Source organism: Anas acuta, chromosome 8, assembly GCF_963932015.1.
Source record: "Anas acuta chromosome 8, bAnaAcu1.1, whole genome shotgun sequence".
Classification (NCBI taxonomy): domain Eukaryota; kingdom Metazoa; phylum Chordata; class Aves; order Anseriformes; family Anatidae; genus Anas; species Anas acuta.
This window is the reverse complement of record NC_088986.1, coordinates 31,823,669-31,967,847: the sequence shown is the minus strand read 5'-3', so window position 1 is coordinate 31,967,847 and position 144,179 is coordinate 31,823,669. Positions and strand designations below refer to the sequence as shown.

The window sequence follows — 144,179 nt, the reverse complement described above, 5'->3', positions numbered from 1 at the left end:
AACCCATGTATCTATCACCAGAATTAACTCCGGAAGAGATATGTATTCTCACATACTACCTAAAGATTCCTCTCCTAAATTTGTCAGTTTTCTGAATCTGAGTTCCCCAGACAGCCTGTCTCAAAGCCACCTGTCTAAATTACACAGGCAACATAGTTTTCATGGTTCCTGACTCAACTGCAGACCAAATCTTTGCATCAAAGGACTGAGCCCAGACAACCGAAGGCGACAACTGCAGTAATCCAGCAGGCTGTAACACTTTTTTCATGGAATACCTTATTCTGGACCTAGCAGTTCGGACTGTTGCATGAAACTGAAAGCCTTAGCCTACATAATCTGGAAAGCATCTACTCCTTAGATAAAGCTTAAATACAGGTATTCTCAAATGTAGTACTCTTTGTTCACAGGGAGCTCACAAAGCACTTCAGGGAAAAAAAAAAAAAAAAAGTTGGGTTACCCTTTATCTACCACTGGCACAGAACCAACGAGAAGGGAAGACAGAAGATGGACCATCATAAATTTGCTCTTTACAGATACCTTAAAGGAGGCTGTAGCGAGGTGGGGGTTGGTCTGGTCTCCCACGTGCCTGGTAACAGGACGAGGGGGAATGGGCTAAAGTTGCGCCAGGGGAGTTTTAGGCTGGATGTTAGGAAGAACTTCTTTACTGAAAGGGTTGTTAGACATTGGAACAGGCTGCCCAGGGAAGTGGTGGAGTCACCATCCCTGGAAGTCTTTAAAAGACGTTTAGATGTAGACCTTAGGGATATGGTTTAGTGGGGACTGTTAGTGTTAGGTCAGAGGTTGGACTCGATGATCTTGAAGTCTCTTCCAACCTAGAAATTCTGTGATTCTGTGAATTAGGATATTGTCCAGCTGAAGGGAAGGTGACATAAATTTCACCATGAGACTATCGACAAGCAAACTGCTGAAGGACCAAAGGGCTGGCCACCAAAGCCCTGCATTACAATTCTGCAGGGCCCTTTGAAGTTTATCTCCCCCTTTGGGGATTTCAAAACCTCCGGTGTTCAAAGATTCACCCCACGGGAGACGCTACCTGCAGGGGCATGCAAGCATTTTAGTGCAGGCAATGCAACCCACAGTGAGACACACCGACCTTAGCCCACACTACTGACAGCATCGAGACTCACACTGTTCAAAGTGGCCGAACCCACACTACTTAACCAACACTCACCCCTCAAAGTCCTAATGCTGTGAAGGAGAATTCCTCTCACTCCAGCACAAACAATCAAATCTTAACACATACTATTCATTTCAAGAGTGTTGACACTTGAAATAACCGAGCACCTGAAATTCTCTCCCAGTAGATCCAAGAGAAGTACTTCTCCAAGACTCCTCAGGGAAAGGCAAAGATTTCAAAATCACAAATGCTTTGCCTCTGATTTTTCCTGTCTTAATTCTCATTATCAGGAAAGGAAGTGGAAATGAAAGTGGCTCTCCCTCACCAGGTACTAAAGCAAGTATCACAGGGGACTGGGAAGCCAGTAAGAAATGCAGTTACAGTGCACTCACCTCGAGACCTGACACAAGGGAAAAGCAGCCCACAGCAGTAAAAGGACCGCTACAAAAATGTTATGCTTCTGACCACTGACACACATCTAGCCTGTTCTCCAGCAGAGAACAGCAAGTAGGAAGAAAACTGCAAAGGCAGAGATGGGCAACACCTCACAGGTACCCCCAGTGATATTAAAGGGACACGGACTTGAAGTGTCTAAAAGTACAAGCATTTCTCATCAAACAATAAATACGAAATAAGGCTGGTTTGTGGGCAGGGATTTCGCTTTGCCCAGTGGAAAAAAAAGCAACATATCAATGATACTTCTTCTCATACAACACTGGAAAAAGGCCAAAGCAGGCACAATTTCTCCAGTTTATACGCAATGACTAAGTCACATACATGGATATTGCTCAAAGATAGAAGCACAGTCATGTGCACGCTACAGAAAGAGAGAAAAAGATTCTCAAAAAGCATCTGAGGAGTAAGCTAAAACTATGCAGGCTGTAAATTAGTTGTTGATGATCACAACACACCAGTTAAAAAAAATGAAATCTTTCTGACCAGCTGGAGATCAGCTCCAAAAGCTTCCATTATACTGCTTTTCCAAGTATACAAGTTATAGTTGCTACCCCCAAATTCAGGTTCATTAACAACAGTTAACTACTTTCCCATCTATACAAGTAGCAGAGAACACTTCATCCACGACTCATATCAAGCTCACAGCCATTCACAATAAAAGGTTTACATGAAGACAAATAAGAGGTACTTCACAAAACTTGTTCAACTACCCCTTTGGTCATTACCACCACATTTTATTTTTAAGACTAAATTTGCTTTTGTTCACCTCTTATTCAAGTTATTAGGGTCCTGCTTGCAATAATAAAATATCTCCTAAATCACGCCCTTCTCTGTGGAGAAGTGTTTGAGAAACATAAGAACGCAAAGGTGTACAATGAAAAAATAAAATTTGCAGTAATCCTGCTAAGAGTTCTGATGCGTTTTTCTACCATTTAGTCCTTATCTGTAATAGAAAAAATATTTCCTAACAGATCTGTAACAACTGATACTTCTACATCTATCCAGGGAAAGACCCTTAATTATCTCTAACCACCACCTTCTCCTGGAAAGGTTGCAGTCAGGAACATAAGGACATAAGGTGTTTTTGTTTTGTTTTGCTGTTTCTTTAAAGTAAGGAGTTATAATGTAATATAAAACTTGCTTTTGCCTCCATAGCTGCTTTTGATTTGAGGGGAAGGAAGGAAGACAGAAAAACAAGGACTAGAATAAAATGTAAGAACTTCTTTTGTTAGTGTAAGATGCAAAAACCACAAAACCAATATAAGAACAATTTAACAATATTAAAATGCAAAAACACAGCACAACACTTGCAGCTGTATTCTTCACTTCAAGTACTTACTGAGATTAACATGACTTCATTAGTTGGTTGAGAGTGACATTTACCTTTATTAGGACACTGATGTCCCAGCAATAAGACCTGCTAAATTCAAAGGTGGTGGAGAGATTTGGCAGGAGAAAGGATCGAAATTTCCTTCTAATACCTGATACAGCTCTGGAAATCTTTTATAATCTTACAGAAATCTAACAAACCTAATAAGGCAGAAAAAACAGCTAGCAGAAAGCAGAGGTTACAAAAAGCCCAGAAGCTGCTCCAGTTAACATCTCACCCACAACTACCAAGGATAAAAATTTCAGAAGAGGACTGAAAAAGGAAAAACCTAGCTGACAGTAGTCTCTTCCAAATCAGTTACTACAGCTGAATACTCACTGAATACAAACCCAGACCTCCATTTTATCAACAAGTAGCGAGGAATAACCTCATCTGTACAAAATGTAGCTTCAGCTCTCTGCTAGCAAGAAGTGGTTTTAATGCATTTTGATTTCTATTGAAAAGTATAAACCTAACTTAACATTCAGTACTGACAAATATATAGAACTAACATTCAGAGTAAGCTAAATAAACACCTTGAATTTGAACATGAGATTCTTCTCTAAAGCCACAAAACTAATTCCCTTTGACAATTTGCAAGAGTTATCTGAACCTGTACTACACTAATCAAATGAATTATAAATGCCACAATCTATTTTACCAAAAAGTTAAATTTGCAAAGGAAAAAATCACAGTTCTTGCAATAGTTACTGCAAAGTGTTATTTACATGCAGGTACCTTACTGAAGCCATAATTATCCAGACGTATAATTAATCATAAACTTAACACTTCACAACCTACATAGAGACAAAATTTAAGTCCTTTTATTGGAGATGCTTCTGCCTTCAAAGAGTCTTCAGTGAATAAAGCAAGAAAACAAGGGACTGAGAAGACTGCCTCCTGCATTTTCAATTTCCTGCTAGATTTTGAGTTATATCTGAAAAAATAGTTCAAAGAAGCTACAGTTCTTCAGTTATCTATTCACCACAGTAAAACGCACAGGCACAGTTCCCAAAGCTGTGGTGAGGCTTTCACGTGGAACTGCTGAAATCTTTCATTTTTCTATTCACAGGAAGTTTTGCTTTTTTACAACACCCCATATGGGACGGCAAAGCACTTCAAGGAAAAGTACGACAGCATAGGAGATGAACACATCCGATCATCTGAAGCTGTTTCAGTCCAAACAGGATGATTACAAGTAGATGAACGCAACACCAATAGGATTATCACAGTGGAGAAAAAAAAAAGTACCCAGAGAGAATAACTTGATAAAACACAAGTTTGTTTTTTTTTTTTTTTAAATCAACTTATCAATCAAGTCAAATGACAAATTTAATTATTATTTCAAAAATGTCTATTACTTAGATGAAAAAAATGGAAAAGCCCTTGGAGGGAAAAACATTCTAGGTAGGCTGGGGCTTGGATTAATAGAACAGCTGTTAGTTAAAAAGGTTGCTTTTCATCTCCATCTCTAAACAGACATATAAGTAAGCATGTAGATGTATACACAACAGGCACACAATCAAGATGGAAAGACATCTACAGAGAAACAAGAGGATATGAACAAAAAGCAGAAATATTTAAGAGCTGTTTGCTTTGAGCATGTATCATCCAGCAAGCAAATATATAACAGTCAACATACAAATGAAAGCATCATAAAAGCACTAAATTCAAGTATCAGTTTAAAGATAGAGTTCTGAAAACATTTAGAACTTCCAGACTTTAAGAAATATTAATTTATCATCTATGAAGGGTACTTATCAGTGTCATTTCCCTACCAAATAAGCTGTAATATTCTAAATACTGTTGATATTCAATGTTTACAGTCCATCAATATCCAACTATATTAAATGGCATTCCTCATGCCATAACTAACAATGATAGTTAACAGAACATAAGCAACAAGCTATAGAGAAATAATTCACCTTCTTTCTACACCATTTCTTTACCAGTTTAAAGTAATGGTCAATATGGCACTTGCATGATAAACACCTGCAAGTTTTCAGTCATCCTGCAGCCTATTTATCTTGACCACATGAACTAGCTCATGGTTCCCTGCAGTTACATACCTTAACCATAACCGCTTCTCTCAAATAGGATTCTCTCAAGAAAAGTCTAAAGCAGGGTGACAATGCATCTCCATTTCACTTCAAACCACTGACACAGTACACAACCTTGGCATCATCCTTGACACTGAACACTTCTCTTTTCATTAGATTATCTCTTCAATCTCTTTATCTCTTCAATAAGTTACCTGTGCAGTAACTGCCTCAGCCCTTTAGCTATGGAATTCCTCTCTCCTCCAGCCCGAATTACAATGTATATTCTGTATACATTATCTGTATACATATTCTGTATACATATATTCTGTATATTCTTCCTTCACTGTATCACCACATATGCTTCATATACAGCACTCCAAAATACAGCAACATACCTTCCGACCATGAGCACTGCATGAATGTGCTCCAGAAAATAGATACAGTTACAAGAGATCTTGTGTACTTCACAGAAGCTGGTCATGGTTGCTTCACAATTTCTAGTCTAGGTTTACGTACTTAAGTTTCTCAGCTGAAGTAAGTTTTCAGAAATCCAAAACAGAAAGTTTCTTCACTACAGTACTTTTTCCTAAAGATAGTCTTTCAACATCTGAGGCAGCACCTTCCACTTGCTCATTTTAATAAAATATCTTGTTCCACTTCGAAGTTCATTTTCAGAGTAGCAAACTGTACTGTTGTTGCATGTTTGTAGTGTCATCCTCTCTTCTACAAAGCCCACTGAATTTTGATAAAATAAAAAGGAGGCAAAGCTGAGCGTAAGAGTCAAAAACTTTTCACAGTTGTGTACATCCCCTTTCATATATCATGAAGCAACAACATTCCATTGTCCAAATGATTTTTTTTTTAAACAAAAACATATTATGCATTTTCCTACAGTCATGAAAGATGTAATTTATGCATTTGGCACGAGTCTGAGATGCAGTAAATAAGGCAGGAGGATTCTGCTGAAATGAGTCAGAAGATTGTTTTGTACAAGATTGTGAAGATGTGAAATAGATTGTAAGATAAAAATAATAAGCATGTAAATTCAAAGTAAATAAAGCATATACAGTACTTAAGAAATACCATGCTTTAAGTACAGATACTTGCATTCCAAGCCTTAGGCAACCAGATACTAAGGGCCCTCTCAACTTCTTACCAATGACCACTGAGTAATCTTTCAGAAGTCCCCTTAATACAGAACTGTTACCAGCTCCATCTCTACTGAATGACTTGGGTGCTTTTTCAGTCAGGACATCTGACAGAACTTCTCAAGAAATTGAAAGCACTGCAGAAAAGTGGAACTGCTATAGGTATACAAGACATACCACACATATGGGACTTTGATGAAGAATAGACAGTTTATTCTCAGCCTATACCCACCCCCAAGCCTGCCACCTGTGGAATCCTGCCACACACAAAAATTCATCATTTAGTCTTCATACATCCCCTTCCTGACTGACCTCTTCATTATATCCCTTCTGAAATTCTTCAGCATCACCGTGTTCTTCACAATTAATGAAAAAAGGCAAAAAGTTCATTCCAGAATACATACATTTACATCCCTATGCAAGGAAGTATAATCCAGATAGCTACATGCATATCACTCTTACATACACCCCTTTCTTATTTTTAAATTTTCAAACAGGATGTAGCTTTTCTCTCTTTTTAAAGTTTAGATCAAAATACAAAACTGTCTCAAAACAAAGCTTTGCTAAAAAAAAAAAAAAACACAACACATTAAGGGCTTAATTTCTGGAAAACAGAATTACATTGACACATACCAAATAATTTGTAAAATAGCATTAGTTTTCTTTTAAAATGATTACCGAAAGAGATCACTTACAGTACTTTTTTTTTCCCCTGCAAGTTGCTTTTATAAAGACAAAGCTATTAATAAAATTTAAAACCATTATCTATTTTTGTAGAAAACAATTTTTATAATTATTTACTAGAAATTAGTCTTTCCAGTAAATAGATTAATATTCTAAAACAAGAAGCTTGATGATATCCAATAATATTTAAGTGGATTTAAATCTCTGTTTCCAGTAAGGACTCTTTAACCTAAAAGAAATATCTTATGCAACGTATCTAACAGCAGATGAAAGCAGCATATTAATAGTCAAGCCATGTTGTTACTGTAGCAACAATGATTTTGGGAAGCCATTTTCTCTTCAGCTTTAACACACTTCCATCACCAACAGTTCTTGCTACAATCTCTGTTTAAATCCCACGGCGGTAAATTGCTTAAGTTTTCTCTCTGGCTACATACTTTAGGATACCTCCCTCTAGACTATATTCTTTAGTCAAGTGTACTTACCTAACAGCATTCTCTAATGCTGTACTCTACACAATTTCAGCTTACACTAATGAAATCATAACAGTATGGCAATGCACTTTTAGAACAAGTGAATTTCGGAGACTAAGCGGTCTGCAGCACAACGGTGAAGAAGAAGAGCAATGTAATTAATTACTTCAACCTTCAGGCTATGAGAACACAGTCCAGTACAAGATTACTCAAGTAGCAGAGTGTATTCTTGGTCATTACACTAAGAGCAGTCACAGAAAAACCCTCAGATCAGAGATTACAAAATCAAAGCAGGTGCTGTAGCCAAAAGCAATTTCTTAGTAGATTCACATCTCCCTGGATTTTCTGTTAGAAAACTGATCTGAAACAAAAATAGCATGCACATTCATTTCCAACTCCTCCTCTACACTTTTGCAGTCTTAAAAATGACAGCACCTTAAGCACTTTCCTTGCTTTCTTAAGACTGCAATGCCATTTTTAGAAAGGGCAGAGCCTAAAATCCTACAGCTCAAAATTAGTGATAAATTACACTATTTTCACAGAAACATAGACCAGTTTAGATTGGGAAGGACCTTAACTCCACCTAATTCCAACCCCATGCCGTGGGCAGGGATACCTCCCGCCAGACCAGGCTGCTCAGAGCCCCATCCAGCCTGGTCTTGAACACCTCCAGGGATAGGGCGTACACAGCCTCTCTGGGCAGCCTGTACCAGTGCCTCACCACCATCTGAGTGAAGAATTTCTTCCAAATATCTAGTCTAGAACTATTCTCTTTTAACTTAAAGCCATTACTTCTTGTCCTATCCCTATCACTCATGTCCCTAACAGAGTCCCTCCCCAGCTTTCCTTTAGGTCCCCTGTAGGTACTGGAAAGCGGCTATAAGGTCTCACTGGAGCCTTCTCTTCTCCGGGCTGAACAACCCCAGCTCCCTCAGCCTCTTTTAATAATAGAGGTGTTCCGGCCCTCTGAAAAAAAAATATATATATAATTTTTCCATTACAGTTTGAAAGCAAGAAGTTGTGTGAGGGTAATAATAAGAAAGTGAAATACGCTCCATTCATTGCAGCAATGAAAGGAAAGGTAACAGAAAAGATTAAACTAGAATTTCTGAAAGTTGCCTGCAGGAAATCAACCTGCAAGTACCCCAACTAAACAGGATCCTACATCCAGATGCTCTTTCTCACGAGCTAGTTGTACTTCAATGCATGGCTATCTTAGGATCATGAGCTGTAACACCCATCAATGTCTGGTGAGGCAGCATTTCTGACACTTCTCATAGACCACAACAGGAAAGGGAATCTCATGTTCACAGCCTTAGAGGAAGCGTATATTCCATGTACGTGAACCTGCAAAGTCTGAGAAAAAAATTCTGAAGATTTCATGCACTTAGATTTCCATAAATATTTGTAAAACTGTGCTTATAAACTAATAACAAATATCCTGCATACAAGGGCATAAACTTGAAATGTAGGTAGGCTTATGTTGACCAGTAAGTTAGTATGGCTGAGATATTTTATTCTGATAGCCCTACGATGGTAACCTCCAGCAGAGGACAGAACAGACATTGGAGTATTAGCATCTTTAAACACCATAGCTAACTCCCAGTCTGCTCATCAGAGGGCTAAGCTGTCACTATAATGAATGTCCCAGGAAGAAGAAAACTACATAATCACTTAAGATATCTATCTATGCCAGTATCAGCATTCTTCCTACAATAGTTTTGTCCATATAAAATACACATACAAAAATTTGCTTTATATAATTAAATTCAACCACTGTTTTTCAGACTTGAACAGAAGCTGTAAAATACTTTTGTTTCTAATTGGGCTTGTATACATTCTATTCCTTGTGATGTATGAAAGACTTCTTTGAAGAGTCACACACAGGTACCAGTAATGTAAAGCTGCTTCTTCATTTTGCAGGAGCCTGCTTTATGAAGGCAGCGGGCTGCTTTGGGTGATGGGGTCAAGATGCGTCTCCCCAGAAGTGTTCAAACCCAGGTTGGATGGGACCTTGAGCAACCTGATTTAATGGGAGGTGTCCCTCCCCAACCATGGTGAGGGGGTGGACTAGAAGGTATATTTAAGTTGCCTTCCAATCCAAACCATTCTAGGATTGTATAGTAGGCATTGATTTTTTTTTTTTGGTTAAGTAAAAACCCATTCCCCACTGAGCTACTCAATGTTCACTCTTGGTTTGGTAGCACTTTAAGCTTCTGACATTGTCTATCATATGGAAATGCTTCTCTCTTTGAACATACGCCCTTTAAATGTTTGTGGACTTTGTTTCACTGTTCACTTCCTTTTGCTTAGTAAGAACCTGGGCAAAAGTTTTCTATCTTCAAATAGTATTTGAAATAATTTTAAATTGCTTGAATTATTTGAAATAATTCTTCCAAATACACAATAGCCAATGGACAATCTCAATCTTTCCAATGTGTAAAAAAAAAATATTTTTAGTAATAAAATATCTGAGATTTCAGTTGTAAGCATGTAGTGTTTCATGTGCAGACATCTCCCTTCATTTGCATACACAAAGTATACTGCTTTTTTACTGCCTTGTCACACCTGCAGAAATAGATCTTCTGGCCGCGTTTCCACTACCTAGCAGTAATGCAGACCAGCCAATAAGCTGAAGCAGGACCTACAGGTTCTAACAAATCTATTTAAGGTCACAACATTCATGGCATACCACAAAACAGAAACCCCATTACACTGCAAGTGTTCAGCGACTTTATCTCCACCTCCTTAGCTGTTCCATTTGGCCACGTGACACACATTGCCACTCGTATGAAATATCGTTCAAATGATAAAAGTGCTGGTATCTCCATCACATGATGGATTACAGTAATGAATACCTTTGTTCTGGCTTTAGGAAAACATCCTCCTGGTATGCCCTCAAAGCAGCTGTGAGACTTTCAGAAGAGGCAACAGCAAAAAGGAAGCCACGCTGGTTATCCTGATGTGTGCATACCCTGTCCACTGGCTGTAGTTAGGCGTCTGATCTAGTTGTGGCTTTACAGTACACTGGGTTGTCAAATACACACATACCACAATGCTGTAAGTTCAGTTTTCCTGACCAAAACAGATTTTCCAAGCAAACTTTCTAAAGCAGCCCAAGAAACAGAACAGACGTGAAATATATTCCCTAAGCCTACTTCACACACTTGACACTGGGTTACAGGAAGACTGCAGAACAGGACCTGAACTGGCTAAAAAATAATTAAAAAAATCATTAAGTCATTTGTATAAAATCAAGAGTATGAAATAAATACCCGCACATTTGGCACACGCCACACACGCAACCACTCCATTTCAAAACACTGAAGACATTATGTCTGAATCGCTAGATTCACTAAAGAAAATCTAAAGAACAAGTGAAACAGAAACTGAAAGCAGTTAACAACAAAGAACAGGCCAGCTTTCCCAGTATTACACTTCAGAATACCCTAACTAAAGCTATTCCCTGACTGTATTTAAACCTAGCAGAAAGTTGCTGGGAATTCATAACGTTTAGAGGAAAACAATATGACATTTGCCCTTTTTTTTTTTTTTTTTTGAGTTACAGCTTTCATAAAATACTCAGATTTGTACTGAAAACAAGACTAAAGAAAGGGAAGGATTTTTTTTTCTTTTTACCATTTTTTTTAAATGAGTTGAGTTGCCCTATTAAGAACAAAGTGTGAATCCTGAATTAAAAAGTATTGGTAACAAAAGGTTAAGCTTCATAGTTGAACTTCAATATTTATATATTCTCATAAATAAGCTGTTGATTAACGTCATACTTCTTTGATTTTCTCTTCTGAATGCCAAAATCTCCTTTACAATAAAAAAGAAATGCAAATGAATCACTAGTGATAGAAAACATTAAGAAAAAGGACAACCTTAAGCATGTTGGAAAAAATACACTTTTCCTGCTGAAAATGGCTTTCCAGAAGTTGACTTGTTTTTTTTAAATGAAGTTAAGATAAAACTGTTTGGAGGAATGAAAGTGAAGTCACAGGCAGACTATTTTGAATAAAATCACCCTGGGCCCTAGCATTAATAGTTATTTGGAAGTTGGAAGTGGATTTGTTTTAAGATCATAGAAACCACAACACAAGGAATCACTTCTCCTCCTTCGTTATGTTCTCATCCCTTGACAAGAAGTAGGCACCAGCATTCTTCAGGACCGGCTTACTAGATGGACCTAAGGCCACGTCAATTTGAAATGCATTAAATAGAACTTCTTTTAAAAGAGCCCAACATCCTAAACACCAAAACGATCATGTAAAAGGAATTAACAAAAACACTTTTCTATAAATGTCTTGGCAGACAAAAGAACAACTCCCCATTAACACTCCAAAATGGTATGAAGAAGTTTTCAGAGGGGGTACTGCAGTACTTGGCATGCAGATATATAAATCCATTCTTCTAATTCCTTAGTGCATACTACTGGATTTCTGAAGAGACCACAGAACCTGGATGTCTTCTCAATTTTCCTAAATGACAATAAATTACCCTAGACATAGCCTTAATTTAGAACTTCATATCTTGTTCTGCAACACAGCACTCTTACATTCAAAAGTAATAAGATTAAAATAGTTCATTTCTATGTGAAAATATTTGTATAGATAGGCAAAGGAACACACACAACTTCTGCAGTGATTACAAAATAATTAACATCTAAATCATTTTTGACATAAAGACTTGTTATACTACCTCTTGTATATCTTCTTCTCTGTTCACCTCTGCTACAACTTCAGTGGACTCAAAAACGTAAGCTAAATTAACAAGATTTTAAATAACTAAACTTCCAAACCAACCCATCTCAAGTCAAACAAACCTTACAGAATCCTCAATCAAGAGAAGAGATGCAGAAAACAAAAGGGGAACTACAGCTCTCAATTCCTACTACCCTGTCGAACATTTAAAGAACCATCTGTGTTGAAAGATGACCTCTTTCAAGAAGGCTGCAATAATTTTTTTTCCTCTCTACAGGATCAAAATCGGAGAGCTCTTTGTATTTTAGACATTTCTAAAAAATAATTACTGCTGTATGTGTATGGTATTTTTGGAAATGGTATGACACTTCAGCTATATAGTAACTCAAGTGGTTTCTCCCCAGCATCACTTCTATTTTTGGTTCTCTTCCTTGTGCAGAAGTAAGTAATCCCTGTTAACGCACATGACTGGTACAATGGTAAAAAGCAATAGCAGTCTTTCAAAGTAGAGTGGTAGGCCTGGCAAACAATTTTTTTTCTGTACAAGCTGTTCCTCTCCAGTCCTTATCCACATCAGGAAAGGAGATGGACTTTGCTAATCCTCCAGCACTTTCTGCCACAGGTATAGCAGTGAGAATCACCATGAGCTTAACCTAGGTGGCAAGCTTAAAGTCTTGCCACCTAGGGAGTCTGGCAACAGGGACTCGTAATTTACAGGAACATGGCACTGAGTACTTGTGACGCACTTTATCTTAAAAAGCTAACAAAAGAAAACATCCGTGAGAATCTTTGCTAAAGCCACTCATCAACAAACCTACTGCTTCCCATCATAACATGTGTCACTGATATCCAGTACACTCAAGGCTTTATAAGGACACGGAAAATGACAATCGCTATCCCAAAGTTAACAAGTCAGACAAAACAAACCTTCTGAGGTTTCTCCAATGCAAAGATATAGGAAGAATATGCAACATGCTGTCTCTAAAGTCTTCGTTCCATGTACTACACAAGCAACCTTTCCACCTCAGTTTCACCACCATTTCAGCTTGCATGTGAGAAGCAAACTCTCCTGCCTCCTCTTCTATAATTGCTCCAAAGCTTCCAAGTTTTTCCTTCACAGCTAATTGAGGTTAATTCACTAGTATCACATGCCCCCGCAACTTACCCTCCCACCTTTTCCCCAGAAGAAAATTGCCACAACATAATTTTTTTCTTAGTTACTAAGTACCTGACTAGGGGGCACTAATTTCTACTTTGTTTTCAACTTCACAGAAGATGAAAAACTGTTTTTCTAGTAACTTCAGAGTTGTAACCATAATCATTATTTTTATGCACTGCAGTTGCTTTCACTAGATGCAACAGTTTCTCAGTTTTTAAAATGTTGCTCAAGAACAGAATAGATTAAGTGATGTCACTGATGACTATTGGCATTTTCAAATTCCGCATATAGGTCCAGTAATAACAACAATAATAAAGGAGCCAGGAACTAAGCAGAAAAGGACGGAGTACCCACTTCGCTGTGGGCGAGAACTGAGCAAAGGCAGCTGCGAAACTGTCACTTCCCACTCACTGCAATAGCACAAACAACCCCGATTTTCTCACAGAAGATACACTCATAACTATAGCATTAGAACAACAAAGCCCAGCACTTCTGTGTGAAGAAACAAGGTTATTTGTATCAGAACTTCTCAAGCAAAGGCTGTCCTCCCTTGAAAATATAGTTTCTAATATCAAGTCAGCTTATAGCAACAAAATAAAATGCTTTCGGAGCACAGAATCTAGTCTTAGGTTCCCTAAGATCATGCAGAAAAACAGTTTGTTGGCAAACAAAATAATCATAAATACAATAAACTCTTCAGTAACCTACAATCACTTTTGTGGTGGTTGGGAACCTAATTTAAGGGTCTACATTTTATAAAATTCCTACCCCCTTTTGATTGAAAAAATATAATTTTTTAATGTTAGTTTAACAACAGAGGCAGTCTCTGAAACTCTACAGCCACAAAGCTGTTGGTTTATGCCTACATACGAAGATGAAGAAAGACACCAGCAATAAATATTATAAATATTAAGTGCTTTTGCAAAAAGAGAAAGCCAAGAATTACTTCAAATTGGTAATGCTCCTAGAAAAGCTGAGTAGAATCAGAAACAAACAGCAGATATACTCAGAGGCCTGCTGCTCATGAAGAAAAAAAAAAGTTGAAAAAGAAAGAAAAAAGGCAACCTACGAACCAGAATGCTCTAGGAAGAAGAGCAAAACCAAAACCAGACAAAACCAAGTACACCAACTAGCACCCAGCACCCCAGGGACTGCAGCCAGACAAGAACCAGACACCTGGCCACAACTTCTTACCAGCAGGAGCACAGCAGCTTCACAAGTGCTATGCTTTATAAGCAGCCATCAGTAAGAGTTTTCCAAAAGCAGCCCCCCAACCTCCTCTGCAGGCCTTTGCTGAAGGGAAACCTCAATGAGAAAGCCCAGCGCTGTCCCCATCAGGAAGCCGACCTAGGAAGGTAGGTGGGATAAAGCACAATTCATGCTACCAGTGCGCCAAATGCTACTCAGTGACGGAGCAGGTCGGACAGATTCAGTTACTACTCTTCAATGTTACAATGATCTGATCACATCCTAAGGACCTCTGCACTATTCACTCAAGCAAAAAAAGGACATGTAGAAGTAAAAGGTTGTAAATAAAGATAATCTATACAAGACCCGTAACATGCATCTTGCTTTGTTTGTGTTCTACCTATTACTTGTGGGAAGCACTCTCCCAGGGCAGAGCTAGCAGCCAGCCCAGGGAACCTGAGAGTTGCAATGATCGCAGTTCCAGTCTTCAGCTACAAGAGGACAAATCAATATAGCACCTGTTTCCCAGGATGCATCCTTCTCCCTTACAGCTGCTTTGTGAAGACTGAAACATTAAAGGCAGGCAAAAAAAAAACAAAACCAACAAACAAAAACAACCTTCAAATACTCATAAAATAAGAACATTTTATAAAAAAAAAATCTGATGGCAAATACCAGACCGCAACTTTTATTTATTTATTATTTTTCACTCAAAAAACAGTAGGCCCTTAAATCCAAAGTTTTTTAAGTATGGTATGTCCCTAACTTGCAACGTCAAGCCTACTGAAGTTACTGCACACTAACAACAGGCCTACTATATTCCCAAACCCAGCAACCTGACCTTTGTTCTGATTTGAGCACAGACTGCATCCTTTGGATTAAGTTTCAAGAAATACTAAATTTCTAAATAAGCCACCATCCTTCAACTAGTTACATGTAAGATGAAGCACTCAGTACCAATCAATACATGCCAACTAGAGATTTACCTTTTCCGATAGCTGGGCCGAGTCACAGTAAGAACAGCAGCTCCCCTACCAACATTACCACAAGTGCATCAATTGGAGGGAGAGCTTCCTGTGTTACCAAATTGGCAAAGAAATGACCAGTTAATATTTAGCATAACAAAATGCACCCAAAAAATGCATACTCACTGTTAAACCACTCTATCCCCCCCCCCCCCCTTAACTTCATTGGCAGCATAAGGGCATTGCTGCAACAGTTCATCAACCTAACAGCTGCTGTGTACAGTTAACAGTGGCAGGAACGCAGCACAACAATAAGATACTACTATTTGGGTTATTTGCTTACTTTTAAATTAAAGAAAGCTTGCTCTCCTTCAATGAACCAACACCATTTATGAGTAAATACAATATCATTAAGAGTAGACTTTATACCAAGATTAAATACTCATTACATTGCACACTAGGTAACATGACTGATCCTGTGACTACCAGGCTACAACAAAAAAAACACACGTAAGTCCATGCAAACTCATTACATGGTCTTTCTTGACAGACAGCTGTGATTTGATCATCAAATTGCATGTTCTCTAACACTATTATTGCATTTGGCTTCATTTTGGTCATTTCAGTAATGAGGGAAATCACTGCAACTATTTCACATCCTCACACATCAAAAAGAAGCCCTTTCTGCAGCTTGGTGAACAATATGGCCGTGACTCTTATACCATCACTGCTTGTGTGAATTCTCTGCTACTAGCTGACAGAAGTTTAGATTTAGACAACACGCTGTATACAGGCATAAAAAGCTATTTTCTTTTTTTTAATTAAGCATAAAAATGATGTCTTTTTCAGGATGGTACAAACCGTGGGGATTCCCTTAACCCATACAGACCGGTGTTATCTTTATGCATATGAACCAGAATGACCAACATACACAATTTCCTTGGGTAACTTTAAATCTTTTCCCAGTAGCTATATCAAGTTTACATCTACATTCAACAAAGCAACAAGGAAAAACACTTCACTATCAAAAACCTGCTTATATTTAGTGCGCTCAAGGATAAGCGTATTCTGAGAGAAGAAAGACTTGTTTGGGTTTATTTTACCACTAATTTCTTCACACAATGAAGTTGTGTGAACACTAATTTCAGGTGAAGGAATCATGCTTTGGAGGCTCTGCCAATTTAAACCAGTCTAAAAGTCAATTAAATTGAGTGCAATCTTGTTCAGATATAACCTAATTTTATTAAATGATCTTTTCCCCAGTCTCTTAATACATAGTACAGAATATCAAAATGTAGAGCACAGAGGGAACCAGTTCAATTTGGCTTAAAATAACTACATCATCAGTGTAGTGCATTTGGCATTGAAATGATACAATTAAAAAAAAAAAAACAAAAAAACACACCTTAACAGGTAGTCCTCTAACAGCTGCATCACTTCAACTTTGTTGAACACAAAAAGTTGTTTTGAGCTATAAAAATGTAAAAAGAAGGTGATGATCCCAACTAGCCAAATCAACAAGGTCTGTCAGCAACTGCTCAAAGGACTTTCATTCAAACCAACCTCAGGGGAAACCGCAAAAGAAGTGGCATGGCTACTCTGCCTTTTTCCAATTTTAAGTTCTGAGATCTTTTGCAAGTTGGTAAAAAAAATAAAAAATGAAAGTGTTCCAAGTTAATAGGTGTGTGTGAGCATGCATGCGCTTTATTATTACTAAGAATTTTATTTCCTTTTCAGTTGTTTTCTCCAGAAGTGCCTTCAAAAGGCTTGAATGAAAACGTTTGTGCATTTGTAGGTTCTGCTAATGTGTGCAAGGATAGGCACAAACTATTGATTCCAACAGAAATTCCACTGACAACCAAGTGTCCATATTCAGCCTTCACTGTTATTTTAAAGTGGAAGGCATTGCCACTATTGTTTAACATCCTGTTTATTCAATTGCTGATACTCCTATTTCAATCAGTTGTTGCTCTAATAATTAACCTTACAAGGATGCTTCAAGTCATCAGTGCCTTTTCTTCTTACTAGCCACATCACCTATTGAGATTTCAAGACTGTAGTAACCTCTTTAGCATTCACTGGTAAACTTTCATACACATTTCCCTTGGTATATACCTTCAAGTGCTACTCATTATAGAATAGATGCTGGATTTCAGAAAAAAAAAATGTTGAAGTAATACACCTTTGTCCTGAATTTGTTAAAAAAAAAAAAAAAAGGATCATTTTGAATATGACAATATACCATACAGATCAAAGAAAAGAGTTCTCTCTATAAACAAGAAAAGTTGGTGACAGTAACTGTGAAATCAACTCCTCCCCCCCAACTCCTTTTCCCTGCAGAGCTTTTTTTTTTTTTGTATTATAACAAAACAACAAACCTCTGCTTGAACAAGTGCTAGATGTTGGAAGACAGTACTTTGAGGGTTCCCTCCTCTGGTTATAATTCATGTATAACTCTGCACCACATCCCTCCGCAGTTATGTTAGACAGGTTTGCAACATCAGCTTAGATTATAAATCAATGTAATAGGATTGTCACACTGCACTGCTCCTCTATGTGCTCTACTTAAGCTCCTCTCCCAAAAGGAAATCACAGATTTTTCTCTGCATCTAAGTGACCCACTAAAAGCTTCTCAGGACCTGTTTCACTTTGTCTAATCAGTTCATTTATTCTGCCCTCAAGTCATCTGCCTCACACACGTCAGGTAGCAAAGAATTTTATATAGGAGAATCACATCCAGTTGTCAAAACTCCCAAGTACCTCTTACATGTGAAAATTCTTCCATTAAAGACTTGTTTTATAATTTGAATGAAAAAATATTTTACAGCTTTTATAAAGAAGATGTATTGCACAAACTTGTCAGTAAAACGTAGAATTCTGCAGTGGAATTCCAGAGATGCTTATCAGTCTCTTGGAGTGTTTGTCACATGTGTTAATTCATTAATCTACACAACCCGAAACAGCTTCTTCCTCTAAAATCTGGTGTACATTCATTCCCCATATGCATCTCAAAGAGAAGTTCCATGACACAATCTACATAATTAAACTATGTGCTAGAAAGGAGGGGGAGGGTCAGAATATCACTGCAAATGGGATCTTGCTTAAAGGGCCAGAGTTGTACAGCACGAACAGAAGCCTATTTTGATATACCACGCTTACATGCCACTGCCTCCGTGACTTGTCAATTTACAGCCCGCGTTACCCACTTCCAACAGAGTAAAGGCTGCACATAAAGGAAGGAAAAAAACTTGGCAGATCGCAGACGGCTCAAACCGACGCCGATCACCGCACACAAACTTTGCGAGGCCCGCCAGCAGCCGAGGCAGGCGGCAGCACAGCCGCACGACCCGAACGCCGCCGCCGTGCCCCAGGCAGGGCCCGCACCCGGGGCAGGCGGCGGGCCTGCAGCCCCCAGCCCTTCGCAGCGGTGTCGGAGGGAAGGGGCCGGCCGAGGAAAGCGGAACCCAGGCGCCCCGTAGCGCCCCGGCCGTGCCACTCGGTCTCAAGCCGGGCGGAGCCCCCCAGGGTGACCCCGGGCCCCGCCAAGCCGCCGGCGGCCTCCTACCCGGGCCGTGCTGCGGGCGGGCAGCCCAGCTGCGATTACCTGGTCCCCGCGGCCCCCGCTGCGTGCGGCCGGGCCCCGGCGCCCATCCCCGCGCCCCGCCGAGGCGGCCCGGAGCTGCCCCGCTCCTCCGCGCCTGGCAATGGCGGCGGCCGCGCCGCCTCCCCCCAGCTCCGCGCTCACTGGCTGCGCCGCTTCATGTGACCGAGCGGGGCCCTCCCGGCGCAGCCCTTTGTGTCCGGGGCACCGGGGAGGCCGCCCGCCGGCCGGACGGCTCGGGGCGGGGGGGGGGCTCGGCGCCCACGGAGGCCGCGGGGCCGGCGGGTACACAGCGGCCGCCCCCTCCCCGCCCGCCTCTCCCCGCGCCGCTGCCGCGACCCCTCACTCACCGCGGCGCAGGCGGCGGCGGCGCCGCAGCAGGTCGGAGGCGGCCGCCATGTTCCCGCTGCGGCAGGACGGAGGAGGGAGGAGAGCCGCCCGCCAACCGCCGCGCGGCCCCGCTCCGCCCGCGCCCCCCCCCCGCGCTGGCCGGGGGGGCGAGAGGAGGGGGAGGGCGGGAGGGGCGGGGGAGGGCGCGGAGGGAAGAGCCTAGCGGCAACTCACGGGCTCGCCGGGCTGTGCGTCACGCCGGGGTTACGTCCTGCGCGCGCCGTCATGACGTCATCGCGCAAGCTTGCCGACCTCCCCCCCGCACGCGCACACACACACACACACACACACACGCGTCCGGAGGGTGGGGGGCCGCAGCGCGCATGCGTGCGGTGTTCCCGCGCCGCCGCTGCCCAACCCCCTCCCGCGGCCGGGCGGGGGGCGGCAGGGGGCGCGCGGCCCTTCCCGCCCCGTTAGCGCCGCTCCCTCGACGCCGCTGGGGCCGCGCGCCTTGGCCTGGGCCGGCAGCGCCGTGCGGGCGGTTGGGGGCTGCCCCCGCAGGCACTCAAAGAGCCCTCCCCGAAAGGGGAGTACAGCGCGCCCCGGCGCGGCCGCCCCTTACCTGCGTCAGGCTTACCAGCGGGCTCGGGAGGTCGGAGCGTGTGCTGCCTCGCGGTGCCTTTCCCACAGAAAGCAGAAAAGTAGGTCAAACGCTGAGGGAGCCGCACAAAGGAGGCAGAGTCCTGCAACAAGCAGCGTCTGGCAAAAGATGTGACAGGGCGGCGTGAGGCGGGAGCGTGAAACCCGAGCGAAGCAGCAGCGCGAGGGGAGAGGAGAGCCACGGGGCGGTCTGTCCTTCCCGAGGGAACAAGTAGGACAGGACCCTGAGAAAGCAGCACTTGGTACCAATTCTCCTTCAGATTGATGGTTCTGCTGGCAAACCCCGACTCAAAAGGGCAGGGCTTCAAGTGAGACAAGTAAAGCGGTGAATTAGGGACTGCTTCGGTAAATTTGTAAATTAGGCTTTTCCTGCAGATTTACTAGGCCCAAAAGATTTCACACTAGAGTGAGGAGGTGATAAGGCAGCTTCAGAGGTGTGAGCGGCTGTTGCTGAGAGCTCACGAAGACTTGAGAAGAGGAAAAGGAAACACATAGCACACGTAATTCAAAGGGGAGCATAGGTAGAGCCAGGAACTGCCAATCATTCCAGCCTCCATTCCCAGGAAAGTACTGTAGGAATAGAAATGTTGGTTTTGCAGAGTTACATTGTTTAGAAGGAAGGAACGTGGTACTGAGATATGCTTACAGTGATAAGAAAGCTTAAGCAGGTGACCTTGTAAAATGCAGACAACCAGACTCCTTGGGACAATTAGGTGAAAATCACGGTATTAAGTCAAGTCAGGTAAGTGAAGAAACATTACCACTTAAAACAGTAAAAATGGCAAAAGGAAACTGAAATTTGACAGGCCAGCTACTGAAGGCCATGCATTGTTTGTGAAGCATCAGATAGATTGTGAACCTGGATTACCCACTCAGTGGGGAAACAGGGAAGGGTCCTGTCATCAAAAAGTATATCAACTGTGTTTTGGAACTAGCAGATGCGCTCTCCTGCTTGCGGGGCGCCCGCCATTGCAATTGCAAATAAATTACTACTTCACTGGGATCCTCGCCTGAGCCTAAGTTATTGGCTACAGAGTGTTTCTCACAGTACTGAAGCAAATAATCACACATCTTTAAATATATGGTAGCTCATGAAGTGGTAAGTTACAGCCAATGTGGATTTGCCAAGAAAATCATATCAAGCCAAACTCATTCCATGCGATGACAGTCCAACGGACCTTGGGTAGGAGTAGCAATAGGTCTGTTATGGACTTAAGTAAGGCTTTTGACGCTGTCTCAGCGGACTCAATAACTGAGCAAGCAAAAGAAATAGAATGAAATGACTGCAGTGGTGCAAAACTGCTCAAAAAGCAATGCTTTACTTTGAAAAATAGCTGAATATAGCAAATGTGGTTCCTTAGGCCTGGATATGTCCTGGGTCTGGTACCAAGTCTCTAATTATATGAATGATGGGGCACAGTTTACATTGGTTGGATTTGTTGGCAATACCAAACTGGGGCAGCTGGAGGAGAACCGAATAGCAGGGCAAAAATGTTCTTGATAAACTGGTTGCAGAAATAGGATGCAATTTAATAAATGCACATGCCAGTTTCTACATTTAAGTAGGAAGATAACTGCACAATTACAAGACTAGGAATAGATAAATAAATACCAGGTCTTTAGAACAGGGGCTGGGGATCACAGTAGATCACAAACTGAATGTGTGTCAACAATGTTACGTTGTTGCGAAAAAAGCCACAGTACAGGGAGATGTGTAAACAGAACTGTTATATCTAGGATGTACGAAGAATTTATCCTCATATTTAACACTGGTAAAGCCTTGCCTGGAATACTGTGTTCAGTATTAGCGCTCTGCCTTTCAAGAAAAATGTGTCTTTTAAAACAGACCAATAGAAGAGAGTCAATGAAATAAACAAACAAAAACAACAACAACAAAACAGGAATTTCAAAAGATGTGACACTAACTGAAAATAGGAATGATTAAGATTTCCTAGTCTAGAGGAGAGAGGACCATAGGAAGAAAAATACATTGTTCACTAAATCCACCCAGGAGAAGACAAAAAGTAGCAGTTTCAAACTGTACTGAAAGAAAATTAGGTTAGACATTAGGAAAAGTTTTACTATGGTATGAATAAATAAAACTGCTGTATATTCTCTGGAGGGTTCTGGAAACTTCGTTCCCATTTTTTAAGGCTGAGTTAAAAGATCAGAAGCATTGGACTCTGCTGTGAAGTAATGAAGACACACCAGGCAAATTTTTTTTCAGCATCATTTTCCATAACTGCAATTACTATCCAGGTATCTGTTCTGATCTTTTTTTTTTTTTTTAATAGAAATCCCAGAGACATTTAAAATTTAATGTGTTGGTGTGATCTTATGCACAGGTGTAGATATCCCCTTTGGGAGTCTTCGTCATATTGAATTCTGTGTGGCAACATATGTCACATGCTCAGCTAATTTGCTAATTTACAAACTTTATATAATACTACAAATCCCACATTTACAAATAATGTGTTTGTTAGTACTCATGTAACTAGTGTGAATTAAGGCTTTTGCTTTTGCTTTCTCTCTCTCCCCCCCTCACCCCCCCGCATAGTAACAGATGGTTCTTTCCCCAGAATCCGTTAAACTTTGGGGTTTCTCCGGAGCTTGCCAGTTAGAAGGCAGCGTGAACAGTTTATATTATGGGACTGGGACCTACCAAACTCATCTCATTAGTAATGATTCAAAGGCCATTAAATAGGACGATTTTTAATCTCCACTGAGTTCGACTGAATTCAAACTGATAGCCCACAGGCAAAAGGCTATGAATTTCATTAACAGTACCCTGAAGCGCTTAGTCCCCTAATGAGTGCTAATGTTACTCTTCTGAGAATTAAGCTTGTTTTCTGAAAAGATACATTTATGATATCAAGTTCTGATATTTTGGAGCATGTATGTATGGTTTTCCTCTGCTCTTAAACAAAAGAAACATTATTATGTCATACAATCAACAGATTTCTTCTAAGAGTCTTGGTAATATGTTCTCCATGCTAACGAAAATGCAAACAAAAACATGGAAAAGCAAATATTAATACTACCTCTCCATTTCATGCTAAAAATATATACATATATTTTTAATACCAATTATTTTAAGGTAGTCACACTCACTTATATTTTTAAGCAGTAGTAATTCCTCCTTCAATTCTGTGACAAATAATTGAAAGAAAATACCAAATTCTATGAAAGTAGTAACATATAGAAGAAGATGCAGTGTTTTACTATAACAAGTAAAATGGATAGCATAAGGAAAGCTGAACTTTAATTCTACTGCTGCCAAATCTCCCAATTTTATTAAGAGCTTAAAGATATTTAGCATTGTATTTAGTACCTCAACTTATTACTTGACCTAAAATTCCCAGTTCTATAAACAGGACTGAACTCTATAAAAATACATATGATTCACACATTGTGGATACAGATTCAGTGTGAATTCATGGAGGCCATAACTGCAACATTTCATCAAAATGGCAGTGTGCTAAAATGATTAAGACTATGTCCAGTCATGTTACAACCCTTGTTTTGATTTCTGATTATGCCAGCTTTGACGCGTACACTTTAATATGTGAAAAGTGGTAGATTATCTTAAACATTGCATGCTAGGTTAAAACAAGTTGAGACATATATAACAAAAAAATCAGTCTAATTTTGGGTGACAGAAAAAGGCTCCATTGAGGCACTCCAAGATCAGTGAAAGAATGTGCACAACAAATAAAGGACCGTAAAATATGACTCTTGAAATTTAAGAACCATACTGCGCAGTTGGCTTTTTATTTCCATGAATTCTGTCTGTGAACCTGTATTATTCCTCCACTGATGCAGACAAGGCCTAATAATGGTTAAAACAGCAACTGAAAACCTCCTCAGAGAAGGTTGCTACCTAGTTCTGCTTGGTCTTCAAAATGGTTTTATAAAGCTTATACCAAAGCAGGCTCTTTCATGTTAGCAGCAAAATATGATTAATTGAAACCAATTTGGAAACTGTTTTTTCATATAAACATTTTTGTAGATGATACTACAGAGGGAGAGTTGGAGCAGATCTAAACTGAAGCATTTTGAATGAAAGATCACAAATGCCTCCTTGCAACACACACAGCAAAATCCCAAATGCCTGGAGGGAAAAACTTTTTAATGATAATTTCTTACATTTATATAGCACCTTTTATTCCCTGGGACCCCAAGCACTTCATTAACTCTATGCAAAAAAGTAAAAAGATTCACCATGGAAATGTAGCCACTATATGCATCACTCTGAAAATTTCATTTTCAGTTGAAACATTTCTTTCAATACCAAAATACTGTGGTTATCCTGTACATAAGAACAAAAACAAAATCAGAGAAAATATTAGATTACATAGTTTTGAGACACAGAACAATATAAGCCTGTATGATTTGCAAATAACAATGCACTTATGTAATGGATACATTGCGTTAATCCCATTTCCCCTCTCCATTTCTACTTCTATGTCATCTTCATACTGTCACCTTTGGTAGAAAATTTTGTCTTCTGTACCATTCCAAAATGGGAATGATCCTTGATGTCAGAATTTCAGACAAAAATTGGGTTTATAGGAAAAAGTAGCATCTTTTATTAAATTCACTACTGTGAAGTGAAAAAGTAAAAGAGTTTTGGAGTACTTGAGACCTAATGTCTTTTTTTTTTTATAGCTAAGATGGATGTTTTAAAAAAGCATGCTACCTCTACTTATAAGGTTTTTCTTGTCATCATTTGTAGACCCTTAGAATCACAAAAACAAGCCCCCAGAAACATCATGTGAAAGATCTGTGTTTTACTGCTCACCTTACCACAGAGTTTTTCTTTTCATCCTACAGAGATGTTTCCAATTTCTTGGCCTTTCTTACAACGATACCATTTCACCAATATCAACAAATTTAGGAACTCAATATACTGGTCATTTTTACAGAGTAATTAGCATATTTCTACTGAAATTTTGAAGAACTAAAAGCAGAATTAATTACAGCAGTTTGGTTTACCTCAACACTGTAAAAACTGAAAGGGGAAAAATGACAACTTTTTTTTTTTGTTTGAGCTGTTGATTCATGTTCCGTTGGCTTGCTTGTTACACAGGCTCTTTGAAATACAGTTGTCAAAGAGGACTGTCTAGTCTTTTTCAGACAGAAACAAATCTATTTTATTCAGAATATAAATTTATTCTCTGCTATTAATCAAGGTATTTTAATATTTATTTTTTTTTGTCAGTATCAATTAAACTTTTAAAATTACCTGTAAAACAGTAAGAGGGCAGTAAGAATGTATAGGTGAAGTTATATGTCACTACAGCCTTTGACTCACTGAACAGTAATTCCAAGATAAGGTTAGTCCTGAAGTACAATACTCTGCAACAGAAGGATATTTGGAAACGCTTTCTGGGGAAGTAGTTTTACTTGCCACTATGAATTACCTTTAGAACCATCATACTGTTTTAAATCTCTCACCTAGGAAAATATTTCCAAGTTAAATTAATACAGACAACTGCCACTTTGTTTTCATTTTTCTAGGTTTCTGTCCATGGGCAGTAGCTGGAAAATACAGTATCTGTTGCTCAGACCTGCTCCTGTTGGCTAAGACTACTCCAGCAATTACAGAACAGCTTCTGTCACAAGGACACCAGCTACGTATCCAGCCTCCCACAGTTGCCTCCTCTTTTCAGTCTTGCCAGTAAGAAGTGTTATTGTCATCTCTCACTGATCAGAGAGGAGCAGCTGCTGGGACAACACTGTCTGCCTGGCACACAAGGCTCCATTCTTCCCTGTTCCTCAGGTACCACTGTAATAAACATTATTAATTAGCAAATCCTAGATTAATTATCAATAGACCAAATTAACCATGGTTTTTATGCTTATTTACTTTTATCTTGCATTATTCTAATCCATCACACATTAAAAAGGAGATAGTTAATCCTACATCTTTGTTCCCTTCAGGAGGAGCTGACACCTCTTTTCTCATGTCTGAGTTACTGAGCTCAAGTCTCATACAATTCAAAGATCACAAGAAGGCAGATTAGAGCAGGAAAATACCACCATATATTATAGCACTCACCTTCTTGAAAACAACAATGTATTGCCTTGGAGGGTTGCCATTTGCATCATGCAGGAAGTATTAATATAAGAAAATATGCTATGAGCAACAAAACTAACAAATTTCTTCCTGAGTCTGCTGACTGAATTATAATTTAGTGAGAGAGGAAGAAAGCTGCAGCAGTAAACTGGCCTTCAGCAGATGATGGAAAGGACCGAGATATAATAGGTATAAATAATCATAGTTTTGCTTAACCCAGTCTGATGATTCAGTTCACATTATACTCCTGAAATAGCCCACAGAGAAGACAGAGTAATTTCAAGTTCTCTCTCTCAATTGTCACACCAGTAACCTTAACATACCCCTGCAGAGGAAGGGGCATTAGAGTCCAACTCCTACCACTACCAACCTGATCTTCGACATGACCACCCTATGCCAACAAAGAATTGCCTATGAGAATGAAATTGCACTGGGCCCGCAGGGTGCCATGTTCTGGTCTTCCAGTTGTGTCACGCCCCACCTCTGGGACTGGCATTAGGGGCACACCTATGACTAGGACACATACTGGAGTCCTGAGCAATTTTAATGTGGGGAGTTAGTAACAATGACCCTTTTAGCCATGCTTCATCTCCAAATTTGTATTTGTGACTTCTACATATTCCAGTGAAGGACCCAGGTTGCACCACACAGGGAAAGCCGCTTCCCTCAGCTGATCACTATTTCAACACCCCTACAAGGGGATAAAAGTTTTTGCAGCCAACCCCCACCATTTCTGTACTTCAAGGTCACCTGGCCATACAGAAGTAAGGACAATGGTCCAAGTAAAGACATTTTTAACAGAAAATGTAGCCTTTAGAAGGAAGTGCTCTGTGTTGAAAAATGAAAAAAGAACAGGATCTCTCAGTTGTGGTTGGTATTGCCAGGGTGTCACTACATACTAGGCAAGATTTCAAACCGCCTTCTTTTCCCCACAGCTTCCTATTGTTCTGCCCTGCAGCTCCTGCATAGTAATTGTGAATTCTTGCATTAAGTCAGATGGACATACACCCTCTTGTCCTTATGCTTGACACAAACATTCACGTCAATCTTTGTTATCATCCGTTTGTAGAGCTCCAGAGGTTTATGCATGGGAAGACATAATAACATTACTTAAAGGAGAAGTAAAGAAACAAAAAAGCACTTTATTACTATTAATGTAAAAGTACCAATGAGCTTATTTTGTCTTTAGATAAGATCACAGCAGCAGAAAGTCTGTTTGATATGCCATACCTTCTGTTTGTTTCTTAATTGTAAGGAGTTTGGTTTTGATCAAGACAATTAATAATGAATATAGCTGAGTTTTCTAACATCAGAGATAAAGCTTAAAAAAACTACAAAAGCTTTTTTAGACTATAGTGTACTGTATAGGTAAGTGTATATCTTCAGGGCATGAAAACAGACATCTTTGCAATTGAATCTTGAAAAGGAGGGAAAAATATATGAAACTGTGATAGTTTCTGACAGGCTTAGAGTTAACATCCAATTTTGAAAAATTATCAGGTTTTGTGGTTGCACGGTATCAGTATATAGCATGGTAGGTTTGTATATCTCATATCTCATTTTGACCACTGGAATATAAAGTCTCCTCTTGTAGAATAAAATTAATGTCAAAAAAGAAAAGAGCAAGTTAAAACCTAGGGTTATTACTATGAGAGATTTGTTACTCAGGAACTTTTTTCTTTCCAATCTCCCTGCCAGTCCCTCGCTATACAAAGAAAGGAGAAACATCTAGTTTCTCAGCTCAGCTACATCCTTTACCCCTCATCTGCCAGAAAGTATCTTCAGTGCAATGATCAAAGCTGTATTAAAACTTTTGCTTCTCTCTTGTTCATCCAGTATTTCCAGATCATATCCTGCATGTATGTCTCAGATGAATTATTTGTTCATCAGTTCACTTGCTATTATCCCTTTCGAGAAATATTATCTTAGGTATGGGATTTGCAGGCAGATCTTATAGTATAATATTGCTGCTTTTAGTATGAAGCTCATAGGAACATAAAACTTCTAATTATAAGCTCAGTGAAATAGCTGCAAAGACTTTAATGAACTTTCAGAACGGCTCAAAGAAATAAAATTCCAATACTAATTTCCTAGTAATAGAAATCTACATATTTAAAATAACTGTAAAATAATTATTTTGGTATCTTGGAATGCAACCTGAGTAGAGGTTTCTCAAACAAAAGAATGAAGAAACTTAGAGGAACAGTCATGCTCACTTTTAAAATTTGTCCCAGTTTCACATTACTTGGCTTTGGATTCCAATGATGTGTTCAAAGGTCAGTGTGCGGAAATGAGCTCAGGTAAGGCTTTGGAAGTGTATTTTTAGCTAGAGCATGCAGACAATTCATAGAGTGAAAATGTGCTACCTGTAACAGCAGAATAGTCAGTAGAGTAGTTCCATTTGGGGAATTGCAGCAAAAGAAGCTATGTCTGAATGTTGTCAGGAATCTCTGAAATCATATTAAAATTAAAATCTCTGAAAGTATGTTAAAATTCCTCCGTAAGAAATTATATGTGAATGATCATTCAAATATACCTTCAGCTTTGAGTAGCAATGTTCATATTCTGCTTTAAAACAGAATTGTTTTTACTTGCTCTACTCAAGAGATTCTAATTTTGAATCATTACAAGAGCCAATGAGGTAACAGCAATTCAAAATTTCATGTAGACATCTTAATCAGCAGGTCCTTTAAGCCAATCAGTGTAAGAGTGAGAGTATTTTAAAAGTATCCCATTTATGAGTAAGCGATAACCACGTCTTTATCACATTCTACCAATTACACATTCTAAAAGAGGTTGGTGTCATCACATTTCTGATAGTACATTAGGAAGCACAGCTTTTCACAGTGGCACATGCTGGGGAAAACAGTGTTTATTAGGATTATTTTAAGACAATGGGTACTCACTAAGCATGAATTGTATATGATCACTTTCATCATTAACATTACAGTTTATCTTATCCCTTATAAAGAGATTGAGATCATACTGAGAGCTCATTTTAGTCTTAGATACTGGCTAGCAGGAGCTAACTGAATTCAACTCTCAAGCCTGAGGAAGGCAAGCAGTAGCCTACAGCACACAGCACTCCCAATCTGCAGCAGGACAGCGCAAAGGGCAGTTGTGGCCAGCAAGGGTTTTGGGGAATGCTGACTGCCTGTCCTTTTAGAAGTTTCATCTGGTAGGCTGAGGAAAACTAGTAATGCCTAACAAAGTTTGCACTGATCAAGCAGCTCTCCAGCGGGCTGTGAACACCATCTGAGAGGACAGTGCTTTTGTTGCTTAGGGCCCACCAACGGATGACAGTGGTTCCCCACAGAAGTTCAGGAGGCTGATCCCAAATGCTAGCAAGAGGGAAGGGCTGGAAATGGTGGTGAACCTCCAATACATGGAGCCACCATTTCTAAGCCCAGGCACCTAGGAAAATTGGAATTTTCTTTCATTGAAAGAAAGAAAAAAAAATCTTTTTTTTTTCTTGTTGAAAGCTCAGGAACTTTTATGTTCCTCCTGCTGAAAAGGGTCATTGTAAGTACAACTTGGGCAGAACAGCCAGTTAAAGAGTCCTTGAATACAGAGGAGATGGGAATCAAGGCAGCAACACAGGGGCTGCCCCTACATACCATGAGAGGGCTCTAGCTCTTTGTCACATCTGCATGGCACAGCAAATGAGGCACATCTGCCCCACAATGCTAACAGAATTCCATGTAAGGCCACTTGAGTACTCACATGACATTAGCAGATTTCCACCACATACAACCCACAACCTACACATTCCCTACCTTTATATAAAAAAACAAACAACTCACAGATCACCATCCTTCTGGTCTCGCTGCAGCAACCCATTGTGAAGAGCTGCCATTCCTGAGGCTGGGGAATGCTGGGCAAGAGAGTAGGAGGCCCTACAAAGGCAGGGAGAGAAGTAAGGCCCCTACACCAACACAAAGCTAGTCAGCATCGAGATATCATGCTGTGTAAAATAACCCCCACAGTTAGCAAAAGCACCAAGAATGCCTCAGGTGCTGCTCCCTCACACACCAAGAGCATGCCTCTACTGCCACAGGCTGTCCTCGCTGAAATCACATTTGGCCCTATACACACATCGCCAGTACCTTCTGGGACAGCACGGAGGTCACTTCAAAGTGAGGAGCTGCAGGAACACCGAGTATTTTCTAGTATTTCTCCTCAGCCCAGCACTGATGCTGAGGGCAGTCACAGGTGTGGGGAAGGGCATGAGAAGAGGTGGTTCTGGATAGGGAAATGGTGAACCAAGCCCAGCTTGCTGGCTGGGAGAGCAGGGCTCCTGCTCAAACAATCACTAGGAGTACTTGGTTTGCCTGTTAGTCCAGTCTTTGCATGCAGGCAGCATCTGACATATTTGAGGACATGCCACATGAGCTTGTTGAGTCTGTAACTGAGGAGAGATAAGCAGAGCCTGAAGACCATATTCCTACCTATGCTTCACCTTCCCTGGGATAGCCAGCACCTCTGTGGCCTCTCAGTAAATTCTTGGAAAACCCACTCAGGCCTTACCTACGCTTCAGAAACAGACTCTGTAGTGCCCTCCTTTTTGCAGACAATGCAGAGAAGGGGGTCATGCTTCCTTCTGGGAAAGAAGGTTGTTGCTCCTCTTCTAGGTTAATAGAAGCAAGAAAAGCTCATCTTGTAGCTGTGGCTTCCTAAGTGTGGGGGAAGACTGTCTATGAGGTGGCCAAAGTGCTTGCAGGTGGTAGCCCAGGGCCAGGTGGAGAAGGCTGGGTGGGGGAGGTGCAGAGGACATGTCACTGCAGACGAGAGGGCTGCATGGGCAGATGGTGCTAAGCAGGTCTGAGCAGGTAGGGCATGCTTGCAGGTGCAGAGCTGCAGTACAGGTGCCAGGCCATATGGCTCTGTTGAACACATATGAGGGTGCTCCAGGGAGAAGCACTGAGGAGTGGCGGTAGTCCAGACCATACCTGGGAGATGGGGAGGCAACAGAGAAGGTTTCTGAAGAATGTCCCCCCAACATCCTAGCTGGGGCACTCCCAGGGAGCCCCAGAAGGCATACAATGGACAGGCAATAAAGCCTTAATGGCAGCACAGGAGCACTTCTACTGGGCAGAAGGTCGTAGCTGGCTAGCTGGCCTCCCTGTGCCTGCCAGTTCTTCTGCTCCAAGTCGGACGAGGACACTTCACTTGCAGGGCAGCTGAATGAAAAAATTCCATTTCCCAGTAGGAACAGGAAAATTAAACAGCTTGAGGAGTTCCCACTGCTTATTTGGAAATGTCTTGTGAGTGATTAACTCACATCCTAACCATGTGAGCCTTTCTTCCAAAGGTCATACAATTTTCAAAAGCATGCCTTTGATGAAGTGAGTGAAAAAAATCTCAAATCCCGTATTAATTTAGAAATTACAATTATTTTTTTAATTTTTTTTTTTTTACAATGGGCTAAGAAGAAACTATATAAGTAGGAACTATCATGAAAGAGCTTGTAGAAAGAATTCAATTTATTTATTTATTTATTTTACTTCAATGGAACTACATGTGTACAGGGGCTCATTTTGTCCAGATTTAATCCGTCTCTTTTGGGCCTGGGAGACTTGCAGAAGAAGAGCCTGGACCTCTTTTCACTTTGTTTTACAGGAATATTATTTTGATTATCATTCTACTACTATTTAAAAACCCTAGAAGTTCCTGCAGCTGTTTGGTCACATAATAACAGACAGGCTCTAATTTCTCATGCATGGTACCCAGCATGGTGCATCAGAGAAAAGGCCCCAAACCTGCTCCTGAATTCTAATAAGCGTGTGTGTCACTTTGTAGGAGATCAGAATCCTGTTCAAATTCTGCGAAGTCTACAGAACAACAGTTGCCAAATGACAAAACCTATCAGAAGAAAGAGAGTAAAAAGGCATGTCTTTGTTTCAGAACTTCACGGCTTCAGTACTGGCAAGAGAAATGTCAACGTTTCCAAAATAAAGCCAGTTATCCACTGTAACTGCTATTAAATATAAACAAGGACATAAAAATAGAGATGTTGGAAGCCAGGATAAGAACATTTGAAACAGTAGCTATGTATACAACGACAGTTTTGTTAGCATTGCCTACTCCTGGGGCTGTGCAGCACCACCAGCTGCGACTGCACAGGGAACAGAGGCAGGAACCTCTAGGGCCTCCAGCACCCAACTGGCCAGGGGCAGCCCCAGGTCAGGTGTTTGTGCAGTGATGCTGCAGCCTGGCGGAAGCAGTAGCAGGACTGCAAAGACACGCATCTTGCTCCCCTTCACTGTTGTGCAGGAGACATGCTATGCAAGGAAGCAGCAAGACTGCTTTCGCTGCCATTTGCCCCAGTAACTCCCCTCATCTTATCTGATGCAAGCAAGCTAAATTCACAACAGCAGACCAGTTGTTTTAAATGCTCATAACCAGAGAAGAATGGATTAGATCTATTCTGTTGCTGTGGCGGTAAGACAATATGTGCTAGCATCCTAAACCAGATAAAATAACTTGGAAGATAATATAGAAGTGAGAACTTAATGGGCATTAGTTAGTCTCTTAAAAATATCACTATTTTCCTTGCATAGAGACAGCTGTTGAATAAATGCACTGCTCAGCACTGATCATCCATGTGACATGGTAGATGAACATGGCATTTTCCTAAGTAAGAATTATGCTCTTGCTTGTACACAAAATTACATCCATTTAATTTAATGAGTAAAGAAATGGATGCAGCACAGCCAATACACAGACAAAATTCAGGGGGTAAAATAACATTACATACATCTAGCCAAGACTTACAATTTTAGCAGCCTTGTGTTCAGTCCAAGCACAACATAAAATGATTGAGCTCCTAGATGTGAGGAAGAAGAGAAAGAAGACTGATCCACAACCTGTGGAGTCTGTGCTGGTCTTTCGGAGCTGTGAAAAGAAAACAAAAAGGATTGTTCATCTGCAGAATTGCACTTAACTGCTATGTGAGATGTAGTCATTATTGGACTACTCCATGTGAGACGTGGTCATTATTGGACTACTCCTGGTGTTTCAGTTAAACAAAAGAAATATGCTAAAATAATTAACAGATGTCATTAAACTACTGTGGTGTTGAACATATATTGCACTTAAAAATAATGAATGGAGGTAGTCCAGACCATACCTGAGAGGTAGGGGGGCAACTCATTATTTGGGTTGACAATTCATTATTTAAGGTTTTATGGTAATACCTCCATGGTAAATATTTCTACAAATTCTGATGTCAGGAGTAGGAAGAAGAAGTCTGCACATTACAAATGGCCACAAAACCAAAGAGTTGTCAAAACAAAATGAGCTATAAAAGTAATAATATTAAGGCAACATCACTCTCATTAAACACCTAATGATGCCACAGGCACATTAGTAGGGAAGTGCTCACGAGGATCACGAAGAATTAGGAGAAGATAAATAAATAAATAAAAATCCTGCCCCTAAAACCGCTTGCCAAGCTGTTTGTTAATTCTGCTGCAGGCAGCTTCTTGAAAAAGATGGATACGTGAGTGGAAACAGTCAGTGGCTGTTAGATGCTGATGATGGAGAGGGCAAACAGAAGAATTTATGCTAGAGATTAAGGGCTGCATTTTGCTTTCAGTTATGTCTCACGTCTCAACATTTCATAGTGTTTAAATGAATTTGTTACATAAGGCATTTATTCCGTCTACGCTGCTCAGCAGCCATATTCTGCTCTCTGGTATGGACTGTCTTGGGAAAGTTGCCAAGCTGTGACAGAGCAGTGCATAAAAGGAAATCATGCTCGTGCTGGGGGTGGGGAAAGCTGCAGGTGAACAGATCTAGTGCAGCAATGTATATACAGGCTCCTGTCTCAAAAACTCGGGGTTTAAATGAAATGGGAGCCAGTACACTTTTACAAAAAAATGCACAGGGCTACTAGAGACCCCAAACCATCACATTCATTTGCTCCAGGGAATGTATGAGCACAGTGCAATAGGATTGCTTAGGGCTGCACAGGCTGCCACCTTAGCAGATCAGAAGAACAAACAAGTATTTCCTCTTAAAATGCTGGAAAAGCCCCATGCAGCTTTGGAGGCCATTCCTGACAGATGCTGAACATCTCCTTTACACTTGCAATGGATCTGGAGCTTTTAATTAAAGACAGAGAGAAACGAGGGTGGACCCAGACTCTTATGGGAGTAAGCTACCACCTACCTGCCAGGACCTGCCCAAAAGACCAGGCTCTTCCTACAGAATTCGGTGAATGCCCTCATTGTTTCTAATATTCATTATTCTATTTATTAATATCCAAGCTCTAAGGTAGTTGTTGCCGTTTCATCTCTAGACCTCAAAGTGCTTTACAAAGGAGATTATTATCAACAAAGGCACACAGACATCTACATTTGGGCTTTGGCACATAAAGAGCATCTCAGTTCACCAACACAGTAGATTTGCCAATTGAATCATAGAATCATAGAATATCCCAAGTTGAAAGGGACCCACAAGGATCATCGAGTCCAACTCCTGGCACCACACAGGTCAACCCAAAAATTCAGACCATGTGACTAAGTGCACAGTCCAAACAATTCTTAAACTCTAACACGTTTGAGCTTTACTCTAGCCACCTGCCCTGGAAACAACCTCCAGATCTTAAGGGGGGTGGGGGGGGGGCCTTTTCAGCGGAAGTTCAGTGACACCAACATATACAGAGCATTAGGCAGTCCTGCACAACACACCTGGCTGAAAGGGCTCTCAAGGAGACTCTCATCTTGAAGTCTACAAGATGAACACTGGGGCAACCTCTGGGCACCGCTACATCAGACCAGGATTTGTCACCATGAGCTATAGCTGTTGATTAAAGCAGTGAGCACTTTTAACTGCTCCATACCTGAAGACAAGATTTACCATCCTTTTGCCATCTTCAATTGTTATAGTAAAAGACAGGTGAGAAAATGTGCTTGGGCTGACAATTTTTTGGCAGTTTTGCACTGCACACAGACTAGGATTTTTCATCTTAATGACCTGCAGCTGAAACAGATGTTTTGCTTTAGTGTTTTAAAAGCACTTCACAGAACTTAACACTAATTTATTCTTTCACAGTGCAGAAAAAAAGATGTTTGATATCGTTACTCACATAACAGAACAATGTGAAAAATAGAAACAGATGTTTCTCGTTTAAGCATGAATAAGAAGGAAGTGAAAGAAAAAAGATGATACAGAGGTAATGATTAAGAGAAATGTGAGGGCTTGGTTAATTCAAGACAATTTCTTATGGATCTCCAGTCAGTCCTGAAAGATCTTTCTAACAGCTTGGTCCCTGATTCAGAAAGCACGTGAAAGTGCTTAACTCCAGCTGTCAATGTTGTCTCACTCGCTTCATTGATATTTTTAAAGCTTAAAGCCAAATGGATGTTTTATAGTTAGCAGTTGAGGATGGAGGGATCGACAGCGTTGTTCCTGTAGATAGTAAAGCACTGACTCTTCATAAACTACAGACACCAAAATTTGAATATCAGCGCAGAAATAAAGTCAAACTGAAAATACTTTGCTTCTTGAAACCAGAAAGGTTTGTTTTTACTGCAGCACAGACAATGCATCATGAGACCCTGCAGCAGCAAGCAGGGCCCCGTTACATGCTCCCTGCCAAGAGACCCAAATCCCCCAGGGCGGCGGTGCCCAGCAGCTGGGCCCTGCTCCTCTGGCACCAGCCTCTCACCTCTGCCTGTCCCCAGCAGGAGAGCTCCTGCTCCAGCTGCAGGGCCCCTCCGAGTAGACACCTTTAGGAGACCTCCAGTGACTCTGCGTTCACTGCAGAAAAGCAACCCCTTCCCAGTCCTGATTGTTTTGTGTCCGGCAGGATTCAGTTGCAGTCTGAAGAACACACCTTTCAATGTTGGTGCGACTTTTTGTCTAAAATTCCTATGGCAGGTGAAGGATCCAAGCATGCCAATTCAGACCATTGGGCTTAGAAAAAATTGTCCCCCTCCTTCCTTCTTTCCCTCCTTTCCTCCCTCCCTTCCTTTGAAGTGGAGCCTAGGCCCAGAGCCTCCCCAGGGCTCGCCTGGCAGAAGGCAGGGACAGCCAGGAGAGAGCTGCGGGATCTAACCTCCCCCCCCCCCCGCCCCCAGGAGAATCCTCCCAGCGATTTCAGCACGCCAAGCGCCAGCTCAGTTTTCACTCTTTGTTACCCCTGAGAAAATGACGCTGTCTCCAGCCTCACAGAATTATTTTTGGTCCATCTACACCTGCACATTCCACTCTTTCCAGGGCAACCTGCCCCAACCAGCCTTGCAGAAGCTTAGCTACTCCTGGTGTTCCCAAAAAGGAGGAATGGCAAAAGAAATGTTCAGATTCTTTATGGATTAAAGCACTGTAAAAAAAAAAAATCCCTTTGTTTCCAGACTGTACTAATCTATTAGGAACCATTGGATAGAAATACAGAGCAGTATATAAGTTCTTTTACAAAGGAATACTTAGAAGGAAAAACTGAAAAATAAGATTCAAATTCTTGTTTGAGTTTTAAAGAAATGATCCAATTCTAGGAAATTGTCACCTTCCACTCACTGTAATATTAAAATAATGTTTCTGAAATTTTCACTGATTTCAGCACAGTTGCTGAGAGAGATTTGTCCCTGTGTGCAGTCCACAGACTGTGTATGCAGAATTAATAATCTCGCTAACATTACTATGTGCAAATGCTCCTGTGATGTAAAGAGATTTGTATTTCAGATTAATATTTTACAGGAATTTTGTGTGTACATGATAAATGAATAAATGGAGAGACACAAGGGGACATGCAGAACATGTGCTTCAAGTGTGAGAACAGCATTAATTCTAAAATGTTTGCAATGGCCACAAGATGATTAAGGAACGAAAAGATTTATAATTGTAATTACATAGGAGGAGAGAGTAAGAGAAGAAAAATGAGAGATCAAGGCAGCTATTTCATGTTACAGTTTCTCCAGCTGCAGAGCTGGCTTGAGATGTTCTTCAAAGCCTCCGGCCCCCATCCTGTATATGCGATGTGCCGTCCCCTGGCTGCAGATTACCATCCCTCCAATTCTGCCAATTCAACAGTTTGCATGTTCGAGCTCTTAACCAGCTCTTAATCACAACGCAGAGTCATACCCTTAGTCTGCTTGGTCTCTCACTCATTTTCAGCTGCTATGTAACAAGAGGCAATACCAGATCTCAGCACTGATACAGTGCTGCGATATGAAACAGGGGTACAGAAGGGAGACTGAGAGCAGGTCTCAGAGCTGGGGTTTGAAGGTTTGGAGAGATCACCGTTTCCCCGCTGCTTCAGATCCTGGGTCACCCCCTTCCCCACCTTTCCAGTCATCCTTGTTCCATTGAAGTTATATTGCTACTCTGGAATGGCACAAAGCTCTCTCATGCTTCAACTATAAAAAAATGTAATATTGTATTTGTCCAAAAACCTACATAAGTAAAAGAAGATCCCTGAGGGGATATTATTAACTGCCTGCTACTTATCATTGATGGTTATTCTCTGAGACAACTCTCCTGTTTAATCTTTATGCTCTCAACAATAACCCTCTCTCTTTTTGATCAAGTGTTTAATTTTCTTGAAAGATTTTCTCTGACTTTAGTCATTATTGAAAGGGATTTTAATTTTACCCCAACTCTTTAATGGCTAAATCTTGCATATCCACTATTTCAGATAGGGGTATTTCAGTTATTCTAAGTAAATAGTTCAAGGATTTGGTCTTGATAGGTAGCTGGAAAATTTCAAAGCAAAACAAAATTGAAATTGCACTTTCTGTTCCACTCCAGAACAGAATTTTTAGTCTCCCTGAGTGACCTGTCAGTGCATTGGAATAAGAAATGGATACTGATAGACTGCTACAGAGCATACTCCTGTGTCAGGGAGTTTCGTCAGCGTGAGTGGCAGCCCTTTATGTGAAATCAGTTAGCTGGTTATTTCATCTGCAGCTGATCAAAGATAAACAAGATAAAAAAGACAAACAAAGGGAAGCAGTGATGTAGAATGCATTCTTACTTTCCTAGTCTCCACAGGCAGTATTATCACCAAATTTCCTCTAATTGTTTACAGTAGAACTTTAAAGAAAAGCAATGGAGAAAAAATAAAGAAAAAGCCAGCTGAGGTTCAGAGAGCAAAGCCCAGAAACCTTTGAAGCTTGCTTGCTTTCCCTTCCCACGAGCATCCTCAATTCTTGCCCATGGACACTGTAGCTCTGCAGCCCAGTCGAAGACCAGGTTATAAGTAAATATCTAATAATATTTAGGAGAGCCCCCTTAGGAGATCCCAAACTGTTCTGGAGCCAATAAAATATTAGGTTGGGCCCTTGAATTTGTCGACTCTATTCCATGTTCCCAATAGTGGCTTACTGTCTTTGCTTGCCCTGTCTGAAAGGGCATGTGTGAAATCACAGAGCCTTGGTCTGCTCTCTCTGTGCTTTGTTCTGCTGTGTGCCGTTCCCAGAGACCCAAGTTCAAAATGAGAGCTCAGAATGTCTTCCTTGCAGGTTGAAGGAAGATGGTCCTTCATTCATCTTTAACACTCCTTTTCTACTATAATCCATCTTCACAGGTACCCTCTTGGCATGGAGTCACTCACAGGATGAAATCAGAGAGGTGCCAAGAGCTGCACAGGGCACAGCTACTCCGTGACCGGGAACTCCAGTGAGGAAAAGACTTGAGTGAAAGTGAGTAGGGCCAAACACACAGCAGACATGAGGGTATGTAGATCTAAATCTCTACATCAAACTCTTTTGTTTCCCCATCTGTAAAAACAACATTGAAACGCTACCCTATTTCTCAAGAAAGTTATTAGGAATAATAAAATAATTGACACTTATATAATACCATATTATCACAAAAATTGTTTCCCTAAACCAACATACTTTCAAATATTTCAGTTGAAGGCAAATTAATTTCACAAACAGGTACAATACAGACTATAAATGAGGGCTAGTAACTTCAAGATGATCTCTTTAAGATGAATCCAATATTGCAAAGTCCTTCAGAATATGTATTTACTTCCCCTGTTGCATTTCTTTTGAGGCAGTTGGACTCAGCAGCCCCATTTGCTTTCTCAGCATTCAATGCCAGAGTACACAAGCTGTACAGGTGGAAAGAACACAGCAAGAGAGATATGTAATCACCAAAGAATAGGAGCAACACACTTAAAAAGAGCAAGATTCTCACAGCAGGTCAGATGAAGTGGCAGCTGTGTGTTTCTGGGCTAGTACCAAGTGTCCACCACCACCTTGCAAGAGCCTTGTGACTTTAGATTTTATCTCCACTGACTGAAATACATAAATATTTCTAACAGTACTGCTGCTTCTCAGAAAGCATCAGTTCAGCCCCAGCATAGGACAAACTTTTTCCAACACTATTTTTCAAATCTCCAAGGGTCAAACAAGAGATGTGTGGAGAATATTTCTGTGCTGCCCTTCACAGTTGCATTCAGATCTTCCCTGCTTAATGAGCCATGGGCAGTTGCTCTGAAACAGAGGACATTAACAGTTCAGAAAAAATAAACCCTTGCAGATTAATCACCTGGCTTCCTCGTGGGCCCAATTCCAATCAGCAGACAGCGTGAAAGCAGAATATCACCATGTACACTGACTGATAAGCATGTTAGCTGATTGCTATGCCCGGCTTTGACAAGCATGTAGTATGTGGGTCCTATTCCATTGTTCATTTCAAATAAATAACAGAGGACTCCAAATGTCACTATATTCACAAAAATTGACAACTGTTTAGCCATCATGATTCTCTTTGCATTCCCCTTTCTCTGTGCCAGTGAAATAATGTCTATTTCATACTTCTTGACTTTTAAAGTGAATGCTTTATTGCTTTCTAAACAGCAGTAAACTGCTGTTTAAACAGTAAATGTGATGGACCCAGAAGGGTCCACCACACAATAATCCTTGTACAGACAAGAATCTTGATTCACCTTGAGAACTACACTTTGCTAGAATCTGGCCACTAATGGTTCTGCTCCTTGGTAAACCACTAGTAGCTTTATTTTTGCTTAACCCATCCATTCCATCTTAGTACAAACGTGGTAGTATGAAAAAGAAACAGGATTAAAAGTTGGCCAAAAGAATGGCAAACCCTTTGCCAAACCCTAAACATAGCATAGGCGGGAAACAGTACTTAATTCTCTAGAAACACAGAGAAAAGAAACAGCGAAACAAGTTGTGCTGTTACCACAATCTGCCCCATCGCACAGCAGGCAACTTAGAAAACACAGATGGGATATGGCAGTAAACAGTTAAACAGACCTGAACTGCTCCAGTTTATGTATCAGCAATAACTGCCTCATCGCCATAACCCAACTCTTTTCCCCTGTCTGCTCCAGCCTTCCGTGGTTTAGGAGACTTTTTGAACAGTGATTCTATCATGAAATGAAGTAACTACCAGCTCTACCTTTTGCTCATTTCTTACTCACCTTCAGTCTATTGTTGGGTCAAATTTCAGTCCCCCTGAACTCATTTAGCATATTAGCGAGGAAGGGTGAACACCCATCCTCATTTCTTCCCCTCACAATCTACCAGCTTGTTTCCCAACGTCTCCATTGTTATAGCCTGTAGAGGCTACAGGAGCATGCTGCTTTGATTGCCTCTACCTTATCCTTCCAACAGGTCATGCAGGTCAGTGGCATACCTGGAATAAACTGGCACTGTTATTTCAATTGTCAGTCATGCTTCAGCTGGAAGGCAGAGTCCCGTTAGCAGGGAGACTGAAGTGCTGTAGAGCAAAGCAGAGGACAGTAGCCTCTTTGATGGCAACCGTGCACTTCAGCTCCTGCCTGTTAACAGGTATCCACGGGCACTGCTGTTCCCCTGGCTCTGTTTCCCTTTGATTGTTTTGCGTTGCTATTGGAACACTTCAGTAAACAGGGCCCCTGTGACCATGCACCACAGGCTAGATTCTCCACAGATTAAAAGCCAAAAAAAAAAAGACAAGATGTTTTTCCTGAGATGAGGGTTTGGCCCTGTATTCTTAGTGTTTCTCTGCCACCAAGCAGGGCCTCATCAGGCAAGATGCTGAGCACACTGGGTCTAAGACCAAGTGAATGGAGTACACACAGCACCACAGATTCCCTAGAAAAGGTCCTTTACAAAGACCAAGCTGGATGTTACCAGATGAGCTGCATGTGGACTCCCCATAAATACAACAGAGCTTCAAACTGGACTTCTTTGTAGAACTCCAGCCTGTGCTGGAGTCACAAGCTCTCAATCTGTGCACATTAGTTCCTCACTTCTTTGTAGAGGCAAAAACACTGCTGAGAGGGATGCAAACATATTTGCTTTATGATGACGCATAAAGACTCTGCCTGGAGTCTCCCAAACAAGCTTTTCCTTCGCTTTAGTGGCATGTGAACAGTGCACACTGCATGTTTTAAATGGGATTCGAGTCACTTTTTTCATTGCTACTAGAGCAGGTACTGATGGAGATAAAAGCAACTGTCTCAGAAGAGCAGGTATGACATCTGGTACATAGCACCAAAAATAAATCTTTAACTTCTTCTCTTACCTGCCAAACCTGCTCCAAGGAAATAAACCTGGGAAATATTACAAATGCACACTGCTCTCTGATTTCAAAGGAAGAACTGACCTATTTTTTCTTTGCCCATTTTAAACATTTCCTATGACAAAGTCAGTTTGCTAAAACAATAGGTTATGTTTGGAGTAACCCAAATCATGACAGAAAACTACATGTATATGACAAAGCCAAGTGGCCTGATGTTTGCACAGGAGGTAATTTGCACTGTTAATGCTATTTATAGAGCAGCAGCACCTTGGGCAACCAGTCAAGCTCAGCACACGTACTTGGTAGGCACTATACAAACATGAAATCTGATAGTCTCTTCCCTGCAGTGCACTCATACTTGGGATTTATGAAGACTGATTGTGTCAGTCACCATGCAATTTGGGAGCAGTCCTTTGCAGAATTATTTTCTCTGGTCATATTTGTGTAATAAATATTTTCCACATCAGTTCAATAGTCTACCTGGCTTATAAGATGGGAGATTTGTGTATTGGCGGAGGTGACCTACTTAAATCAGGAACAATTAAAGACCCGCTTCCTATTTACAGCCTTGACTAAGGAACCACACATACGCAAAAAATATCAAACAAGGAATCAGGAAATGTTTCTCAGTGCTACATTTCTGGTCATATGGGAGGGTCTATAGGGGGGATCAAAAAAGGCAGTGCTTGTGATTCTTTATTAGCAATGTAAATAGGACACATTTGGAGGCTGTCACCATCCCAATCACTCATCTGCTTTTATTAGTCTTCGTTCTTTATTCTTATTGTCTTTGGTTTTCAGCGCTTGTTAAGGTTAGTTATGCTATAGGCATCTGTTTAGCATACTCTATATGAAAATGCAAATGGAGATGAAAAACAGTAAAATAAATATATGCAGTTTCCATATCACATATATATTTGACTGTAGCATGTCAAATACAAAAGAATTGTTTATCACTTCGAAAGTCTGCTTGTTTGTTACGTGCATTTCTTTTTTACCAGCAGATGGCAGCTTACCATTATTTTAAATAGGTTCCTTTGTTAATATCTGATATTTTTAAGTTCTATGTGGTTTGTAAAAAGCCTTGAGCCCATCTCAAACCTAATCTTTAATTCAATTTCCTTGTGCATCATCCACTCTAGAAAAAGTAATCTGGACTGAGCTATCCATTTCAGTTTACAACCCTGCTGTTGACTGAAGCTAAACATCATCTATAGAGTTACCTGACAGCAAGTTCAGCCAGCACCAGCAGGCATTATCCAGCCTGAAGCATTCACTGCTGCTACCAGCCCCCCTGAGGTCCACTTTACACTCCCTGACTCCCATCTGCACTGGGGGAATTGCAGACAACATAATTAATACCAGTAACACACATAAAGGATGTGACTGTACAAAGGGGCCCGTGGTTTATCTACCTCTGTGTCACTCATGCACTGTCTGAATTTTAGATAACAAAGAGTTAAAACTATTGTCGTGGCAGCAGGGAGCTGCCTCCAGCACTTCAGCAAGGAGGACCATGGGCACAGGGAATCCGTGCCAGGAGACACAGCCTGCAGGGTGCTTCCAGAAACCCTGCTGCTGCCCAGGACCACCCCCAACCCAGTCAGAGGCACAACTACAAGACGATCCTGACTGGTCTCGCACAGGGCTGACAACAAGCACTTTCGTGGTGAAAATTTCCAGCTCTGAATGCAAATAAAATGAAGGGATAGGTCTGTCAGTCACATGCTGCTTTAACACGGGCACCTATTTACCCTGGGCATTGCCTGACAGCCCTCACAGACACAGCATTACCAACCACATCCTAAAAGCAGGCACTGGGGAGAGACTAATGCACCAGAAGCCTCATTCTCCACTGAAACTGTGGCAACACTGCTCAGTCTGTGTGAGCGCAACTCCCCCCGCCTCCTGCCCCAACGACTCCCTCCTCCGTGTCAATACCAGCATTCAGGCCAGCCCGATGAGGCTGGATTTGTTCCTCCTCCAACTCTGCAACTCACCACAGCACACAACTGCTCCTTTTGACAGCATCAGACACAGAGATCTTTAGAGGATTGAAGCAATCACATGGACCCCAGCTTCTTGCAGGAAAATGGCAAAGGAAGAGCAGAACTCCTCTCACCTTACACAACAGACACACCAGCCTAGCCTTTTGTGATGTGATGGTATGTCAGGCACATAGCCACTTCTGCCAGCTCTTCAGCCACTGAGCACGATGGTGGGTTGAAACAGGCTGCAGAGAGAACAGGAGTGGGAGGTAGGAAAGGGCTTCCCTCACCTGCCCACAGGCTGGGGACAGACTGGTTTTGTGGGATTTTGTTCCTCTGTTTTTTCATCTTGCTTGCATGGCAAACTGCCCTTTCCCTAGGGCTGCACAGGTTCTCTCAAGTCCTGCAACTTTTGAATTTACGTGTTCCTTGTATTCTCACGCTGAAGTGGCAAACAGGTTACAATATAGAGTTGGTTTTGCACCTGTTAGACAAATAAACAAATCTAAAAGTTCCTAAACAGCTACTAGTACTGCTACACACCAGCCTGTGGGCTATCTTGGGAATGCAGGAGGTTTTTTTTGTAAGCAGTCCCACTTAGCCTCTTTCTAATGATTTGCAGAGGGAGCAAGAAATTCACCAGTGCTAGTAAATTAGAAGCTGAAAACAACAAGTACCCAGATGCATTATACACATGGAGAAAGAAAGGTGAAAAACATGGGGAGGAGAAAGGAAACGTGACATTATTTGGGAAAATCAGGAGCCCCTTACACTGCAGGGAGTAATAGGACACACATGTACATGATACCAGGCACAGGCTGACTGGGGAAAGGGCCAGAGGAAGCGCCCACACTTCTGTGCCACTGGATCCTTTCACAAGATGGCCCCCATACAGATGGGGCTGGATCCACCTCAAAACCTACAAGGAGGAGCAACAGAATGGCAAACAGGAAAGGAAACTGCACTTTGAATATCACAAGAAACCACTGACACCAAGATGAATGATGTGCTGCCAAAAAGTTCATCATCTGGGACTTTTAAAGTTAGGCTGGACAAAATACTCAAAGATGTGCCAAGAGAGACACCTCAGCACTATCAGGACTGACTAACAGGCTAATTCTGAAGATTCATGAAGATGCAGAACACTGGGTACCCATCATGAGGTCTGCATAGGCAGAGCTGTGCTTGTAAAATAAGACTGATAAAATTCCATCAGTCTTTTGTAGGAATATAGAGCAAATGCATGTATCACACAATGACTTTTAAGCCTTTCATAGTTCCTGAGACAATCATACAAGCAGAAAAGACATATCAGTCAACCTCTTTTCCATGTGCAACTGCATAGACAAGAAGGTGTCCAAGTGAACCTGAAACCATCCTATCAACTTCTGTTTCCAGCTGGGAATTACGTTAATATTCAAAATAGATTTAACATCAGTTATTACTCTGTTTGATTATTGCATTCCTAGGATAATGGATTTCAAAATTGTATTTTCCAGTTGATGATTAAAGAGCTACTTCTAGGCGTCCTACCTTCTTTAATAAAGTAAGATTCAATCTAGTCTCAAAAGTTGAACATTAATATAAAGGAGATTTGTTGTCATCTTAGTAAGTGTTAGCAGTAATCATTTAGCATTCCAATTACTTTCCCACCTAAATCTCATCTACTCACTTAGAGAAGCAAACTGGATTTCTTATACACGTCACCTTTATCTTGCAGGCACTCAGGGATATGTCCCAGTGTTGGACCTCTGCTTTTCTGCTCTGCCTGGCAGAGTGAAAGCAGGTTTGCGCCTGAGGGCAGAAGGAGGGCAGCTCTTCACGCCTGTGACACACAGGTACCCCCAGACCTGAGCAGCCTGCTCCCTCTCAGGGGAGGCGGTTGTGTTCAGGGGAAAACACAGCTGGCTCACTGCATGGTCGATGTAAAAATAGCACCTAGGAGCCACATTTGATGCTGCAGTGTGTAGCCAGCATTGGAAAGCAACACACTTTCCTCCAGAGTGCAAGACAAGCAGGGATCCTTTTAACTGTCCAATCATGCACATCAGCAAGCAGTGGAAGTCCATTTAGCTAGCCTTGCACTTCTTCTCTGCACATCATCACCTTTATGTTGCAGGGAAAGTCCCAGCACTTGCCTATGACTATAGCGTACGTCCCCAGAAAGAGGGGCCGGGGGAAGGAGGAACAGAAGACATATCTCTTAGCAACATGCAGAGCTGGGCCCTCTCAATCTCCCCTTGCAGAGCTGAGGTTAGCTCCTGGTCTTGCTACTGGTGAAAACCAAGGGAAAATCCCACATCCAATGAGAGTCTGGATCAAAACTATGCTCCATGGATTTTTTCTGGCACAGAGTGTTGCTTTATCTCAAAGTTGACCTTGCCAAAACGCGAGTTCTGATCACCACATGATACAGGACAGAGAATCTCTTAATTTACCCAGAATCTGCCTCTAGGCCAAGAGCACTCAGCCTCTTCATAATCTGCACTATGTCATATTAAAAGTTAAATCAACAGCAGGACTCAGCCTAGGTTTGCCACTCTCCAAATGTGCACTGCATAGGGAGGAAGGAAGAGTTGCAATCTGAGCCTAAAAGCCAGGGTGTGCATTTCCTCCCCACCGCCATCTTTCCCCCAGCTTTATGCCAAAAGCAGAGCAGCAACCAGGTGACCTTATCTGCTATCAGCACCTTCTGTTTTTCTGTGTTTCCTATCAGAACACAGAGAAGCCATGATGCTGAACAACTACAGAAGCTCACTTTGCACCAAGTTTTCCACCTCCCTTGTGAGGCATCATGCCAAACTCTTTGACACTTGAGTGATACGAAAAGCAGATGAAGGCTGATCAAAAACTGCAGTTTTGCCCATGATATGCAGCGAATGTATAATTAGAAATTAATATTTATGGACTATGTTCCTCTATCATAATTTTTCTGCCACAAAGTATCGCTACAATGTCACTTAGAAGACTAGAAGGGTTGAGGAGAAGTCTGAGTGGAGAAACATGGCAGGGAACAGAAGCAGATCAGAGCCTCACCATACTTGGCTCTGATGGGACAGTGGCCTGCAGGACAGGGACAGAGCAGCCCAAGGACAGGAGAGCTTCAGGACGTTAAGTACCTGGTGGCAGAGAGCTGGTGCAGCTGCAGCAACCAAGACAGGTTTGTCTTCATCTGCTGTGAGCAGGGCTGTGGGCTCCTTCCCGGTGGAGGCGGACGTGGGTCGGATCACGTGCGGCTGTGTCCCTGGAGTCTGGCTTCCTGCAGCATGCTCTGCAGAGGGCAGCAGCTCAGGAGCTGAAGCTAGTGAAAACAACTCAAGCCTCTCTCACGTCACATGTCTTACTGCATGTCCCTGCACAAGAGCTCTGCCTTTGCCTGTCGTTTTTTGGGTAAAGTCCTAGGCATGAGCCTGGCACCAAATAAAAAAAAAAATAAAAAAGAGCTTCTAAATAACTGGATGCTTTAAAATATTTGTATGATAGTGTGTGTAGCAAATCTGAAAATTTGAGAATTAAATGTATGGCAGAAGTTCACGATTTGACTGTGTGAAGGAGGCCACATCACATCAGAAGCCAATCTATGACTAAAATCAGGAACAAAACAAGACCTGGTCACCTACAGAATGGAGAACACCCTCAAGTCAAGCAAAGAGCTGAAACAAAAAGAACGATTTATGTCAAATACCCTTTAGCTCCTGGCAGCACATAAACTCCAAAAGGCCAAACTTGCTTTTGTGGCAACTTTTCTCTGACTAAGAACTTGGTGTTTTAGTCCAGCATCTGAGGAGATCTTTGGACAAGCTGCATGCTGCTACATGTATATACTCTGCAATTCTACTTGGCTGGAGTGTTGGACAAATGCAAGATTAATTCTCCATCCAAGACTCATCTACTGTGGAACGTATGATAGAGCAAGTATACACTGGCTAGGTCATTGGGTTCTATAAAGTACAAGTGTGGCAAGGGTTACAAACAAAAGAAATTGCAGGACGTTATGGAGTTTCATTTACAGCTTGTTTATTGAAAGTAAGGATACTTACCCTGGAGTAAATTTTGCTCAACAAAACTCAAAGTTTAAGTAAATGCAAATAGCCTACCATGAAAATGTGAAAAATAAACAAAATTTAATTTAATTTGAGCACCCAAGCAAGTCATTTGCAAGTCTTTTTAATGTTTAGGAAGAAGGCTTAGTTCAGTCTCTACAAATGGTTTTACTTACTTCTGTTACTTTCCATCTCTTGAGGATAATCTACTCCTAATAAGGACAATTGCTTAGATTTATTACCCCACTGAGGTCTCATTAAAGATCTAACAAAAATCCTATTTAAATGAAAGGACAATAGAATCTTTAAAGTCAGTGTAGAGTTTAATTAAAACCTGAAACAGAATCCATGTCTTCATGCGTAAGAAAAGCAAAAACAGATTTCAAAGCTGTTAAACTACATGTAATTGGCATAAACTATCCATTGAGCCAAAGTTAAAAAAAAAACGTAGGCTATCACATGAAATTTGGAGTCTATTAATAAATAACAAACCTGATAGAAGTGCACGGCACCACTTTTTTGCATGCATTTTTTAATTTCCCTAATTTGCTACGCATATCTTAGAGCAAACATGAGACATACTAGCTGTTAAGTTGAACATATCCAAAAGGGACAAAAAAAGAGGCTGACTGAAATCAATGCATTAACATGCACCAGTATTTAAAAACGTTGCACGTTCCCAAAGAGAGCATGTAAACTGCAGCAATCTCAGTGCAAAACTGCTGTAATCTGTGTTCTCATGTAGTCATTATTCACACATAGGAGTATACAGTTCCTACAGTCATTTTTCATGCATTAATTCTTTAAAACCCCAAATCACTGACATAAATACACAAGGGGGACCTCCCTTTCAAAATTTAGCATTTTATGAACTCTGGAAGGGAACATGAAGATAAATGCCAGTCTGACACAGCTCTCCTGTAGGGGCCTGTGCAGCCCTCTGCAACTGCAGGCACACCAGAGCCTCCCTGGGCCAAGAGCCCCCAGCAGCCCCTCGGCCCCCAGCTGCAGCACCACACTCAGCAGGCTGAGCACAGGACAGAGCCATGTCTTGCTCCTAGTCTCCCTTCCCCCTGCCACCATGCAACTGGGGCTGCCAGTGTGAGGAAGGGAGGTCAGCCCGACAGCTGCTATGGGCATGCAATGTCCGCCTCAGGAGGTAATAAATTCTGAGGGAAAAAAAAAAAAAAAAAAAAAACACGTTCATTTGCTTATTTCTGCATTAAAGGAAAGCCACTTTTGCTTCTCTGCTTTTCCACGCGATGAAGGCCGATAGGCTGAGCAGGGACGGCACACGGACGGGCTGTGCTGAGGAGGCCCAGACAGGGGCGGCCAGAACAGCACGGCACGGCCAGCAGCGGGGAGCCGCAGCCCGAGGCGGGCCGTGAGTCCCTGCCGGGCAGCCCGGCGCCGCCTGCACGCCCCGGCCCCCGCGAGTCTGCCCAGCGCTACCGGCACCGGGCGCAGGGCACGGCCCCGCCGTCACCATGGCGGCTGCTGAGCCCGCCCCGCGGGACAGAGGCAAGATGGCGGCCGCTCCGCCCGTCTCGATGGCGACGGCCGCGGGAAGGGGGCGCAAGGAAATGGCGCCAGAGCCCGGCGGCCTGCGCAAGGCCCGGCCCCTCGGAGGGCTCCGAAACGCAGCCCGGGGACAGCCCCGCCCTTCTGCCAGCCCGGCAAGGCCGCCTCGGCCGCGGGAGCTGCCTTCGTAGCAGTTTTAAACCCAGTCGCGCCTCTTAACGCCCGTTCGTACGCCTGGCTTAAGTAAAACAAAACAAACGCCAGCTCTTCCCGCTGGGGCGTGTTGGTGTAGCAAGGGGAGATGCCCAACGTGAGGCTGCTGTGGAAACCACATTAACAGGGCATGCAGCGCTCTTTTTAAATAAATGTGGTCTGAAGCCTTGTGTCAGAGGCTTTTGGAGATGTTTACAGCTGTTAGCCAGTGCTTGGAATTATTACCAATTCCAGATAGTGGTAGAGAGCTCATTTCCCAGTGCATGCTCCTAGCAACTGACAATGTAAAGTTCACGCTACTCTTTTTGCAGCTCTTTCAGCAGAGACAAACCCAGTGCTATTTCAAGGCCACATGTAAAGCTGCAAAGCTGTGATGAGATCTTGGAGCATCCCAAGCACTTTCAACTTTTCATGAGGCTACCGCACAGGACTACATCTTAGTAAGTTACTACTAAGACAGAAATAAAAAACACAATTGAAAAGACATTAATAGCTGCCAATGGCGATTTTAAGCAAGATTTAGGATCTCTATTTTGCTATCATTGTGTTGTTCACTTGTCATATGCGTGAGCTTTAGTCTGCTTTGCTTTTTGCACACATCCACTTCTTCCTAGTAAGAACAGCACTGATAAGAGACAAGCTTCCTAAAGGGCTGGAGACAGGGTATAATCAGTCACCAGTTTTAAGTAATTTCACAGAACAACCCTACAGAACAACTGTGTTGGCACAACAGCTGGGGTGGCACAAGGCAGGAGCAGCACTCAGCCTCAAGTAGTGCCAGCCAGTTTTTCTGCTGGAACACATTTAACACAGAATTACACTCTCTGAGTACTTTCATTACTGGTTAGTTTCCAGTTTCTTCATGAGCATGTTCCAGTCACACTAACTTCTAAAAATAGCTGGCCGGTCAGCACAGTCTTGTCTAGCAATAGAAACCATGGCTTCATAACTGCATCTGCATTATGTTTGTTCACAGCAGAGAAAGGGCAAAATACAAGCAATGAGGGTGAAGAATGCCCATAACTTAGCATGTCTGCATTGCTCCAGAAGCCTCAGTACTCAGATGGTTCCTAAAGCTGTGCCTCTGGAGGTGGCAATATGTTGCCTGATAGTTTTTGTTTTCTTTTCTTTTTTAAGTTATGAGATGAATTGAATTAAAAGTCTTAGACCAGATGTTCCTCTCCACAATAAAAGTTATGGGACAGGTTTCTTCATAAAAATATCCTGTGGGAGTCTTCCTTAACAATCTTACCTGATCTGCCCGTGCCTTCAGGGGAGCTGATTGATTCTCTTGAGCTGCTCTGCGGAGGCTGGCACTCAACATGTGGCTGCTCTGAGTGCTTGCCTTGATCCACAACCTGTATCAGAGTATTTCCATGTCTGACAGCCGCTTTACCTATAGCCACAGTCACAAGTTTTCCAGTGAATACTTACAATGTAGCTTCAGCAGCTGACACTGTATCAGCCTAGCACTCCCAGAACATATAAAGGATATGGAGGAGTATGAAGAAGTGCTTTACTTCCTTCTCCACATCATCCCACCCCAGAAGAGGAAACGGTTTCTCATAGGCCTTCAAGTCAGCAAAAGGTGTGTCCTACAATTAACGTGCAACCCTCAACACCTCAATGCATAGTTGACCGTTTCAGTGCTAACACCTGAAACCCTGAAAGCAGAGGACATTTTAAAATCAACCTAAGAGTGACAAATAACCCAAAGAAGAGTATATAGCTACTCTGGAAAGCATTAATGCAGAGTAAATCTAGTCAACAGCAGAAATCAGAGTTACTCCTAATCTCTTCTGGTTTTCAAATTTGCTTTTCTGTAAGAAAGGCACTTCAGCACTTTAAGAACATGACCAATACTTGGAATTTACACACTTTCATAGAGCTCATGCATGCCCGAGTGAGCCTGACTGTGCTCCAGTGAGTGACCAGGCCTGTCCCACACCTGTTACAACTTACCCTTTTTGCAGGACCAGCACCCAATTTTCTCTTTTCTAAAGCTAAAACCAACCAAACAAAAATATAAAAGACAAGACAACATTAAAGAATAGTTAGCTCTTTTTGAGCTGAATTGGGATCCTGAATAAGCCAGTTTCTTCAGGTGAAAGCTTTTCCTTCTGACGAGCACACACACAGAATCCAGATTTCTAAGAGAAGGTATTATTAGAATCACAGGAGAGAATTACTCTTTAAACGATTAGAAGTCTGATGGGCTGGATGGACTAGACTAAATAGAAAAGTGTAAAAATGAACACCCCTCCCCCCCCCCCCCTTGGGTCAATGTAGGGTGAATCTTTGCATTTTTGCTTCCAATATGAAAATTTCCAAGTGATTCACAGAGCACCACAGATACCACTCAACCTTCTTGAGGGAACTCTTTATTTTTCTGTCACTTAAAAAGCTTGGGTCTAACCTCATGCAATTCCCCAGCTCCTCCACAATGCTGCCTACATGATCTTGGCTCACTGCACTTTCCTTCTCCAACCCATTTGGGAGTGCCAGATGTAATTCCCTCCTGTAATTCAGAATATAGGAGGTGAACAGGCATTCTCCTTGCAGTCTGCCTCTCCATGCCCTACCAAAGTCCCAGCAACACAGTAGTGGAACAGGCAGTACTTCTGCAGTGAACTGAGCATGCACACTGAATGCTCATCACATCACAAACAGGCAGAATTCAAGATTCTTTTTACATGAGGAGCAACTGAAGTATGACTTGGGTTTTTATTTGAACCAATACTTTTTGTTTATATAGACTGTAAAAAGTCCTGTTTTCTTGAGCTTGCTTTTTTTTTTTTTTTTTTAAAAGCAGGATGTATTTTTTTGCTCAAAATTCATAGAGGTGCACTCAACCATACTAAACAAAAACACTTTCAGCATTTTATAGTGACACCAAAAGTAACCCACCTAATGACTAGTCCCCTTTACCACCACCTTACTTTCCCCACTATTGCTCAGTGTTCCATTTCACAGGCAATTACATGCAGATACACCCAGCTAATAAAACAAAATGCACTGAAACCTCTACCCAACTTTGCATCTACTTAAACTGACAGTGAAGCCATACAGTATGCTAGGAACTATCTTTAAGTATTCTCAAGTAAATACAATTAAATTTAAATAAAATCCACAAATCATAACAAAGTTAACAGCAGGTCCTATGTGAGTGTTGAGACAATAAATTAATACCTTGTTTCTTTTCAGTTTACTACTTGTTTTGTTCTATGTTTAACTACTGAAGAATGCTAGCAAGAAAAACAGTTTTGTTGTTTTTCTTTTAGTGTTCTTCCAGGCACCATAAGGCAGTCATTCTTCAGCAAAACTTCTGCAGAAGCACATTCTGTGGATAGGATGAATTTTAAAAGGGTGACCAGATGGTGGCACAGTAAATGCCCTTCGTTTGAAGGGTTGCATGTGCACATTAGAAACGTGCCTTGTTTTCCATATGCATATAAGAGAGGGTTAGACGCACACACTTCTCCTCACACAGACCAGTGACTTCCCAAAACATTTGTCAACAGAGTATTTACTACCAAATCCGGGATTCTAACACTGTCCCCATTAATGAGAAAAAAATGTCACTGTACAAAAGCTTTTTTCCCCCTACTCTTTCTTATCAAATCCTTCAAACAGCTAACTAGCTTTTATAGATTGTAAAATCAGATAGAATTATATTATTTTACTAAAACCCCAGGGGTCAACTTATCACCTGAAAACCAGTTTACATGGACAACTTGACTTTCATGTGGAGTGTCAGAACATACCCTAGAAGTGAATCTAAAATAAATTATATAGAACATTGCCTTATTTGTGCTGAAATTTATTGGTCCCACACTGCAATAATTTTGAAAACTGTATCCCTTAAGCTACAGTGCTGAAATATTATTAACTGCTTGAACTGATAGAGCATTTCTGATTGGCTGCTATAAACTCTATGGACAGAGACTAATTTCAATTGAATCACATGCTTATCTGAAACCATTTTCCACCATTTCAAGCAGCCAACTTTATTTTCTTCCAGAATATACTGTCCATTTTATTACCATCATCCTCAGTATACACTGTCATTTCTGTAAATCTGTTCCAGAAACTAAGAATGTATCTAAGCTTCTGCTAATATGGTTGTCTGAAACAATCACACCCAGGAGAGAGATCCACTTGTACCTCTTATCTTCCTAAAACAGGTTATTTTCCTCACTAAGCAAGCCTCCAGTCTCTGAAATGCCATTAATCACTTTCTTTCTTTCATTTTTTCTACTGCCATCCTTTTGAATTAAAATTATTTTGATAATGTGGTGATGCGTTAGTGAATGCTGTTTCTACACCTATCAGTATGATTGTAAGAAACCACCCAACTAATTTCAGAACCCAAAATCTTTTTAACTGAGGAGATACTGAAAATGTTGTCAATGATCCAGCTTCTTGGAGCAGAAATTTCCAACTAGGCAGAAAAACCTCCTCCAGGCATAACTTGTAAGACACTATAATGGTGTCATGGGATAGAATCTTTTTATTTCCTGCACACAGTAACCTAAGAAGTCTGAACGACAAAAGCTACAATATTTTATCACAATCATGAAACAAAACCAAAACAAACAAAAAACACTCACCTTTGGAAATCCTAGTAATAAACTCTATTGACTCACTTCCACTCAGATGAATTAATAACACTTATAAACCAAAATAAGTTGCTAAGAAAGAAGTTCTTACCTCAATATATACCAGTTTCTAAACAGCACTACCCACACTTTTCCTTTACTAAGCTGCATCAAGCCTCTTCAGGCAGCATTCAGGCTAATGACAATTCGCTATGGCTAGTCAGTCCCTCTGAGCAGACAACCCATAGCTCCTGGCAATGGCATACATCTCAGTAAGGCCTCTGCCTAGCAAAAATTTGAAAAACAAAATTTGGCAACCTTAGGGAGACATTTCCTTCTCTTCCAAACCCTTTATTACCTGGCTCCCTAACATCCTTCTTTTATGTTAGGATGTATCTAAGAAATAGCAGGAGCCTGTCAATAAACAAATACTCCATGGCAAAGTCCCAGTCCTAGCCCTGCAGGAAGGGAAGTGGCAAGCTGTTGACTGGAGCTCCATGTTGACTTCCTCTCACACTACACAACTTCCTGAGGATACTCCTCATAAACTTTAAGCTTTGGAACACTTAATTTTTGTTTTGGCCAAGCACTTCAATTGGCCAGTGGTGGCCTATGATGGGCAGTAATTTTAGAAGCATGAAGCATTTTTAGTAAAATGGAAAACCTGGAGGAAACTATTTGGGACAGTAAAACTAATATTCCCATGTCTGCCTTAATTATATCCTACCACTTACTGAAGTGACTAGAGCAAGTTAGGACTCTTTCTGTCTTATCTAAACAAGAGAAGTTCCCTCACACCACACATTCACAGTACTGAAGAAGAAGTATAGAAATTGCCCTTGCCCACTTGTATTAATAAAATATTCTGAGAATTTGTAAGTGCTTAAACAGCTAAGATAAATGTTTTGGAATCTATTTTTAAAAAATGATAGCTTAATTAGCCCAAAAGCAGAGATGCACAATTTCATAGTGGGTACAGCTGATAAGAGACCAAGTATAGCTGGAAGCATGATCAGATGTCAACATGCAGCAGGCTAAAAAAGTTACACAAGCTGACCTTAATACACGTGACTATCAGATTTTCACTGTAGAAATTCACATTTTTCTATATCCTTTTCCTTTTCTGAGCTGAAATCATGTCATTTATATGGAAATCAGGCTATATTCTGCAGCTGTTTCTTCTCTGCTGAAGTCATGGGAATTATTTGCATTTAATAAAGCCTCATAAATAGTTTTTGCCTCTAAGTGGGTGGGGGAGCAGCAAACAGATCATAGTCATTTACAGTTACAAGCATCTTCTTTATTTTGAAAGTTATGTGCATCCTTTAATAGGAAGTTTCACAGTTATGAAAGAAGCGTTGTTTCATTTATACAAACAAAATACTACCAGCCTCCGAAACGTTTTGCATTTTTCCCTGTGCTCAGCTATCTGAAATAAAAAAAATTGCCATGTAGCATGAACCAAAAGGAAAGTCTATGTAATCATTACATGCTAGCTCCATGTACTATGTTCAATATACGAAACAAACAAACAAAAAACTAATTAGCATTTCTAGGCCCTTTAACTGTATTTGAAAGAACATGTATCTGTTTTATACCAAGCATGCCTACCTAGTGTAATGCCAATTTAATCTACTGCATTTCTGTGAAATATGTAAGATTTTCACACACCACTGCCCAGACAGGTCTCCCCAAAAGTGCTGGCATGTTTAAAACCTGCAGGAAGACAGACTCAGTTACAACCAAAGCAATCCCACAGGACCAGAAAGTAAGTGTAGCTGTAAGTGTGTCAGTTAGCATACTAAAGTGAATTGGGAAGCAGCTCTTCCTAACTGGTATAAAAAGCCTGTATTAGGACCTCTCATTAAGAGCAGCACATGCAGTGCAGGACTGCAGGTTAACAGCAGAACAGCTTTTCCAGTCACTTCACAACCACAGCAAAGCAGAACCGTGAACAGTGATCAGGATCACCTAGAGCAGCATCAAATACTTCCTGTCCCCAAGGGCCCACATTACTTATGAGGATACAGCCTAAATCTTCATCTCAAATACCTGCTAAGAGCACATAGAGACCAGGAGTTACATCACTGGCAGACAGGAGATGGCTTAATGGGATACAATTTTCTCTCATATTGGTTTAAAGAACAAAGAATGGCAACATGGTTAAACAGGGGTGACCCTTATTCTCAGCTGTACAGCGATGGTCAATAAACCTATTGCCCCTTTTCTCACTCTTTCAGCCTGAGTTGAATTTCATAACTACAAACTATCACAAGGTACATACCTCAGTTTATTTTCATGTCAGCCTTCAGTGTTTTAGTTCTCTACAGGAAGTGAATTTCACTTTGTGAGTACCACCTCCTTTTTTAATTCCTTGTTAAGCAGACGAGCTAGGAAAAAAAAAAGGCACTCATGGATCTCATTTCATGGATACCATTTAAAGATTGTCAGTAGAACAACTGACATGGTACTGCTCTCTTGTTTCTACATATAAAGCAGAAGGGGTGAAGTAAAGAGGTAAAGCATGATACCATTTCTTTTAGAAAAGAGACCATTGATTCTGTCATGATGATGCCCTAGAGTAATCATTTATGCTCTACAAAATGACAGATTTTTAACTATTTTTCAGATGCATATTGATTCTATACAGCAATTTGTGTTTAAACTTTATTATTGTGTTGACTGCCTTTAAGAGCACCAACTTGTGTAACTCATGCAACTGTTCTGTGAAGGTACATCTTAGCAAAAACACATTCCAAACTGTCATGATTATTTTAATAATTACTGCAACGTTTAGGCCACTGAAGTGCTCAAATACATGAAGGAAGTCTATGTAACCAAAATGAGCATGAGACAAGCTGCATACAATTGTCACTATACATTTACAGTATTCCATATGCTATAAACTTACCTTATACATAAACATGTCTGGCAACATGTTTAAACACTATATGTAATTTTCTTCTAACAATTTTTGATGATCATGTTTTTTCAGTGCATATTGTATTTTCTTCAAGCACAGATACAGTTGACCTTAGTTTATATTTTGAAACCAGTATGTGTGATAGGACAAAGAAGCATATAAGGAAGTTGAAATTAAATTAAAAGCAGGTATGAGCATGTATTTTATTACAGAGAGTCAGACAAGTAAGATGGTAAAATCTGACTTCTTGTCACATTGAATTTTCTTTCACTATTCCATTATGGGAAACAGTATTTTTGCAAAGTATATTTTATAGAATCATCCCCAGACTAAAGTCTATGACATTCTGAAAGAATTACTTATACAATCCCACTGATTCAAACTCAAGCTGCTTATTTAACATTGCAACTCTATGCAGAATTAAAAACAAAAAACTAAAACCAACAGGATCCCTTCAGACTTTAACAATGTTTTTATGTATTTAAGTCTGTATTTCATCTATTGGTAGTAGCTTAGTGAAACCGTGTTATGTTAACTGGTTGAATTTAATTAGTACATTCTATCATCTGGGTAGCACCTGAAAGGAAGTTGAATGCAGCAGCATTTGTGGAGCACAGCCCTCTTTTGCTGTACAGAAGAAACAAGACTATTCAACATAGAAAAGTAGGATCCTTATGTGGGTAAAAGAACCCAGGCATCTCATTTGCACAAGAAAAGCCATATTCAGAGAGCCTGGCTGTGAATTTACAGCACAACAGCTTCTCCACCCTAACTGTGTGTGGTCACTTTCATCATAACATAATTTGATGAGTTCCACCAGAAAGCAATCCAGCCCACTTACAATCTGAATCCTCTTCTGACAGTGTCTGCCTCTTTCTAGTGACACAGGGAGTCCACGTAAACTAGGATTATCTCTTAAGATGATTCTGTTAAATGACTAAAATTAGACAGCTCTTAACAGCTATGTCTATATTTACCTTTTGGGGCATGACTTCAGATTTTGTTCCCCTGACCATTTATATCAAGCACCCGTGCAGAAACACCACAGTTCCTGCCTGGGAGCCATGTAATTTCTATTTCTATAGAAATCAGAAATGGTGGTTGGCAGGAGGTAAACTGCATTCTTAAATGAGACAGAACTCAGATGTGACTAGGAGGTGCATGACTAGGACTGCTGGGCTAAACAGCAGTAGCATAGTAATTGTGAGTACCTTACCTTGGGAGTTTAATTTAAAACAAACAAACAGCAACAAAAACCTAGTATGGTTATCACTTTTTATCTTTAAACTATAACGATTTGAAAATGGAACAATGAGAAAACAAACATTATCATATGAAAAATACTTCCTTCTCTTGAGATAGAGAACACTTTAGCGTCTTTAAGAACTACTAAATTGGTTTACTGAAAATGATTTAGACTTGAACAAGTCATAGAGCTAATATGAATAATGAAGTAAACCAACATCAAATAAAGCACTTATTTCCAAAAAAATGTTTTTCAACATTACTGTAAAGATATTGCAGTTTTCAAAGACGTATGTTCTGAAATCTGTGAAATGTTTTCAGGAACAACAGCATGTTTTTACATCCTATATCAAAGTTGGAAAATTACCGGTTTCTTGTGAAAAACAGAGTCAGGAATTGATCTTATAAACCATCTGCAAAGTACTCCAAATAGTCTGAAAGTACTGAAATGTGTTTACTATCATGTGTTCTGCCTATGGATGAAAATGGAAATAAAAGCCTTTTAAAATCAACTGAAGGAAAAAACTTGAATACAGCATCAGAGAATTAATCAGCTTCAACCTTCATGAAATCAAACAATAACTACTGAACTCTTCCATTTGAAAATATTTTAATTGGAAGATAAAATATTTGCAAGGATAATTTTCTTTGAAGTAACAATCTAAATATAAGCCTATAAACTAAGCTAAGAATAAGTGGATATATTTAGATTATACTAAAAATTGAAGCAAAAGTGGCAAGTTAGTTACATTATGTAACAAAACTTTAAGTTGTAACATTAAGTTACAAAACTTTCCATTTTTCTCTGAAACATTCTGGTAATACGCTCTCAGTGCAGAAATGAGGTCAAAGACCATCCCCGATCTGAAAAAATACTTTAGTACAGAGAAACAAATACCCTATTCATTTTTATGAAGACATAAGCATGACCACTACAGTCACTGTCTCACAGTTCTGAGCATTTAAAAGGAGCTTCATGCAGACAAGCCCTAAAAAGTGTAGCACCTGCTATCAGAAGCACTTTCAGATTGCTGGTGAGACCTGAACAACTGGTATAGAAGCAAGGTTTTGAAAAGTCACAGGTTGTATCACTACAAGATTACACAAATTATATATAATCACAAAATTATACAAATCATTTCATTCTCCTGCCCCTCTTATTATAACTCCATAATTGAAGCTCAGCTTTGTATTGCTATGTATTGCTATGCCCTTATCAAATCTGAAGAAACTGAAGAACAGCCCAATTAGTTGTTGCAAGGTAACACCCCACAGAACAGCAGGATACAAGGGCAATTAAAGAATGCTACATAATAGGAACTATAAATTTGTGGGGAAAACAAACAAAGCAACCTCATTTCAGGCAGCGAGGTTGGGTTCTTAAACACAGGCAGGAAGTGCCTGTAGACACCATAGAGTACCTGGAACACCTTCATGTGGGAGATCTGTGCTCTTCAGATGCAGCTGAAGGAAGATTCTCTAAGGCATCAAAAATGAAACTTGGCACCTGTATCTAGGTAGTCAAACCACTCCTCAGCAGCTTGTCTGTAAAAAGATGCTTGATTTGGAAGATGAGGAACACTAAGTCTGCTGTCCTCTGTTTTAGCAGGAAGGAAACTTGCAAAAACAATCATGGGATAAGAAAGGAAACTCAAAAATGAAAGGTTTCTGTTACTACCTCCCAGTTCTTCAATCCATGAAAGGGACTAACACCAGAATTGACAATGGGAGTGAGCTAGCAATGAGCCTATTCAGGCACAAAGAGGTCTAACATAATACTAACTTACAGATGCAGTGAAATATTTGAGGTACACCTAAGTGAGTCATAAACTTGGGCCTGCTGGAATTTGCATAGTCAAAAAGTTATGGACCAGTTGAGTGAGACTACTTGCACTTGACCATTCTTTTATAAGGAAAGAGTTATATCTAAAAGCAAATCAAAGGTGTAAGGAATACAACACTGGAATAAAGTAACATATTAACCAAGAAACATACAACCATGTAGTATAGCAAAACAGTTGTATTTGGTTGCACCTCAAACAATGTGGCAAGAACAAACAGCTAAGTTGCCATGTGTGATTTTAACATTTCAATTCTACACAGTTTTAATAATTAACAAGTGAAATTTAATATTATCTTCTTATGGATTTTAGGTAATATTATATATTTTTCTATCCATTGAACTTGTAAGGTCTACTGTTCAAACACTACAGCTGTAAGAAGATTGCTAAATCCAATACTTGGTTGTCTAAGTTTGTACAGGGGTGCATACATGTACATTTTTTGACCTCAAGTATTAAAGTGAACAGCTAAACACAACTTTAGAATATTGTTTATAGACATTAAACAATTGTTTTACTGAGATCCTGGGAACACATTTGCATGAAGGAAGTTGCACTTTTTTTATCAACCAGTTGACAGCACTGTCAGAAGGAATATAGTCTAGAATAACTGACCATTCTACTAGAACTTACTTGGTTTTAAATCTAATTATTTTACAGAATTATTATTATGTAAAAATCAGCATTAGAAAAACTGACAGACATAACCAAAAAGCTTTAAGAAATTTTTGAGGAAAAGAATCTTTCGTTCATTTAAACAGTACTTAGAAGTAGGAAACATAATAGACAGCTTACTGTCTCTTATGTGATTTTTACTTTGTCTGTAGAAACACCCTCAGCCTGAGAACTCTTTTGACTCGTTTCTATATTTTTCTTTGCAATCCTGAAAACAACAAGGTCAACAAAGATGTAAGCAATTTCAAAACGAGATAACATACCCAGAATTCCATTAATTATATATCAACTTTTTTTTTTTTTTTAATAAACAAAACAAAACACAACTATCTACTCTATGCAGCAATCCCACTATTGGTAAATAGTTAACACAACAGAAAATAAATTCTCTTAACAGCATTCAAAGGCTTCCTTCTGGAATAATGGATAACATTTTTTTCAGCACTTACAATATATTTTTACAGTATATCATCAGTTTTTAGTTTTTTATACAGTTTTACAGTATATCATCAAATAGTCCAAGTAAAGGCTTGACATCACTGATTTCATCATCCACATCCAGAAGATATCTAATGAAGAGTAAGCGAGAAACAAACAAATAAATTAGGTACAATATATCAAAATCTATGAAATCAGGAACACTATGCAAACTATATCCAAAAGACATCAAGACAAACAAAATAGTTGTTTTTTCCTTCCTAAGAAAAGTTAACTGCTACTACTAACTGTGCAAATTAATCTTTTAAAAACACAGTTGTAATAAATTAATGAATTGCCACAAAGAACTAAACACCTGAACACTGGGGCAACAGAAAAAACTCACATAGCTTTTCATTACCTGGGCTCTATTTCTTCTTCCTGTTCTTTTGTGAAAAAAAAATCTTCTTTCCTAGTGAATTTAAAAGAGTCTGAGATTGCTTTTGAGATTGAAGAACACTGTATATTTTTCAGCTCTTGTGAAGGATTTGAATGCTTTTCTTCTTGAAAACTCAGCTGCAAGACAAACATTAAAATAATGGTTAAAATAACTAACTGAAAGACAAACTGCCATTATTGTAGTATGTAGGATAGATATTTACATCGGTATTAACATAATTGACAAGGCTTTAAGCACACAATAAATATATGCTTGGATGACTTTGCAGAACTGTAGCTTTTGAATAGATATTTTCAAAAATCATTCTATATAAAGTGAATTCACAGGTGAAAGCTTCTGTAGTTCTGGTGAACTCAAGTCCTATCTGTCTGAATCATGACCATCACACTGAACACACAATGCATGTTTCTTCCACATTTGGACAACTCAGATTCAGAAACTCTCTCTGTCTGAAATGATGCATATGTCAGATATGATAAGTATATTTGCTCATGAAAGACTAATATAATTATAGGTGATCGTGTTATAAAAATATTTTTACTCACCGTATTTATATATCCACTCTGTACAGGTAATTCCACTTTTGATGAGCTATTAAGCACAGAAAAGAATGGGTTCTGACTACTGGTCTCACCTTGTAATGTGCAAGAACTGAAAATATGAAGTTGAATAATATAAGTATTATTTACAGCAGTGCAAAGTGGTTTACTTTTTAGTTCAGGACTTTCCCCCTACACTTAAATAATTTCAAACTATTTAACAATTCTATTTTTTTAAGTTGAAATTTCACTCTATTTTACCAGTGAACAACCTTCTATACATTTAGTTATACATACAAACATATAAATGTGAATGCAAATACATGTAAAATATAGCCAACATTTTATAACAATAAAATTGCAATTAATGATATAATGCTTACCCTTTTGAAATGTCACTTGTAGCTTTGCTTGTTGCATACTTGCAACGTGTTTCATGCTCATCTGGAATGTGAAGGCAGGTATTTCCATGGTCTATGTAAAAATGATTTATTTTTTTTCTTAAAAGCCAGAAACAGCCTAAAGACACTGCAAATATTTTACACAGTATCATCGATGATAGTTTGAAAAGCTGATATCCACGCTGCAGCCCATAGAGGAGCCCATGGCACAGGAGGTGGATGCAGCCTGGAGGAGGCTGCGGCCCATTGAGGAGCCCCCACAGGAGTGGGCCCCGGGCCAGAGCTGCAGCCCATGGAGAGGAACCCACATGGGAGCAGAGGGTCTGGGGGGAGCTGCCCCTGATGGACAGACCCCATGGTATGGACCCATGTTGGAGCAGTTCTTGAAGAGCTGCTGCCTGTGGGAAGTCCACGCATGATCAGTTCGGGAAGGATGACATCCCATGGGAGGGACCCCACATGCAGCAGGGGCAGAGAGTGACTGTGATGGAGCAGTGGAGACGAAGTGCTAGGGACTAACCACAGACCTCATTCCCCCACACTGCTAGTGAGGAGTAGGTAGAATAGGGTAAATGGGACAAAGGTGTTTTTAGTTTGATTTTAGTTCTCACTGCTGTAGTCTGTTATCAATAGGTAAAAAATTACATTATTTGTCCTGAATCTGTTTTGCAAGTGACATAACTGGTGAGTGACCTCCCTTCTTCTTATCCCAACTCACGAGCTTGTTTTCATCATATTTTCTCCCCCTTTTCTATGGAGGAGCAGGAGTGAGAGAGTAGCGTGGAAGAACTGTCAGGGTTAAACCACCGCAACCCTGTAAAATAATTTGTATACAGTACAGAATTTATTTTATTAAAACAATCTTACCTAATTCTCTACTGGAAAAGTCACTAGCATATACTAATATTTCATCATCAAGATCATTCCAAATGTCATCTCTCAGTTCAGAGTTCACATCTGAAGCACCTGAAAAAAAAAAGCATCTGCTTTTATCTCTGTTAGTCAAGTTATGCATTGAAGATTCTTTAAGATATTTTTTGATGCCATTTTCTCTTGGCTTTTCTCACTTACAAATACTGAATGATTCAAAGAGAAAGCTGTAATCCATGGACAAGGACAACAAAAACTTCTGTGTTTTAAGACCAGTTGTTCAATCTACTGAAAGAATGATTGTCACATATGCACTCTTTTCTGTGTTATTTTGAGAAAAGTTATCCTCACTGTAGATTCTAGTGAATAAGCCTTAAAAAAATAAAACTTTTCAAATACCACAATTTCATTCTTTTCCTTTGTCAGAAGTATTAGAACCCAGATTTAAGACTTTTAATTTGGTCCTTTCTTCCCTTCAGATCTCCAAAAGCCTAACTGCTGTCTTCCTCTCGTCCAATCCAATGCCTAAGAACTAGCCATGTGCGGTGGTTTTACCATGCTAGGCAGCTAAATACCACAACCGCTCTCTCACTCCCCCTCCTTAGATGAGGAGGGGAAGAAGTAAAGTAAAGAACAACTCATAGGTTGAAATAAGGATTATTTAATTAAAGGGAAAAAATAATAATTATTAAGGAAAGATTATTATTAACCAAACAATTTAACTAAAGGGGAAAAAAAGGGGGGGAAGGGGAAAAGGGAGGGGGAAAGGGAAAACAAAACAAAACAAAACAAATAAAGGTTATGTGGAAGTGCAGAGGAAAGAAATTACTCTCTACTTCCCACCAACGAGCGATGCTTGACCACGTCCTTGAAGCAGGGCCTCAACACATGTGGTCAGTGTTCGGGAGGAGGCCTGACATTTTCACGAGAGCCCACCCCTCCTCTCTTCTTCCTGTTTCCACCTTTTATTGCTGAGTGGGACATCATATGGTATGGAATATCCCTTTGGCTGGTTTAGGTCAGCTGTCCTGGTGATGTTTCTCTTCTCACTTTTTGCCCACCCCCTTGGAGGGTTAGAGAGAGTCCTGGTGCTGTTCCAGCACTGCTCAGCAGCAGACACAACACTGGTGTGATCCCACTGCTGTTCTAGTGCCAAGTGCAGAGCACAGCACTGTATGGGCTGCTGCAGGGAAAGTTAACATCCCAACCAGACCCAGTACACCATGACAAACACATTTTCAAGCACTATTGTTAACATTCTTAACTAAAGTGTGATACTTAATGTTTTAAAGTACTTTATTTTCTGGTGCAAAGACAATTTCTCTCACTTTCTCTCCCTTTCATTTGTTGTGTTCTCTTTCTTCACTACCAATCCAATTCTTTGCTTATTTTTTTTAATCTCTCTTCTGCCATACTCCCCCTCCAGCACCAGACAAGTGCCACAGCCCTAATATGTCTGAGGAACCCTGATCTAGATTTCCCTTTCAACAGAGGGAAAGCAGGACAGGCTCAAATCAAAGATCCACTTCCACAGTGGCTGGAAGAAGCACTTTGAAGGCACTTATATTGTAAATTTGGGTGTGTAAATTTGTAAATTTGGGTGTGTACAGTCAGCATGGTGCATTATTACAGACATGCACACACTTTAAAATACCTGAACCATAGGCTTATATCACGACATTTCACAGTATATTCTCAACTCCTTGCATTTATTCATATAGCATGGAAAGACATCGTATCACAGATGCAGATAACCCTATATAAATCATAGAATTTGACACCTTTTTTCATTAGAACTATTTTGGTTGCATTTTTAAAGTGTAGCTGGCCCAGTCAATATGGCCAAGATTACCTCTTCTGGTACTATCCAGTTACATCTATCATGTCCCCTTGACACCAGAGGATTTGCCTTAAGATTTCTTCAGCATAGAGTATAGCTATACTGGAATATTCACCTATCTTCCTGTGAATGTATTGTTATACACAGTTATATTGTATACTAACTGACTCACACAGAGCAACTGATAATATGGTTATGCAACAGTCTTTCGTCTTAAGACTAAGTAACAAATATAGCAGATAAATGAGTATGGCAGGAAAATCTGAAGTATAAATTGAAAGGAACAGGGTTGCAATCCCACCTTCAGAGTATTAAGTAAAAATGAAATGATGCAGTATAGATGCAACCACTTAAGGAAATACAAGCTAAAAATATATCAGTTTATCTCAGCAGTGTTTCTTATGTGTCTGAATAGGTTCTAAACATTGATGTTGCTATTTGTTTAGCCAAAATCTTGTATAATCAAAACCTGATTCACATAAATTTACGGTAACCAAATACAACAGCAAAGAACATGCAGTGAGGAGAATATCATGGTTACATACTGATAATAAAGACTGATCATTTAACCACAAATGTAAAACCTTAATGTCATTTCACTGCCAGAGAAATAGAACAAAGAAATGTTTTTTCAGATAGAAATATTTTCTAGTTACGAACTCAGTTATTGAATGGTCATATTTTGTTAACCATCAAACAAAAAGCTCTTATTTCACTAACTTCTTTCAGTAGATATGAAGTTAAGAAGAAATGGTAAGTAGGAGGAAAGTTCCTTTTGCATTACAAGTGGCTTCAGTGGAAATATATTAAAGGAAGTATTTACAGATTTGTACCCTCATATATTTGAATTTACTCATTACTGGTTTATATAAAAATACATGTACAGGCTTAGATCTGCATTTGCAATTCTTACTGATACCAGAAAGAAAGCCAATGAAGGCCACTGTATTTCCCTATACATTCAGCGTTCTATAATGCTGTATTGTTTACTGTGGTGATTTCAAAAAGTTTGAGTTTATAATGTACGTACAACTCGAAACAGTGAAAATGATGATTTCAAATATTAGTAATAACTTACTACTCTTTCCATAATTCCAGGATTGCAGTTGTTTCTGAGATATTCCTAGGCTATTAACATTATCTACCAGGTCCACTGGAGGTGACGAAGACAACTGTTCATTGCCAGACCTATTTAAAAAAAAAAAGTTGCATGTCACTAAAACAGTTGAAGAATGCTGCAACAAAAATGATTTTATTCAGAAAACAGTTGTTAGTTGTGAAAATTTAACATAATACCTAAATTAGAATATATATATATATATTTAATAAATACCTTGACAACGCTGGCATCAAGGATTTGGATGCAAAACCAAAATGTTTGAGATCCACACTCTGAGCTTGATTTAACATCTGCATCTAAAGAAAGCAGGTTATTAACCAAAAAGACAAACATTAAAAGGCACTTTTTAAAATTATCTGACTTATATTATTAATATTGTAACAAGATAGCATATTTTAAAAAATCACTTAAAAATCACTTTAAAAAATCATTACAAAAAAAATCATTTTAAAATTCATTAAAAAAAAGTTCTTGAGATCCATTAAAAAGATTTGAATTACATGCTTCTACTGTAGTTATCCAAGTAGCCTGGCAAAGTCAGTCCAGGTATCACTGACTTTCTTCTATATTAGCTGTAGGCTATATTATTCTCCATTGCAAAGAAACAAACAAAAAAGCTGTGAATAGTAAATAAAACACTCCAATATCTCAAATATCATTCTCTCTGTAGAGGACATCCATTTGGTATTACATTCAAATATGTAAAGTGTAAGCCTTTAAATCTTTCAGAGGTAAAAAACAATGTAGTTTATTTTCTCATAAACAAGTGGATCTCTGTGTCAACACAAACAGGTCTCCTAGTAGCATTACTTTGATGTATACCAGCTTTTGGTTTTGTTCAGGTCGTATTTTGCCAAAATCAAATCACAATGCAGTGCCTTCCAATGATGCCTCTGTCCTTAACCTACTATGATCTATGAAACGCCATAAAAGTAAAAACAAAGAGAAGCGTACCGTTGGAAGCCTTCTAAACAGCAGTGTAACCTGTCAAAGATTCCTGGACCTTTCTATTTCTTTGCTTCTCAGGGTCCATACAAACTTGCATGTATTTATTTACCTATGAATTGCTCAAACAAATACTGCAAACAAATATATACAAATACATAATGAAATAAAATAAAATTATTCAAATGCTGACTGTATTCAAACAAACCTTTAATCGCTTTACTGGGGGTACAGATGAAGTTGAGTTCCTGCTCCTTAAATCAGCTAAGTACAAAGTAAACTTAGAATCTCCATTCATCTCAGACTTTGGAGGTACTCCAGTTTTACCTGATAAAGGGAATTCAAAGAATCTTCAGATTAGTTTAGAAAGGATAAATCCTAATTCTTTCCAAATCTATGGAAACTTTGCCACTAAGTTTAGTATCTTTTAATAAAAGATTTAATACACTAGTTCAAAGATTTCACACACTAATGTTTATAAAAGAAGTCAAGTTTGGTATTGCACTTAAATCATATCCTAGATGATCTGAAAAATATTATTAGTCATTGTAATCCCTACAAAAGTTTTATTAACAAAATGTTTTATTAGTATTTTTATGACTGCATCATAGCAAAAACTTAAGTCTGACTCTTGCTTGCACCACTTCTGCTAATGTAGATATGGAACTATAAATGGAACTATTTTAAATTACACACATCTAAAAGTAAAAGAAATAATAGATATAATGAAACTCACAGCAGTCATGTCCACATACATCTTTATTTTTACAGCGATGGTTGCACTCTCTGTTCCCATATTTCTTGTAGGTATGCTCTTCTTTAGATCTGCTTCCTAGATAAATACAATACAGAAATGCTCCTTTTTTATTTTGTATGTATTTTTGAGTACCTCGTGCAGTGTAAGATGGGCTAAAAGTAATCTGGGTCACTGGAGTTTTGTTGCCTTCAACAACACTTTGGGATGCCCAAGTAATGTAGATGGAAAGAAATTAACAAAGATTGAAAAAACAGACACTATCACCATTCTGAGATTCAAGCTGTAGTATTAGACAGCAAACACATGATTTTTCTTAATTTCAAATTCATCAAAGAATTGCACTGTAGTACTTGACAAGCAGAAACAATAGGACTATATTCTTGTTATACTTGAGAAAGAAACAGTATGGATGAATACAGATCTAACTCTGCACTAAAAGTAAAATTCATTTTTCTGTTGACTTTGGTATTAGCCAGATGGTGTGATATCACCATTTACCTGTATCTACTTCTGCTGCTGGCGGACTTTGCGGTGAGCCGTAATACATTCCAAGTGGAGACTCAGCTTTCAATTTTTTATTTGTAACTACTTTACCTCCAACTGTTCTTGGCATTAAGTAAAAGGCTGTAAATGCTTGCTGTATGTCAAGGCCAACTTTGAAAAAAAAATAAAATTAAATTGCTACGAACTGTTTCTAAAACTACTGATTACATCCACTTTTCTAAATGATTTAACTATAAATCTATATTAAAAGACTATGGGAATCTGTTAGGATAATGTACCATTAAAAGTAAGCTATTATATGAATGGATTCTTAATGACTGAGATTTAAAAAACCCTCAGAAATTAAAGCCATCATTGCTACATAAGTAATGTAGCTATGTAGCTACACTTATCCCCATTAACCATATTTTTCTATGTTTCTGTACAACTAAGTTTATTTCTGGCTTTACATTGTTGATACAATTTTCACTTTAAAACTGTACAATAGTCTCCGTTACAGGACTATCAGCAGCTCTGTATTGATAACGAAAATGTAAAATGAAAATGTTGATAGTACCTTTGAAGTTGAATGCTAATGTTTCTAATTCAGGTTATGATTAAACTAAGATTTGTAAGGGACTGTGAGACACCATTTGTAAAAAAAAAAAAAAAAAAAAAAAAAAAAAGAGTATCTTTGCCTTTTATTAGGCAAATATTGCTGGAAAATGAGTCAGGCTTTTCAAAAATGTGAGCATTTCCTTCATATCCAAAACAGAAGTGTGCTTTAAAGACAACCTGCTTTTAGCATAACTTCAGTTACCAAAGGGACAATTTCAGAGAAACTAACCGTTTCGTTGAGTTTTACTGTACTCAGTACAACTTGTAGATAGCTAAGTAGTAATAAAAGAACAATTTTTAATTCATCTCATTTGGTTAGAAAACATTCTTTCTTTCTCGAGGCACAGGTTTATACATAGGAGTACAGATTATTCTAGGTTGGATGACTGTAATAGTACTAATATTTAATGTTTATCATGGAAGCATCAAATATACTTCAGTTAATCTAACACACAGTCATGTTCTTTACAAGTGGAGCAGGATGAAGAATTTAATGCAGCCAGTTCATATTTAAATTATATTTCAAATTCTATTTGAAAGCTCGTTACTCTCTCTCCTTATCTACTGCTGTAGCTTCAATTTCATGGAAACTGACATTGAAGGAAACAATGCTTAAATCTTCACACCTTAAGAAACAACATTTTCCGCTGCAGAAATTTCTTGCTGCTGAGGTGTAGATGGATCTGTATCTAACACTCTTATACACAAAATGCAAAGAATGCAAAACCTAGCCATTTGCAAATACAGTTCTTCCCAGCATAAGTAATCTATAAAGCTGACAGTTTATGCCTACTAAAAGTTAATTCAACTTGCAGGTGAAGGACAGAAGAGAATCCTTTTCTGTACCATCAGAACAAAATTCTATCTCCTAATAACAATTTTGATGTTTCCCAGTACATTAATATTCTAGTAAATAAATAGATTTGTAATTAGGAAAGTCAGGTAACACTCAACATAGTAAAAAAAAAAACAATTCATAGAATTTTGTTTCCATTTAAGTTCATTTTATCATATTTTGGTTTGATATAAAGTGTTTTAATAATTTATTCAAAATTCTTATGCAGTTGCTTTTAATTACAAGTATACTAATTAACTTACCATAATCAGAACTAATTAAATTTATACTAATGTCCTCTGATTTAAGAGCTCTTCTCACTTCAATTTTCTTCATCCAATTTCCAGTTTTTAGCAACACTGAATCCCTGTAATGTACCAGTAAAGACATGGTTGATGAAAACAAGACTGTATACTATGGTATCAGTAACCATGTGAGAGTCTTTATTTGGCCTTGGTTCTCAGATTTTGCTTGATAAGTGGCTTAAGAATGATCTTCCAATATTATTTGATCTATAGCCATAAGAGAGCCACGATCAGTTTCAGTTCTGACAAAAGTGCAAGACTTTGGCCAGAATTCGTGTGAAAATCACACAGTTAGAAAAGACTTTTTCTCTCCTCCCATTTGTCAAAGCATAATTTATCCAACTGGAGAATTTAATCTCTGAGTAAAAAACAATTTTGACAGTGATATAATTAAAGAAATATAGCTAATAATCACAAGTAACAGCTTGAGAATGTATCTTTTTACTAGATATTCTATGTGTTTTGTATTTATGTGGAAATTAGATTATGATGACTTCTATAACATGGCACCATTGTTGTACTCGTACACATACCTGTGTACCGACAAGCATACAAGTGTGATGTTTTGTTTTGTTTTTTTACCGAGTCTCATGCAGAGTTTTAGATGATAACTGAGTGACTAGAAAATGCTATAGGATGAAGACTAATTTTGTACTATTTAGCTTCATTAAAAAGTACTGCCAAAACTGCAAGACAAAGGATTAAATGGCAACACACTTGAAAAGATCTGAGAAAAAAAACTGAACATACATACATTATTTTTTGAATAAAAATTACTTGATTGTCAGCATCTCCTATGATCAATGTAAGATAGTGAAAATCTGGTGCTGTTCTCTTTCTCTGTAGCTGCTCAAAGTTTGTTAATTTGATGGTTACTAAGATTTCAGCCAGTGTATCACTGTATTTTGGAAGCTAGAAACAAATGATATAGAAAATGACTTAACTGTTAAAATATGCAAAGTAAAACATGTCCTTCCATAAAGTTTTAAGCACTGACACAAGCAGAAAAACTCATTTTGAGCAATATAAAGTACATTTTTTATTTATTGTGCTTCAATGCTCTTACACAGTACTAATCTTCTCCATAGCCGAATATCCTAGATTTGATTAAATATTGAGAAAAAAACAGTCTACATCAAACCCCCTAAATAAACCTCCTCTCTTCTATGCCAAGAGAAGGATACAAGAAGAAAATTGCATATTTTGATACAGTTTTGAGATTAAAGGTTTTGCCATTCCAGCATTCCTCTTTAACAATTTACCATTGTTACACCTTTCTTCTGCAAACAACTTTAGAGACACTCATCGGATATTTAGTCAAATGAAAAACTAAAATAGAACTGATCATTATAAAAATAGTGTTCCATACATGTACATGTATACAATTTTTAACTTCAAAGGTTTCTTCATTTGTACCAAATTCACAAGACACTTTAAGGTTATTTTTCAAATTTCTCATTTCAGAAAACTGAAGCAAAGTGACTATGTGACTCGCTCAAAGACCCAGACAGAATGCATATCAGAACCTCAAAGCACACAGGATTAGAACATTAGATTACACACTGCCATTGAAATGGCACCAGTTAGGTTAATGAAATCACTTTATATATATTCCTCAGTGTGACACAGAAAACAAACATTAGTTAATGCGTGTTCTGTACGTTTTATACAATTGCTTTTCATGTCTCCAGAGTTTTGTTTTATTTTTATTTTTCAAATATTTAAAATAGAACTCCCAGATTCACATACTAAGCTAGAACATCAACATACTGGTTTGCAACTCTAATATAAATTACTTTTTAGAGAGGGGTGAGGAGAAAGAGAGAAGTGAGGTGTGATAGAGAATGTTTATTCCAAAGCTGTATTTGCTTTCTTTTAACAATCTTAGAATAAAATCATAAAATAAATATAGAAGCATTACCTGTTCAATGTCAAGTTCATATTTTGGAAGATGCAAAACAGATTCTTTTATCTGGTTTCCAAAAGGAGGATGTCTGTTTAAAATCTGTAAAGATTTAATTTCATTTCTGATACATTCAGCTGATCAGAGAAGTTGACACAAATGTAAATTCAAGGAATCAAAGTCACCTGAATAATTATGTCATAGACAAAAGCCTTATCACTACTATTTCTTTACTGTCAGTGATGCCCACAATAGCAACATAGCCAAAAGAAAGGAAAATTACAATACGTTTTCTGTTGCTATCTCTTCTGTTCAGGTAACAGCCAATGAACTAGCCCATGACCTTAAAAAACTAGTCAGGTTTTATGAGTCGATGCTTCTATGTTGCCCCAGCTTTAGTGAAAACAAAAGAAAACAGAAATTTCAGGGAAACTGGGAAAGAGGGCAAGAAAAAAAAAATTCTAACCCCAAACCTGAGAAAGATCAATTTCATTTAGAAATGTATTACATATTCCAAAACACTGGAAAAGCAGATTCCTCAGAGAAGAAGCCAAGAACCAAATCTAACTCGACCACAATAAGGAGAGTTCTATAGATGATTCAAGAAGAATTTTATTCTATGACAATTTTTTAACTAAAACTAGTAATAACGGTAATTCATGATTTTCACTATCAAGATAAATTAAGTGCAACAGAAAAAAATACAAAAGGGAATATTTATTTACAAACACTGCTAAAAGGGGAATGCACGTTGCCTTTTGTTTCAAATCATGTTAATAAAGGAATTCTTTGTATTTAAGCAACTACTTTCCAAATCCAGCCAAATCAGTAAAGTCATCCACATAAAATTTGATAAAACAAAATATTACACACATTAAGAAAAAATAAGTAGCCAAACTTTTTAAAATTACCAGCATAAATGAATAAACCACTTAAAATGCTCAGTTTTTCTGGCACTCACATAGCAGACATATTACTTTCCTCATCATGTTTATCTGCATACAAAATAATAAATTACCAATTCAAGTTCCCTTGCATTTGTCTCTTCTATTTTTTTAAATGTTGTCAGCCCAGCATTTACCATAGCATTTGACAATGATACACCTGTGAAAAAAAAATCAGTTTTATGCTGTTAAGTGGCAATTGCTAATCTCTAATTATTCTAAACTGCATTATAGGAAGTAAAAACAATGCTGAAATCATTTTAATGTATGCTTGCTCCTAGTTTTTTACCCAGGAAATCACAAAATTTCTTTTCAGTAGATTAAATATTTTAGTAAAAATTCCGTGTATCCATTAGTAAAGAGAAGAAGAAAACATTTAACATTATAATACTGACTTTTAAATAAACATTTTCTAGTATAAAACAGATTTTAGATCACTTTCTACAGGAGTCAACAAACAAGTGATCTATGTACAGGTGATGAAGAAAGAAGAAATTCTTTAGGAAGAATTTCTTTACTGAAAGGGTTGTTAGGCACTGGAACGGGCTGCCCAGGGAGGTGGTGGAGTCACCATCCCTGGAAGTCTTTAAAAGACGTTTAGATGTAGAGCTTAGGGATATGGTTTAGTGGGGACTGTTAGTGTTAGGTCAGAGGTTGGACTCGATGATCTTGAGGTCTCTTCCAACCTACAAATTCTGTGTAATTCTGTGATTCTGTGAAAGCATGTCACCCACATGGAGAATAAAATTTGAGACAAAGTATCCTATCCAAGGATTATATGTTAAAGTCATAGAATTTCAAAGTTTTTGAGCAAACTAATAATGAAATTCACTCAAGGAAAAAAAGATGTATTATAAACTTCTAGGAATGTTTGCATGTTTCACCAAATATTTTGCCATTTATCTGCCACATGACAAGCAGATTAGCAGAGAATTCTATATACACCCTTATTCCTCTTCATGATTCTCAGTTCTTTTACATTTGTAGTGAGACTTAGAGTCAACACTCTACATGTGAAAAGCCATTTTGTTAGCTAGAACTACAGTCTACATGTACTACAATGACTGGAATAATTTTAGATAAAAGATACATAGAATGAGTAGGTCTACTCACCATGCATAATTCCATACGAACAGTAAAACAAATCTGAAAATTAGGTTGGAAACCTCTTAGGAGACAACTCAAGATTGCCTTTTGGAGGACATGTTAAAGCACTCTTTCAAGAAAGGATGCATTTCAACTCAAGAATTTAACGATTCAGAAAAAAACATAAGGGACTTGTTTAGACCCTTCCTTCCTTTAAGTATATTTGAACACCTTTTGGGTCTGACTTGGGGAAAGCACCTTTTCTCAGCTCTCCTCTTATTTACAGAAGCTCTGCAAAAAGTTTGAAGACTAAAGACTATTACTTATTACTTCTGCAGCTACTTCACTTAGTGCCGGTGCCTTGCTCTTTAAATGAAGCTGAAGACTAGCTCTTTTGTTATAGCTCCTGAAATGGTAGAATGGTTTCCATTAATGAAGAAAACATAAGATAGAAATAAAGATGAGGAGAAGTATCATTTGTGATGAATTAAACTCAAACTGAAAATGTAGTAGATATAATAAAATCCTGGATGGCAACTGTTTGCTCTGTCTGTGAAAACAAGCAAACAGAATCCAGGTATCTGAGCCAGAGGTAGCATCATTATTGGACAAGAGTAACAAATAGATATTTGTAGAAATTCAGCAAGAATCACATACAAGCTCAGTTAAAAAGAACAGTCACTGGTATAAAGGAAGTGCCAATTATTAAGACTTTTTTAAGATTCAAAAAATAACATACTGTGACAAGAGTTTAAAAATTAGAGATTTCTAAATATGTTATATGATATCAGTAAATTTCTGTAAGCTCAAATATTCCACTTAAGTCACAAAGAAATAGAATGGACTGCCCTAGCACGGCAGAGATCAAGAATAATATCTGTGTCAATTCAATAATTATTTGATGCAGGGAAAAATAGTTAACTGTAAGTAGACTGTTAAAGAAGCCTGTGAGTGGAGTAAATGAAAATTTGAAAATTATAAATCTTTTATAACATATGGTGCAAGAGCAATGACAGCACAAGAAAAAATACAAAGAAAAAAAGGAAATGGGAGATGTATAAATATATATAGTACTTCTATTATTAAAAAAATAGAACTGAATTCATTCTATTGAATGTAATATACAGGAGAGGATTTGTCAACACTGCAAGTTCCATGTTTATTCCATTCATTCCAACCACCTAGAAATGGTAAACATGAGGCAGACTCCTCAGATGATTCTATGTACATCAGCACAGATTCAGAAATATTGAAAATAGGTTTCCACCACGATGTGTTATGCTGTGCAGAAGCTAACAAGCCCTGTCTCCTAGTTTGAATCCACATGAAAGAAGCAACACTGATTCTGCACCCAAGCCGGTAAATCTGTAATGTACTGTACCATATGGATTTCCTGGCTTAGGTGCTCACTGATTTGCAGACCTCTGTAGCATACTGTTTTATACCACAGTAGATGTGTCTTTAAAGAACAAATGCAAAGAACTGCAGTGAATTCTGAAAGCATGAAAGTATAAGATCAGACAATACAGCAAAAAGACATATTCTACCTCAAATAAGAGTAACTACATTTTTGTAGTACAGATGGCTCCAAAATTTTGAATTCCTTTTCAAGTAATTATGACAGATCTGCACTTCCAGACAGAAGTTCATTTAGTAACAGGACACGCTAATAGGAAGAACACTATTAGAAACTTGTGATCTTCATGTATAAGAATCTCTAATGCACAGCAAAATTATTTCAATTTCATGGTTACCATCCACTTCAATGCAAATTAAATGGCTTTCATGCATATGAGTAGCAAAACTTATTGGTAACAGCTGCTTGAAAAGGAAGGTAAATTGTAGTCAGAGGTATGCAATCACACAAATGTGGAGTATGTCCAAAATACTGAAATGAGTATTATGAAAAAAAGAACAACTCCATATAAACCACTTTGAAAACCTTAAATAAATTAACAAATGGATTACTTTTACCCAAGATCATGACAGACCTCTAACAACCGTGGCAAATGGGTAACTGGGAGAAACATTTAATTATGTAAACAGGCACTCCAGAGGCTGATAATGACTTTTGATTACATTTCTGATTACATCTTTATCATTTCTGAATGGTACCTACCAATTTTTTCCAATTGTTTAGACACATGAAGTGAATTTTCCCAAAGTTTGCACCTGAAACACTTAGCTAAAATCACGGAGTTTAATAATGCAGAAAAATTGGTTTTACTTGATGCCAGAAAGTCAGACAACCCTGTAAAAATATGATTGACTTGCATTAATCAGAACAAATACATTTTTTACACTGTATTTACAAAAAAAGGATTGAATTTTACCATACATCTAGTAATTCTTATGCCATTTCTAAATATTTTGCCAGTATCTTGTGTCAAAGTAAAGTCTTGAAGAGGAATGCATCCTAGCTGAGCCTGAATAAGACTGAAAGAGAAATAGTCACGTCTTGTTATACTTCGCTTATAGTACAGCTTATATAACAAGTTTCTATTGGAAAACAAAAAAAAATCTGAACAGAAACAATAAAATATATAAAGTGACACAGATTGTAGCAGAGATTTCCACAGCCACAAAATGACAGTTTTCAATAAAAATTAACAACACAGTGTAATACTTACCAGTTTATTTTCATTTCTCTTGTTTTAATCTTTCCCTCCAATGGAAACCTACACATGAAAATATATTTATTTTCTGATATTCTTTTTATTTGTTACTAAAAATATACTTTTCTTTTTCAACGTATTTAATTTTTCATACCTGATGGTTATTTTGTCCTTGTCTTTATTCAAACTGTTCAGTATTTTCTTTTCATTTATTCTTAACTTGACATCCAGAAATTCTGCGCAGTTGGAGATCATTGTAACCTGTAACAATTTAAATTTTTCTTAACATTTTTTTTTCATTCTCTGACATTTTTTTTGCAGTACTTTTTCCTTTTTTTTTTTTTTTTTAATAACATCATTTAAAATTTGGTTGTTTCAACACTATGACCGTGCAAAGACAGTCAACTTATTCTTCATAATACTGACCAACTTTCATCTTCCTGTACAGGTTATTATACAAGAGAAGGGGATGTGTTTTTTTTTTTCCAGCTTTTAGACGATTACTCCACTTGAACTTACCCAAAACCAATCACACTACTAACAATTTATGAAACGCAAGGCTAATATTAACAGTTTTTGCTATTTGCTATGTATTTCACATTACTTTTTTCATCCTTAAGTAAGAAAGATAGCTATAAGAGAACAGGCATTCCGTTTTCTTCACAGGCAATCTGTTCTACCACAGTATCCCTTTGAAAACTAAATGTCTTTTGTGATATAATAGTTGCAATAATAAACCGTCATCTGACAAAGGAAAATTACTTAAAATATAAGTCAATAACATTCCTTCAAAAATAAAATCTGTTTCTCAAGCAGCTTTTTTTTTTTTTGGAATAAAATATAACTAACAAAATATGGTATTTTATACATAAGCAGAACAGCTTCAGCAACTTTATGTATTCCCAAGAAAGCGAGGAGACAAAGAAGTGGAAATCAAAAGATCTCCCCAGTGAAAAGCCTCAAAAATACTCCATATGGAATTGATTAGGATGCATTCTTTAAAACTTTATACTTCATATAAACAAAGCCTGAACTCTTTAACAGAAATAAAGACTTCTGAATCTATTTTTGATTCTGTTTAAAATTAATCGAACATGTGTAAAGTTTCTTTGAAATGTTAAATTACCAATTCATTTAAAGTCTCTGTTCCCTTAATTGTGAAAAACTGTTTCACTGTTTCAAATGCAATATAATACCATGCCATTAATCTTCCAGTCTCTGTAAAACAAAAACATACCTTCAAAAATAAATATTCCAAGTATTTTAAGTGTATATATTTAAGTTACAAAACTGAATTAATTTTCTTATTACAGGGCTCTATGAGATTTAACACCACTGACTGAATACACAGAACCCCAGCTATCTGATGGATATTATTGACCCCATCACAGAATAGCAGAAAAATATTCACCAGTTAGTTTTTTCCAACGAAGAATGAATTCACAAGAACATAACAGACTGTGAACTCACACTAACATATCAGACTGTGAACTGTGATTGCTGAGAAGCCAACCACATCTAGCACAACATTGTACAGAAGAGCTAGTAGTATTGATAAAACCTGTCCTTCATTATCACGGGATAGCAGGATGTAATGCAGTGCAAAGTTCTATACTTTTCTTCTAATCTGCAACAAAATTTCCAGCAACATCAGAAGCGAAGGTATGTTCAAGAATTAAGAGAATCAACTTCTTTGCTAAAGAAACAAATCATATATCATGCAGTCTTTCAGAGTCTACTCTCTGTTACATTTGCATACTCATATAAATAAGAATAGTTGTGACCCTTTGTAGTTCACTAGTATCTCAAAATCTCTTCTGAAAATTTATTTCTAGAGAAGTGTTACCTGTTGGTTTGAAACTATTTTCTTTATCCATCCTGACCAAATTGAAAGAAGACAAATCGTTCAAGTTCTTCAAACACAGTTCTGTACACAATTTGAAAATACATTTTAGTACCTGCAGAAAAAAACTTACCTATTTACAAGCCAACAACAATGACATTTAATTGCAACAAGTATATGCCAAAGTAATTCCACTGAGCTCAAGCAAAAGTCCTTCTTAACTTCATGACAAATTTCTGCCTAGTGCAAGTTCACTCCCAGATGTTTGATATAGGATAACCCAACTCTTTTTCAGTAAAGCAAAAGTAGAAAATTAAGAGACTAGATGCATGTCATGGAGGCTGCCATTTTCAATTCTGAATGACAGGCCTTAGAACTCATAGTATATTTACAAAAGATTTCCTCTAAAGTTTTAATACTTAAATGGTTGAAATTTCAAATATCCAAAGGTATTTATGAATCCTTCATTAGAATTTTTCATACTGTGTCAGATAATGTTGTATTTACTTCATTAAACCCGTTTAGTTGCTGGTGTTGGATATCTGCTTGAGGATGATCAGTGTTTTATCTGCTCTTCTCTCTTTCAAAAGCGAGGCAATTAGAAGGTGAAAATAACATTAACGCAGTATTCAGAATTTTAAAATAAAGTTGGGAAAGCACTCAAAGTGATAGTTCCCAGAGCAACCAGAAATGTTTTCATATATTAAAAGTGCAAGGTGAAAGATAACTATATATATCATTATAAAATATTTCATGGGTACAGAGAAAAGAAGCCACAGTTTCTGTAACAGGGAAAGAAAAAGGCTTTTTTGAAAGCATATAAACAGAATACAAACAAGCAAACAAAAAAGATAAATCAAGCAAAGAAAAATTAGGACAAAAGACAAAGTCAAAATTAGAGAGCTCTATGTGTAGTTTTATTTCTGAGTACGTATATGGGAAGATGAGGTAGGTAGAGGCATTTAATTTTTCTCCTCTATACAAGAAATATTTCTCTACCAGACAAAATATACTGATAGTGTTCCAAAAGCAAAAATAATTAAGCAAAATCAATAGTACAACATACAACAGTACATTTGTTCTGTGACTTAATCTACTGAAATTAATGGAGCTGTATAATACGCATAACCATGGATGAACCTGGCCTAAAATCTAACATTTTACTAAGAAAGCTTAAAAGCCACATACCCTGTAATTTTGCTTCAATTCCAATTTTATCCAATCCAGATGAAAAACCTTCACGAAAAGACAATTTAAAAAAATCTAATATGATTACGTGCTTCCTTCTCAATATTGTAACCAATCAAAAACAATTTCCTAATATTTAGGAGCCAGATACCCAAAATGAAAAAATTCTGAATGTTGTTATACTGGGAACAAATCAAGAGCCTTACACAACATAATTATCTATGCATCAATAAGTAGTTGTTGGAACAGACAGGAAGAGTTAAAAGCTCCAGATGTTCCTACATAATACATCAGAGTCCTGAAAACTGCAGAAATATCTGTAAGGAACTTTGAAATAGTTCCTTAGCAGGGAACCAAGTTCACATGTGGAATCTTTCTATCATAAAATACAGGAAGCTACCTAAACTGTAATACCCATTTAAGTCCAAAATGTACTAGGGTCCATTCCCATCTATAAATCCTTAAAACAAAAATTGTCTCCAGCAAGTAACCAATGACTTCATAATCACTGTAGTGCAAGTGGCCAGGAACAAGGACAAAGCCAGGGCTGGCAACTGAGATGCTGTTCTGGAGAAAATGAATTGAAGACACCAGCATTAGGATTATTGAAATTTTGTTTTAGCAAAACTATGAAACACTAGACAAAGTCTTTTTCTTAGCAGCATATTACCTATTCAGTGCTGAAATGCACGTTGTGGCTAGACACTGTATTCATAGACAGCCCACTGCATTGAGATGAAAAAAACAGATCATGTGAAGCTGTTTGAACTATGTTTGAAGGCTTCTTCATAGTTTTTAACGTTATGCCACACTGAAATGTTACAGGCCACATAACACATCGTCTTCAACCCCTTATAAAACAGTAGTCCATAAGAAAAGAAGAAAAGAAACAAACAATATTGATCTAACACTTGCTAGTGTCATAATTTAGATCAATTACAAACAAACCGTAATGAGTTGGATTTTTTAAAGCTCTAATGTACAAGAAGGTTGATCGTATCCATTCCAAAGCTACAGTGACATCTGTGACAGTATGCAGCACTATTTCTGCATTTAAGTGCTCAACAAGATGCCTGTGCAAGCTGTCAAAAACAAATCAACCAAAAAAAACCTGTAAGTATATTCAGCAATTAGTAGTACAAAAATACACTATTTTGTTATTAACTATTTTGGATTTCTTTTTTCTGTCAAGTGTTCACTTTAATCAGTGAAATTACTAGACTTTTCATAATTATTTAGAAGAAAAAGTTTTCTAAAACATTTTTCTAAAACATTTAAAAGTTATAGCACAGTGTTGATATTTTGAATATATTTTAAAAATGAAACCTTAAAATAATAACATGATCAAAAGTTTGTGTTTTATCCTTTAACATCTTAACTTTCCTGTATATTTGATTCTTGAAATTATGTTCACCTCAACCAAATTCTGTAGTTTAGTACTTTCTAGACTCTGTTGTCGAAAGATTCAGAGACATGATCTGGGTTCCACTCTTGCTGTTTGTCTTTGCAATACGTACTATTTCAGTTCATTAAATTTTCCAGCAGGAATCTACATCTAACTTCTCTTCTGTTAAGTTTAAGATGACCTAAAGTTGTTTTTATCTTTTAAAACAAAAGCTGTATATTTCTGAGTAGCTTGGCTTGATTTGCTTTTTTTGGATTCTGAAATTTCTTCTAAACAGAGACAAAAATCCTGAAAAAACACCTTCTGTAGAAATAATGAAACATTACTACCATTTATATAGTCTTATGAAAAATTAGTTACCTGCTCTCTATTACATCTGCACCATTTAACATCTGTATATACTTCTCCCTTGTACTCCAACGAGTCATAATGACTGCTGTTGCTGTAGTGTCAAACTGCAAAAAAAAAAAGTAAAAAAAGTAAAACAAAATTAAAAAAAACAACCCTCTCTTTTTGTGAAAGCAAAAGGAATTAGAACTTTATGAAGACAGTGCTTCCAGTCCCCCCGTTCCTATTTTAACTTAATTAGATGTTTTCTTGCTCTGATGTTATGAGAACAAAAGTACATTGTGCTCTATGCTATTAAATACTCTAGATTTTTTACCATGCAATTTCTAAATTTTGTGCCAACTTCCTATTTTTTCCTCTAATCCATATTCCTTACACAAACCAAATGCAATCTTCAGATCTTTTTCTAGAGCAAGGTAAAGCAATGCTTTTTAATGGACAGTACAAAAGCAAACATATTTTTCTCTAATAGATATTACCCAGATATAATTTAACTGTTAATAAAAAAATAACTAAAAAAACAAATGCTGCAATATTTTTTGGGTATTGTTGTTTCTTCATACAGCATTAACTTACTTGAGGTCTTCCTGCTCTCCCAATCATTTGCAGAATATCAGTTTCACTGTACTCTTCAAACATCCCTCCAACATAGTGCATTGTGGATTTTATAACCACCAGGTGCGCAGGTAGATTGACTCCCATAGCTAAGGTGCTAGTAGTAACTAGATCAGATCAAAGTATATTGACTTCAAGGTGAATACCACTGAAACGTCTCGCAGATAATAAATAAGCAGCAAATAAGGGCCTAATTTTCATTGCTAAGAGCTCTTGCTTCCCAGTAAACTCAGTGGAAGGCAAGGACATTTTGCACCAGAAATAATTAGACCTAGAACAGACATGTATTTGCATTAAAATAAAAAGTATGTATCTGATCATCTGCATTCAGTTATCAAGTATTCTTTACCAGAATACATCTGTTCAAAAGTGAATATTTAAATATTAAATAAATGTTTAATTATTAAATACCTGTTTAATTATTTTTATTTAAACATTCCTTAACAGATCATACAGAATGCAATCCATAAAGCACATACACACTGAAGAAACAAAATCCATAATTCTTCACGGATAGAAATTTGAATACAGAAACGTATCTATCTACCTTCATAGTGACTAGTATCTTTAAGAATTTTTTTCAAGTCATCAGTCATTAGCATTATTTATATTCATGGCACCAAACCACAATCATCACCAATACTATCATAATACTTTACCAATACATACTCTCACATGGAAAAACACCAGCCGTGTTTGTTTATATGCAAATTATCTCCCTCTACTACTTTTAAATTTACTTTCTTTAACAGAAATTCAGCATGGAAAGTCAACTATACAGGCCAATGGATATTCCACTAGAAAAACAAAATATTGTTAAACACACCAATTGTTTTCAGAAATTAAAGGAGAGTTATAATTAATGAGTCACAGGTACATCAGGAAAGAAGGATCCAATGTAAACTAATGCCACAGCCATTTCCCTTCAAAAGAATAATAGTGGTTTTCATACTGTCTAGATACACTCTCTGTTGGAGCCAAATGAACCACATAAAAAGTTGCAAAGAAAGTTTCTTACCAGTGCAATTCAAACTACAGTCCACATATATATACCCACTGTGAGTATACCTACACTCAAGACCTAAAATTTCTTCCCTTTGCAGTACTTGTAGAAGTGTGTTAAAAAACTATCCCCCTTCACGTTCAGAGACATGAGGCAGAAAATGCCCACTTTCGGTTGTATGAATGTGTATAGTTATAGCATCTCAGATTATTCTGAAATGTTCATACAAAACACACATTTCAAAGAACTCAAGTATCAGTAAGCACCTTTGCATTCTTTTAGTGGTAGTCAATATGTACATACACTGCGTTGAGCAGTGGCACAGGGTCTTCTGTTCATTTTGCTAAGAGCAATTGTACAACCACTATCTCCTGAGACTTCAGAAATGGAACAGCAGTTGGCAAAGCCATACGCACAACTCCAGTACAGCAGATCACAAGAATACAGAGAGACTTTTTAATAGGATGGGTACTACAACTGGGAATTTTGCCAGATCATAGTAAAGGGATCTACCTTAAAATTTCAGTGAGTCAGGACTGTTGTACAGAAATGAAAAATCCATGAATCTTTCATTGTTGTACGTGAACCACACAAGCAGTTCTTCATAGAGTCTGAATTTCTGGATGTGAAAAGTGAAGGCCTGGACAAGATGAGACTATCTCTATGTAACAGCAGGTGCAATCTTTCTTAGCAAGAAAGATTGTCTATCAAAACATTGTGTCTATCAAAACACCTTGCATGGGGGGCTTGAAAATGGAATCTTGCCTGTCTAAGGAGAAAAAATGTACAAGTTTATCTTCAGGGAACCACTGTTGCAAAAAACAAACCAAGAAAACATAATGTGAAAGCTGAAAAAGGACACAGTAGCAGAGGACTGCTCAGCACTACTAGAATGAAATGGATCTAGGCCAGCCCTATAGAAACGTAAGAGCAAGGATGACCTTTGTGTATGCTGAAAAGAAGGAAAGTTCTCTGGTTTTCAGTAATTATGTGTCTATACACTCACAGAGTAGAAGTGCATGTGAAACATAATAACAACTTTTGGATTTCACAAAGTAACAATGGAAACAGTAGAATCCCCAATTCCAAACTACAGTCTTCTCAGAATACATTAACATTTTGACTTTCAAAGTTAAATTGACTTACAAAGTACTGGTAAATCTCCAACAGTAAAAGCTCCTTCAATTATTTTTCTGTCACACACCTCCATACCCGCATGATGATAAGCCACACCATACAATAAAAGATCTGATAGTAAAACAATGGACATAATTATTTCATTAAGTTTACTCAGGCAAATTTTCATTCAAAAGGCAGAGAAGTGGTAGGTTATATTTACCTCTGAGCTTAGAATCTTTCAATGAATTTGCAGACCTCTGTAATCTACACAACAAAGAAAAAAAGTGCTTCAGAATCGCAAAGCAGATTCACTAACGTTGGCAGAATATGCAAAGAAGAGTACACTTAAAATGCTAAGATATAAGGTTCACATGAAACAATACACAACTATGCCTTTTAAGGTTTTAAGATGTATTCCTTGACATGTACATTTATTTTACATACGTTCTCATATTCCTAGTGCCTTTGTGCTTTTTTAAAGATGTTCTTAGTTTATAAATACATGTTAGCCTATCAGAAGGATATCATCTTAAAATAACTTTTTACCTACACATTCTTTGGATACTCATAACCATCACCTTTCCCAAAGCAAACAAACTGACTCTCTAGAGGAGCCAATGCACCCTTTCCAGCCCAGTCATCTTTCCAAGTTATAACATACAATCTAGCTCTGACCTGGATGCAGAAGGTGAAATCAGATATAAATACTGCTGGCAGAAATGCAAGTGAGAAAGAGGGAAAGCAACAGAGACATATAGAAACATTCCTCTGCTGGAAACTGTATTAGGTCAACAGCTTCACAGATTTCACAAGTTTACTAGAACACATAAACACTTAATACAAATTTCAATATAAAAATACCTTTGTTTCTGTTCTACACTTAATAGAAATTTGGCATCTTTTGAAAGAACAGAAGCGGCCTGCTGTACTCCTTTTCTCGTGGCACAAAACTGTAAGTAAGAAAATAGTTTTTTCTGAATCAACACTTTTTGGTAAGAAAATTATAAATGTGATTAAAAAAAGATGTTGTACCACAAGTGCTGGTTTTTGTTCAGAGTATGTTTGTATAACACTCGCTATCTTGTAGTTAAGAGTTAAGTCAAATTTGAATTCTGTTTGATTATCACTGCAAGGAAAACCAAGAACAATTTTGCGTAGCTTCACTGGTCGCTGATCCTCATCTATTTTCAGACATACAGCAGGCATCTTACCATCTGAAAGCCATTCTGCAATCTTTAAAAAAGAAGAAACAGAATTTAAATTTAAATAATAATTTTCTGCCTTTAATCATGCTCTGCTCTAACTGCATTATACAGTAATTAGCTTACCTTTTGTCACCTATAAATAATTAACACATTTCACATACTTTTAGCATGAAAACCAGTGGAAGTTCTACTTTCTACTGAACCATTTTTGGATTGAAATCTCAAGTCCATTTAGATTTATATTAAAGACAAAAATCATAGAAATCTGAAACAGAAGCATAGCCATACTTAGCTGGTAGTTTCCTATGGTTGAAGGTCATTTATTAAGTTAACATCAACCACACAGCTGCCATTATCTGACAGCTTCAAAATGACAACTTTGGTATCTATTGATATTTATTTAGAACTCTACTTTTTTTTTTTTTTAATAAAATGCAACTATATTAATTAAAATACTATTAAAATATAACTCTTACATCTTCAGCATTTGGGATTGTTGCTGAAACAGCTACAAATCTCAAGGGAGGAACAACGTCATGATTCTCTGAAAGACGCCAAAGAGAAGACTGAATAGTCCTCATCCGACTGACTACAACTTCTAATGTTGCACCACGGCTTTCATCCTTTATAACATGCACCTATTAGGAATTTTAAAACATTTGCAAAATATTTCTTGAGTTATACTCTATACATGTGTTAAATAAATGTTTTATTTTCTAACACATCTTCAGGAACAAAAAAAGCATATAAAAATCATTAATTTTCTTGCCTCATCAATGAGAAACAGTCGTACAAGCTGAACTATAGAGTTGTCTCTCCACCTTCTAGTCATGCTATCCCATTTTTCCTACAAGATAAAAAAAGACAGGAGGAGAAAAGTCTTTGAAAGGCCAACGTATGTCAGAGCTATCTCTGACATAGCATATCAGAGCATATCTCTGCATGACAGGACATGCAGGCATAACTAAACTTTAATAAATCTTTGAATTAAATCAGTTAAATCAAGCAAATGTATGTTTCATCTGACACATTATTACATGCTGTTTACATGAACCAGAAGCATGCACAACAATTTGTAGGCAAGTACAAAGATCATAAAATTGTTCTGCAACTCACTACTCATTAGTTCTCATTAGTACTCATAAGTTCTGCAAATCAGTACTCACTACAAAAAAATAAATATCAGATGTGACAGTATACAAGCAGACCAGTAATGTCCGCTTTTTCTAGTGGTTTTGTTTTGTTTTGTTTTTAAGAATTTGGAGTGAAACCTACAGGTGTAGTGATAATAATGTGAGCATGATGTATTTCAAATAAATCATCCATCACTGTATCTCCCGTCAGTTCCTTACAGTTGAGTCCTATAGGTCCAAATTTTTCTTTCCAGTCATGATAACGCTGACTGCATAGAGCTTTTATTGGAGCCACTAAAAACAACACAAAATGATCAGTTATGTTACAAACACCAAATCTTCAACTGTATTGCTAAAAATGCTAAATGCAGATGTCTTCTTGCATTTAATTCTTCAATTTTCAGCTTTGCTCCCCAAACCATAACATTCATAATTGTATTATTATCCTGTCCCTTATGTATAGATCAACTTTGAGCTTTGGGCCACGGTTCTTCCCTATCAGCAACTGGAAACAGAACCCTTTAATTAAGGTTATTTATGCCCTCTCTTAATCCTGACTTTTTCTTCAGTTCCATATGGAAACAATAAGCACTCAGTTATCAAAAGGTTTTCTCACAGACATAAGAAACCACAGGAAATAGATCTTTTTAATGAAAGATCATACAAATACCAACCTTTTTCCTATTTAGAATGATGATTCTATATGAGCGCTCTGTATTCAAAGACAATGCGGGGTTATAAATGAGAAACCATTCACAAGCAGGCGACTGAATATTAGAAGAAACAAAAAACTATCTAAACCACGTGTACAGTTAAGTGTCGTCAGTGTCATATCAGCTAACATGGGAGGTAGGAGCGATGCTGGTCCTGATGAACGGACTCCTATAACAATCTAATTCCCCCCCCCCCCCCCCCCCCCCCCCCCCTCTGGCCTGTAGATACATACTATACTTGTGCAGACGGAGGTTAATTTCTAGAAGACAGAAGTTATTCTCTACAAGGACTGATACTAGCAACACATGAAAGTCTATACTGGATAGGTAATCTATTGGAAAACGCAGCAATTTATGTTAAAAAAAAAAAAAAAAAAAAAAAAAAGCGATCTACCAGTGATGGCTACTTAAAGCCACTGGAATATGATCCATTTCTGTTGTCAGCTGACTACTGATCCACAAGATGAAGCGATTTGAAGAACCAGTTTCTGCTACAGAAAAAAAGGTGTAAAACCTCATAAGATTACCAGTGGCCTATACAGAAGCAGAAATCACTAGCTTCAGAAAACTGATAAAACTAGCAGCAAGTAATTCATAAAATTGCAAGAGTAATTTTCTATTAGCGATGAGGCAGAATGCAAGAAAGTAGTAATTGCCCCCTAAAATTCAGCCACCAATCCTTAGCACGTTAAAGCTATTGATTATCAGCCCGAAGTTACAGAACTACTACACGCTAATTCACATACATTGGGCCACAGACAAACTGGCTACTGGATAATCCTCCAGCAGTACATACTCTGATTAACGCCTCCGTTCCAATATTCACAAAAACAGGCATATCTTGTTCTTCATCGTTGTACTAGGAAAGGTCAGCAGATCTAATTCCACCAGCACATAAATACTCCCTTACTGAAAATTCTAACCAGCTGATTAGCATCACTTCTACCAATACAATTAAAAGTCTTAGAGCACACTGAAGTGCTTCACCTTGCTATGCTCAGAAAAACTACAGTATGTGTCTGTTTATAAAAAAATCTCTTTACAATACACAGTAAACTCTGTGTCAACACTAGCATTATTGTAAGGATTTTAACTCACTGAAATTAAAAAAAGACTACAAACAAAGCTGAAACATTTGTAAAATAAAGATTAAACATTAATAGCAAGACTAACAAATATATCACTGTATGAATTAACTAACATTGGGACAAAACCATCCATCTCATCTGCTTTACATGATACGAATGTAGCTCTCCAGGAAGAAAAAGAGTAATGGTCTACAGATGTGACTATCTTTAAGTATTTTCATTAGTTTATATACAGATCAATTAAAACTCATGAAGACCATGGCTCTGTTGCCTTTGAACTAGTAGACAGAAAGCAACAGCATGAAACCTTGCCAGATAAACAAATGTTGAAAAAAGTGATTCTTTTATCAGAGCAAATGACACGTACACAAAAGATATTGCTTCAGCTCAGGCTCTGACAAGAATTTGGTTTAGTTTCCTTTGTTTCTCTTTTTTTCAGGTATATGTTGCTTTCTCAGAGGATAAACTCTTTACAATATTTTTATTTGTCTAGGCAGTGGTGGCCACTACAATTATACAGTGCTGTTACTTAAGTAGTTTCAGTATTATTTAAACAATCAATCCAGATCTCCGTGCTTACAGAATGACATTTTCTACTGTTGTCATCAAAATGATTAAAGCTGCATAATACTTACTGTAAACAATTTTAATATTTAACCAAGGCATTGGGGCTTCCATAAGTAATCTGGTAATAGCTAGTTCAAACATCACAGTTTTTCCAGAGCCAGTTGGAGCACAAATCACAAAATTTCTATCTGTGTAAAGAAGCTAGGAAGGAATGGCATAGAAGTAAATACAACGCAGCTATTCATTGTACCTATCCATACATTGTAAAAACATTTTCTAGGTAAAAAAGACACAAAATACACTGATAGCTGGTAGTTCTTTAATTAATTTTGTATTAGATGTGGACTTTAAATTACAACAAGAGAAAGAATGTCTTTTGCTATGCAACTGTCATGGAAACGTAAAGGAGTGACACTAACAGTACTGCCAAACAATTGTTTGCAGGAATTACCACTGTTCTTTCTGTACAGTTCCATTTCTTCAACGCTCACACACACACACAAAAATCAATGATACATGAATATGAAATCTTTGCTGATTTTTGTTAAATAATCATTTGTAACATTTACTGTGTATCAAACAGAGAAATTTTAACAAGCTGAATCTTTCCAGCTCAACCAATAAAAAAGGCATGACCATTATCTTTTTAATATGATGACTTTTCTTTCCAACTTCATCTCTAATATGTAAGTGATAGGCAAACCTTGTCCTTCCTTGTACTTTGCAAACAAGTTTATATTTAGAAGTACTAAGACATAAGTCACTCAATTTTTTCCCCAAAATGATTGCCCTGACAACTCTGTTCATAGAATAACAGAAAACCACTGCTGTAAGCAAAATTTACTGTTGTTATAGTTACTAAAAAAAAAAAAAAAAGTAATGCAAGATTATTTTACAGGCCAATATGATGTATAATCCTCACTGATGAAACTCTGATTTCCCCTCTCTATGCAAAACCCGTAACACAATCTTCCTCAAATTGGTTAATTTCAAAATCAGTTTGGGGTTTTAAAGAAAAAGTATAGTTGATAAACAGAAAGGATGGACAAACACCACTTTTCCAAAAGAACACCCTTCTCTAAAGATCTGCTTAATTTTCCTTTGAAAATAATTTAGGATACTGGCAATCTGTATGTGTAAGTATACTTGTCATTGACAACTTCACACAAATGCATTTGAGAAACACATTTTAAGAAGTTCTTCTCGTCTCTCTGCTATGCTCAATTCTGCTTATCTATTCCAGGAAGAGACTTGAAATACATTGTACTTTTCTAACCCCTTTTAAGTTCTAAAGTTTCATTTGCATTTGCACAATATATTTATCTACAAAGTACTACTTGCAGCTGCAGCAAACATTTCATACTTACATCATCCAAAGCTTTAGACTGTGCATAGTTAAAATATGGAAACTCCTTAAAGATACTTCTAAATTGGGTCGCTTGAGAGCATTAAGGAAGTGAAAACAGAATCACATAATTGTCTAGGTTGGAAGAGACCTCAAGATCACGGTGTCCAACCTCTGACCTAACACTAACAGTCCCCACTAAACCATATCCCTAAGCTCTACATCTAAACGTCTTTTAAAGACCTCCAGGGATGGTGACTCCACCACTTCCCTGGGCAGCTCATTCCAATGCCTCACAACCCTCTCAGTAAAGAAGTTCTTCCTAATATCCAACCAAAAACACCCCTGGCGCAACCTTAGCCCGTTCCCCCTCGTCCTGTTACCAGGTACGTGGCAGAACAGACCAACCCCACCTCGCTACAGCCTCCTTTAAGGTATCTGTAGAGAGCAATAAGGTCGCCCCTGAGCTTCCTCTTCTCCAGGCTGAACAAGCCCAGATCCCTCAGCCGCTCCTCCTAGGACTTGTTCTCCAGACCCCTCACCAGCTTCGTCGCCCTTCTCTGGACAATCTCTAGCACCTCGATGTCCTTCTTGTAGTGAGGGGCCCAAAACTGAACACAGTACTCGAGGTGCGGCCTCACCAGAGCTGAGTACAGGGGGACGATCACCTCCCTAACCCTGCTGGTCACACTGTTTCTGATACAAGCCAGGATGCCGTTGGCCTTCTTGGCCACCTGAGCACACTGCTGGCTCATATTCAGGCGACTATCAACCATCACTCCCAGGTCCTTCTCTGCCTGGCAGCTCTCCAACCACTCATCTCCCAGCCTGTAGCTCTGCTTGGGGTTATTGCACCCCAGGTGCAGGACCCGGCACTTGGCATTGTTGAACTTCATACAGTTGACCTCAGCCCATCGGTGCAGCCTATCCAGATCCTCCTGCAGAGCCTTCCTGCCCTCGAGCAGATCGACACACGCACCTAGCTTGGTGTCATCTGCAAACTTACTGAGGGTGCACTCAATGCCCTCATCCAGATCATCGATGAAGATATTAAAGAGGACCGGCCCCAGCACCGAGCCCTGGGGGACGCCACTAGTGACCGGCCTCCAACTGGATTTGACTCCATTCACCACAACTCTTTGGGCCCGGCTATCCAGACAGTTTTTAACCAACGAAGCGTGCGCCTGTCCAAGCCATGAGCAGCCAGTTTCTTGAGGAGAATGCTGTGGGAGATGGTGTCAAAAGCCTTGCTGAAGTCAAGGTAGACCACATCCACAGCCTTTCCCTCATCCACCAAGCGCGTCACTTTGTCATAGAAGGAGATCAGGTTCGTCAAGCAGGATCTGCCTTTCATAAACCCATGCTGACTGGGCCTGATCGCCTGCTTGCCCTGTAAGTGCCGCGTGATGACTCTCAAGATAATCTGCTCCATGAGCATTATAAAATTTCTTTTAGAACTGTGAAATGCATCTCTATCTTGCAGTTTAAATGCCAATTTAAAAAACATGCTACAGACTTTAATTGATACAAGCTTGTCAAAAAAATACCAGAAAGTAACTTATTAAATGATTTAATATCTTCATTTGATTCTTGGTGTGCCAAATGTTCCACTTCATGGAAAAAACAAAACAAACCACTCCCTATTTGAGAGGTCTCAGGACTATACCATGAATTGAGAACCTTCTCCCTGGAATAAGTTGCATGGAACAGCATACAATTATGACATGTGAAAGCATTTGAAGGAGCAAGCAGAGCACTGCTGTTAACATAACTGAAGTGCCAATTGCCACATTATATTTGTAATATAACACATTCAACAGCGTAATATTGTTTACCCAGTTATAACAGTAGTAAAGAAATTCACCTACAATCTCTTAATGCTGATAGTGCTATTAAAGGTATTTTCAACTGCAAATATTGTGTATTTTCCATACTTTCCAGACAAAAGCATTTTTATCTAAAATACAAGTAAGAGTAAAGAGAGCATTGTTTCCTTACGATCCAAACAAATGAGATGATCCTTGTCTGGACTTGCACTGAAGCCACACAAGCAGACTAATCGCAACCATCCAATCAGTCTATGGATGCAAACACAGTCGGATGTAACACCAACAGTCACAAAAACAATGAACAGCTGAGGCCTTAAAAAGTTGTTCTATTCATTTTAAATGACTCAAAAAAAACCAAAAAGAGTAATACAAGAAAATAATGAAATAAAACCAGAAAAAAAGTAAAGGTGAGCAAGGATTTTTTAAAAAGGCTTCTCTAAAATTATCCCTCTAAATAAATGACCCATTTTCAAAAAGAGGAGCTTTATCTGCAATTGGCAACATCAGAACAACTGAGTTCTTACTTGTTCTGGAAATTATGTCAATTCTTACCAAACTAAAAATTTTAAATTTTACATTTTAAAAATAAGTAATTTTGAGGATAAAATGTACATGTTTGAAATAAGAATAAGTTTGCTTGGTGATGAATGATCTATTTATAAGTTATTCTATTTTCATTCTAGCTTTGGAGGTCCCAGGCATAAATTCCCATTCAACTCCCAGCATTACGTTACAATTCAAAACTATTACAGTATAATGCATGAGTTCTTATGGCTACAAACTAACCACTATAATTTTGTAAATGTAAGAGTCATGGTAATAAATTCAATAAATCAGATACAGCAAATAAAAGGATACGTATTTCTGTAACAGCCCTCAACATTTCCAAATTTCTTCCTGTTGTTCCTAAAAGAAAGTAAAGTTTATAAAAATAGATTTCACTGTTCTCAACCAATATCCATGAAAAATATCTTCCGAACTCTAAGCTGTGCATTCTGTGAGGAGCTACAAGGCTGCAGCAAAGCAGAGTTGATAAAGGAGCTGACAGGACAGGAAGGACATAGGTTTGTTATTTGGAAGGACCATGTTGGTGGCCCTTTGTTGAACTCACTCCAGTTTCAGAATGTCTTGCTTGTACCAGAGGCCCAAAATGCCTCTTAATACAGTACCTAGACATCTGAAAAGTGTAGTAAAAGTTATGCAAACTGAACACAGCTCGTGAGGTGCAGCTTTACCAGAGCTGAATAGACCAGGACACTCTCGGCTTTCATTACTGCTGGGGCAGCTGCTGGCTCACATTCGTTTTGTTTGCCAGGCCCTAGACACTTTTCTGCCTGAATTTCTAAAAAAATATTCTATCACTTAATCAAAATTCTCACCACTTTCCTCCATTTTTCCTATTTAATCTAGAAAGATACAAGTGTGAGCAACATGACTAATAAACAATCAATTTTTAATGTAGATGAGACTATCCACTGTATCGAGGGACCAGCCTGCTCCTTTTCAAATTGTTCAGGAACAGACTTGGAGTGACACTTTCAAAAAGGTCCAAGACTTAGTGCTTTGGAAAATGTAACTCTTCTTCATAAATTGTTTACACAGCACATATTAAGCAACAACACATTTAAGTTCCTTAAAACTGTAATATCATTTATCTATATTTAATCAATTACCTTAATTTGAGCTGGCAGAAAAAGGTTCTTCACTCTTTACCTTGATCAGTGGAGTGGTTTTTTTTGTTTGTTTGTTTGTTTGTTTTTTGAACAGAGCAATAATAATTACCTGTCTTATCCAGAATCCTTGAAGCACTAGGAAGTGATTTTATTTGAAATCCTATTTTAGATGCAATGTTCCCATCATTTACGCTATGTAGGGTAAAATCTGAGTCTGTAGTTATTGGAGTATGATGATTTATTCTCCACACATCTTTTCTCGCTTCTGTCATGTTTTCACTTGTATTAAGGTAAGTATCAACTTGTTTCATATCCACTGAACTATCTTTAAATTTTGTATTTTTATACATACAATCAGACAGTTTAAATAAGCTGCAAAAGATGCAGGATCTTTATTACTTTGTTGTATGCTACATAGTTTCTCTAATATTTGAAAAATATACATATTTATATAAGAAACACAACCAGTAAGATACAATCATAAGAAAAGTTTGGAAATAATTTTAGTTGATCTGTCTGACACTCTTCTACCCAAAGAAGACTCCTTTCAATACACATTTTAACTTTACTTTCATTAAAGAAAAAAGAAGAAAGAAGAAGAAAGAAGAAGAAAGAAGAAGAAAAAAAAAGAAGAAAAAAGAAGAAAAAAGAAGAAGAAAAAAGAAGAAAAAAGAAGAAAAAAGAAGAAAAAAGAAGAAAAAAGAAGAAAAAAGAAGAAAAAAGAAGAAAAAAGAAGAAAAAAGAAGAAAAAAGAAGAAGAAAAAAGAAGAAAAAAGAAGAAAAAAGAAGAAAAAAGAACTCCCTGTCCAGATGGGCTCTGAATCCCAATAGAAGATTAACTAACTGTCAGTCACTGCATAATTAAAAACAATAGAGAAGTACAAGTTCTGAAGACCGAGAAGAGCTGTGCATAGAAGAGAAGTTAATCTGTAAAACCTCATCTTTTAGGCAGCACTGAAATCACACTGAGAACTGCCCAAGGTATTCCTGGTTGGCTGACCTCTGCTCTGAAAAGCACGTGATCTCAGTCTTCTCACTTTTTACCAAGTACATAAAGAACTCCAAATGGTATTTTGAAGAACCTGTATTATTTATTGATTTGTTAAAAATTTCTATATATAAAAAAACCTCATCCTTACCTTTCTCGTAAAAGAGGTTGAACTCAGGAGACATTTATTAAAGTACTACAATATTGTCAAAAGCAAACATCTTTTTTCTTTACGGTGAAAAGACTTAGTGTCTGGAGCCCTGTTAAAGTACTGAAGGATCAAAACCTCTGCATTTGACAAATACACCTAAAACAATAATACAATTCCGACAGTTGATGATTTATCAGAATTGACTAGATGCATACCTTTTTCTTAATGTGGAATGGGCACTCTCATCATCACCATTTTCTGGAATATTAATTAAGATTTTACTCTGTGAAAAATTTGCATCAGGTTGCTGACAAATCCCCGTTCCTCTTTTATACTTATCTTGGTCAGGAGAGAGAAACAATGAAACCATTTCTAGACTTTCATGCTGAAAATTTATTTTATCTCTTTCTCCTACACTTAGTTGGAGCATTTCTTTTTCAGAGACTATGCCAAAATGAACAGATGCTGGAGATTTATCATTTACATCCTCAGTGTTACTCTTGCATTGTTGTATAAACTTCTGGTGCTTTATCCCTCCTATGATAGACAATAAATTATTATTTCTATTAATATTCACTCACATTCATATACATACTCATTTCATTAAACATCTTCCACATAGATTTGTTGTAGCCAAGTTCACATATATTACCCGAACTTATTCTCCTATCTTATTGCAAGAACTTTATATTTTATGACCAGTGGACCAGTGCTGACAAGTGCAATACATATCTTGTCAATTAGAAAGTTATAAAAATAGGACTGCTTTCTCTGTTAATTATACAAAGTAATGGAGCAAAGCTATTCCTCAGAACTACACAGTAGATTAAAATTACTTCTAGACAACAGTCACAATTCCTAATGAAGTCAGTGACAGTCAGTTTCATAGGCATCTTAGCTACTGATTGTGATTTGTAGGATTAGTTCTGACTAGGATCAGTATCCTGATCTGACTAGCCATACAAGCAAGAGGCAACAGCAGAAACGAGCAATTGGAAGCAGCTGTATTAAACAGCCTTCACTTAAATTTGCTAATCTTTTAACCATATTCTTACGGTTCAGAGTACATATAAAATTCATTAAGAAAAATACAGTTCATCACCATCCTCTGTTAATTTCAGTGTTATATGTCTAGAAACTTAAAATTACAGTGGCCTGTTTGGTGCTTTCCACAAACACCAAAAAGTTTACTTGAATAAGTAGTTCTTGATGGGATTTGCTCTTGCATATAGTAAGAAAAAAAAAACAACTCTATTTTAATACTATAATACCTAAACAGAGAATATTGTAAATCAGCACAGCAGCTAAGAAATGCAGAAATCTAGTTGACAGTGATAAAGCAATGACATGCTTTAAAAAAAAAATCCTTAAGGTTATTATGAATATTTAGATGGATGGCATACTGCACTTAGAAGCAATGAATGACAACCTCCAAATGTTGCCTCCTGAACAGCAATTTAGAGGGGAGGAGAAAGAAGTTAGATCCATATAGACTGTCTATGTCTTGATGGGAAACAGGTCATCAGGAGCACATGCTGCACTATGTTCTTGCAGTCGCTTCTCATCTTTCCATCAATCATCATAGCACACAGTGGAGTAGCCAAAATTTTGTCCATACTGCATATGCTGCCCACTTCTGCACAGTGACCTTGTAGCCTTAAAATGCGCAAAAAGGACAGCTAATATTCCAAACCTTTTCTATGAACAAAACGATCACTCTGAACTAAAATATATTATTTGTCTATATTCATATATATACTTCATATTTCACAGCACTAAAATAAAGAGGAGGAATTATCTATCAAGCTAATTATTTGTCAAGTCATGCAGAAAGAACGTCATATATTTTACCCATATGATTGCTGGCTGTGTTTTTTTCCAGCTTCCTCTGCAACTCATTTTTTTTCAGTTCCCTCTGTAACTCTTCTGCTGCTGGAATTTCACCAATAACTGGAGCAGGTGCAATATACCAAAGGTTTGACTCTTCTTTTTCTAGATCTCTCTCTCTAATATAAAAATGCAAGGTATGATCATTCTTTAAGGCTCTCCACATCTAGCTTAAAATTACTAGTCATAAACAACCTACTGTTTCTCCTGCTTAAATAATAATAATAATAAAATAATAATTAAAAATAATAATAATAATAAAAGAACAACAAAAAAGCTGGTTAATTAGTGTGATTTTTAATCTTTTAATCACAGTAAATTTAAGATGCAAAACTTCTGCTAATCCATATTTCTTATAGCCAGAAGATATACCTGCATTATTCAAACCTCAATATACTTAAAAATGTATATATATATTTCAAAATATGGGTTGAGAACGAGGAAACTTCTAGCCCCAAATGTCTATTAAGAGATAGAAAAGGGAAAAGGAAACAACAACAAAAAAGTTGTAAAATGATTCACAGTCTGAAAGCACTTGGGAAACAATTATATATATTTAACAGTAAAGATTTACCTTTTTTTTGCATCTGGTTTTTCATAAAATAAATTATCCAATGAAAAGACCGTGTCAGAAGAGTTAAACATTTTTAGATCAAATATCAAGTCTTTTAGTCTGTAAAAGACAGCACAAAAACTGTGAAAATTAAATGCCTAGAATTGGACCTGTATAACAAACATAAAGCTCATCAGCGATACAAGTGCCAGTATTTCTTTTCCAGATTTATTTTTGCTTTTAGGGCTCTTGACTGTACCCTTAATGTTGCTTCATAAAGAGAATCTCTCTCATGATAAAATACGGATCCTATTAACTATGACAAAAAAATCCTTCAGGACAGCACTGTAAAAAACCTATATATTACCATGATATGTCAGGAGGGAAAAAAATGTGTAATACTGAAGATTCTGATAGAGATGGTGTTAAATTACTTCATGTCTAAGAATAATGTTGAAATTTGTTTAAACATCTTCAGACTATATTTTCTTTTCTCAAATTGTTTCCATTTTGATGGAAAATACACCATTTGTATATCTGAATCTAATATTTGTATATCTTGGATCTAATTTGGATTGGATGCTGTCATTTTTACAAAATAAATAAATGGTTCTATTATCTAAAAATAATAATAATAATTTGAATTTACAAGCAGATCAGACTGTTTTTTAATCATTTATGCAAATTGCTTACCTGGACAATTGGACTATGGGCCCAACTCCCTAATGTTAATGGAGGATTCTGAAACATCAGGACCAGAGATTACTGGTTTTAAACATACACATTAATAAAAGTATTATTAATTTAGCACCAACTCTAGGCATTAGGTGTGTTTGCTTTATGTGGTTGCATTGAGGAGTTCCATAGCTCTTAATTTTGCTTAAGGATGGATTCAAAAATCAAAATTCTTACTAAAAGAATGCCACAGAAAGGATCTGAGAGTCAAAATCTTAGGTTCAATGAAATAAATAGTAAAATACTAAATCAAATTCAACATTTCAAAAATCCCAATAAATGAAAAATCCAGGGATAGATAAACCTACAGCAAACCCATATTCCTTACCTACAGAGATAAAGACAACACATTTTTTTTGCTTCAGCATTTCATCAGTAACATGAAAAAAAAAAAATCTTTTAGAGTGCATTGCAATAGAATTCAGGTTTGCTTAATTACTGTATACTGTCACTTGCGAATCAAAATTTAAAAAACATTTTTCTTCCACAGAGCTGTAAAACTTCAAAAATTCCATAGAAATGTTTCAAATTTAAAACAGAAAACATTTCACAAAATGAGCAGAATATAATGAAGAGCATATAATCAGAACTGTGACTACAGTGAGGAAGATGGATTCTAGAATTTCAAACAAACAAACAAAAAGTCAATGCACCCTTTACAGTCCCTGTCAGAGCAAGTCTGTAACACTGCTGCAAATCTTTGCCATTCCCCAACACCAGACTTCGCCATTTTTCCCAACTCTACCAGCAAAGCTGACTCCAGAAGGACCAGTATTAGAAAAAACTCTAATCTAACAAAGCTGGTTAATTCCGCCACCATTCTATGGCACACTTTAAATGCCTGTAATCTAAAGCAGGAGTTGTCTGTTTGGGGTATCAGTACTGGCAGCAGAAAGCATCCCTCAGTCCCATCAAGTTGCAGCTACTCAGGCAGTAATCATCTGTGTAAAGGGCCACTGAAGAATTAACAACCGTTCCACCAGCTCTAAGGAACAGTAAGCACTATACACCAGCATGAAATGGTTTTCATACCTCAAGTAGAGAATCTACAAACTATGGTTACACAACACCATTTACATATTTTATCTTTATGCTTTCCACCCTCAAGCAGTCTTTGTTATTCATGATATTTCAACTCACGGGCCCTGCAGGCCCCTACTCTGTACAAATACTTTATTCTTTGACTGACTTCCTTAATTCCAATTGTTTTATGGCTTAAATGAAAATGATACAACATGCCATGGTCATCCCAAGAGACTGAAAAATTCTGGTTTAACACTCTTTTATGCAGTTTTGTATTTGTCCACAGGCTGTCAATTAGGACACTCCCCTCAGAATCCTGAACCATGAAACTGTGAAAAGTCTCTGGCTTTTCTACCTTAAAATAAATAAATAAATAAATAAATAAATAAATAAATAAATAAATAAATAATAAAAGGTCTCCAAGAACATTTTTTTCATACAATTTTTTATATACACTGTCTGATAGCACAAGGAAAATGCATATTCAAGACAGCATAATGAGATGTGTAGGTGTTTGCAGGAACAGCAGCAAATATTAATTAACAAATAGATGTTTGTCAGCCCCTGTAAGGAAAGACCTCTTGTGCATCAACTTTAAGAAACAGCTTACTATGGGCGCGTGGGGTTTCCTTATTTTAAGTTTCGCTCCTAAAACCCAGCCCTCTCCTCAGACCACAGCGTTCACCTCAGCCTACTCTCTAGGCGGCGCCAAGTGAAGGTCTCCACTTCCAGGGACACCGACCCAAACAAATTGAAACCGCTCTCTCCCAGACGTGGACCAGGCGCCCCGGAGCGGCAGAGGTCAACCCCCCCTCACAGCGCTCCCAAGCCCCCAGCCACGCTCCCTCTCCCCAGGAGCGAGAACCTGTCAGAGCGCAGCCCGCCACCCCGCACAAAATGGCGGCAGCTGAGCGGCCGAAGTCTGGCCGCGGCGGGTGCTCGCTCCAGCTCGCGGAGACATCGCCCCCCGTGTCCCCCCCGGGCCTCCAGCAGGGCGGGCAGCGGCAGTACCCGCCCGGCCGTGTCCCAGCACCGCCGCGGGGAAGTCTAGGTCCTGCTGCAGCCCCACACGGGCCGGCAGCGGACAGCTCCTCTCAGCCTCGGCGGGGGCTGCAGTTTCCCGCTGGTACGAAATGGCAGGCCCTGGGCCCGCTCAGAGAGGATCGGCCGCGTTCTGAGGTGCGGCCCGACCGGTACCTCATGCGGTACCCACGTGTAACCAATGGCACAGGATGAGGCTAAATTCTCCTTGAAACGGCAAAAAAAAAAAAAAGAATGTTGCACGCTGCTGGTGCCAGATTTATGTCTTGTCCAAAGACAGATTTATCTGGAATTATTCTCTCATCAAGAAGTCCTTACTCTTACCCTGGTATAAATTAAAATAGGCGCATGATTTCTGCACCATATGACTGCATTATCAAAAGGATTCCTACAGGCTACAGAAATGAATAAATAAACCGAAAATATTGATCCTTGAAATATTTTCTAGTGGATTTCCAAAACCCATTCATATACATACTTGCTGCTGCACTAGAACAACAAAAGTGCCTCAAACAACTTACATGAGTTGAAACAGTATCATGTAAAGTTTTAGAAAATGCAGAAGTAGGTTGCTATTATTTTTTCACAGAAATATTGCAACTTACAATTCTGGACTTGCCATTAGAACGTAGCTTTTGAACTAGTAAATTTAAAATAAATTGCAGAACTGTCTCAGAAAGACTAAATTTTAAGCTGGTTCAAAGCTTCATGACATTCAACAAATACTATAGAGGCAGCTACTGTAGATATGTATTTCCTCATACATAAATAGATGAAAAGGAGACATAAGATTTTCTCAAATATTGATTTTAACATAAATAATTTCTACTTAATCAACTTTTTTTTTCTTGAAAATATTAATTTTTAACTTGCCATTTCAAATTCTTAGACACTGTATGTTTACATAGCATAAGTATATTCTCTAATACTACGTAAGCCCAGGTGAACTAAATACATGCAGGAAAGGTTATATTCCTTTTTATAATTCTATGTATATGAGTTTTTCCTTTATTATTAGTTATTACCTATTATTTGATTCATATCAAAACCGTGTCATATTACAGTATGCCAAAATTTACACCACGTGTTTAGATGCTTTAATCCACCTCCCTATCTAATTACTGGGCAGAGAGCCAAGCGTAAGAAGCATTTCATTCCTACTTCCAACATGACAGGATCTTGGCCAGCACAGAATAATAATAATAATAACTTTAAAAAAAAAAAAAAAAGATTTTAAGATAAACAGCTTAAAATACAATCAGGATTGCTAATGAACCCACTGTCTGAGATTAAATTTTAAATATAATATTATTCACTAATTTAAATAAAGATGAAGGAAATTTTGAGGACAACTCATTTTATGCCTATAAATTCTGAAACCAGAAAGCATTTTTACTTCTTACAATTAGAGAATGCCTTCTTCAATTCTGTCCTGAGGCAAATTTCCATCTTAGTTCACAACATCTGCTTTTAGCTGACCAGACTTTAAAGTTTAAAGTGATAAAATAAACAGTTCATTTTTTAAAGCTATTTTTTCTTCAATTCCCTTCCTTAGGTGACATCTCCCTCAACACACACACACAAATCACATAAAATATATAGCAAAGCAGTCTCTCAACAGCTCTGAGACAATTTAATTTTTGATTTCCCCCAAGCCTAACATCTGATCTTCCATATGTTTTGAGTCTTTCCAGATCATAGAGATCACATACTAAGGCATAAAACTCTGTGTTCTGGAGAAACACAACTAGAAAATCAAGAACACCAGACACTGGTCAGTGATCCATATGATAGCAGAATAATTTTCATACTTACTAGATACAAATCTATTAGAAGCTTCAGTTTTCTCCAGAACTTACAAATTGAGCAAATCAGCTGTGAACAAATTAAATGCAGAAAAGCGTCAAGATACAAGTAGGATGACAATTGTCATTGTCATCTCTTAGTTTCCTTTGTTCGGCTTTATACACAATTTCAGAGATGTGACAACAAAGCACTGGTCTCTAAAATATGCCCTACCCCATAACTGAAATCACTCTGAAGTATTAGGAGGTCTTAAAATCACAGGCAACCCTTAAACTCTATTATTTTTACTGTATGCTTGAGATTGTGACGATGATTCATTTATTAAAGAAAGTATTGTAAGAATCACAATTAAAAATATATGTATATTTGCAGTTATCACCTCTTTTTTAGTCACAGACAGGAAATAAAAAGCACAAACTAGATTGCCTAGATGAGGAAAAAGCAGAGGTGAATTTCTTCCATTTTGTCTTGTTGAATTGCACTTACAGACTTGGCCCTGATGTTGCACCCTTGCAAAAACCTAAACATGTGAATAACTTAACTCATGGAAGTTGAAGTTACTCATGTGCCTAAGTGTTTGCAAGACTGGGTCTTACGAGAGCTAAATGCAGCTTTCCCTGGAAGCTGACGGTACCGGTCTGCATGTCAGCCAGAGGGGATCTCCCAGACTGATACAAGGCGCTGCTCCCCTGGGTCCCAGCAAGCAGGCTGCTGCTAGTGCTGTGCACCTAACATATGCTTCCCCAGGAAGTGTAGTTCTTGAACTCTCATTTGTATGTGGCTAAATAAAATATATTTAACGTCCTGTTTTTCATGATGAAAATGTTCTTTTTTGTACTTCTTTACTTTTGTTTCGCTTTTTCAGTTTCTTATCCATACATTTTGTATTTTCACAGATGAACTCCTCCTACTGAACATGTCAGACTAGCCACCAAGGACCAGTTCCATTATGTATAGTATTTGCATCTTACTTCAATTTAACAAAAGAAGCACATTCCACATTTACAGCTCCACCCTGAACAAATCTCATCATGTACAAACACGTTATTTTATGTCACTTAGTATTTAGAGAGATTAGCAATTTTGCACATAGACAGAAGAGATGATATCGAATGCAGATTTTACAGTTCACATAGCTGATACTTTTTAATTTTTATACATTTAATTCATAGGCTCAGTTGATAAAATGAGTTTTACCCAGAGGAAATGAAATGATTAAGGCTGGGGTGATATTTGTTCCTTCGTGGTATACTTGCTAGGAGGCAAGTCATTTCTGTTTCCCTTTAAAGTAAAACATACAGAATGTCCCACTGATACAGTGTAGGTGGAATCAGCTTTTGTATAAATGAAAAAATAAACCTGAAAATTGTATGTGCGACCCCTGTTTTGGAAAGTGACTACTATTTTCATCTTGTCAGTTCCAACGTGTTTTTTTTTTTTTTTTAAAGGTGGAAGAGAATTGTCATTTCTAAAACTAGATTGATTTTGTTGAAGTCAGATCTTAATAGAAGCAAAAGGTATAACAAAACTCTTAATTTATTAGCTTTTTGCTCTAAATTGTTATGGATCAACAAAATATACAATTATGTAATGGCTAACATCTGGATTCCAGGTTCTGTGACAGTTTGTTCACTTTGATAAGATTTCCTGCCATTATAATTATTTGGTTTGGATTCAAAATTGCAATATTATCACTGAGAAAAAATTCCAATACTATCTAGCATTGAATGATTCAGAAGATCCTAAAAACTAATACATTTATAGAATTCTTCTTTATCTTAACTGTATTATCAAATCTACAGATTTTTCCTAGAATAATTTTCTCATTTGTAAAAGAATATGAACAGTTGTAATAAAAATTAACGTAATGAATACTCCCAGTTCTGCAGCAAGTTTTCTGCAGGAACAGAGAATTTAAATGATGATGTTTTCTTGTTGCAGTGTGAACCCTATTTATAATTTTATCAAGCTAGTTCCTTGGAGAAAATACAGTCTTTTTTGCCCATGTATTGAAGTAATATGCACTGTTTATGAATTTTGTTTCATGTACAGTTTCAGTAATAATAATAATAATAATAAAAAGGCCACATTCAGAGTAGTTTTCAAAGGTCACCCTGAATCACTGTATAAAGAGGAATTTTTCAAATTATGTCCAAAGTGCTTATCTTCCAAATCCTCATTTCTACAAATATTTCTTAATAATACTTACAGAACAGCAAATTCTGAGTTTGTATTGTAGCTGAAAGCCTGCTAACTTACTGCTGCTCATTAAACTGCTAAAAATATATGTATTATGGAAAGAAGAGATCTGCAAAACTTAGCATCTATATGACTGATTCTTCCTTATGAAAATTTATGTTCTTGATTCTGTGTCTATTTAATTTTCTTAGGAAAAAAAAAAAAAAAAGACAAATAGCTACTGTCCTTTTGAGATGCTCATCCACACACCGTTGTCTTCAGAAAATAAACACCAACGCAAAGATTTCTAGAAAAGCTATTCCTATTCACTTTCTTACTTCCCTGATCCCATTCCATTACTAAGCTTATTTTGATTAATGTGGAATAAAGGTCCTGAAACACACAAAATATGTTTAAAGCAGCAGCTTGATCAATGTGTAAGAAGAATTGGGTCCAGTCAGTATGGTTAACAGCTTGATATAGTCAGGTCTAAGACGCACAGTATTCTAGAGATAATTCTGGTTGCTTTTAACCATCTTTCCTAAGATGACAGTCTGCTTACTCAGTTATTTCTAATAATCATCAGTATCGTAGCTATGCTGTGCATTTTATGTTAAACAACCACAATATGCCAATTAAATTCCTGCAGACTATGTCATCAGAACACGCTACAGATCCTTAGCTTTTTCAAAATAGGCCCGTGTATACAGATTTTGTTTGATCTCTGGTTCATGTCAGCCTGGTTTTGAAACATACTGTACCTAGAAAGAAATTTCTTTATATGTTAGTCATCAAGAATGTAATCTGTACTGATATAGTGGAAAAGAGTTCATGCAGTGATCTTCCTTCAGAAATAAAGTTTACTCTTCTTGGACCATAGTGGAAAGCATGCATTTCTCAAAGTCTGCATTTTCTTCCACATTTATTAACTTTAATGAACATAAATAACATTGCCTTGAGCCTTATGACTCTAAATTTAATAACTGGATGGTTCCTAATGTAATAGTATTTGCCAATAACATCATTAAAAGGTTGAATGCAAAACTGTACAGTATACAGCTACCAATCTGTAGTCTACTCCTGAGCAGAGCTCCAGGACATTATTCTAATGCAAGTAATAAACAATAGGAAGTGCAAGAGAAGTATTATGTATCCTTGCAGATAAGGGAAGCAACATCAACCCAACCCTCCTGACTCAGCACCAGATACCAGAAAAACATGTGAGTTTTACAGCAATTGGACCATATTTGATTTAGGAACTGTCATGACATGGGCCTTTGAGAGGTGTGAGGAAACTGTACTGTTGTTAATGCAGTAAGATGTTGATATTATAGTGCACAAAAGAATGGTGTAAGTATCTAATATTAAACTATTTACTACTTTGAATATTTCATCATAGCTATTGGGTTCACTGGCATACTACAGATCTATGCAATTCTATTGCAAAAATCTTGAAAGAATTTGAACAGAACATTTTTTTCCAATTTAACCAAACTTATACCTATGTAAATTTCATCAGGGTTATATTTTTAGACTGAAAATCCTTGTGAAGGAAGTGTAATTCACAACTTGATAACAGTGAGTGTCTTAAATTCTGCAATGCAGTAACCTGTACAGTTCATCTTTCAGTTGAGGCACTTGGGACCATTGTACCAGTTCTGACATGTTATATTCTCAAAAAAAGAAAAAGGAAATTATAAGAGAAGCAGCAGAATTAAAAGCTGGAGTACACTTACATTTAAGAAATCGTCCATCATCAGATGCGTTTGTTCCAAGCAAACCATGAACTGTGTAGTGCAGAGCATGTCAGGAGTAGGCATTGTATCAGATTGATAGAATCTGGGAAAGTTCCAACTAAACTTTCTGGGAAAGTTTCAACTAAAAAGTAAAGGCAAGGACTAAAGCTTAGGGACTTCTCACCATCTCAGAAAACTTTGAGTTCAAATTGCTACTGTGCTTTGACACAAAATGCTGAAGATGGTTTACACACACTCAACTTATCCTCAAAGTAGCACAACAGTTTTGGTGACAGTGGAGAGCCTGAGATACCACCATGTTGCAAAGAAAGAGAACTTCTGTCACACTACATTTTTGATAAAAATGGAAGAGGCAGCAAAGAACACAGTTGAAAAATGCAGTATGTCAACACACTACCAAAAGAAAGAGTTAGAAATGAAACACTTTTATAACAAGTGACTACTGACAATGATACAGAAAGTAGGTGACAGCATTTCAAAGTCAAGACATTCTACATACTTGTTGATGTGTTTACAACATAGATGAAAGAGCACTTTCAAGATTTCACAGAGAAACACAGGCTGACACATTGATGTTGATTAAGTTTTTAAAACATCTTGTATAAAGCTATGAAGAAAACTGCAATTTACATATCTAGTCCAGCTATTCACTAATCAGCCCCATCACTTCCTAATTTAGATCATATAGATTTACCATTTAATTTTTGCAAGATATTCAGAAGAGGGCATGTATTTAAGTAAAGATGAATTGGTCAGTGGATCGAAGGCTGTAACTACAGAAGAACTGAGGATGTCATAATGCTGTATTCTGACAGCTTTGTGTCTTTTCTGCTGTAATATATTTTATGTGCTTTCTACTGGAATGCCCTGTTGAAAGTTGAAGCCTTAGTTTTCAGTTCTGGAGAAGTCTTGGAAACTTAAAGAATCTAGCAAGTTGCTACAAAGCACAGTAGTGTTCTCAATTCCACTTTTCCAAACAGCATTGTTATTACAGCATTCATCCATAACCCTTCCTTTTGTATGAAACAATTTAAATCCACATCTCCCACTTTGATTGAAAACTCCAAGTACTGAGTTATTGGGTTTTGTGGTCCAGGCCTATCTTACCTCTTTCGTGGTAAAACCATTTGAAATGGTACAGGATAAATAAACCATGAGAGAGTGCATATATGGAAACATGACAGTACAGCTCAGGAGAATCACCTGAGAGTTTGGAGACTCCTCCAACCAAGCCACTGCATTCCCCTAGGCTACAAGCAAATACAATCTTGAGCTCTCTTGTCCAAATGTTTAATTAATGCAAAGGAACTCAACCAGATACCCACTGTAAGTATGCAAAGTATGCCTAGTGATATTAGTGACATTTGGATCACATTTGCAAGGAGAACCAAAGGGTTCAATATTTAAAATCAAATAAATCAATATTTAAAAGTCAAAAATGCTGTCACATTCTAGTAACTCCAAATTGCAGGAGTGGATTTTATGTAACTTTAAAAAGCATTTATTATGAAAGAAACAGAAGATTAAAAACTTCTACCTCAACAAAATGCTTTTGCAAATCATACTAACTTATAAAAATTAGTAAGATCAGGTCAACCTAAACTGTTATTGCAACATGGCAAACATATATTCAAAAAGAAATCTATCTCTGGTCACCTTATTTTTGCTCATTTATTCTCTTGGCTTTTGCCTCTGCAGAGCCACAGCTGTAAGACCAAGGAGGCCACATGAAATCTCCAACACAAACTCCTGCATGTAAAAACACACTGAATTTCACCATCACCACCTTTTTAAAAACTTTTCCTTTTCCCTCTGCCTTTTTTGTTGTTGTTTTCTCCAAACTGTGACCTTTGGACTGTATTCATGATCTGTGCATAGACTTTGGAAGTGGAGAGATTTGAGACAGAAATATTTCCTTGGGCAATAGAAGTGGCAACAGCAGGAGTGCCAGGGAGAACAAAGTGTTAGGATAAATCTCCTAAAAAAAAAAAATCACAATGCCAAGCTATTCCTCCTAGCTACTGCATTCATATGGGGAAGAATCTTAATCACCAGTGCATAAGGAATAGAATATAGATCTTCAGAACTTAAGAGTTAACTTAGGTAAACTTACGGTATTCGTTAAAAATAACAGTAATTTTGAAAAATGAAGTGCAAGCAAAAGAAATGCGCTAAGGTGTTAAGACACAATCCCAGTGTTGATACGATTTTAAAGCACTTATTTATCACAGAATCACAGAATTTCTAGGTTGGAAGAGATCTCAAGATCATCGAGTCCAACCTTTGACCTAACGCTAACAGTCCCCACTAAACCATATCCCTAAGCTCTACATCTAAACGTCTTTTAAAGACTTCCAGGGATGGTGACTCCACCACCTCCCTGGGCAGCCTGTTCCAGTGCCTAACAACCCTTTCAGTAAAGAAATTCTTCCTAACATCTAACCTAAAACTCCCCTGGCGCAACTTTAGCCCATTCCCCCTCGTCCTGTCACCAGGCACGTGGGAGAACAGGCCAACCCCCACCTCACTACAGCCTCCTTTAAGGTATCTGTAGAGAGCGATAAGGTCGCCCCTGAGCCTCCTCTTCTCCAGGTGCTGCCTATCAGCAAACTGCATCTGACAGCTCTACTGCTCGTGTCTAGCTATTGTTTTCAGGGATGCCATAGGAGAGCAAAGAGACACAAGGCAATTATTGTGATGAAGATGAGATCTAATAACACAGCAACAGCTGCTATAAAACAGTGGACATTGGATCAGTAGAGGAGGTTTACACAACAAAAGAAAGAGGTAACAGGAGACCAATGGCAGTTCGCAATGGTCTTCCACAGAGCCTTGCTACTTTGTTATCAGTTCAGGGTGTGTGTGTGCTATGTATATTTCAAGGTTTGAAAGGTGTGTCACCTGATCCTTCCTATCTGACACAGAGTATAAAACAAGCATCCAGCATGAAATACAGACCAAAATGAATTGGAAACCTACAACTGCACACATACATTACTATTTACAGTTCTAAGAGCAAAAACAATTTTTGTTATTAAACTGCTGAGTAGGTCTCACTACTTATCAAATTTCTATTTTTTTTTTATTGCTTTTTTTTTTTTCTTCTTTTCTTTCTAAAAGCTCCATTTCAGGGAACAAGAAAGCAGCAAAACTCCTCCTTTGAGACCACCACTGCTGCATGTCCAGCTTGAAATAAGTATTTTAAGCTTTACCCCTTTTCCAGATGTACAATGTATTCCTGAAATACAAAGACATTCAAGAGCTCCAATTAATTTCCTCGTTACAGTGATCTCACTACTCTAGTAGTGCAGCATACCTTTTTTTTTTCATCATTGTAACTACTGATTCCATTCTTGACTTTTGTGAAGTCCACAGGCATTATACATCTATAATAAAAGAAGTATATGATTTTAAGATACATGATAAAAATGTTAAGCTGTTCCTTGGTTTTGTCATTATATTTGGAAAATTTGGTACAGAAAACAAGATGCTTGAAAATTTTATCCTTAATAACATTTTGCTTTACTTTTCAAAACTGACATCTTTCTGTTGAAACCATTTCAGAGGATGTGGCCCAGTAGGGGGACATCATGTCAACTCTCCAGACCAAAAGGGCAGCTTTCACTGCTGACAGAGGACAGATAAGTAAAAGCTACTGAAATACCAGGATCATCACCAACGTGACTCTGACTCAGAAATTAAAACAGTGGCAAGGAGAAATAAGATGTGTATTTCCACCGGTAGCTGGTCAAAAAATTGAGTTTTCATCCTGGTAAAATCCAGATACCTCACACTGATTCCCTTTTAATATATTTCAGTTGTTTCAAGACTTTTCATAAAAATCTTGGGCAAAGGTGGTATCTCCAAGTGGGATATTCTGATTTTGGTGAAATTTCAGCAGAATATGGCTTTGCTTTAATAACATTTCAACAATTTCTAATTCATTCAGAACAGCCTTGTGAAAAAAAAAAAAAAAGGCATTCAAATGACATTCATTTTGAAGGTTGAGAATTCCTTTTTTGATTTCACTTATATTTTTGTACATTTTTCCTAGTTTTATGTTTATTGTGGAAATCCTGGCAACATTATTTCCTGACATCATAAAAACAGGCCATCTTCACCCTGATGAATTATTATAGCTATAGAGCATCCAACATGTATCTGAAGTCATAGACAGTTGAGATTTGCATTAAATGGTATTTTTATGTCACATTTTGACATTATAGCAAGAACTGGGGAGTAGGGCTTGCTACTCAGCAAATTTCTATTGGGTATTCATGACATTTCAAATAACCACAATTCTAAACATCAAAACCCATATGAAATATCTACAGAAATACTGGAAAAGAGAGGAAAAAACTAATACTAAGCACAGAAGGAGATACTGCATTTGATTACTACAATTGTTGCATTAAAGTAAGCTTTCAGATTAATAATCTACCAGTTCTTAGGAAAAAGACAAAATATTTTAGTCATGTACATCAAATTTCTCTGGTTTAAATAGAATTCCTTTCAAAGAAAGTTGCCGAGGGATTTTACCCTGTTGCAAAGCTCTATAGTTCTAAAACACTGGATGGAAATAGGACTTCAAGGCAGCAGAGGGGAGCATAAGCTGAGTTCAGGAGCTTTCTGTGATTCTGCATCCATTGAATCATTAGTACTTCTGAAACTCAAGAAAACTGGGTATTGTATAAAATAGCTTGAGGGAGCAGCTTCAGAACATTAAAACACAGTCCAGAGGCAGTTTTCTAAAAGAACCCCCCTTTCCACAGTTCTGTCCTCCTTTTTAATATTTTAAGCTGGATGCCTTAAGTGATATATGTATTACTTTCCTTTCGGTATAAAATTCCTATCTTTGATGGACTTCTTTGGTCTCAGGGCCCCAGTGCTGTTGTCTGCTGGGAGCTCCATAACCACTTCTCTCAGCCTGCTGGGACTTTGGCACACCTCAGTCAGGCCCGCTGGAGTCAAGGGTATGACACAGTTTTCTTTGTATGTATTTCTTTGTTCTTCTGTATAGGGGTATGAAAGAATTTTCTTATGAGCTGCAATTCTTTGTGATTGCATGGGTAGCTCTTCAGAACTGGAAGTATGGTAGACAAATGGAAAACAATAGACTACATCAGCATGTGTTAGCTGTGGTGAATCACATGCTGATGTTCTTCACACAGCTCCAAAGTTTTTATTCCGATAATAAGTTATTTCTTTAGCTTTTTATTTTTGAAAAGAGCCTGACAACAGATATTTCCATGAGGGAATGGCCTCAAGTTGTGCCAGGGGAGGTTCAGGTTGGATATGAGGAGACATTTCTTCTCAGAAAGAGCAGTCAGGCATTGGGATGGGTTGCCCAGGGAAGTGGTGGAGTCACCATCTCTGGGGGTGTTCAAGGAAAGGTTGGATGTGGTGCCTGGGGACATGGTTTAGTGGGTTGACGTTGGTGGTAGGGGGACAGCTGGACCAGATGATCTCAAAGGTCTTTTCCAACCTTATTGATTCTATGATTTCTATGATACTCTCTTTACTCTTCATTAATCGATGAACCAAGGGTTTAATTCTACTTCTGTTATGGTAATATAAGCAAGGAGTAAATACAGAGTTGTCTACAATGCAAAATTAGCATAAGATGTATGTATAATAAGAGTAGCAGAAGCCTGAAGTTTTGTGAAGGGAACAGGAGTTGGCAGGTTTTAAGTTTTTTGTTTGTTTGTTTGTTTTTGTTTTAATTCTACAGGTTAAAGGCAAAGTTTCCTGTGGTTTACAGCTTTAAAAATAATATACGTGATCAAAGTATAGAAGGAAAAATGTTTCAAGCCAAGATGTTTTCCTGCTTTCTGATTCTGGGAGCTGATTCTTCTCTTCATTCTTTTTTACACCACTGATGCAAAAATATAGAAAATGTGAATACTAACATTGTAACAAGAAAAACAAACAAACAACCACAATGCTAAATATTTTTGAATGAGCATTGATGGATTGAATGTACCAGAATTCATAGATTTTAAAAATGCATATAACACACTATTCAAGCAATAGCGTGCATATCATGCTTCCACCAAAATGATCTTTAAAGAACTTAATTTTGCTAAAGCAGAATGCAAATATGAAACAGTCTACTCATAAAAGATACACAGAAGAAATCTACAGTAACTATAAGACCATAACAGTAACAACAGTGGAATGGTGAAATTTCAATTGCCTAGAAATGGTATAAGACAATGAAATTTTAGCTCTGATTTAAACAAAACAAAGCTAAACAAAAAAAGGCAAGCTTGCATGTTTTTAGATCATACTGAAAGTGACATTGTGCAACGAGGATTCAGCCGATGAAGTTACACTGGTGTATGCCAAGGCAGAATTAAGCCCCGCCTATCACGTTATATATGTACTGCTGCTTTACCTATCACATAGAATCATAGAATATCCCAAGTCGGAAGGGACCCATAAGGATCATCATGTTATACATGTGCTGCTTGTTCTCTTCTTTTGTTCTCTGTTCTAACCTAATGGTTGCTTCCCTTGTCTGTGACGCTGACTTGATGTCAGCCTTGTCTTTCTTCCTCTTCCTGTACCTCCTGTGGCTGCATATTACTACTTTCATTGCTTTATCCATCTGGTTTTCTACTAGCTCCATCCTGAAATCTCCCGTTAAGAAATCTGTTAAAACTATAATTGGAGCCATTTGCTTTCCTAATTTGAAATGCTTATATTTTGACCTTAATGTTTCCTCAATATAAACACACAGCAGAAACTTTAAAATTAATCAACTAAAGACAAATTTTAATGTAAAAATATGATAACTTTCATCCTCAGCTATCCCTACCAGCTCTTCGTTGATTTCAGGATCTGTTCAAAGTGTCCCTCCTTGTTGTCCTCCATGGATTTTCTTTAGACTTCCTTTTTATCTAAAGCTTGACATTCCATTCCACCTCTCCTTAGGAACTGATTTTTCTCAGAGCTACGCAGGTAACAAATGCTACCAAGTAAGACTGCATTCAAGTAATGCTATCAAGTAAGACATGCACCATATGTATTGCCTTGCACTGCATATATACAAATGCTGATGAAGTCAATGAAGAGTAAGGTCCCACTGGCCAGTGCCATGCAAAAGTGTCCTGGGATAAACAGTCTGCTCACAACACAAAGTATCTGTAACTGTGACTGGAGTGTATATTTTGGAGAAAAACAAGATTTTTTTATTTTTTTTTAAATTGAGAGGGATTGTTTAGGATACTAAGCCTGTGGCTACAAGAAGACTGAGTGTAATACTGATAAAATAACCTCTCTTTTGGCATGAAAGACAGTGTTTATAGGGAAACAGAGTATTACAGTTGTCTTATTTCTTTCCCTTACCCATAAACCTCTGAAGAAAGATAGCCTAAGTTGTACGCTTCCACAACAAGATAATGATTCTTGTAGCTAGGACAAACACAGACTTCCCAGCTTTCCCCAGCAACTTCTAAATTAAAGCTGTGATGTTCTTGTGATTTTTCCCTGATTAGCACTATTCACCATTCTGTCCTTTATTAGCTTTACCAGCATTGTTTAAGAAATTAAGAATCCTAGACTGGTTTTGCCATCCAAAAAAAGCTTTTTTTTTTAAAAAAAAAAAAAATCCTTCCATCCAATCATACTGGTTTCCTATTTCTTACCAAACCTTGTAAGATAATCCCTGTTTCTGACTGACCCTTTTTGTTTTGCTACTAATTCCAGTTAGCACAGGGACAAAAGAGAAAATAAAAAGAGAGATGATTGTTATGACAGCAAGTAACATTTGAAGAGTACCGTGGACTCACACAAGTGTCAATTTATTACCACATTTGTGCCAAAACCGGTAACATCTCAATGCCTCACTTGTGTGGAGTACACATGCTAGCCACTAGGTAGCTGACAACTGTCATGGACAAAGTATGATCTGTCCCCATTGCCTCTGTCATTCTCCTTTCAGGGATGCTAATAGAAAGTTGGTTTCCAGGTAGACAAAAGAATTAAAATACCTCTCAATCTTTGCTGTTGTTTAAGCTGGTAAGCAGCTATGCACCACACAGCTATGGGATAGGGGAGAGAATCGAAAAAGGTAAAAGGCCAAGAACTTGTTGGCTGAGGTAGGGACAGTTTAATAACGAAGAAAGAGAAGGGAGGGAGGGAGGGAGGGAGGGAGAGAGGGAGGGAGGGAGGGAGGGAGGGAGGGAGGGAGGAGAATCAACAAAAACCCAAACACCACCATAAAGCCCAACCAACCAACCAGCACCACCACAAAACAAAACACCAATGAAGTAGGAAAACAAAACAGGAAAAAAACAAACAAGCATTGAACAACATAATTCCTTTCCACCAGCCAAACGATGCCCAGCCAGTCCCTGAGCAATGACAGCTGCCCTGGCCAACTCTCTCCAGTTTTATTGCTGAGCACGACGCCATAGGGTATGGAACATGCCTCCGGTCAGCTGGGGTCAGCTGTCTTGGCTGTGTCCCCTCCCAGCTTCTTGTAAGCTGGGGAGCTTACTCACTGGCAGGGCTGCATGAGAAGCATGAGAAGTTTTTGATCAGGTGTAAGCACTGCCTGACACCAACTAAAACATCAGTGTTACCAGCACTATTTTCATCCTAAATACAAAACATCACACCAGTCACTATGAAAAAAATTAATGCCATCTCAGCTGAAATCAAAGCATTTGTGAATTAAATTCATTTCCTTTTCAGTTCTCTTAACATTAGATATTTCAGAAATGCCTGTTGGACAGCAAAATTTCAGTTTCCACAGCTAAGCATTTTGGCCTTGCTGCTTTCTTGAACAGTGACATTATTTTTGATCCATTTAACTCATCATCTCCATATTTGTAGCTATAACAGGAAGCAGTTGCATAACCAGCTCACACATTTCTGTAACTGTGCCATATGGTCCTGTGGTTTGCATACCAGAGTGAAGAATAAAAATAAAAATCAGAACACAGTCATCCATATTCTGCCCTGGAAAGCTTGTGTGCAAGCCAAACATTCTATTTGGAATACAGCCACACCAAATTACAGCACAAAAATATTTCCTCACCAAGGACATGAAAGACAACCACTAACTCCCAAAACAGGGTTGTGGCTTGAGGAAATGAGGGCAGACTTTTGGAAAAACTATTGTACTACATGCCACCCTGCAAAAACATAAATTATGACAGAAAGCTGGCAACCAGATAGAGAAAAGGCAATGTGACATAAGAAAGTCTTCTAGATGAGTTTCCCCACTTATAGGATCATAGAATTACACCACTGGAGGGCTCAAGAAGTTCATTTTTCATCTTTGAATGACTGTTCCACCTATTCCAGATACAGCCATATTTGATAATTTGTACTGTTCCTGATCTGTCTGGAACATGCTCGGCTGTCATCTGACCCAGCAGGGAGTTAACACAAGGAGAAATGGGAAAAGTAGCATGGAGGCAATATCCACCATTTCACATGCTCCAACTCATAAGAGGCTCATCCAAGCCTTGGTGTATGTATACTGCGTTTGACCCTTGTAAAGCAGATACTGCTAGAAAAACTGAGGCTTACCAACCTGATTTCTGATCACTGCAAAGTGTAGGCACAATACCTGACTATGCTGAGTGGAAGGTGGATGTGTTATGCTGCCTGCCAGAAATCCCAGACCCTTTCCTCATAAGTTTCTCCACTGAAATAGTGATTCAGCTGGAGGAACCTGAGGATTTGGACTTACCCAGTTTCTTTTCTAATCATATGCCACCTATTTCTACATTTTCATAGACTGGAACTGGGGATGGTGAGAGAAGAAACTGAGCAGGCTTCCCAGATCATTGCATCATTGTCCTCCTTGCACTAGAGCATGAAAAAGGGCTTCTGCAGTACTCTGACACAAAGCTACGTCTGTTAAAAGCACAAAAGACACAATGAACTTCAACATTTTCCTATACCAGCTCACAGAAGTTATCACTTCTTCATGTGATCAGAAAAGTTAGTTCATCACAGTTTTCCATATCATAACAATTAAACTTGTTTTCATCTGTAACTTGTTTTTATCTGTAACTGAGAGTAAAGAAAAAAGAATAACAGATAATTTTCTTTAAAAATAAATGAAGCAGTAAAGTTGTGGCAAACTACACACAAGAGAATTCATCCTTGGAATTTAATATAGTACGAGCTCTGCAGTGCACCAGTACACACTTTAAATAATGCTTTTCCAAGGCACATAAACCTTCCCTATTAATGAAAGCAAGCAAGCAAACAAAGAAACAAAACCCACAGTAGGCCATATATCTAAATTAAGTAACTATTGCCACTACGGTAGCAGGTACACATTACAGTAGTACTGGAGACAGCTGACTGTAGGTATGACTACTTTCAGTATGAGCAGACTACAAGAAATTAACTGCTTTTTTTCAGATTTTAATATTGTAGCCCCAAGGGAAAACTGAAGTGACAGAAGAATGCTACAAGTGTTTCACAACATAGAATAGATAAGGAGGTGAAGAAGTAAAGGAAAAAAACAACTCACGGGTTGAGATAAGGATAATTTAATTAAAGGGAAAACATATTAAGGAAAGATTATTATTAATTAAACAATTTAACTAAAGGGAAGAAAAAAAAAAGGGGGGGAAAACAGAGGGGGAAAGAGAAAAAGCAAAACAAAACAAAACAAGTAAAGAGTATGTAGAAGTGCAGAAGAAAAAAAAATTACTCCCCACCAATGAGCAATGCTTGACCATGTCCTTGAAGCAGGGCCTCAATGCATGTAGCCAGTGTTCGGGAGGAGGCCCGACATTTTCACAACAAGAGCTCACCCCTCCCCTCTTCTTCCTTTTTCCACCTTTTATTGCTGACTGTGACATCATATGGTATGGAATATGCCTTTGGCTGGTCAGCTGTCCTGGTGATGTTTCTTTCTCACTTTTTTGCCCACCCCCTAGGAGGGTTAGAGAGAGTCCTGGTGCTGTGCCAGCACTGCTCAGCGGCAGACACAACACTGGTGTTCTAGTGCCAAGTGCAGAGCACAGCACTGTATGGGCTGCTGCAGGGAAAGTTAACATCCCAGCCAGACCCAGTACATTTAGTGGTGGGAGTCAAGAGGAATACCCAGCGTGGGCAGGGCAGGGCAGGACCTCACCAGCCAGGAGCAGGGCAGACAGGTGGGCTGTGCAGGGGAAGCCAGGAGCAGCCCCAGCATCTGCCTGATACCCCAATTAGGCTGGGAACAGTCCAAGGCCAGGCTGGGACATCAGCCCCCAAGCCCTGCCCAGCTCTGTGGGGCCATGGCTGGGTAGGGCAGGTCTGTGGGGAGCTGAAGTGGGGTCCTGGGCAGTGGGCAGGGTGGGGGAGAGGCCCCAGGTGGGGCTGATCAGAGCCATCTGGACCTGATCCCCGAAGCCTGGCAAGTATGAATGTACACTTCAGAAAGGTTTCTGTAATGAGGAAAAAAAAATCACCTTAACAATATCTCTGGTTTTCCTCCTTTTAGAGAGCTAGGAGTAAAATTCCCATCCATTTCAGTACTGCAAATTAGCATATATTCTCTATCAGGAGGGGAAAAAAGGAACTGTCTCTGAATTTCTGGATCTCAGCTCTTCCATTCAGGCATTCAGAATGATTTTAATGTTTAGATGAAACTCATGGTGCAAGATCTTGCACTTACTCTTTCAGTGCGTGAAACTATGTAACTAAAGAATACTTTATGAATATTTTCTGCCCTCATTTGTACTTCTGCTTCCAGCCTTATTGGAATATTTTAATAGTTTACAGCTTTACTTTCTAAACATTAACATGCTTTTTTTTTTTCCCCCAATGCTTTTTTCCCCCCAGTTTTCAGCCATGCAGGATCAAATATACCAAAATCAGTGTGCCCCTCAAGATTATTGTTTCTCTCCTTTTACTACTCTTTTTTGCAAATAAAGCTTCATAACAGAATTTGAGTCTATTATCAAAGATAAAACTTTTGGCTTATCAGATGTCTCTAGACATCAGAATTGCTTTTCTTGCCTATAGTTCTGTCACAAACATCCCAGCAAAACAAAACATGTTTATACTTATACTACTGTTTTTACTCTGCTTATTGTGAACAATTCTGAACAATATTGCAAATAGGCAGCAAATACATACTGTTGAAGGAACAATAGCAAGCTTCTGTTTAAATGTTTTAGCTAGTATACAACATGTAGAAGATTAAAGAATCTTGAGATAAAAGTTAACTGTTAACTTTTTTTTTTTTTAAATTAAAGTCCAGAAATGAGTGCTACATTACTGCTACAATATTGATTCTTCAAAAATTAATACAGTGAGTACTTGAGGTGTAGCACTTTCAGGACTTACTCAGTGTTATAATTAGCAATCGAATCTGTGGTTGTACAGACTAGTGTAAAAAGTGCTTTTTGAAGAATTTCATAAGGGTTGGACTAGATGATCTTAGAGGTCTTTTCCAAGCTAAATGATTCTATAATTCTGGTCATGTGTAAGGTGTCACAGAATTAGTGTACAATTAAATTTTGCTCTGGCCATAATAACTATGCACAGCTGAAAATTTTTAGAACACTGATTCTATCAACCAATACAGGATCCTTCAGCGTAGTTGCAAGTAATTATTGAGGAATGCTCATTGCTGTTCTTCTAAACACACATATGCCTATCTAGCACATGCTGCTATAAGCAGCACACAACCCGATTCAATGCCTTCATAAATGTTACATGTTTAAATTTAAGTGCACACATAAGTGCTTGGTTGCATGAAGTCTAAGACAGCTTACAGGCCCTTATTTCACATGCAAAAAAAAAAAAAAGAAAAAAAGAAAAAAAAAAGCTTCAAGAACAATCATGTATACATTTACAGGTTAATTTCTCAGTCTTGCCAACTGTGATGTTGAAAGCTTTCCAAAGGACATGCTCCATGGTCTTGCTTCCACAGAAACAGTAAAATCAGCACTTGTCTAATTGACAAGGTCAAAATTCAAGCCGGCAATTTTTCCCACAAAACATCTCCAGCTGGCTACAAGAACTTAGGCAGCCTCGATTTACTAGACGACTTCTAATTTACAGTAGTTTTGCTACACTGGATTTCAGAGGTGCAGTTGATGAAACTGAAACTCTGCTTGGATTACAGCACGTAGCAATAAAATAAAACTCTGTGGGTTGATCTGTAATACACAGCAGATATTTCACTTCTGGCCTTTTTGCCTTAATTTTTCATTGGTTTAGGTCATCTGTAGGTACTCAGGTGCTATTGTATGATAGAATTGGACATCTCACAACTGTATTATTCTGCATGTCTCATTCTTCAAATCTCCAAGGACAATTCAGTGCCAGTATTTTCAAGAGGTGTCTATTTTAAGAGCAATATACATACCTAACTCTGACAAAGCAATTTACAGAAATTTCATTTAGTCTCTATGGATTGCTCTGATTTTGCTGAAGAAAATACCCTGGATTCCTGAAGTCCTCCTAGTGCACACCTGAAGAAGCTGATGTCTTGATGATCCCTTTTCTGCCAAAACATAGGCAGAACACAGGACTCAGTGCTGGGGCTCAGCCTTACAGGCAGCCTCATTCACAGCACTGGTAGAATTGATTTCACCACAGGAGTGCTCCATGGTCTGTGCTTGAAGGGAAAATTAAATGCTGGGTATTTAAACGATTGTTTAAAGGCCAGCCACTTTCAGGCTGTACATTGTAATGTCACATACAAAGTTATCCTAGGTCTGGAGACATCTCCTCTGCACAGAAGAGAGGTAGCATTTTCACCACACTCATCTTTCTTAGGCATCCTTTCATTATTCAAAATTATTTTGGTGTGTGTGATCACAAAAAGGTATTAAATTGCTTTGTTTGTTTCACAGACAGTTTGGAACATAGTGACGGGGATGAGTTTAGTCCATTTTCCGGAAAGTGCCTCTACCAAGGAGAAGTGCACAAAGAAAAGCGTATTTCATCTGTATAACCCAATGTTACCATTGCGATCACATAATATCTAATTATGTACTCCATAAATCTTCATATTTTGTTATGAAGCTCATAATAACCAAGTCTGATAAACAGATTCTCTCCCCTGGCCACTACCAGTTGAGTAGAAAAAATACTTATTTATGAAGCTTTATTAATAAAATGTGAATAATTCAAACAGCTTCTTCAGTGAGGAAACAGCAGTAGAGTATATTCTTATTTACATATAAATGAAATGATGCTTTAGTGTCAAAGTGAAGAATTAAATAATAAGAATTTTTACAGTGCAATCCTGACAGCCTCATAAATATCATGGTCATAAGTTGCAGTTTCCTAAAATCTCATTTTATCTTTTATTACAAAAATATGACCAAAGGGCCAGGTCCTCCTCATTTTACATGTGTGAATATTCCCAACGACAACACAGTTATTCAATAAGTGAGGTTACTAGATCAGCCTTATGTCAGATAGTGGAGCAAAAGCGAAGTGTTACCTACATATCTATTAGGAGAACAGAATCTCTCATTTAACCATGAAAAGAAACACCTTATATGTTGGTAAAATATAGAGAAGGACAAAGGAAATGTATACTTTCAAACAGATGCTCCAGATAATGATAAGACAGAATATGAGGAAAGGAAGAACACTCAGCTAATATGCACATAAGATACCAGTTTTCCCTTTAGTCACATAGGTACCATTTTGGCCAGGCACAGTATTCCTGTTAAGCTGTAAGCAACCTCAGAAGTTGCAGAAAACAGAGTAACATTCAAATTACTTTAAATGGATGGTTGCTGCTGGAAAAAGCCTTAATTATGTCTATTTTAATTTTGTCTAAAGGCTGGAAAAGTCTCTGAAGCATAACCCCAGACCAGCTATGTTGCTTTGCTTTTGGCTGCAGTCTCAATCATTTGCTGAGGCACATTTGATGAACTGACCCAATAAAAGACTGCAGTAGTAGAGTATGGATGAAACGCATTCCTCTAGGTGGTAAATAAAGGCAAGGGCCACGGATGCTACTTGAGAAACTGCTGAGATATTTAGTAATCTGAGCAGCTGGGACAAGAAGTGGGTCCAATCATCTCCCCATTATCTGTAAGTGGTATTTTTCTATGCCACAGTGCTCTGCAACTGGGACAGGATAGTCAAAGACGGGAAAGGCATACACAGAACGGAAGGCTAGATGTGGGGTGGAAGTAAGAAAAGAATTTATTGAGTTCTTGGAGAGCTTATAAATACAGAAATTTATTTATAAAGTCTATGAAAGAGGGACTATTGGAGTATATAGTCTGCTGTCCTGTAAATTACAGGCAATTGTATTTAACCCAATTAGCCCTGGACTGTGCTGTCCTCAAACACAGTATAGCTTGTGTTTAGCTAACTGCGTGTTCCAGGAAGGCACTGAGTCCTGATCTGAAAACACCAAGAGCCCAGAAATCAACCACATTATTGTCAGTGGTACTGAACTGGGTACTGAAGGCCAACGCTGTTTGAACTTGCTTAATTCCAGCTACCATGCATTATTCCTTCTTACATCACTCTGTGGTAAATTCAAAGGTCCTTATATTCAATAATTCTTTCTGTGCGTGTTATGTATACACTGTTATAAACTCACCTTTCAGTATTTTTGATTCAGTATATTTTTAGTTCTTGTTATATGTCATTTTCTCTGACAGAACATCCTATAGCTTTTTTCTGTACTCATTTCTTTTTTTTTTTTGTATCCATCTTGCAACATGAGCACCAGAACTATAAAAGCCATGCCTGAATCACTCTCTGCAATTTATACCTAGATGTAAAAATTACCACCATTAATATCTGCACTCTGTCCGCACGTCAAGGTCTGCATGGACCCTTTGTGCTACAACATCACACTTGGAACCGGTGTTCATTTACTTGCCATTTGACTTACTAGTCCTTTTCAAACTTCTTCATTGCTTAGGACAACCTGCATTCATTTATTCTTAGGTGTATGTCTTCTGTTGACTTTATGAAAGCATACTTTGTTTTAATGGGGCCCAGTTTATGAAAGGTCAAGAATTCCTCTGCATCTTTGCCTGAGGTACTTTTTATGTCTATTTTTAACTCACTCTAAATGGGCTGCAGAGGCTGCTATATTCCAGTATATTTTCTGACACCACAATAATTCTTGACATTTCAGATAGATCTAACTGATCAGAAAATACTGGCACAGACAGTCACTGTCACATCCTAGTGCACTATTCTAGGGCTTCAGAGCATTGTGAAGTACTCATTTGCATGTGAGAGCAAAGCTGGTGATCTCAGCTTTCATGTAAAATGGTTAAGGTATGGAAATGGAAAATGAAAAACAGGAAAAAAAAAACAAACAACCTTTAGTCCCATGGTTTTCAAATCAATCTCTTCATGTTAGTGCAAGACTCATGAGTCCTGAATGATTGAATTTGACAGTATTCCTAAAGGGCACAACAGCATGAAGAGATTTGTCTCAACCTGGTGCTAAAGAGAGAAAAATTTGCCATAGAATCATATTTCTTGACAATAAGAGGAATTAAAAATTGGGAAGCATGTGACATTTAAGCTAATGAAGATTGAATAACACATTTAACAGTCTATACTAACATTAAAATAGAATTTTATATAAATATATATATACACATATTGCCAGGACAGTAATCACTTGTACTTTTTCATTTCTAAGTAGTTTCTAATTTCTCATTCTAAGTTTCTAATTTACAACCAAATGGTCTCGGTAGCAGGGAATGTAAGGATCTCCTACCTCTATCTGTGCTGGAAACATCCATCAATTATCCTTCTGGATACCTCCTGGATCTCTCCTGTCTTTGTTTTAAGGCTGGAGCACAGTATAAACACAAGGAGACTTATGCTGGTTTAACAAGCCTAGGAAGAGGTTAATAGCTATGTTCTAATGTCAACACAGACTATATTAGATCTGTCAAAAGACACAAAAATTTTGATTCACCTGCAGATTCTGGCAGCAGTGGATGCAATCACACTGCAATGTTTTGATCCTTTCTTGGAGAGCTCCCAGAGGTTGGCTTTGCAAATTGCTTGTCAGCCTTAAGCAACGCTCAGCTTAGGCCTGGCTTGTCATTTGGCTTCTCGTCCTTTAGATTCAACCTAGAGATAACGCCACAAAGAGAAAACAGTTCAGCAGTTTGACTTGCAGAGCGTTAGATATGCTGCTTTTTGTTTGTCGTATTTGGTTGATGTAATTTCTTCTCTTTCCTTCTGAGAAGTTCTAACTTGGTACATTCTTGGAACTAGAAGCTCAATGTTGAATAAGAAGATGGAGCCTTCTGTGTCCCAACAGCAAAGAAGGAAAGGGATTTATACTTACCAAAGCCAACATAAAAGGAATGTTTCTCATGCTTTAGCAAAGGCAGAAGCTACGCCTTAAGCTATTCTACATTCATTCTGAATAAAACAAAAATAAGCTAGAGATAATTAAGCATTAAGGAAATATAGTGGAAATGGTATAAATAATCTATTACTCCTTTGTGAAGATGTACCTGAAGAAAGACATTGCTAAAAAGGTGAATTTTGAGAAGATACTCTTATGAGGAGAGTCACAGCCAACTTGAATGATCTTCCTCCGTAAACAGATGAGAAACAAGAATGTAAAAAGCCTTTTTAGAGAGATAAATGAAGGTGAACATCAAGGCTGGCATTTCTGGCAGACTAAAAAGAGTAGGACAGTAAAATAAGAGACAATATTAGATTATACTGCAAGTGCAGTTATGCTTGTGAGAACAAATAAATGTAAATTTGACATGATGGAGAACCAGAACCACTGGAAAGACAGCATGAGAGACCACAATGTATTTAGATCAATAGGAAAGGAAGAAATAGAGAAGAACAAGTGATTAAGGTAGATAGGTGAAAAAGGTATAAATGAAAAGGATTTTAGGCACTGTAATGAAGAGAAATTGAGATATTGCAGGGAAGAAAACCACAGCTAAGCAGAGTCTAATTTAGAAGAGAAAATTAAAGGAATTTCTTGGAGAGAAAGCCAGTATTGACATAATTCATGGAGAAATGCCAAGAATGGAAACCCTACAGAAAGGGTGATGATTCAGTAGTTCACATTCTCACAATTCAAAGGCAGGCAGGCCAAGGAGGCAGGCTGGAGTTCTGACCTGGCCAGGAGGCAGCAGAGCTAAACATGCAACTCATAATCACCAACCTTTCTGCAAATATTAGCTTGAAAAGTAATGCAACACAGTGCAATGAAGTATTCAGAAATGAATAAAGATTGTCCCAATCTTAACTTAGCTAAATCTCCAGCTGCTGAACTGCTTTGTTAAAAGCTCTTAACAGAAAGTGCAAATTAGAATAACCACTGGAAAAAAATAAATAAAACAACAGAACCACCAAAGTAGCTCAGCAACGTGTTTCATCACCCTATTTCTAAACGGTGTAATGGGAGACTACACAACTTGATAAAAGTGGTAGAACCTGTTTCTGGTTTTAAAGTTTTTGCTAACCTAGCTACAGCTTATTATAAGGTAATGGCCAAGTTGCAATGCTGCCTTGGGAACTTTGGCAACTTCAGGCTTTGTTGTTATTTACCTAGGGCTGAAGTTAGGCATATTCAAATGCAGAAGAGAAGCTATTCTTTAACAACAACAACAAAAAAATGCTTTTCACCTTAAAATAAAAAGAAATAATGACCAAAAAAATATGAATAAAAGACAAAAAGTGCTAAATTATTCTATTTAGAAACATGCAACTGCATTGATTTCCCTAATGTTCCACCACTTTAAGCAACAGCAAAGCATAATTCCAATGAACTATCTCTTTTCCTTGCATCACTCAATAGAATTTGAGGCCCAGAAGTCCAGCAACTGATAGGCAGTGGACAGTAAAACCCAGAAGATTTAAAACACCTCTGCCCCGCCGTGTGTGTGCTAGCCACATGCAGGGCATGCAGGGCTGCAGCTGACTGGCTAACCCACCATCCTGCTTTGCACTTGCTGGGCCTCTCCTTCAGACCACAGAGTCACGACCCATAACGTTCCTGTTTGCTTTTGGTCCTTCAGTAGTCACAAGAACTGTTGATTTTAAACTTATAGCCACTAAAGTTATGTTTTTTTTTGCAGTGTAGATTAGAAGCACACACCTGCTGTGAGTAGGCTTAAATCCATTCTACAAAAGTATCTCCACGGGAAAGCTTTTAGGATGGCACAGGTCACAAGAATTCAAAGCCTGTGCTCTCTGTCAGAGAAACAAAGGCATACAGAATCTTTTCCTTCACTGCTTCGTGTTTTCCAGACACACTGTGTCTTTTTCATTGCTTGTTCTACGGCCAGTGGCTACCGCATGGACTGAAACCAAAACGCACATTTCATTTTGTACGCTGTGCAATCCCTTCTGTTACACAATTCAACCACGGAGCAGGCCAATTTATGCCCGCCCCGCGGCCGGGCTGAGGGGGGCCCTCGGGTCCCCTCACGGCCCCTCACGGCCACCCCGCGCGCTCTCCCCCCCGGGGCGGGCCTCTTCCCGCCGGCCGCCCAATAGCAGCGCGTCTCCCTCCGCGCGGCCGCCCCATTCGCCGAGGCCGCGGTTTCCGCTGCGGGCCGGGATTGGCTGCGGAGGGCGCTCGGCAAAAGGCGGCAGCGGGCAAAACCCCGGCGGCAGCCGCGTGAGTGAGGTCCCGCGCGCGGCTCCCCTCTACCCCCCCCCAACCCCCCCCCCCCAGCCCGGTACGGGGCGGTCGCTCCGTGCCTCCCCCCCTCCCCCGCGGCCATCCCCGGCGGGCAGCGGCGCTGGGGGCCCCTCGGCAACCCCTGGCGGCCCGGCCGGCCCCGGGTTCGCCCGGTAGCCTGGGGTGCCGGCCGCTCAGGCTGCGCCCCGAAGGCGCTCTGCGTGGCCCGGCTGCGGGCTTGCAGCCGAGCCGTGCCACCAGGAGCTGCCCCCGGAGCCGTGCTCATCTCCTTCGGGCTATCTCCTGTTGTCCCGGGCTGCCGGCCTTGTCCGGCCCAAACCGAAATTCGGGCTGTGCGGGCTCGATACGGCTCTGCGGCGTCAGCGCACTGCGGGGCTTAATCCAGCCGCAAAACTTGCTTTCCTTAAATAACCGAATAGATATCTCTCTCTCTCTCTCTCTCTATGTTACCGTCCTAGATGTTTAGTTCTGCAGGTAGTAGCTTGTGTTTAACATGAACTGACGGAAATGGCAGCCTGCGTGACGGAGCCTTTACTCTCGTGTCCCCGTGGAGTCCCGCACACAGCGAGGAGCTCCCGTCCCCTGCCTGCCGCAGCAGCTGCCCGTGGCCAGCCGCGAGGCCCAGCTTGAGGCCGGTGCGGTGCTGGGTCGCAGCGAGTGGGCTGCAGGAGAGGCCACCAGGCCTGTTTGCGCTCCTGCCAAGGAGGCCGTGCCACTCCAGGTTTGGAACAGGCTCATCTGCCTACACAGCACTAGCAGAGGGAGTGTCTACCTGTGAAAGAGACTGCAGAACCAGCTCTGGTTTCCTTCCTTCAGTTTCCAAGCCATGCTCTCCAGCAAAGTTACCTCAGAGAAAGCAGCTGTTGCCTGCCTCCGCTCTGCTGCACGTGGATGACAAACTGAAGGCAGCCAGAATTCTTTGGGGACAAAATGTATTTACAGCTCCGTAGCTGGAGCCGATAAATCCTTTTATCTGAAGCTTTTCAAAATACTTTTCTGCCTTCAGCCAGAACTTTGTAGGTTTGGCAGAGTTACAAGCAAGGAACATCTTCAGAAACTGTAGTGCAACTGTGCGAGGCAGTGGTTCTAATCTCACTGACTGCTGGTTATCTTTCCCTGATGTGCTCTCTTTTCTTCATGAAAGAGGGTTATCTTTTTCTTTCTTTTACTTGTACAATATTAGTACACACAGTATTAGTACATTGTAGTAATTTACAGTTTTGTTTACAAGATTTGGCAAGAAGCATTTCAAATAAGCATGTCCTATTATTGAGGGAGGGGAACAAATACTTAGGCTTTTTGTTTATCTTCCCTAGAAGAGAGAGAGAGAAATCTCACATACTGAGCAGATGTTTTCCTCTTAAAAATGGTTTCAAGTTTTTTGTTTCTGTGTTGGTGCTGCAGTATGCAATGCAGCTAGTTCTGTGTGGATCAGCTCCTTGCTTTTCAAAGCAAACTGCAGGGAAAAGATAATGCTTTAATGTGAATGAGCAAACACATGAGATAAAAGAAAATAATTTGTGTCTAAGCTTACCGTGCTGTCTTCCTTCCATTCTCCCTTTTCTCCTTTTACTGGGGATAGAGTGGGTTTACTGGTTTAGTTTCTCTCTGGATGAGTCTTTTTTTTTTTTTTTTAAAGTAGCACAGAGGAACTCCTCGGACTCCGCAGATCTCATCTCAGAAACTGAATGCAGGGCAAGGAAGTATCAGATATGTTTGCTCCCTGAGGTGTCCAGAAGCAGTCCTCAAAGTCTTGTGTTTTTTTTTTTTTTCTTAAGGTTAGTTTTGTGATGGAGACAGCATTGAAGTCTCATTGTGATGAACAGCACCCTCATCAGGCTGAAGACATAAGCAGGAAGCATGAGCAGAACAGCAAGCTTTCAGGTATGTGCTAAAACAGAGACTAGTAATGTTATGTTTTATTGCTGATGTGTTTCTTCATCACTTCAGGAAGTTTCAGCATCAATAAGTTCGTGTCAGTCAAACTCAGGTACAAGCATTGAAAACAAATTGTTAAGTTGCTTTATTTGAAGCAGTTTGCATAGCAATCTAGTTCTAAACAAGGATTGTTCTGACAGAGGTGTTAGAAATACATCACTGTCAAGAACCATTTTCTAACTCTGTCCGATGGCTACTGGCCTCAGAATGAAGTTTGTATAGGATGTTTCAGAACTAATTAAGGTTAATATCTTCCTGAGAGGAAACACCTATGTTTTACTAATCCATGCTTTGTTACAAGTGTAATAATGATAGTTTGAAAATAATTCTCCTTGCTTGTGAATTATTGCCCTGGTAAATTACAGTATACTTTTATGTACACAGTACAATATATGTGTTTGTTAAATTGAATTTATGATTAGTTTTTAGGATGCAAAATGTATACACGTTCTTTTTTTCTCCATTTGATTGACTTTCCAAATGCCAGTTTTTGCATACTTCTTTATAATAAAATATTCTTTATGCCTGCTTTACAGAAGTTAGTCACAGCCTCTACATACTTCATACTTGGCTTCAAAAGAAGTGAATTCTTAACCAGGCTATAGAGAACACTTAAAATACAAGGATTCGTGACTTGAATAGAAAATTACATAATTTTTTGGAAGAATACAGTACAATATCCTTGTCATGCCATCTAGTGACTGCAGCACGAAGTGCAAAAATTCAAATGCAGAGCAAATGTTTTTTGGTAGTTCCTATTTTGAGTAACAATCTATGAGAATGTGTTAGTAATCTTGATAATTTTCCTACATTTTTGATCCTTGATTTGCATCCCATCGATGTGCTCCTGTGTTTATGTAAATTACTATTATAGTTTTGTCTTTTGTGAAATCAACATTGCACATCTCATGAAAACATTTATCAATGAGTTGGAATGTGAATTCTTATTAAAAAGGCTTTTCCTGTCTCAGGAATTGCTAGGTGGCAAGTAAGTAATTTTTTAAAAAATGCTGCAGCATATAAGGGAATGTGAAGAAGGAGATGATCAAGTATGCGGATATTAATGTCAGCAAGGATAAGTACCCCTCTGCTATTTTTTCCTCTGTTTGTTGATTCACAATACTAGGAATTGAATTGTGATTTGTGATCTGAAATACAGATCGGATATTGAATCAAGCAATAATAGTCCTAACTAATTTTTCTTATTCTTTCCGAAGAAGGAATAAAAAAAGATATTGAAAAACTTTATGAAGCAGTGCCACAGCTTGTAAATGTGTTCAAAATTAAGGAAAAAATTGGAGAAGGTAAATGTTTTATTTTAACTTTCTTGAACTTAATTTTTTGTTTTTATAACTTAAGAGGTATAAATCTAACATGCCAATATATATATAATCTAAGCCAGACACATTTTTGATTTACTTTTTGGTGTATGCAGTAATTTTAATAAGTCACTGAATATATAGGTGTTTTAGTTAGGAACATTTTCAAGAGATCTTCGTGAATATCCAGTGTGCTAAAGCTTTTCAGAAAGCCAACATTCTCATTTTGACAACTAAAATTTGGGGGGATAGATTCAAGCAAGTAAGTCCTAACATCCATTCTTTTTCCTTTCCCTTTTCAACATGAGAAATCTATATGTATTGTTTTGACATATTTAACTACTGGTTTTGTTTCCACTGAAATCCTTTGGGCAGAAGGGGAGGAGGAGGCTGGAATATTATAACTACTTTAGTGTGGTTTTTAATTTTTCTTTTTTTGGTTTTGTTTTAAGACATTCAGCGTGGAACTTTGGAGCACTTGTGTACTCCTGATACTCAACAGATAATTCTTTAATAGAAGTTAGGTATTACTATAAACAGATTCTTAGTGGTTTCCAACTTAAGCACATTTTAAAACTTTATCTTTTTGATCTCTGAAATGTGTAATGACACTCCACACTTTTAAATTAAGATGTTTTTGAGAAAACAGGATTGCATTATAGTTGTTTTGTGATGGAATACATGTGATGGCAAACTATGTGGATAAAAGTTTCTCTCTCCAAAAAAGAAGCCTCCATTCAGTACACTGATCCAAAATTTAAAGAAAATGTGAAGTTCTGGCTATCATAAATAAGATAGTATAATTAAGCAAAATCTCTAGTTATGAATAATATTCCAATGTTGCTCTTGGGAGCAAACAATGCTCTTGAGAGCCAAAAATACCACCAGCAGATCTGCAGGATTAGGAGAAGACAAGCTTCGACTTAAGATTCTGTTCAGGAGTCTGTTTTGTTTTAGCAGTTCTCACTACCAAAACTAAGGTCTTAGGTCAACTTGGTAACCCATGTTGCTATGAGCAATTCTACTGAATTTATGGGACTCTAGCTTTTTTATGACTGAAAGAAGTATTTAGAATTTTTGCTGGCATTTGATGTATGTATACACTTACAGACTGTTAAATTTAACACGATGCAAGCACAATACTTAAAATATAATCAAAAGTAAATTGAACTGGTTATTTATATGGAAGAATGTTTCAACTTATATTTTCAGATATCTCATATCATTAAGATAAATTAACCTTCTCAGAGGTATATTAGGATATCTTTATAATGTGGGAGAGTTTATTGTACAGTCTGAATAGTCCCTTTCTCAAATGAATCTGTCTTGTTCTGTCTATGTGGTCATGCTGGGGGCAAACAAATAGTAAAGTAGACATCAAGTGAGAATCTGCCTTACTTTATAAATAAGTTAACAGAATGAAGGCAGTGTAAGTGATTTCAGAAATGCTTTGAAAAAGCAAAAGCAGTGCTTTCCAGATTAGCATTAGATAGCCCACTTACACTGCAGGGAGAGAAGAGCTGGATGTCAGATGAAAGTGAGCTACCTAAACAAGAAATCAAATCAAAGATAGGAAATTTACATTCAGAGAGCTCTATGTCCCAGGCAAGTTAGACAGTGTTACATTTGCATTTCTACTGACATAAAAAACTTGTATACAAGATCACTGAATTCAGTAATAGAAAAAAGGAACTGCATATTTTCTATTATAGAATCTGCTTTTGACGTAGTGTCAAGTGCACTGTAAGACTGTGAACAGTTGGATTATTTCTGTGAAAAGTGAATTGACCTAATTAAAGATGCTGAAGACAATGTTTTTCTCCCTTCTTTACAGGTACTTTTAGTTCTGTTTACTTGGCCACAGCAAAATTACAAGCGGGATGTGAAGAAAAAATGGCTCTGAAGCACTTGATTCCAACCAGTCACCCTCTGCGAATTGCTGCTGAACTTCAGTGCCTCACAGTAGCAGGGTACATAAACAAAAAAAAATGTGTGATTGTCATGATTAAAGTACTAAATATTGTCTTGCTGTTCTGCATTTATTTATTTAAAGTTTTGGCACTTCATTTCTTCTGTGTTTTTTTTTTTGTTTGTTTGTTTTTGTTTTTAACCACAGAAATGTATGATTTTTATAGCAAGAGCAAATAAGAAATGGAGTCTTATCTATAATGAATGTCCTTTCCTGCTAGTCTCAGTTTGCAGGTGGTGCTATATTTTCCATCTGATTCTACAATGTATCTATGTGATAACAAATATTCCAGTTCTGAAATGCTTGGAAAAAATAACCTCGTAATCAGAAAATACATTTTTAGGAATGAATGCTGGTTGCCAGAGTGCTGAATAATAGCACACCTTCAGAAGGAAGCTGGTATCATGAAGGTTAGGTTAACTTTAAACACAGCAGTAACTACAAACCATGGCCCCAAAACCTGTGGAGCCCTCATTTGCAAATGCAAAACTTACATGGAACATAACAATGACATGAGAACAACGTAGTTACTCGCTGCTGGTAAGACTGCTGTCAAAGTATAAGCTATATATTAAAATAAAGCCTGACTGAATTTTATAATAAACAAATATCAACATTAGTCTTCTGGTCTTTATTCAGTGACATTACTTCTCTTTTAGGGGACAAGATAACGTTATGGGAGTTAAATATTGCTTTAGGAAAAATGATCATGTGGTTATTGTTATGCCCTATCTGGAACACGAATCCTTCTTGGTGAGTCCCAGACTTTTTATTTATAGTAGAACATCTTAGTTGAAAGTAGTTGCATAATTACAGTATCCAAATAATCTTTCAGGACATTTTGAATACTCTTTCCTTTGAAGAAGTGAGAGAATACATGTTTAATCTGTTTAAAGCATTGAGGCGCATTCATCACTTTGGTATTGTTCATCGTGATGTCAAACCCAGTAACTTCCTCTACAACAGGCGGCTAAAAGAGTAAGTGTGTCCAGATGACCATATCGTGATACCATTTGGGGATGTGTGCCTTGGCAGAACAGAGTAAATCAGGCTTTTTTTTTTTTCCTTTCAGCATAACATGTGCTTAAGTAATAAAGCTAAAAAAGCTATTTTTTTCATTCGTAAAACTCATTTCTGTGCTCAGGGATTTGAGTATGGAAAGATTTTTTTTAATATTTAATGTAGTATCTGCCTTATAGAGTGACAAGTACCTGAAAAAATAAAAATTTTACTATTGAGTAGAAGTGCTGCATTTTTTGAATAAGAATTAAGAGAATAAATCATTAGTTGTCTGAATAAAGCTAATGGTGACTTGGAGTGCACAGAGTAATGTTTGTAATTTTTTCTCATGGACAGTGTAAATCTGATACAGATGAGACTGTTGGATTTGGGTTTTTATCTTAAATTGAATTAATTTTTATAACTAGCACAATTGCTTTTTTTTTTTTTATCCTCTGCAAGTTACAATATCTAACAACTGTTAAAAGCAAGATAATGCTTTTTTTGTGAAGAACTGGAATAGCTAGATTAAAGTCCTGTGTCAGTGCTAGCAGTCCTATGGCTGCACTGGTGAGTATGTGCAATTAAAGTTTGTTGGAGAAACGTGATTATATTTTGCCAAGTCCCAAACTTTGAAATTTGAAAAATACTTATTTTTGTCTCTCAAAATGTATTCCTACACCATTTTGTTTTTCCAACTTTGAACCTTAATCTCTACTTAAGATGTGGAGGCTGTGGAATTGAGTTTGTCTGAGACCCAGGGACAGCTGGACTGTTTCAGTAATGGTTTTACCAAAAATGATTATTCTAATGACAAATCTGAAATGTAGTCCTAATGTAGTCCTACCTGATTGAAGAGTGAAGTAAATTCCAGTAGCAGTGCTTGGCAAAACTCTCAGCATTGTTATTGTCTCATCTGTCTTCACTGCTGCATTTGTGCCTCCGTCCAGGGGAGTCCTGCAAGTATTGATTCATTTTTACTTGACTGTTTCTGAGGTAGTTCAGAGCCATAGAACCAGAAGAACCCAGAAAGGAGATGCTGGGAATCGTTTTTAAAACACCAGTGGAGAAATTTATACACTTGAAAAGCTTACAGAACACAAAAAAAAAATATAGACAGACAGATAGGTATGGGGTAAAACAGTGGGAGATAAATACGGCAGGACAGATAGGACAAAAGGAGGAGAATAGCATTGTGATGCTGGCAACATGACAGATAAGCAACATATTGAGGAAAACACAGATAAACAAGTAATGAATAGTAGATAGAACTGGTTGATACTTTTTGACTTATAATTCTAAATTTTTGTCTTTTAGGTATGCCTTGGTAGATTTTGGCTTGGCACAAGGAACCCCTGATACAAAAATTGAACTTCTCAAAACTGCACAGTCTGAAGATCAGCAGGGAAGTTGCTCACAAAGTAATCCCAACACAGCCCTGGGAAATGGGGTTTCTGTCGGCATCACAGCACCTAAACAGATAGCTCAACAGTCAGCCTCAAAAGCATCTGATAAACGGTCCAGCTCACTGTCAAAAATACAGATAAAACAAGGAAGAGGAGGAAAGGTTCTCAGTCCTTTTCATTAATATTGTTGCATGTTTAATATATTGCTTCGTCCAACAGGGGGAGATGTTATACTTGAACAAAAGCTGTGCATACTTATCTTGTAGGGTCATAATCTGATGCACAGAATCACAGATTTTACATTGAAGTAGTGAGTTTTATATAACCACTGGCAATATTCTGTAGCTGGTAGATATAATGCATGTTGAAGGCTGCATAAAACTCTAGTATGGGTTGCTCTAGAAAGCCCTAAATCTTTTTTTTTTTTTTTTTTTTTAAATCCCATGTACCATGGAACTCCTTCCCAAAACAATAATTATTCATGTATGCTTAGTTGCATAACAAATGCAATACAGATGACGTTTCAAATTGTCTTGGGGCACTTAAGGTGTGATTCATTTTGTAAGCATGTTTGCTGGTCTGTCTAGACGATGTTTTCTTCATCCACAGTAAAGTGATGCCTGAAAATGACTTGCCATGCAGCTGTTCTTGTTATATGTCACTTCACACTTTTTTTTTTTGAACTGTCAGTATCCAGCTGACTGTGTATTAGATAGGATCCTTATTGCCCTTTTTGTTGGTATTGTAGGAGGAATATGTGCACCATTCTGTCCAGCGCTCTGTCTTTGGAGAGAGGAATTTCAATGTCTATAGTTCCACATACCAGGAGAACTCAAATACAAAAGTAAGAATATGACTCATCAGTAAGAGCAATCTGTTACGTATTTGAGAAATTATAGAACTGGTTGTTCTGTAAGACTGGACACTACTACAGGACCCTGTGGAACTAAAAGTTTTGAACAGAATATTAAGCGTGTCTTTACTGGAAGGCTTGAAGAATTTTCATTTGTTTCAGTCCTTTTTGAAACTCTTAAAGAGCTAGTTACGTAGCTGTCTCTGTAATGCTAATTAATATCTTTTCTGTATGTGTATCTGTGCAACTAAGATATACTTAGCCTTCCTTTTTTATTTTGCAATTGAAGTAATAAACATTTTTATGTATTTTTTATAATTAGGATTTAATGTGACATGGGGAAAAACCCCAAGTAAATTAGAGGGTTGGTCTAACAGTGATCATTTTACTGTAGAATTAGAGTTAGTGCCACTGTGTTGCTGTGGCATTATTTCATGCATTTTTATTCTCATATTGAATTAAAAGAATGCTTGAAAAGTACTAACTTGAAAAAAACTTGTATCTTTAGAATATCTAATGGATACTGATTTTTGTAACCATTGAAAAATGTGTTCCAAAAGGGAAGAAGGAGAGATTAGGATACTTAAAAAACTCTAGGATCTGTTTTATAGATGTTATAGTATTGGTAGAAAGAGTTGCTATCTTCTGCTCTTCTGTAGCTCTTTGCTGATGAGAGCCTCTTCAGTTGTTCAGGGACTGATGTATCTATGTGAAAAGGGAAACTTGTTAAATACTTCACTGTCACAAAAATATCTGTATTGCAGCTCGTGAAACAATCAAAGGTGATCGATGTTTCATCTAGGAAGTTAGTAACAAAGAAGAAGATTATTTCTACCAGGACAGTGAGCAATGGGGTAGGCAGAAAAGCTGCCAGTGGTTGTCCATCAAACCTGACCTGTGACTGTTATGCAACGGATAGAGTTTGCAGTGTTTGCCTTTCAAGGTAATTTGCTTCAATAATGTTTTAAAATTGCTTACTGCGCTGTCAAACAAGGTCAGAAACTTAGATTTACTAGACAGCTGATTTAGTAGGTGAAAGATAGCATTTGATCTGTGCAACCCTTAAAACACTAAACATGCTCTTTTAAAAAAAGAACAGTTTCTGGAATTCATGGAGTAATTGTTTCACTGCGACCCGCACCACAAGAGAGGTTCATTGTTAATGATTTTCTGTTGCTGTTGTATTTAATTATCTGCCTACATGTGTTGTAGAACATCACTTTAATTAATTACAAGGTTTAGAGTAGACGATACATCAATCCATCATTTAGTAGTTACCTTATAGGCCTAAATTATGCCAACTGCATTAAAATTCAGTGATCCTGCCTTCTGAGGACTTTATGTTAAAAATATTTCTCAAGCTGTTTGCATTCTGGAAATCACAAAATGTAGAATAAAAAGGAAAGATGATTGTTCTGTATTTAATTTAAAATATGTTTACATTTTAATAGTAGACAGGTTAGAGAATCTGAATAACTCCATTCAAATCCATTCCTCTGCAACTGATTTCGGTTATTATCTATCATTACTTTTTATCCCAACACTGGGGAACGTGGCTTCATGCAGCGAATTTTGCTTGTTAGGCATAGTCATGAAACTGTGGTTCCGCTTTTCTCAGACTGTCAAAATATGGTGATAGCATTCATTTCAGAAATTAAACATGAGGAATTTGTCAAACTAAAAAGAAAAGTGGCCCATAAAAGGAAGGCACTTCATATGACATGCAAGAAAGCTCTGGAAAGATCTTAGTAATAATCACACAGCTTTTAGTTAACCTAACAAAAAGTAAATTATTGACAACACTCAGAAATAGTGAACCTTAGTTTGCTGTGGATTAATACAGAGCCAGAATGTCCACACCCAAAACTCCAATGCATTTTTAACCCTTAATTAGTCTTAGCTTTAAAGTTCCCTGTGAAAACAAACCTTTAGCAGAAATTATGTTACCACTGAATGAAACTAAAAATAGTCATTGTGACGGGACTATGCAGTAAGTATTTCTGTGATGCTACCTTATGCTAGATAATATAATAAAAACATAACAAGTAATTATAATTAAGCTATTATATGGAGTAATAATTATATGCTAGATAACTATAAGATGCATCAAAGCTCTAAAAATTGAATCAAGAAGTCAGGGTTAAACATCTCACAGAAGTATATTCTAAAGTTATTACAGTTAGAACTAATTTCTCAACTTTTATATTCTAAATGTATTTGTCTCTTATTACAAGGTGTCAGCAAGTTGCTCCCAGAGCAGGAACACCTGGATTCAGAGCACCAGAAGTATTAACAAAGTGCCCCACTCAGACAACAGGTAATACACAACAGACAGAAACTAATGCCTATTTTCACCTTTCAATCTTTCTTACTTATGCACATTACGTTGTCTTTTTTAATGTGAGGCTTTCTTTTTACATAGGAAATTCAGTTTATCATCCATTCTAATACTTAGCAAGCATTTCCTTATTTTAATTAAAAGTTTATTACTCAGAGTAAGAACAAGTTAGGAGTATTTTCATTGTGTTTGAAACTTGAATATGTCTTCATTCATTTGAGGAGTACTGCCATATGCAGGAGGTCGATAGCACACATTTTAAAAGAAAACAAAGCGTAAGTTTTAACAAGTTTCTTGGTTTATTGGCTTATTTATTCAAGAAAAATCTTGAATAAATCTTGGCAGGATAACTTTAGACTTTTCTAGACAGGTTGTCACATTTGCTGTCATAGCAGACAAAAGGAATAGTATGATTGCAAATGTATTCTAGAAAGTATTGGTTAATCAGTACTTTTAACCAGATTTTTCCTCTTTGCCAGTGCTTTAAATAGCTGATCTCTAAGTTTTGAAATTTTGTGATTTTTTTCTTATTAAGATTTTTAACTACTCGGGGTTAAAACTTATCAAATTCAAAACTTTCAGTAACCTGGTAAACATTGGAGCAGAACAGCAGGATGGTTAATACATCAGGTGGTGAAAGTAGGATGGGAGAGGTTATGTATGCCTGCAGAATGGAGGACCAATAAAAGCAAAGTTACCTATTATAAATATCTGGTGTATGACCAGGAGTTTTGACTAACAAAAAAAGGGGATAAATACAATTGTTCTCAGAACCTGTATTCAAAAATGGCAGTCTGTTTGGAGTTACTGTGTCTGTGCTGTAACAGCCAGCTTCATGGACTAGAAAACATCCAGAAATCCAGGACAAGTTTAGACAATCCCTAAATCTGTCTAGACAGAATTTAGGCAGAAGGAAGACATACCTAGGAAATTTTGGACACAGGATAGTCTTAAATAAGCTTTCAGACAGTTTTCTGTTCTCTAGGGTAATGGAGAGCAGGATTACAGAAAATATGGTAAATCTGGAAACCCTGGGTTGTGACACAGCCCTAAAGGTACTGAGTCAGTGGCGCAGAGCTGTTGTAATATGTCAACAAAGTGCTTAATTAGAACTGGGTAGACTTATACTAATATTTATGAGATAATGGTATACTTGAAGTAACAAATTTCCTTCTCAGACTGCTCTTTCCATCTTGGACTGCTGTAGTCAGCTCCTTGTATTCCTGCCAGTCTTGCTACTAGTTTTGGTCTCTGCGCTGTGACCGAGTTACCAGCTGGATCCAGCTGACTCTGTCCAGAGCTACCTTAAGTAACTGACCTAGGTTTACAGCACAGGGAATACAGCCCAAACTCCCAATTTGGTCCTAAACATGTCCAGTTACATTTTAACTTGGTTTGTCCCTCTGCTCCCCTTCAAGTCCATGTGCCTCAGTAGTTAGATACTAACCACTAGACAAATGCACAGGAAGGACTCATGATGTTGAGGTGCACAAGATCTTACAGTGTGCTGGTCATCCCAGCCCTACCAGGATTGTAGGGCTTGGATTTACTAGTTGTTCAAGTATATAATGTCAGTTAATTTCAGCTAGAGTTGGGAAGACATCTTTAAAGGCCTTGACCTTAATAATTGTTTTTCCTATACAGGGAAACACCTCAAGCAGATAGTGTGGTCAACATTGATACAGTAGTACTAAAACTTATTCACAAGATAAGATGAAAATTTTTGCACTCTAAATTGTACCCATAATTAATTTGGGTTTTTATTTTTAAAAAGACTTAAAACCTGGTTTTGCAACTGAAGTCAACTTAGTAGTTTCAGAATCCTGTGCTGATGGTGTTTCTAGCTAAAATGTCAAAATTAATTACAGAAAATTTATGACCAATTTCTGGGAGATAAGTACAATAACTATGGCTTTATTTCCCGACTGTTAATTTTTCTCTCTAGAGTTTGAGAATTCTTCAAACTCTCTCTCCTTCACTTTCCTTGCCATCTCTCAAAATTTTCAATTTATCGAGCCAAAAAATTATGGCAGACAGGTATTCTCATAACTTTCAGTATTAAAGTTTCCATCATGCTTTGGCGTCTTTCTTCAGAGTACTCTGTGTACTCTTTATAACACAATGAAAGTGATGAATAATTTCTAACTATTAGAGTTCTTAAACTGGCTATCATGTCAAGTGATTTCATATTAGAGAGCAGCAAACTGTAGTAGGATGAATTTTTTAGTACTGCCTAATTGGCACCTTGAGTCCCTGAAAATTAAGATTCGTGTTCATTTCTGAATTGCTTTTTATTCATGGTCTTTATATAATGCTTTCTTAATCTGAAGCAAACTTAAGTGTTGAAACTAGCCATTTTTCCCCTTTTCAGCTCCCTGAGTAAAATAACTTGAATGTTGTTTTGGTACTTTAAGTTTTGCAAAGTAATAAAATTACTCATGTGAGAAATTCTATGGAAAAACGAAAACACTCCTCTATATGAAAGCAGGAAATTTTTGTATATAATTATAGCAATTTACACTGTCTGCTGACATGTTATCTATGTGATTTATGTCAGTAATTCAGAACATTACTTTTTCTGATAACATTTCTGGTCATAATTTCTTTTTGAAGAATGTTGGGAGTTTGTTTGTGATGAAATTGTAAGTTTACTTGTTACTGAGTTTCCTTTTAATTGCAGCAATTGACATGTGGTCTGCAGGAATTGTATTCCTTTCTCTGCTCAGTGGACGGTATCCATTTTACAAAGCAAGTGATGATTTAACTGCTTTGGCACAAATCATGACAGTTCGTGGATCCAGGGAAACCATTCAGGCTGCTAAAACTTTCGGTATGCAAATCTTAATTATGGGGAAAAGGGGAAAATGTATGCTTGGTCTGCTATTTCATACAGTGACTTACAGTCAAGTTGTGAGTTTTAAATTATAAACATATTTTTAAGTTCTGGGAGTCACTTTAGTAGTAAATCACACTTTTTGCATGTAAAATGCTATAACACTACTAATCTGTACATGCGCAGTTTTAAGAAAATTTTGTATTTTTCTATCTTTTGTAATTTGTTTGTCGGTTACCTCATGCCATAGATTTCCCTACCTGTCCACAACTTTTCAGTAAGTCAAGGCCACTCGAGGTAAAATTATGCCAATTAAATGCTTTCTACCAGGATTTGGTTAGAATTTTTGAGGCAATATTTCTACTCCTGCAAAATCTGCCTTACAGCCTTAAGTCAATAGGATTTAATATTTAGATGCTGTAAAACTTGCTTTATCATCTCCTCAAAAAGGACCAGTAAAAAAAAAAACAAAGAACAACAATTAAAAAAAAAGAGAGGGCCTGTTTGGAGGGGGAAAAAAGCACAAAACGTGAAATAACCATTCCCCTAATTGTCTGCAAGCCACATGTTAAAGCACTTGATACCTGGAAGTGTAAGTGACAGCATCAATTTTCATTCTCCAGACACGGGTGTTTAAATCAGTAATATAAGTAATAAACTGAATTGGGTTTTTAATTTTCAGTTCTGTAAAGTTAGTTGACAGTGAAATGGAAAAAGATGTTGTGTGGACTGGGTGACAATTTGTCAGTTCGTAACTTCATGAACAAACAAATAGGTTTGTTCTGAGCAGAACTGAGACTGTACTTCTGTCTTGCTGGGGCCATCACTGTAAAACATAGGTGGTTGGTTGGTTGGGTGGATCTTTTGTGTGTTTTTTTTGTTTGTTTTTGAACTAATGTTTGTTACTTCAAGTTTTGAAATATTCTCTGAAACAAACTTAGAAGCTATAGTTGCAGAGCAAGTATAATAAAATGTAATTTTCTGAACAAAACTTTTTTTTTTTCCCTAGGTAAATCCATTCTGTGTACCCAAGTTGTCCCAGCACAAAACTTAAGAGCCCTTTGTGAGAAGCTGAGAGGAACAAATAGCAGCTGTAGCAGATCCCAGCCTGATGTACCCATGAAGTTTGTAAATGACTCAGCTTTGCCAGTTGAAATAGACAAACAGTGTGCCCCTGAGACACTTGGAAAAGAAATTCAATACTTAAAGGGTTGTCAGGAAGGTGATGGTGCTTCTGAAATTAAGGCAACAGACATGAAAGGATGGGATCAGGTTCCTGATGAAGCATATGACTTACTTGATAAGCTACTAGACTTAAACCCTGCAACAAGAATAACTGCAAAAGAGGCTTTGCTGCATCCCTTTTTTAAAGGCATAAGTCTATGAGAACATACCCTGGTATTGCTTTGATACATTTTATGTGAACATGAGATTCTGAAGCAGTTTTATCCTGTTGCCCTTAATGTTTACACTCAGTGAAATACCATGACATTGTGCACAGCACTACTGAAATCATCTTGTGCAGCTGGACTGCAAATGTAAGTTTACATTAAGAAATACTTGCAGATGTAAATATTACATAAACATCACTAGCATGGTCTTATCCTATGACACTTTTGACGTGTTATTACTGTGTGTACCTGTTCTCTAAGAAAATTTTCTTTGACTAAAAAGAAGAGTTTCTTGTGCTCCAAGCTTAATTCTTAAGATTCTCCCTCAAAATATACAAATTTGTGTTAAGGCAGGACTGAGAGGAAAAGTGCTTGAGAGGTTTTTTTTTCCATAATTTCATATCTCTGCTTTGTTCCTGAGTACTACATGGGAGACTGAAGATGGAACAAACTCCATTAATTTTGTTCAGACTATTTTCAGACAACAGTTTTACTTTGGGAGTGTTGCTAGAGGAAGGGCCAGGTACTGGAGGTTTTATCATCAAAATAAATGCATAACTGTTTTTAAAGTACATTTTCTCCCCCCCATCTGTTCATTCCTACTTAGGTATTAGTGAAAAATGCAGTTACTCATTTTGCACAGCACATATTTACTCTGTGCCATGGGTAGCTGTCAATATGCAACAACTATGGCCTACAGAATGTCTTGTGTGACATGTAAAAGTGATTTCTGTTATGGAAACTGATCTTCACAGAATATCTTAAATAAAGGATTTGTTTTTATAACTTCAGAACAGTGTCTAGAGATGCTTCTATAAAAATAAGATTAGTCAAGTAAAGTTTTCCTGTGGGACATTCCGGCTCAGGAAGAATTATGCAGATTTGTTTCCTGTATAAATTCCTCAGTAATGTAAAACACTTTTCAGATAGCACTAGTGTATATAGCTGTCATAGTGGAGGTATCTTAATTATCAAGGAAGTCTTACACAAAGTTAGAAACTAGCTATTGTCTAGTCTTAAGGAGGAAAAACTAACCTCTAACCCCAAGTATTCATTGTACAAAGTAAGTTCCATTATGCTCAGCAGAGGTGCTTTAAAAATGCATGATACTTACGGAGACTGAAATTTAATACAAGGTTTTCCCACTTACATTTCTTGAAATGCTAGTGGAGCTGTTGCTATAAAAGGCTACAAGCCATTCTGTGAAAAGATTACTGCTTTGATAACTTTTGTGCAAGCCTTCTCATAGAAAGTGTTTGTAATGTTAGTGCAAAGGTCATGACCAGTGCTGTGGCTGAAGAGCAATTCGTTCAATATATTCAAAATCTTTAATACATACAAAGTGATGGTAATATTGCTCTGTTCCTGGCATCAGCTGTTAGAGAAAAATATTTGCAGATGTCAGAATATTGATTGCAGAAAATCTTGAAACCCACAAAACCCTGGGGCCTCAGTCTTAGTAACTTTTGCTGTTTATATAATTTCAACAAGCACATCACTGAGAAATTATTTATCTAAAGGAACTGTGGCCAAATTTGGCAAGCAACACTGTCTGCCAGTGTCTGCAGATGTATTGTTTCCTCCTACGTTCACTCATGCTGTCTATGGTCTTATGAGAGCACTAGCTGACAACAAGCAAAAATATGTCAACTATCCATTATGAACTTTCTAAACCACTTCAGCTTTTTAAGCTTTCTTGCTAGTCACTGCACTGAGCAGCTCCTTGCAGCAGGCACTAGAATAATTAACCACTGCCTAAGTTTAATACAGCAGGAACATCATTGCTGATGGTGTTTTTACCATTACTAAGAGTAAATAAACTTCTGTAAGAAACAATTCTAAGCTCAGTATATTCAATAACAAGCTAGAAGAATGTATTGTTATTCTTCTCTCAGATACTTAAAACATCAGTGGTTGGGGTATGAGGCGGGTAATAAAGTGAAAAGAAAAATGTTTGAAAAAGCACATGCCTACAACGTGCTTTTTTGCAGTATTCTACATAAGGATGAAAACCTCAAGTAAAATATTAAATGCAATGGGATATCAGTGGGGAAGGAAATGAATAAAAAGTTGAGGGGGGGGGGAGGAAGGAGAAGGAAGAGGGTAAAGGTAGGCTGGTTGGAAAACAGCAGGGAAACACTAGAGGTGAGCCATAGCTGCCAGTGAGCTTTCTCCTTATCTCTTCCTTGGTTCTAAGATTACAGAATCATCTAGGTTGGAAGAGACCTCCAAGATCACGGAGTCCAACCTCTGACCTAACACTAACAGTCCTCCACTAAACCATATCCCTAAGCTCTACATCTAAGTGTCTTTTAAAGACCTCCAGGGATGGTGACTCCACCACTTCCCTGGGCGGCCCATTCCAATACCTCACAACCCTCTCAGTAAAGAAGTTCTTCCTAACATCCAACCTAAACCTCCCCTGGTGCAACTTAAGCCCATTCCCCCTTGACCTGTCACCAGGCATATGGGAGAATAGACCAACCCCACCTCGCTACAGCCTCCTTTCTCAAAGCTTCAGGTAAGAACTGAGTACGCAGATTTCTTTAAAGTTTAATAACATGATTTGACCCGTTTATAACCTGAATGTGAATCTGCTACCATGATAGTTTGTGATTGGAAGAAACTCCAAGCAGAAACAAGAGTGCTACAACACATGTTCAACTTGTCGTGAGGCCACAGCTGGACTTCGGTTAAGTTCTAGACACTGTGCTATGACAAGGATATTAATGAATTGGAAAGAAACCAAGAAAGACAGCAAAAATGAGCATGGACTTGGAAAGATGAAGAGAAACTGATAGGAAGAATCCTGAGAAAATGCTGGGAGCAAATCTAAATGCATCTGTGTATCTAGTACAGCAAAGACAAGGTTATTCTTGGTACTAAGCAAGGCTAAGTGAAGAAATGGTGGCACATTTTAATCATACAGTATTTTTCCTAGTTGTAAATGATAATTAGGAAAGAGGAGGGCATATAATTAGAAGTATTTAAAGAAGCATCTGCAGAACAGCAACAAGATTTTCTATATAATACTGACAATAAGGTATACATGAATTTCTAAATCCTACTGAGATTGTAGTCCTCTCTTTTGAGATCAGATTCAATGGCTTTTGAAATTGGACTCAAAGTGTTAAAGGGTTTATTTAAAAGCAAAATATTACGGGGATAAGAAAATAAATAGTGCATCAATATTCTGAGAATATTCAGGATCCTTCTTATTTTATGCATTTGCCATACCTAGAGTTTACATGTTCTTTGCCCTCCAAAAGGTAAAAGCAATGCAGAAACAATATGCAGCCAAGGCTTCCAATGCAGGTGCAAAAGGATCCCCAGAACCTTTTTAGTGGCCTCTTGACACCACCAGGTCTGATGAGATCCTAAAATATTTCCATAGATGTCCAATATCTAGCCAAGTTCCGAAGGTCAATTACTGGATTGGATCTTAAGGTAGAAAATTAAAGAAATTTTCATACCATGGCACCTCTGGCATGGGTTCTCTAGTAATCAAGGCATTGTGATTTCGCAAGAAGTAAAAAAAAAAAAAAAAAAAAAAAAAAAATTACATCAAACTCATGCTGGACTTTGTATTCTATTCTGGCTACTGTGCAACATCTTATTTTGGTTATGACCACCAAACAAACAACCAAAAACATCTTTTTTACAAAGATGATGTATTT

At 38.0% G+C, this 144,179-nt stretch overlaps 3 protein-coding genes across 34 annotated transcripts in view; 1 reads left to right on the top strand and 2 right to left on the bottom strand.

Annotated features, from left to right (window-relative positions):
• Positions 1 to 20,536, bottom strand: part of ZNF644 (zinc finger protein 644) — a 56,723-nt gene extending 36,187 nt beyond the window's left edge. For 7 of the 15 annotated variants that reach the window (XM_068691120.1, XM_068691118.1, XM_068691114.1 and 4 more), the window contains exon 1: positions 19,277 to 19,484. The gene's annotated coding sequence lies outside the window, so the exon portion shown is untranslated. The other 8 variants (XM_068691121.1, XM_068691119.1, XM_068691115.1 and 5 more) reach the window with 5 other exon arrangements.
• Positions 20,537 to 60,011: 39,475 nt separating this feature from the next.
• HFM1 (helicase for meiosis 1) lies at positions 60,012 to 116,674 on the bottom strand. Of its 13 annotated transcripts, none has more exons than XM_068690976.1 (36): positions 95,092 to 95,233; positions 92,923 to 92,970; positions 90,258 to 90,328; positions 88,959 to 89,091; positions 86,665 to 86,816; positions 86,159 to 86,236; positions 85,866 to 86,027; positions 85,217 to 85,417; positions 85,046 to 85,134; positions 84,405 to 84,448; positions 84,212 to 84,313; positions 82,024 to 82,169; positions 81,460 to 81,554; positions 80,643 to 80,776; positions 79,695 to 79,742; positions 78,510 to 78,590; positions 77,790 to 77,881; positions 76,818 to 76,924; positions 76,679 to 76,726; positions 76,387 to 76,484; positions 76,168 to 76,299; positions 74,076 to 74,108; positions 73,037 to 73,122; positions 72,037 to 72,120; positions 70,870 to 71,027; positions 70,074 to 70,177; positions 68,373 to 68,528; positions 67,854 to 67,949; positions 67,326 to 67,444; positions 66,386 to 66,468; positions 66,131 to 66,240; positions 63,210 to 63,308; positions 62,325 to 62,415; positions 61,948 to 62,053; positions 61,364 to 61,518; positions 60,012 to 61,094 (listed from the first exon to the last, which is right to left on the bottom strand). In XM_068690976.1, exons 2-36 carry the CDS (start codon positions 92,945 to 92,947, stop codon positions 61,022 to 61,024), a joined length of 3,591 nt encoding a protein of 1,196 aa, XP_068547077.1. In that variant the 5' UTR covers positions 92,948 to 92,970; positions 95,092 to 95,233; the 3' UTR covers positions 60,012 to 61,021. The 13 variants fall into 13 exon arrangements, with proteins under 13 accessions (XP_068547077.1, XP_068547070.1, XP_068547069.1 ...); XM_068690969.1 differs by lacking the exon at positions 95,092 to 95,233 and adding an exon at positions 93,847 to 95,043 and having other exon boundaries at positions 62,325 to 62,385; XM_068690968.1 differs by lacking the exon at positions 95,092 to 95,233 and adding an exon at positions 93,847 to 95,042.
• An 8,608-nt stretch (positions 116,675 to 125,282) lies between these two features.
• On the top strand, positions 125,283 to 141,296 carry CDC7 (cell division cycle 7). 6 transcript variants are annotated; one of them, XM_068690995.1, is made up of 12 exons: positions 125,283 to 125,432; positions 127,235 to 127,340; positions 128,615 to 128,698; positions 130,548 to 130,683; positions 131,342 to 131,435; positions 131,518 to 131,660; positions 132,999 to 133,248; positions 133,836 to 133,931; positions 134,705 to 134,883; positions 136,175 to 136,257; positions 138,959 to 139,108; positions 140,121 to 141,296. In XM_068690995.1, the coding sequence occupies exons 2-12, from the start codon at positions 127,247 to 127,249 to the stop codon at positions 140,495 to 140,497; spliced, it is 1,686 nt and encodes a 561-aa protein (XP_068547096.1). In that variant the 5' UTR covers positions 125,283 to 125,432; positions 127,235 to 127,246; the 3' UTR covers positions 140,498 to 141,296. The 6 variants fall into 6 exon arrangements, with proteins under 6 accessions (XP_068547096.1, XP_068547093.1, XP_068547097.1 ...); XM_068690992.1 differs by having other exon boundaries at positions 128,612 to 128,698; XM_068690996.1 differs by having other exon boundaries at positions 125,309 to 125,432; positions 127,240 to 127,340.
• The last annotated feature ends 2,883 nt before the right edge of the window (positions 141,297 to 144,179 follow it).

Bases quoted from the DNA above. Each gene is read 5' to 3' on its own strand.
- HFM1 (XM_068690968.1), bottom strand. From the start codon at position 94,087: ATGTATAAAAATACAAAATTTAAAGATAGTTCAGTGGATATGAAACAA. The intron at 86,817-88,958 runs GTAAGTATTATG...TGTTGTTTTTAG, and splicing joins AAATATTAAAATTGTTTACA to TGGCTCCAATAAAAGCTCTA. The intron at 84,314-84,404 runs GTAAATATAACC...TTTTACTATCAG, and splicing joins GAAAGATTCTAAGCTCAGAG to ATCTTTTATTGTATGGTGTG.
- CDC7 (XM_068690992.1), top strand. From the start codon at position 127,247: ATGGAGACAGCATTGAAGTCTCATTGTGATGAACAGCACCCTCATCAG. The intron at 127,341-128,611 runs GTATGTGCTAAA...TTCTTTCCGAAG, and splicing joins GCAGAACAGCAAGCTTTCAG to AAGGAATAAAAAAAGATATT. The intron at 131,661-132,998 runs GTAAGTGTGTCC...TTTGTCTTTTAG, and splicing joins TACAACAGGCGGCTAAAAGA to GTATGCCTTGGTAGATTTTG.